This window comes from Eumetopias jubatus, unplaced genomic scaffold (assembly GCF_037043125.1).
Source record: "Eumetopias jubatus isolate StellerSeaLion01/CBP00866 unplaced genomic scaffold, mEumJub1_p1.0 scaffold_9, whole genome shotgun sequence".
Lineage (NCBI taxonomy): Eukaryota > Metazoa > Chordata > Mammalia > Carnivora > Otariidae > Eumetopias > Eumetopias jubatus.
Genome location: NW_028274815.1, coordinates 105461043 through 105583740, shown reverse-complemented (window position 1 = coordinate 105583740; position 122698 = coordinate 105461043). Strand labels below are relative to the sequence as shown.

General features: G+C 42.2%; 1 protein-coding gene across 1 annotated transcript; it reads right to left on the bottom strand.

The window, feature by feature from the left end:
• Nucleotides 1-1408: 1408 nt before the first annotated feature.
• Nucleotides 1409-104105, bottom strand: PAK5 (p21 (RAC1) activated kinase 5). The gene is made up of 8 exons (XM_028112977.2): nucleotides 103902-104105; nucleotides 41563-42348; nucleotides 25075-25566; nucleotides 22798-22931; nucleotides 18672-18798; nucleotides 5491-5616; nucleotides 3687-3821; nucleotides 1409-1564 (listed from the first exon to the last, which is right to left on the bottom strand). Exons 1-8 carry the CDS (start codon nucleotides 104103-104105, stop codon nucleotides 1409-1411), a joined length of 2160 nt encoding a protein of 719 aa, XP_027968778.2.
• Nucleotides 104106-122698: the final 18593 nt, after the last annotated feature.

Here is a 122698-nt window from a genome sequence, read left to right as displayed (position 1 = left end):
ATGACTATGTAGCTCTTCCAGAGTTTTTAAAGGCAAATCTATATTGGCCTACAGTTAACATGCAAATTCATCCAACAAGCAACACAAAATGTATTGTAGTAGTCATTCATTTTTATCAACATTCAAGAAGATCTAGTCAGCAGCACAACTCCCCTATGTCAGAAACACATTATAACAGGGTCACAACTGAAGTCAGAACACACCTGGTAAAATACCCCCTTCCTAATTCATCCTCTAGAGTCAGTCCTGACTTCCAGCACGATACAGGAACAATAGCAATACTGCAGTACGAAGGTAAATACAGACAAGAGTTTGGTGTGCTAGCACACAGAGTTTTCAAAACAGTGACAAACAAAACCAAACATCTTGCCCTGTTCTCTCTCCTTTCCCTTGGTGAGACTGGAATTCTCAGTCTTCCTTCAACATTCAATTTGGGGAACTGAATCCAATGATCCTAGCACTGAAAATTGTTCCCTTGGTGGGAAATGTGGCCACATGGGGCAGGTGGGGGGAGAGTCGCACCCCCTGGAGAGAGGGCGTGACAGGGGAAACACCCTGCTGTGCAAACACTGGTGTGCAATTAATAGCCTTGAAGGAAAATTTGAATTTTCCAAAGATTTAGCTTTATCTCAAGGAGTGGCTTGGTGGCTTACTGTGGCTCCAATTTTGTTATTTTTGGTTGGATAAATGAAATGTGCACCTCCATCACCATCACTCTTAACTCTTCCTCCATCACATAAGACACTTGTTAAGATATGAAAGATATTCTACTAAAGCTGACGGTGATTGAGAGTCATTCAGTATTCAAAGTTCCTAAAGAATCGTTGTTTCTCTGAAAGGGATAAAAAAGTAGGAAAGGCTTTGTTCAAACTCTTGCTAAGTAAACAAGTATTACTTCAACTGATACTATGGCTACATGACATCAAAGTACTATAAATTATCAAAACTATCGTACAGAAAAATTACAAATTCATTGCAAAATACATTACACTGCTACCATTAAGAAAAAAGTGCTTTTTGTTTTCCTTTCTTTTTTTTTTTTTTTTTTTTTGCCAGAAAAGTATTCTTTCAATATAGAAAATCCTATGCATTACCCTGCATGTGGCTAGGATATGTCATAATGGAGTTTGTACTGAGTCCTTCTGATTTGCTGGATGAAGTGTTGAAAAATATAATAATGACTTATTAAAGCCATGTTCCAAATGATCATGCCAGCTGTCAGTGGAGAGATGCCTGTTTTAAGACACAAGAAGATGCCCTGGTCTGTTGAACCCTGCCTGTCATCACATTGTCCCACTGATCAGCTGGTTAGAGTACACAGGCCTTTTTCATGTTCCTCAGGTTCTCCTGAATTATTCTCATGTCCTCATCTAGCTCTTCCAACTACTCCACCAGTAGAATCCTCTACTTAGTGATGTCGGTATTGTCTCATAAGAGGAACGATGCAAGATGGCGGACCTGCCAGTTTCAAGAATGGATGTCCAAGGAGTTCCTGGGCCGTGGCTCTTTGGGAGGGTTCCCTCACCAGCATCAGGTCTAGGAATCCCCGGAGCACTGAAGAAACCTGTGAGAACACAAGATCCCATCCTGAGGACTAACACAGAAACCCAACCTAGTTCCCCTAGAGTGGTTTCCCAGCCACTTCCCAGTTAAGTCATTCTATCAAACAACAGCAAATTCTAGAAAGTCAGCTTGAGAAGAAAGAAGTTATGGAAGCAAAAGCAGGTACTGCCTTTATTAACATATGCTGTTTTCTTGACCTTCTTCAGTATATGTGCTGCCGAAGCGAATGCTTCTTTACCTTCTTCATGTTTGAAATAACAGGAGTTAATGATAGAGCAATGAAACATGATGGTCGATTTGCTAAATTAAATAATAATAGGAACAATAGCATTATGAAGTGCTTACTATTTATAGGCACTGGCCACATACATCTGATGAAGTGTGGTACAAACATGGAATAGTTTTTTTTTCTAACAATTGCAACCATCTAGGCTTTGTGGACTCCCCCTTCTTGAAAACAAACAAGGTTCTAGAAAGATATCTGACACAGATAGTATGTTTTCCTATAATTTCTTGTAATTTACTTTTTGAAGTATATCTTACATACATTCAAATGCATAAATGTTAAGTGTATGTCTTACAGAAGAGTGTGTGTGTGTGTGTGTGTGTGTGTGTGTGTGTGTGTGTGTGTGTACACCTATTTACTCTCCAGCCCCATCACAATACAGAACATTCCTACCACTCCGGGGGGGCTACCTCGGGCCCCCTTCCTGTTAATACTCATCTCCCTGCAATGAGTCACCACTCTCCTGACTTCTAGTAACATACATTAGTTTTGCCTCTTTTGTCCTTTATGGAAACAAAGTTATATACTGTCAGCTCTTCTCTATCTGGCTTCTTTTACTCAACATTGTGTCTATGGGATTCACCCCTGAGGTGTGCGGTAAAAGCTTTAAACTTGTCATTGCTGTATAGTATTCACTGTTAAATTATACCACATATTATTTATCCATTTGGAAAACAACCTTGGGTGGTGTCTAGTTTCTGACCATTAGGATTAAGGCTGCTCTTGTATGTGACTTGGAAGATTTGCATCGGGTGTGGGACTATTTTGATACCATGCTATTTTAGCCACTTTTGATTATTTAAACTTAGTCCAATGCAGTAAACATCTTAATCTCCTGTTCAATTCAAGCAGTTTCCTGTTTTCCTGCAAGTTCACACAACTATAGGGGTGATTCTATTGGGACTCTTCTCTAAGCTTTAGGGGTGGAAAGGGTAATTCTCCCCTAAAAGGCAGCCTCGGTTCCTCCCAGCGCCACACTGGCAGTTGCCAGATTGGTGTTTTTTTGACTCAACGTCATTATTTTCTGAGCTTGACCCTACTTGGCAACACTTGGAAAACAGGAAAGACCCTACTTGGTCCCTTAACCATGCCCTTCATTGCCCTGTACGATCCAGCCCCCACTCCCCTCCCTGACATGTCTTACCCTTTCCCCTGGCTCACTTTGCTCAGCCATAGAAGCTTTCCAGCTTGGCATAGGGCCTTTGCACCTGTGGTTCCCTTTGCCTCAGACTTTTTTCTCCCAGATCTCTGCATATCTTGCTTCTTCCTTCTATTCATATTCCAGTTCAGACAATCTGTCCCCGGAAAGGGCTTCTTTCACCCTTCAACCTAAACAAGTTCCCAACCCCCCTCTCCTTCATACTCCATTGCATTACAGTGTTGCTTTGCTCCACTCCCTGAAATTATTTTGTTCATCCGTTTGTTTGTGGTTTTACCATCTGCCTCCCTAACTAGAACACAAGCTCTATGAGAGTCAGGAAATCTGAGGTCTTGTGCTGCAATATCCCCAGTAATTAGAACAGTCCCCAGTATGTCACAGGTGCTCAGTGAGGGAGTTCTTGTGGAGTGCCTGATTGACTCTTCTAGCCAACCCTACAACAAAGGAGCAAATTGTAACCATTTTACAAACAAACTTCAGAGATGGAGAGGCAGAGTCCCTTGACCATTGAGTGAACGGGAAGAGCAGAGATTTGAATCCAAGTGATTCTAATTCCAAAGTCCATGCCCATAAACCAGGATCCACTCCTGGATATGATATGCCAGTCTTTGAAGCTACAGAGAGACTAAAAATATCTAAGAATGATTTTGAACTTTAGCAACAGATGCTGCTTCTCACCTTGTGTAGGTCCTTCACTCTTGGAGGTAAACTGTCCCGAATCCTCCGCATGGCCTGGAGGGGAGGCTCATTGAAGTAGGGGGGTTCGCCATCGATCATTTCTATCACCATGATCCCGAGGGACCAGATGTCCACCTGTTAGACACAACCCAATGGTTATCTCAGGCAAGGAGAACATTCTGAAATGTTGGATGTGTCCAGGGGACCCAACAGATTCATACCCATTTATAAATTAAGGTGGTATTTGTAAACTTCCAAAACCTATAGCACAGATTTACAGCCTGAAGTGCCAAGTTACCAAATTTTTGCTAATGGTTTTCATTTGCTTTTTAATCTTAATTGTTATTTTTATTTCTTTTAAATTCATTTTAATTAAAATATAAGGCATTCATTTGCTTTTTAAAGACAACTTCAGTGAAGATTCTGCCATTTAGGTACACAGGAGTATCTTAACATTCTGGAGTTCAGAACTTTTTTTTTTTACTGCTATATTTGGTGGTTACCTATCAGGGCAGATGAGAAAAACACCCAAATTTTATGTTATGAACATAGAGAAGACAGTTGCATTTAAACCATAAAAAAGGCATCTGACATATTCATAACAAACTGCAAAATCTACATTGCACAACACGATATATGCTGATCCTTTTATTAATTTAATTTTTTAAAAATATCTCTTCTGTTCCTACATTGGGGTTCTTTCCTTTGCATTTTATCATTTTGAAGTAGCATGTATAAAACCCTGCCTTATAAAACCATTTTCAGGGAACAGAGAAAAGAAAAGGAAGAGACGACAAGCAATTCTTTCCGAGTGCAGCATGGGAAGTCAGGAAGATGAGAATCCTTAGCTGGGCTATATCAATTCCCAGTTATAACTGCTTCCCCGTTCCAGCTGCATTCCACTTTTTATCAGTGAGCTGCATTCCTGTTATAACCCTTGCTGTGATCTTCACTGAGAATTTATGCTTTGGGGACCATAGTGAGACAAACAAGTTGAGTACTCATTCAAGGGCAAGCAAACAAGGGAAAGAGAGCCGAGTCTGCCTTCACTTATGCCGATATCCTTAGTTCACTGGTCCATGCCACCTCTTCATGCTTCTCTTCTCTTAGAATCACCTTCCGCACCATAATGTGTGGAAACGCTGTGTGCCCGGCTGGAACGAGCTCCTTACTGCTGTGTGCATAGACTTGTGTGCCTCAGGGCTTTGCTCACAGTACTCCCTCTCTAGAAGGCTTTTCCTCCACTCCTTCTGGCCCCTCATTTTCACATACCCAAACCTTATTCCTTAACAGATTATGAGCAATTGTTTCTTTTCCAAGGGAAACAGAAATTGTGCCCTATTTTAAAATACATTATAATATTCATATATATTTTTTTCTAGGGGAAACCATTACTGCTCAGCCAAATATTACCTCTATTTTGCAGAGCTTTCTCTGACCATCTATCCTTCGAGTCATGACACCTGCTCATCTGTGCATTTCTGGCCACATTTCAAGTTGCATTGCCTTGATTGGGGTCTGCCTGCCACTGAGGGTGGGGTCAGAGTTTACGTGATTCCCCACCCCCTACCCCCAGTGGCTGTTTAGGACCTCAATAAAGGCCTCTGGATCAATGTTGTGGCAATTTCCTCAGTGGTTACCAGTCCCCTTCCTGCCACAACCTACTCTGTGACAAGTCTAGTGAGTGGGGGTCAAATACGGAGTCAAACATCATCACCCCGATCTGTGGTCATTAACTCTCTCAGAACCACTGCATCCCTGAGCCTGTCCAGCCAACCCCAAACAATGACTGTCACCCCCTTACCTCTGTCCCATAAGGTAGCCTAGAAATCACCTCGGGCGCCATCCAGTAGGGAGTGCCAACCAGTGATTTCCTCTTGGGCACCTCTTTAGAAACTTGAGCACAGAAACCAAAGTCCGATAACTTTATCTGAAAAGGAAAGGAATACAACAAAGTTAACAATCTAAAAATACCAGCTTCCAGATGGAGAAATAGAGTTTCAAATTCAAAACAAAACAGTCTCATGAACAGGCCTTGGAAATACTGGTGGTTGTCAGACCGTTTTATTGGAAAGGCACAATCCATTTTAATGGAGAAACCTCCCAGGCTCCACCAGGGTTCACTTGCAAATGTGAAACCAAAAAAAATTTACAAATTACACTCCAAACAACAAATTTGTTAAAATTCAAACCCACAACTTAAGTAAATTGCTATTTTTTTTTTTAAGTGGGCTCCATGCTGGGCACGGAGGGCTTGAACTCATGATCCTGAGATCTAAGACCTGAACTGAGATCAAGAGCTGGACGCTTAACCCTGCCACCCAGGCACCCCAGTAAATTGCTATTCTTTTTTTAAAATTTTTTTATTAACATATAATGTATTATTTGTTTCAGGGGTACAGGTCTGTGATTCATCAGTCTTACACAATTCACAGCACTCACCATAGCACATACCCTCCCCAATGTCCATCACCCAGCCACCCCATCCCTCCCACCCCCTCCACTCCAGCAACTCTCAATTTTTTTCCTGAGATTAAGAGTCTCTTATGGTTTGTCTCCCTCTCTGGTTTCATCTTGTTTCATTTTTCCCTCCCTTCCCCTATGATCTTCTGTCTTGTTTCTCAAATTCCTCATATCAGTGAGATCATATGATACATGTCTTTCTCTGATTGACTTATTTCGCTTAGCATAATACCCTCTAGTTCTATCCACGTTGTTGCAAATGGCAAGATCTCAATTTTTTGATGGCTGCATAATATTCCATTGTATATATATACCACATCTTCTTTGTCCATTCATCTGTTGATGGACATCTAGGCTCTTTCCATAGTTTGGCTATTGTGGACATTGCTGCTATAAACATTGGGGTGCACGTGCCCCTTCGGATCCCTACATTTGTATCTTTGTGGTAAATACCCAGTAGTGCAATTGCTGGGTTGTAGGGTAGCTCTATTTTCAACTTTTTGAGGAACCTCCATACTGTTTTCCAGAGTGGCTGCACCAGCTTGCATTCCCACCAACAGTGTAGGAGGGTTCCCCTTTCTCCACATCCCCGCCAACATCTGTCATTTCCTGATTTGTTAATTTTAGCCATTCTGACTGGTGTGAGGTGGTATCTCATTGAGGTTTTGATTTGGATTTCCCTGATGCCAAGTGATGTGGAGCAGTTTTTCATGTGTCTGTTGGCCAGTAAATTGCTATTCTTAATGTGAGTTTTGTACATACTCTTGCTGGTTAGGTTGTTTTGCATTGAACACATTCAGATTTCCAAGTACCATGAAAGGATTAAAATGATCAACCCCATTTCCGTATTTGAATTAATGCAAGACCCTATTATATAGAACGCTGAGATATCACTTTGAAGTATTGGCTTTTCTTTTTGATTTCTTCCTTTGCTTACAACAAACTGAACTGGCCAATGTAAACATCAGCATAGGCAGAAATATGGGTGTAGAAACTGGGTGTTAGCACTTGGTTACTAGGGGTTTAAGGTGGCCATCCTAATGACCCAATGTATATATATGTTATTTATCTTAGATGTCATCAAAGACGGAAAAAAAAAACTACTAAAAACCCTTGCACAGAGATGTTAAGATTATTCTTAAGAACCTAGAGCACCATTAGGCTCCCTGCAGGTTTATATACTCTGGAAGACCAGGAGATTAGGTTTATTTCTGGGGACCATGATCCCTGTTCATGATGACTTGGTCTGAACTTCAGAGGGCCTCACTGAAGAGGAGTGTCGCCTAGAGTGGTTGGTGGTGATAGAATACGTTCAAAGAAAACGACGGTTCAGAATGGGCGTTTGAAGGTAAAATTTCCACAGATTAAAGGTATGGTCTCTATGGCACAAGTTCTCCCTTAATTCTCTTCAGAACTCCCTGAAATTTTTCAACCTTTTTCTCTGGCTCTTTCTCTGCTGCCTGCACCTTAAAGACTGGGCTTCCAAGTGTTTGGGTCTTAACCCTCACCTCTTGTCTTTATATGCTTTTCCTGGATACTCTTTCTCCTCCCATGCTTAATGCAGACCTCTCTCCTCCCTTCTCAACCTATATTTCCATTGGGTCTGTGTTTCCACATGGAGTTAATTTTTATGAAAGTTATAAAGTCTGTGTCTAGATTAATTTTTTTGCATGTGAATGTCTAGTTGTTCCAGCACCATTTGTTGAAAAGACCATCTTTGCTCCATTGTATTGCCTTTGCTCCTTTGTCAAGGATCAGCTGACTCTATTTATGTGGGTCTATTTCTGGGCTATTTGGTGCCACTGGCCCATCTGTCTTTCCTTTTGCCAATACCACACTGTCTCGATGACTATACCTTTCTATTAAGTCCTAAAGTCAGGCAGTGGTCGTCTTGCATGACTTTGTTCTTCTTTACTATGTGTTGGCTATTGTGTTGGTCTTTTGCCTCTCCACATACACTTTAGAGTCAGTTTGTCAACATCCACAAAATAATTTGCTTGGATATTGACTGGGATTGCACTGAATCTATAGATTGAGGTGGGAAGAAATGACATTTTGGGAATATTGAGTCTTCCTATCCACAAACATTAGATTTATCTTTATCCACAAACATTTCCATTTATTTAGTCCTTTGATTTCATCCATCACTGTTTTGTAGTTTCCCTCATATAAATCTAGTATATGTTTTGTTAGATTTATGCCTAAATATTTTAGGGTATTAGTGTAAGTGGTGCTGTGTTTTTAATTTCAAATTCACTTTCATTGCTAGCATATAGCAAAATGATGGACTTCTGTCTAAAACCATATATCCTTCAACCTTGCTATAGTTGTCATTAGTTTTAGTTTTTCTTGTCAATTCTTTTGAATTTTCTACATGGATGATAATGTCATCTGTGAACAAAGACCATTTTACTTCTTCCTTCCCAATATGTATACCTTTTATTATTCCTTTTCTTGGATTACCACATATGCTAGTACTTCTGGTATGATGTTGAAAAGGAGAGGTAAAGGGGAACATCTTTGTCTACTTCCTAGTCTTAGAGGGAAAGCATATTCAGTTCTTAATTCAAAAATATGAAATTCATGTTTCAAGGCCCTGGTCACTTCTCACTTCCTCCAGAATTCTTCTCAGGAGACCATATTGATCTCCCCTCTCTGAATGTGAGAGAATTTAGCACTCATTCAATCTTGAACTATTTTCTGATGCTGATTTTGTCCCTCCAGCTAGAAATGACAGTCCTCAAAGGCAAAAGTTCTGCCTCCTAATTGTGAAGCCTCACTGTGTTCCTTAAAAGCTGGGAAAAGAGTAGATACCAAAAAAAAAAAAAAACCCCACATGATTGATTTTATAATGACACATAGATATATGATAGCAGATCATGTGGTAGAGGACACATTGGTACTCTTTTTGAAACCATTACTGACTTACTGAAGAAAGCTGCTTCTAGAATCAAAGTTGGAACACAGATAAAATGGGGGTAATGTTTTAGAAATTATTTGTGTCTTTTTCTATCTCCTCATGATCATGATCTCCTCTCTAATCAGGCCAAGGTTAGTGGTGGTGTGGTTTGGGGAGGGAAGAGATTGGACTGCTCCAGATGGAATGCTAGAGAAAGCTGGTTTAATGGAGAGATGCTTTCTCAACTGCTTTGGCATATCAAGAATCAAACCCAGATGAGTCAGATCATAGATTTCCCATGTGGTATAAAGAAGAGGGTCCTGTGGTCATGGTAGCTGGTCCATAATCCTTGTTACCCTATTGTCAAAGGAGTCTACAATTCAGAGAAGTGAAAAGCCTATAGCCCATCCCTTTTAGCCTGCAATTGTTTGCAGGAGAAGACAAAGAGCAGTCATTTGATTCAGGTCCAAACTCTTTATTACACATCACTTCCACCACCCTAAGCAGATGGCGGTGGCCTTCAGAAAATACCTGAGTAGCATACAACTCCAAACAAACAAGGGAGAGGAACAGCCACACGCATCTGTGTTCAGAGGTAATATTCAAAATATTTAATAACCAGAATCATCTAGACCAATCGGAGTCCAGACATGAAGTTGAGCTGTGTCCTGGAGTTATCCTGGGGGCTTTACCATCTTTAATGAGGCAAGAACATCCAAGTAAAGGGCTGTTGTAATGGGGGATACTCCAATGATTTAAAACAGTGGCTATTAACCAACAAGCATGAAAATATTACAATATTTTAACAATGGGTATAGACATACTAGTGAATGCTGGCCTCCTGGAGAGATGGCAACAGAGTGGGTGGCAGTGAACTTGAGGCAATGCTATTGGCTTCCATGGTCTCTGTCTGTTGTGCAGGGGTCCAGAAGCTCCTCCTTGCCTGGCACAAGTCTGTGGTTGACATGGGGAGCCTCAGGATGGCTCTCAAGACTTGAAACAAGAGGCTGGAGTTGTGAAATGTTGCAGAGGCACCCTTCTGAAAAGCCCAGAGCTGTGGGACCAGTGGTCACCACTCTTGGTAGCAGAAAAGGCCAGTTATGCCAAGGTAGGGACCAGAGAGGAACAAGAAGATGGGTCTTATATCCATCACTTTGAGTTCCCAGAAGCCACATTTGTCCCTTACTCTCTCAGACTCCTTGAGAAAGAGAGGGGTGGGAAATGAGAAGAGGAAGTGGATGGTGGCCAAATCTGAAAGATTGAGGTTCTAAACATATCAGTTAAGGCTTACAATAATGTTGCTGAACTTTCATAGATAATATTTATTTAAGTAGACTGAATTTAATAGATTGAATTAAGAGTTGCTTTCTGTTTGTTTTTTTAGTCGGTAGAGCTTTGTGAAGAAGTCTAGATCAGTTTTAAGAAACAGAGAAGCTATAATTGTGTGTGCACGTGTGTGTGGTTATCTCCAAAGCTCTAATGTGAGCAAATCCATAACCCTACTATTTCAGACAGTGGAGAAGGAGCAATTTTGCCAAAACATTTTTTTTTTGCCTGTAAATTTTAAAAACCTGAATTAAGCAGGTGAATGTATCAGCATTTTGGTATTGGCAGTTTTTAATTTCAATACCTCTCATGTGGCTTTCTTTTTACAGACATAAAAAAGGACCCCAAACCTGCCAGACTAATAGTTATCTCCCTGACAATATGTAAACTGAGAAACTGAAACTAAACACAGGAAGCTAGGTCTGTTCCTCCTCTGTAGACGTGAAAGTGCTTTTACATCAATGTTTTACTCATCCAAGGACATAAAAGAGATAATTCTCTAGAAGAACATAATTGCACACAGTACTCGTCTAAACAAATCTGCAAGTAGGTAATGAGAACTCAAGTAATGAGTACAATAAAGCACTGTAGGCAGATCTTCAAAGCATATCACACAGACTCTAAGCTGAGCCTTATTTCACATAGAACTGTACAACATGGCGGATTAGGAAACACTGTCTCACTAATGCAGTTAGACTAAGAGAACTGCAGCTTGCACACTGCCAACCCCTTAAAAGGAGGTGATGCAGCTTGTTCCCCAAGGGCCAGAGGAGAAACTAGAGCTTAGAGTGCAAAGTTGCTCTTTAAAGCTGAAATCCTATTCACCTCAGTGGGTCCTGGCTAGGAATCGGGGGCTGCACAAAAACATGGGTGGAGGAGGAGAGTCTATCCACAAGAGAGCTATAAGTTTAAGAAAGAAGGTAAAACTCTCATTTTGTAAACTGCATATACTCTAAAGAATTCATGCATCTGCTCCAGGTTTTTGCTAAGGCAAAAAGATAGATGCTTTTGTGCCTGGTTTCTGGGTGCTTCCTATAAGGCAATGATACTCAAAGTATGTAGCAATGGCATCCCCTGGGAACTTGGGAGAGATGCAGGCTTTTGGGTATCACCCAGTTTGGCTGGAATCAGAATCTCTGGGGAGCGGACCCAGGAATTTTGTTTTTGGCCAAGGTCTCCATTGGTTTTCATGCTCACCACAGTTCTTGAACTTGTTTTAAGAAGAGCAATGACCCAGAGACAAAGGAATGGAGGGAGGTACTAGAAGGGGCCAGACTGATGAACGTGTCTCCAGTTTCAGGCCCACTTTTTCAACTGCTAAACTGAAGAGGAGAGGGAGTGCATCAGAGCAGCTAAGCTGGGTCTGCATGGAGGCCTCAGCCAGCTCCTCCGCCATTTGACAGAGTGGGACAGGGTGGGAACTCGCCCAAGACTGTACAACAGTAGGAGGACAGTAGAGAGGAGGACTCGGACCCAGTCTCCTGACTTCTCAGGCTGTGCTTCCTGTAGGGAAGGGAGGAGTCATAGAGTCTGGGAATATCTCAGACATGGTGGTAAAGGAATGAATTTAAGCAAGCTGTGTAACATGCTCACGTCTCTCTTCATTTACAAAGAGCTTCTCGGAGACAATCTTCAGGTCTTCTTCTAACTGTAAAATACTAGTTATTCAAGAGACAAAAACACTCAAATGCCTAAAGGTGCCAAAAAAAAAAAATCAATGAATTTAACGGGCCAGGTGGGGATAATGAAAAACTAGGGGTACATGTCCTTGGTGAAGAGACACTGACTCCTGGTTGTCAGGGCCCAGTAAAGGGGTGTGGAACAGTCACAAGGCCCTGGTTGCCATCTGTGGCCCCATAACTATCCTTTACCCTTGTTTGCAATCCTGTGAAAAAGAGGGTGCACACACATTACACTGTGCCTGGGTACTACCTTGGTTTAGCTCCCGCCCCCTCTGAGCGCACCACAAAACAAGGAATCAGTGTAAGTCATTTATTGGGGAGATACAGGAAACCCTGGTAGTGAAGTGGGCAGGGAAGAGCCAGTCAAGGGTTAGTCAGCAATGTGGGAACCAGAGCTTACTCCTGATGAGGAAGTCTGGGAGACTGGGTAGAGCATGTGTCAGAGAGCTCGTCTATCCAAGGGCAAGAGAGCCGGGGTGTTTATACCGCAACTCCTATCACATGATCCTGGGCTGCCCCTAGTGAATGTTAACTGCCTGGAATTTCTAGCCTGCTGTGGGCTGGAAGACCAGACTGCCATGGCTGGAGAAAGTCGCCAGGAAGAGATGCCAGTGGTGGCACTGGGAGGGGGAGCTAGTGAGCACTGGAAGAGGAAGTCTGGTGAAGATAGGGATATGGCACCAACAGCATCCACTGAGGCACTGTTCACCCTTACCACGCCACCTCCACGACTGCCATGTGTGAATGCAGGCACAGGGTTGTCAGATACTTTGATTTTTGTTTTTAAGGAAGACAGGAATCTGAAATTTTCTGTGACATCTCCTGATTCTTAAATTGTGGCAATCAATTTTTAGTTAAAAAAAAAGACCATAAAAATCACTGTGTATGTCCCTTTTCAATATAGGCACTGGGCTTAATAGGTCATGGGTTTGAAGTCCATTCTAGCCAATGAATTTGATAAAAGCTAAATCACTCACTGTCTAGTGGCTCCTAAGTATCATCTCTCAAATGCAAGCTTCAGGCCAAGGAAATATCATAGATGATTTTGTTCAACCCTTAATTGCAAGGATGGGTGGATCACCCTCTTTGAGCTTCTACCTTGTACCCATTTTACTTCTGATGGTTTTATAGAAATTATTTCATTTAATTCTTGCAACCACTCTGTAACATGCTATTTATTTCCCTTTCAAACTCCAAATACCACATCCCCCCTGCTTAAGACGAATTGGTGACTCATTAGATATTATTTATGTCATAGACAAATAGTGAACAATTTACTCTGATCACAATTTCCCTTCTAGCCTTTGAAGGGGCCACAAAGGATTTATCCTTTTTTTTTTTTTAAATTAGGCTCCACGCCCAGCATGGAGCCCAATGTGGGGCTCAAACTCACGACCTTGAGATCGAGATCTGAGCCAAGATCAAGAGTCAGATGCTTAACCGACTGAGCTACCCAGGCACCCCAGAGATTTATCCTTTAAAAAAAAAAAACTTGAACAATTCACTCTCTCTTTTAGTTTTTTATTTTGAAATAATTATAGATTGATAGGAAGTTGTAAAGAAATGTGTACCCAGTCTTCCCTAATGTTGGCATCTTATACAACTATAGAACAATATCAACACCAAGAAACTGATGTTGGTACAATCCATAGACCTTGTTCAGATTTAATCATTTGTACATGAACTCATTTATGTATGTAGTGTGTAAGTGTGTGTATATACTTTGCAATTGTATCACATTGTAGCCTTGAGTAACCACCAACACAATCAAGGTACCCAAGTGCCCCAAGGGGTTGGGTTAAGTTGGTTAAGAGTCCAACTCTCGATTTCAGCTCAGGTCATGATTTCACAGTTGTGAGATCGAGCCCTGCATCTGGCTTTGCGCTCAGTGGGGAGTCTGCTTGAGATTCTCTCTCCTTCTGCCGCTCCCCCTGCTTTTACATGCTCTCTCTCTAAAACGAATAAATAAATAAATCTTAAAAAAGTGGCACCCAACTGTCCCATCACCATGACACCTCAAGCTACCCCTTTACAGTCACCCTGCAGTCCCTCACCCCTGCGACCACTAATCTTCTGTGCATTTCTATAATTATGTTATTTCACAAATGTTATATACATGGAATTATGCAGCATGTATCATTTCAAGATTGGCTTTTTTCCACTCGGCACAATTTCCTTGAGGTTCATCTAAGTGCTTACATGTATCACTGGTTCATTTCTCTTTCTTTTTTGTTGACTGGTATTCCACGGTACAAACACATCACAGTTTGTTTAACCACTCACCTTTTGAAGGACACTCAGGTAGTTTCTAGGTCTGGGCTATAATAAATGAAACTGCTATGAACATTTGTGTGCAAGTTTATGTGTGAATATGTTTCCATTTTTTTGGAATATATGCCTAAGAATGCAATTGCTGGTCCCATGTAATTTTTAGTTTTGAGAGGACTTGTTTTTCAGAGTGGCTATACTATTTCACATTCCCACCAGCAGTGTATGAATAAGTGGTGTTATCACTACTCTTCACTTTAGCCATTCTGAAAGATGTGAAGTGATATCTGCTAGTTTCAGTTCGTATTTCTCTAAGGGTTAATGTTGCTGCACGTCTCCCAGCAAGAAGAAAACTCAGTATAGCTTGTGTGACAGACAATATTTTCCAGAAAAAGCCAACAATAATATTCCTCAGCCCATGAGCTCCTTTGATGACATGAGTCAATCCTCTTCCCACTGAGTAAGGTTTTACATTCCCTCCTCCTGAACTGGAAGGGCTGTAAATACAGTGGACATGGCATTATGGAACTTTGAGTTTAGGTCATAAAATTGCCATGCACTTCCATCTTGTTTTCTTGGAACCCTCACTCTTTGAATACAGCCTCCATGCTGAGAGGAAGGCCATGTGGAGAGGTCACATCATGGGTGTTCTGCCTGACAGGTCAGCTGAGTGTCCAGCCACCAGCCAGCATGTGTAAGTGAGGAAGACTTCTAGACACATCGTCTAACCACAAGTCAGAGCAGTCCTGGCTCGCTGAGCCCCGCCAACATTCAGAGCCATGTAATAATCCTAAAATGACTTTTGATTTAAGACCCTAAGTGTGGGAGTGATTTGTTACAATGACAATAAATAAATGAGGGTGTCTTCTCTACTATAAAACTTCACGCTCTAATAAACTGGTACAAAATAAATTAGTACAAAATTTTCCTAGAATGGCCACACTATGTCTCTGCTCTCATTCTTAAAAAAAAAGAAAGAAAAAAGAAAGTTTCCTTTCTCTATAGAAACTGAAGAAGCCCACTGGAGTCAATATGGTGTATTGTTCTGAAATGTGAAAGAGCATACTCTGGGCCCCATGGCCAAGAGCCACAGGATCTACTCAACATGTTGCTTGTTCCCTCTTCTGGAACATTCTCAACCCTGACAGCCATAGGACCCACTCCCTCAGTCTCTGCTGTAACATCACCACCCCGGAGCGGCCTTCTCTGACCTCATCCTCCATCACTTTCTACCATATCCTTATTCTGCTTAAATTAATTGTAGAAAACTTAGTGCTTATCACCACCTGTCTGGAGCTGATTTTATTTGTGTATTTATCCCATCTCCATGCCCCAACTAAACTTAACGAAAGTAGTGGTTTTGCTGTGTTCATCCTTAGGACCTACAACTGTCCCTGGCACACAGTAGAAACTCAGTGAATATTTATGGAAGGAGTGAGTGCACAAACCACTAAGGCTAAAAGCATTCACCATGTGCCAGCCCCTGGGAGCTCTTTGCAGGGTACATGGAAATTTAGGAAATGTGTGAAGCATAGGTTCTGCCCTTGAGAATGACTATGAATGATTTAATAACCTTCTGTACGCTGTGGGGAGGGGAGATCTTTGAGCTGATTAAACAACGAATTATTTTAGTCTCATGCCTGATGTTGACACCTGACATGTGCTTGCAGCCAGGAAGCCTTTGCCATCAATCCACAGAAATAAGGGGAAAAAGCCTGCCTTGAAACTGCCCTGCTTTTTCTTTTTCATTTTTTTCCTGCAAGAACCAGTCCCCAGGGCCAATTTGTGGACCAGTTCAGTGCTTTGTGAATTATGTTCTGAAGTCATGGAACCCTGCCTAAGTACTCTCCTGAGTCAGGCCAGGGGAAGGTCCCGGCCCTTTTCCCACAGCTCCCCACTCTCTGGGAGATTATGTAACATGGCTCTATATCTTTCCCCTCCTTAAACCTACATTCCCTTGCAATGTGACTCTGCATCTTCTCTCATCAAGAGATGGAGGTCTATTTCCCCATCCCTTGCATCTAGGCTTGGCTGTGTGACTCACTTTGGCTAAAGGGACATTAGCAAACAAGAGAAAAACAGAGGGTTCAAACTGTGGAAAGAGCCAAGATGCCCTTCAACAGATGAATGGATAAAGAAGATGTGGTCCATATATACAATGGAATATTACTCAGCCATCCGAAAGGATGAGTACCCAACATTTGCATCAACATGGATGGGACTGGAGGAGATTACGCTAAGTGAAATAAGTCAAGCAGAGAAAGTCAATTATCATATGGTTTCACTTATTTGTGGAACATAAGGAATAGCAGGGAGGACATCAGGAGAAGGAAGGGAAAAATGAAGGGGGGGAAATCGGAGGGAAAGATGAGCCATGAAAGACTATGGACTCTGAGAGACAAACTGAGGGTTTTAGAGGGGAGGGGGGTGGGTGGATGGGTATTAAGGAGGGCACATGGAGTGCTCCACTGCATGGAGCACTGGGTTATACGAAACTGGGTTATATGAAAACAATGAATTGTGGATCACTACATCAAAAACTAATGATGTATTGTATGCTGACTAACATAACATAATAAAGTAAAATTAAAAAAAAAGATTCAAATTAAAAAAAAAGCAGAGAGTTCAAAAGCGTGCAGTGGAGCTTGCCTCTCTTGCTGCTCTGGGGAACCTTGCTACAGACACCATGCGAATAAGCCTCGGAGAGTCTGCTGGGAGATATGGGACACATGGCAAAGCACCAGGCAAATGAGTGAGGCCATCAACAGCAGGCTGACCACAAATGCAAGAGTGAGCTCGGCTGATGCCACATGGAGTGGAGATAAGCTGTTGCAGCAGAGGTCAGCCGAAATGCTGACTCACAGAACTGTGAGCAAATACATGGTTGTCGTTTTAAGCCACTAAGTGTTTGTTATGTAGCAAAAGCTGACTGATGCATCCTCTCATACCCACTTAAAAAAAAAATTCAGCCAGAGTAATGCAAAAAGCAGGACTTAAACTACCCATTAAAAATAATTCCAAGTTTGCAAGTACATTTACAGGGAAAGATGGGGAGAATGGGAAATGCATTAAGGGTGATCTTTATTTTGTCCTTTATACTTTTCTGAATTTCCTGAATTTTCCACAATAGAATTGACAATCTCTTTAAAACAAAAGAAGAAAAGCCAAAGTGTTGGGGCAGTTTCTTTTAGCTGCCCTCTGATGGTTCCTGGGCAATTCTGCTGTGATGTGAACATTTTCCACATGGCTGAGGTTGCTGGGTTGTAAAAGACAGGTGTTTCAATGGGACAGCTGGCTCCCTGTATGTCAGCGCCATTACCTCTGGTGGGAGTTTCAGGGAGGTTAAAAGGGCCTAGATGGTAAAAAATCTATGCTTCAACACTGTTCCATCTAACTAAGATTGCCTTGAAATGCCAACTCATATTCTATATTCTTTTGTAACCTGGTGTGGCTGATGAGTTTCAGCGGAATCCCTTGAGCTGGCTGCGGACATGGGAAATGCAGCAATCTGGGCCTGGGTATAAGCTAGTGTGATGAATATCTTTTGTTTGCCTTTCCAGATCTATTCTCTTCCTCTCTGAGCCCTGGGACACCAACCTGTGTTGACTGCACTGATGGCTTCTGATTGGGTTCGGCCAATGGGGAGAACCAAGAGGAGACTAGAAGGAAAGAATGGAGTGAGGCTTGGATATTGATTCTCCCAGTTCCCATCCTGCAGCTTCGCTGTGGTCTGTCTCCCACTGAAGATCAGAGTCCTGCCAGGCATCCCTCTTCAGACAATAATTTCTATTTTCGGATTCCACTAGCCAGTTCCCTGCCTCCCTTCCTCTGACATGGGGCAGTAAGAGTGGCACTCCATTCTAGAACGCCACATGAATCCTCATGTGCTCTTATGACTTGTCTACATCTGCTGACACCTTTGTTAAACTCTCCTTGAGCTGTCCACTGGAGTTTGTCTTCTCTTTCCTGCAGGAACTCTGAGAGATACTGCAGACATGCACAACTCCACCGACAGGGTGGACAAAGCCCTAGAAAAGTCATCTCTTCTCCTCCAACAAAAATAAGAACACGGAAGAAAAAGGAAAGAAATGTCCATAGTTTCTTTTACTTCCTATACTCGTTGTTAAAGTGGAAAGTCATCCGTCAAATTCAGATCACAGATAATCCTGACAAATAGGATGACACAGAAGAAGGTAATTTCCTTTTTGGTAAGCTTTCTGGGAAGGACAGTGGGTGACTTGTGACCGAGGAGACTTAGAATTATGAGAAAGGGTTCTTAGGAGGATAATGCCCATGACAGACAAAATGGCAAGGTGAACCGTGGAGAGGCCAAACATGAAATCTTACCCGGCCATCACTTGTCAGGAGGATGGAGTCACTCTTTATGTCCCTGTGAATCACTCCTTGATTGTGAAGGTAGGAGAGAGCTCTTAGAACCGACAGACAAACGGTAGCTATCTGTTCTTCATTCATTCTGGAAAGGAAATAACATTTAAGGAGCAAAGACAGGTTTAAGAACATCTTTGAAATGATCAAGAGAGGCAGCTCCCTTGGGGTCTAGTGAACGGTCCATGCTCTCCAGCCCATGTCTGGAAAATCTACAGGAAAGGACAAAGAAGTCTTGGGATATGAGTCCTAGATCCTAAGGGTTGGCACTGAGGATGACAGGGGCTCAATATAAAGCCCAAGGAAAGAGAACCCTGTTTGCTGGCTTTTGGGTCATTAATGCAAATGTACTTCCTTAGACTCTCATGGGTAATTCCTTAGGTATTGATAAACCTCCAGGTTCCTACAGAGAGATGGCACTGAATAGAGCCAAGGTTCCAAGTATGCCTGATAGGTGACCTTGAGCAAGCCCTTTTAACTTCCTCAGGTTTCTTTTTTCCTCATCTTGGAAATGGGGACATCCACAATTCTCTTTAAGGCTGGACTTGGACAACACGGTCTTTGGATCTCTAAGATCCCCCAGGATTAGCCCTGCCTCCAGGAACTGGAGATTCCTGCTGCTCTAGGTCCTTCCATCAGGAAGGGAACTGGACTTAGTTACTAATAACTAAGCATGATTGGATGATTTTTGAACAAACTGACCATAGGAATGAGAAAGGTAAGCATAGCTCTGGATATGTACTCCCACATTTCATGGCTGCACCCTTCTGAAGAAGGGTTCTGGCTTCAGAGGAGACTGAGGTCAAGTGGCCTGCCCAAGGTTACCCAGCTAAGAAAGTGACCAGATCATGATTCCAACCCCACCTCTTTTTGAGTTCAAACCCATGCTTTTCCAATGTCCCCATTGTATCACATTGCCATGGCAACTCATATGAATGGCTTTTCAGCCATGAAGAACCTCAGTGGCAGAATTACTTGTCCATCAGTGCCCTCATAACAACCCAGAGAGGCCTAACTCATCTGGGTATAAAACCTACTCCCTCTCACAGAGACAGTGTGAAGCTCAAGCCAGACAGCAAATGTGAAAGAGCTCCTAAAAGTCACGCCAACAGAGGAGACTGTCAGGAGAGACAGAGGGTGTAACTGACCAGAGCTCAAATTCAAGGACAGCCTTGGAAAAATCACCCTGGGGAACTCTTAGCTCAGCAGGACAAGGAAATGGATGACCCCGAATCTGTATCAGTCTTGTTGATGCCAGCAAACCGTGTCTGAGTAAAATTAGGATTCAAAGTAAAATCCAAGGAGGTGGCCAATTAGGAGAAAGTCGAGGGTATAAATTGGCTGGGTATCCCTTCTCTTCGAAGAGGCTTATTCCAGCAATGCCTTGATCTACTAAGGCAGGCAAGAAGAAAATGTTCTTGTCCGAGAGTGGAAATCTACAACTTCTGTGTTCTTAGTTTTGTGTGAATGGGCTGGTCATTGTGCTGGATTGTGAAAACAATGGATGACAACTTCACATCTGCCCACAGCAGAGCCCTCGGAGGTTTAGAGCATCATCAGCAGGGATAAGCTCAAATATACCTTACAAATAATTCAGGAGCAACAATCACCTTCTTTAATAAAATTCATTTTTCTAGGATTCCATGAGATTCGAGTTATTTGAAGCAGACATAAAGATTATTTACAGGTCAACAACAACAAAAGTTAATGGAATCTGAGCCCCCATCACTGACTGAAAAATCACCTTTAACTGGCCTACGTGACAAATACTACTGATTCTGAATTCAGTGGCTCTGAAATGTATAGGACCCACTATAGAAAGACTGTTGCTTTCCTACTTCTGCAGGGAGGAAGCCTGAATTGGGATAAAGATGCCTCAGTTCTGGAATCAAATCCAAATTCAAATCCTGGCTCTGTTTTGTAGAGGTGTGTCAAGGTTACATGAGTTAATGTTTGAAGTGCTTGGCACTTTCCTTTGCCTTCTTTCTGTTCCTGGAAATCAGTAGGATGTAATTTAACAAGATGCTAGGTAGGGCTAAAATTTTGGTATCCATAGGAAAAGCTGAGCACCTGGCTACCTTATGGTCAGTCTGGGTAGAGCCTGAGATTCTGCATTTCTCACAAGCTTCTAGGTGATGTTGATGCTGCTAATCTCCAGAACACACTTTGAGTAGCAAGGAGTTATTTTATTGATCAATCAATCACTCAGTAAAGCATTTATTGAATATCTACTATAGGAAACTCTCTGAATGATTCAAGAATTAAAATCTAAATTTAAGATTCAAAGGATTTCAAGTTCTAAATATTCAGTGTTCCTTAACATACAATTTCTCTCCGCTCTGTGGAGCTCTCTGCCTTCAACAGGAAATTATTGAAAAACTGGACGGAGAGGATTAGAGAACACAATGGATTCCAGAGAGGCTAGCTCTTAAGTGGATCCACTGTCACACAATAAAAACTAAAAAAAAACAAAAAACAAAAAACCTTGACAAAGAGAGAGCTCCAGAGAGACATGTGTAGCTATCAGAAGCTTTCCAGGGCAGGAAAAAAAAAAATCCTCTCCTCTGGATATATTTTTATTAATGGTTTTAGATGTAAGTCACCTTTGTCTTAAGCTTAGGTTTCTTCAGTATATTTGCTTCTGTAAGTTAAGATGATCTTATGTGTTTTGGGGGGAGTTGTGTCCTATGACTATACCAACAGGGATCTGCCATCTGAAATGTTGGTGATAAATGTTCAGTGTCTTCCCTTACGTTCTTTTGTTTTTAGATAGTCTACTGAGACTGAGAGCTGTAGGGGGTTAGGATTGAAACATCGTCCGATTTTAGGGAGAAACAGCAGGATATTCTATCCCCTCACAGTGTTCCTCAATACCGTCTTGCTTTCCCCTTATTGTTCACTTGGATTCACTTATGATTTAGGCACCGTTTCAGTGATACCAGCTAACATCCAGTGCCTCTCCTTCTTGACAATCATCTCTTATCCCTTTGGAGTTTTATTGACTACCAAGAGCAAATTTAAAGTTTCCCAAAGGTAACATGGTTTTTTAAAAAAATATGTCTGTTCCTTAGAACCTTGCTTCTCCAAGGTGGTCCATGAACCAGGAACATTGGTGTCATCTGGGAGCTTATTAGAATAGAATATCATGCCCCTTCCTATTGAATCAGATTCTGCCTTTTACTAAGACCCACAGGTAATTTGTATGCATATTAAAATATGAAGAACACTGTCTTAGCACATACTTTGTCTCCCTTCAATGTCCCTTTCCTCCCACTTGCCTTCTTAGTAAACTCCTATGCTCCTCTCAAAACTCATCCTGGTTATCACTTTATATTGGAAATCTTTATTTTCCCTGTTAGAGATACTCAGGTATTCTTCTTTGCTGCTTCTATATCTCTTTCTACTTCTGCACAGGTATTATATTTATTTCTAACCTGTGACATCCTTGAAAGAATATATTTCAGACTTTAATTGTTTGTATCTTTTGTGTCCCCGGCACTCAGGAAAGAGCCTGGCACATAAAAGGTGATCAATAAACAATTAACTGACCAAAACTGACACATCAGGGAAGCAAGTAGCAGAGGTAATAATGATAATTAACCATTGTTACTTGCAAGAATATTTAAAAACAGAATTGAAGAATTTCAATTACGTAGGTTTCTTATTATGACATAAAACTTTGACTCATCTTCCATCTGTGTCTTCCTCAGCCAGGTACTCCTGGTGGTATTACCACAGAGCAATAGCATGGCAACGCAGAATAAAATTGTTTTAGAAAAATACATAGGAATGGGAAATTCTATTGTTTGGCACCAAAAGTCCATTGTCATCAGCTTGCTGACTTAACATCATTAGGTATTAATGAATTTCTGGAGGACAAGGAGAATGTTAACTGAATGAATTAATTATACATGCATGATATTGCAATAGGCACTTAGGGAATATAAAGAAAAAGGGTCATCATAGTCCCTGACTTCAAAGGGCTTACAATTTATAAAGAGGTCATAAAAACAGTCATTGAGGCCTTACCCTGGAGAAGAAATAATAAGCACTTGGAATTATTTGTCTGGATAATGAAGAGACATACCTGGTATGAGTGACAATGTCTGTCAAGGCACCGCCTTCTAGAAATTCCATGACCACCCAGAGCTCATCGCCGACAAGGTAGCTGTTGTACATGTCAACCACGTTGTCATGGTGGTAATCCCGCATTATCACAACCTGGGCAAATGGAAAGATGCTTTTTGACTTGTGATGGTGAAATTTTGCTTTCTGTTCTCTTATGGCCACAACTCTGCTGTGAGTAGAATTGATTAAGAAATATTGATTTTGGGGGGGATTTATTCAGGAGTCTATTATAGGCAAAAAGACAGTATTGAGGGTAGCTAACAGCAATAAAAGGAATCAAGTTAGTCAGTTCAGAGAAAATGGCAGTGCAACCAGACACTGGGTTTGGAGATAATAACAGTGAAAACAGGCAGAACCCTGGCAAGGTTTCTACTCACAAGAGGGAGTACTGTTGACTGTTTGGGTGTGGGGGGGAGGTAGGAGATGATCAGATATCCCTAAGGGTCTTTGATAGAATGCCCTATCCATACTCTACCATTCTTTAACCTGGCAAAAGGTCACCAACTCTAAATGGCAAATGATGAGTATGAAGTAAATGAGGTGAACAGTAGGAGTGGGGCTACATGAGGCTAACTTAACATCTTGGGAGGAGGTCTGGGTCGAGTGTGAGAGAGGTTTGGGCTGAATACAGAGGATAGGTCTTGAAAGTAAAAACAAATATGACTCAGGCATATACAAGGCTAACTTGAACTTACCAGAGAGAGCTTCCAAGAATTGCTGCCCTGTGGCTGCTTCTGGTGACATTTTCAGATTTAATGTTAAGTAATAAATTACAAAGTTATCTACATTATATTGCCCTGCCTGTTCTGGCATTGTGATTTGGAAATAAGTTCCAGAAATCAGAACTGTGGAAGTGACAAGCTGAAGCCCACCCACCTGGGGCTCTCTCTGAGATGTGGAACACAGCAAGAAAATGAACACCCATGGGGTCTGGAGCCATATGTGGCTTCTTGTGAGCCTCCATAGAAGAGGGACCCAAAGTCACACCTGAGTGCATTTTTATAATGTCTGTTAGGAAATGTGAGTGGTTCATCCTTTGCTGGAGACTGACGTATTATCTAACATTGGAATCCTGACTTGCTATCTTTAAGACCTAAATTTTCCATCCACAAAAGCTCATTTCTCTTCCCTAAACTCTCATAAAATCAATAGATGACTATCACTTCAAAATATTTTATGTCCTTAGACATAGGTATTCATATTTTTCCACCTATGTGCATTTTAGAACTTTCAAGTAATAAGTGTAAAAGGCAAATGAAGTGGAAAAATACGTGCAACAGACACATAGAAAAGGGTTAATTCCTTAATATATCAAGAGCTCTCACTTATCAATAAGACAAATGCTACCACCCTAATTGGAAAGTGTGCAAAGGACATATGGTTTAATAAAATAAAAATGGCCTAAAAACATATAAAAGTAATTTCGCCCTCCCTAGTAATAATAGTGTTAATTAAAGCAGGAAGATTTATTCATGTCTATCAGATTAACAGAGATAATTTGACAATATCCCGTGTTAGTGAGAATGAAACAGGACCATCAGTGAGGGTCCTCATTGTTACAAACTTTCTGGAAGTCAATACTCTATATCACTTTCTCTAAATAGAAAAAAATATAGAAAGGAAATCCTGAAATATTAATGTAGGCTATTTCTTGGTTGTGAGATTACGTGACATTTTCTATATTTTCCATATTTTCCACAGGAAGAATTCATCATTGCTATAGCTAGGAACACATATCTTAAAGTTCCCAAAGAGTGAGAATCCATTGGCAAACTAACCTCTTTTGAGATTTAAAAAAAAATGGCTACAAAGGGTATACATGGTACCACAACCATGTATATATACCCATGTAGATAATGTAGCACAAGGCCTTGGAATCTGCTAGAATTCAAATCCCAGCTCTGCTATCCACCTGCTGTATGACCCTGGGCTAGTCACTTCACCTGAGTCCAGATTTCCTCGTGGCCATGGCAATAACATCTTTCTGTCTCACAGGTTGGTTGTGTGACTCAAGCCAGATCAGTGCTTAGCATGGGGGCTGATCCGCATGAGGCACCTTATAGAGGTAGCAGCCGTACACGCATAGACGAAGACCAGAAGGAAGGATTGTGGGAGCATGATTTTTGTATTTATATTTTCAGTGCTTTCTGATGTCCTGAACTGTACAGGTAATATTTTTGAAATGGGAAGTAAATGTTATACAGGAGAGAAAGAGTGATCTGAACACACCATCTACCTCATTAAAAAGCAGTTCTCGCCTCTGTTGCTTTCGGAGGTCCATCTTCTTCACGGCGACTTGTTTCCCCGTGTGTTTCTCGGTGGCGATGCATACAATGCCAGTTGACCCTTCTCCGATTTTGATAAAGTTATCCAGGTATTCCCTGGGGTCTCCTGGGCTGACCACCAGCTGCAGAGCAGCCCGAAACTGTTCGTGGGACACCCTGGAGGGCTGCTGGTCAGAAGAAGATCCCCAGCTGGGTGGGGGGTAGGTGCTGGATGAGATACTCAGGGAGCTCAGGTAAGAAGCCGTGGAGATGTACTGGGAACTGGTCTGCAGGGAGGGATGGTGGTACAGGGTGGCTTTGTGGTACCCAGATGGGTACTGGTGGCTGCTTGAGGAATAGCCCGCTTTGCTTTGACTTTGAGGTAGTTTGGCGGGGCCCCTGGGGTAGGTGTCAGACCCTGACAGTGGAGGGCTGAGGACCATCTGTGCTCGATCGTAATCCACCTGGGAAGACAGACACAGATGGAGAATATTCACATGCTAGATCTGAATGCCGCAGTGAGCCAAGCCACAGCTGGCCTGAATGAAGAGCACTGTGCACGATACGGTTGTGGGTGATGCTTACCTTGTGAGGTCCGAGGTTGCTCCTGCTTCTACCCTATACCCTACAACCTCCCCATCCAGCTGCTTTTTTTCCCCCTTTCCCTACTAAAATCCCCAGAAGCAGGGATGCCTGGGTGGCTCAGTCTGTTAAGTGGTTAAGCGTCTGCCTTTGGCTCAGGTCATGATCCCAGGGTCCTGGGATAGAGTCCTGTATTGGGCTCCTTGCTCAGCAGGGAGCCTGCTTCTCCCTCTGCCTGCCACTCACCCTGCTTGTGCCCTCTCTCTCTCTCTCTGAGGAATAAATAAAATCTTAAAAAAAAAATGAAAAAAACAAACAAACAAACCCAGAAGCAGACTATGAGACCTGAATTTAAATGCAGTGGTGGGAGGTGATTCCAGGAGAAGTGAGACAAGGAAGGGGAAAACCAATAAAGGGTGAGTCATTGAGTATGATGGTTAATTTTATGTGTTAATTTGTCTAGGCTATGGCATCTGGTTGTTTGGTCAAAAACTAGTCCAGATATTACTGTGAAGGTTTTTTTTTTTTTAGATATGTTTAATATTTAAATCAGTAGATTTTGAGCAAAGCAGATTGCCCTCCATAATGTGGGTAGGCTGCATTCCATCAGTTAAAAGCTTTAAGTGAAAGGATTGATGTCATCCACAGAGGAGAGACTCTCTCTGTGTACACAAACAGCCCCCCCCCACTGGTTGTCTCTCTGGTGAACCCCAACATGCACAGCAAGTTACCAATCAAGCAACTGGAACCTAATCCCACCAGGTAACTCTGCGCCCTGGAAGAGTATGTTAAACATGTACCTTGGAGCTGTCCCATCTGAGGGGCCAAGAGCTGGGGTATTTATGCACCAGCTCCCTTCAAAACACTGTTTAACATGTGCTTCCATGAATATTAATTTCCTGGCACTTCTGACTTGCCATGTCCTGGGCTGGTAGGCTCTAGTGGGAAGAGACAACTCTTAGACCAGAATTTCTCAATCTTGGTACCACTGATTTTGGAGTCCAGATAATTCTCTGATGTGGGTGAGTATCCTGTGTGTTACAGGATGTTCAGCAGCATCCTGGACTCTACCCACTAGATGCCAGTAGCAGCCACTTCTGCCAGTTATGACCAAAAACATTTCTTGAGGTGTTGCCAAATGTCCCCAGAATATGGGCAAAATTGCTCTTGGCTGAGAACTACCACTTTAGACAAAGGAAAGCAGTGTTGGCAGATAGAAACAATAGGTGATTAAGGGATACAGTTGGGGCACCAACTGTACTCTTTGCTCCTAGGAAAGGGCCTTCTCCCACTCATGTGAACCACAGGGAGAGTTTTAGTTAAAATGTGCCTTATCCAAGGTATTATTTGGTATTTAGACCCTATTTTCTTTTTCAGGAATAAAAGATCCCATCTGTCATTAAAGGATGTTAGTCTTCAGTGAGAAATTTCAGGGGTAGAATGCTTTCCCCATGCTTTTGAACTCATATGCTAGAGGGGGGTATGTACTATCCACACACATAACCTAGCAGATATATGTAAAAGGGAAAATATGGCTCCCTGCCCTAAGCAGCTTTTCAGTGTGGACCATAAGGTAAACACTTGCAATGTTCTCATCAAATAAGTAGAAATATAATTGAAAGTAGCCAACATTTGCAGGAGTGTGTGTGTGAAGGGAAATTTGGTCATCCCTCAAAAAGATTCTGGCAGAAAATATTCTACTCCAGTTATGAAGACTGGATTGAGGGAACTCAGTGGAGAATAGGGAGGGCAGACAGAGCAGGGATGGGGGGGAAGTCAGTGAGAGGTTTATAGGACACTAGGTGTACATTCCAGTAATCATTCCCTGGGAGGGATCAGGAAGGACCTCTGACTAGCCCTGGAACAACTGAGGTCATGTCTGGTAAATATACCACAGCATAACACATTCAACTCCTTGCCCAGGACAGAAGGCACTAACCAATCACTGCACTCTTGTGTGATATCCTAATGACAACACAGTGCTGTGTACACAGAAGGTGCTCAAAAAAGATTTTTTGCTTGGACTTCAGGCTCCTTCTTAACGCAGCACCCTAGGAAGGCTCTACCTCCCTACTGCAATGTACATGAAATGACGTGGACATGTCCCCAAGCCCCATCCACCCCAAGGATCTAGATCTACTCTAATATGGTGGGTACTGGCCACATGTAGCTACTTAATTGAAATCAATAAAAAAATAAAATTAAAATAAAAAAATTCAGTTCCTCAGTCACATTAATCACATCTTAAGTTATCTAGTAGCCACCACATTGGACAGCATAGATAAACCACATTTCCACCATTGCAGAAAGTTCTATTGGGTGGTATCTTTCCAAATAAACCCATTGCTCCCATGTAGTACATTCACTAATTTATTTAGTCCACAAATTAATCCTTGAGCCACTATTATGTGTTAGGCACAATTTCAGGTGCCATGGGAAGGTCCAGCAATAATAAAAATGGATGGTATTTCTGCCCTCCTGGGGTTTACACATTCTAGAGAAGGAGACAGATAATAAACAAGAAAACCGATAAATGTATATAGTATGCAGTCCAGTAGTAATAGAGATATGAAGGGAAATAGAGGAAAGGGTTAAAATGAATGAGGGGCCATGCTGGATATGAAGGTCAAGGAAGGCATCTCTGGGAGTGTGCCATTGGAGGGATTAGGCACAAAGTCTATGTGGGGAGGGGTAGTCTGGGCAGAGGGCTCAGCACCCACAAGGTTCTAGGCAGATACCGGCTTCACAAACAGCACAGAGGCTCTTTTGGTATGGAGGGGAGTCAGTTTGGAATGAAGGCCAGAAAAGCAGCCAGAGGGATGATCATGTAGGTCATGGCAAGGGCACTGGCAGTCACTCCAAGTGAGGTGGGAACCACTGGAGTTTGCTGAGAAGAGGAGAGAGATATGAGCTTGATGTTGATCTCTGGATGCTGGAGGAGAAGAGACCTTTGTGGCAAAGGTGGAAACAGAGATGCCAGTTAGTTTATTGTGGTCAATGTGAGTTGAGATTAGAGAGGGTGCTATAGTTGGGATAAGAAATGCTGGGGCCCAGGGCAGGGTCTGAAGAGAGAGCTGACATGATTTGCTGATGGATTGGATTAAAATGTGAAAGGAAAGAGTCAAAGATGACTCCCAAGATTTTGGCCGGAGCAACAGGCCATTTAATGATATGAGGAGTAGAGGGGCAGGGGTAGGCTCCATCCAAGATGGCGTCTGAGGATCCTTGTGTAGTCCCCTCCTACACTGTATCAGGCTCATCCGTGTGATCGAAAGAATACAGTGGAAGTGATAGCAAGTGCCTTCTGGGACGGAAAAAGATATTGTGGCTCCACTGCCCTCTCTCGGATCACTTGCTCTCTCTCCTGCTGTCACGGCATAAGGACACTTACGAATCCTACAGAGAGGTTCAAGTGCAAAACCTCCTGCCAAGAGTCAGAAACTGAGGCCTTTCCACCAACAGCCATGTGAACCATCCTAGAAGTGATCATCTGGCCCGAGTCAAGTCTTCAGAGGACTAGCCCTGGCAGACATCTTGACCGTGGCAGTCAGCCACCTCTTGAGAGTCTCAAGGCCAGATTCATCCAGCTAGTTTAGTCACAGGAAACTGACCCAAAGAAACTGTGTGAGATAATAAATGTTTATTATTGTTTTAAACTGTTAAGTTTTGTGATAATTTGTTACACAGTAAGAGGTAACTATTGCATGGTAAAGCCAAGAATTCTGGCATGGCCGTGTCAAGTTTGGGAGAACTCTCAAACATTCATACAGAAATGTTGCTGAGGTGACTGAGACATGCTTTGAGTCCAGGAAAGAGCAGAAACTGATAACCTGCACTTGAGATTCATTGGTGAGAGTCATGCCATTAGTCGGTATTAAAAGCCATGCTGTTGCATGTGTAAGAGAAGGTCCAAGGACCCCAACATTCAGAGACCAGAAGCAGCAGAAGGATGTTGCATAAAGGAGCAGAGACGTGGCCAGTGATATAGGAAGGAGAGTAAGGGCCTAGGGGGTCCTGAAACCAAGGGAGGAAAGCATTTCAAGAAGGAAGGAGTAATGAAGCAGGTCAGATGCCAAAGAGGAGTGAAGTAGGGTGGGGTATATTGCTTATTGGACCTGGTACCATGGTGGCCGTCTAGAAGGCGGCAGGTGTCCCAAGATCCTGCCCCATCACACAGCATGAGCAAATGTCTATTCCACGAGTCTGGCCACAAGAGCTGCATACAGTGGGCTCCTTAACATTGTTACCATGGCACCATTCTCATGTCTGCCCTGTTCATTGGCTCCCAGGTGACAGTGCAGCCCTTGCCAGTCTTGAGAACACCATCATCTACTCAGGTGAGTTCACCATTCAGACAGCCTTGTGCCAACCAGCAGGAACCAGGGTACTGCGAAGCCAGGTCCCTGTCCTGGTTGTACAGCAAGAGAACAGATGCTTTTGAGGGACATACTTAGAGTTCAATTTTGACCCTGACGGCTTTGTCAACTCACTGAGCCTCTCTGAGCCTCAGGTTCCTTATCTGTAAAATGGGGATCATAAATACCTCCCTCACAGGGCTTTTAGGAGGCTAAACTGTGGCAACCTAGAGCAACCTGGTATCTAAGAAAACAGGCTCTTGGTTTCAAAAATCTCGTCGGCCATTTACCAGTTGTGTGACTTTGGGCAAGTTATTCTAACTCCTGTGCTTCGGTTTTCTCGCCCGTAAAATGGGAGTTATAACAATAATAACTACTTCTTTAGGTCATTGTGAGCTCTAAAGGACTGAACACACATCAAAAGATTTGCATAGCGACTGGCCAATACATCCTAGGTGCTGGTATCATTATAGAAAGTCCTTAGCAGAGTGGGAATGTCAGAGAAAAATACAGAGTAAAAAACACAAAAAACCCAACCAGCTGGTGTTTATTGAAGATAATGTACCAGTAGCATATGTATTTCCTATACACTAATCCTCAAAACAATCAGAAAAGGTGCTTTTAATTATAATATATTGAACACTGCATTGTAATTAAGATGCTGTATTCGAAACCACGCTGATGTTTTGCTAAGCCCCTGGATCTGGACGACACACAGGGAAAACGGGGTTGTTTATGTGAGGTGCGGAGGGGGAAGAAAATGTCAGTGTAAATTAAACAACTGGGTTCTTCCCCTAAATGAAGTTTGAGATTAGCCAGGCCCAGGCTAATTACAAGGCCAGCATGTGAGGCAAGTGGGGTCCATGACTTTTCCTTTAGAAAGTATTGTCCTGGGATCTATGACATGGCAGCATCCCCCGGTGTCTTCTGTGGAGGATTTGCTTCTGTACTTTAAGTGAAATTGAGTTCATTCCCCACAAGCATGTATAACTGATCTCTGAAGATATATTAAAAATAAGAAAGCTGTATCCAGGAGGAATTGCAAGCACTGCTCCATGCTGCATTAGGCCACTTTTCTTCTTTATCGACTGTCAGCAGCATTATCAGAGTCTACTCTTGGCAGCCAGCGAGTGGCATAAAGAAGAGGAGCCTTGCCTGTGTGAACGGGACCATTTCCAGTCACAGAGGGAAGGCTGAGTTGTTCACTGGGAGCTAAGCATCTTGGAAATTAGGTCTTCGAGACAAAACCATGCTATTGTTTTTCATGGCGGCTGGTAAGAGGCATAGACTCAAAAAAAGTGATGGATGAGGGGCAACCACTCTCACAAGAGACCATTTTTGGAACCAAACTCGAGGTGTACTTATGGAAGGAGAACTGACTGCCCCCAGTGAGAGAACATGTGGTCCTCCCTCTGGGCTTCCATCCACTCAAGGAGAAGATGGCAGACAAATAGCTGACTTTGGGAAGGAAAAGGGCATGAGTGACCCTGTTCAGGGCCAGCATGTTGCTTACTTATAGCCCTCAGTTGGGTCTTAATGACCCAACTGTGGGTTCCACGATGGCATTGCTAGCTTGCATTATTTGTGGCACCCTCATTCTTTCTCTGAGAGTCAAGAAGGGGACCATTTATCCCATTTTATTGTTGATAAAATGGAGGCTCAGGGAGGTGAAACTGCCCCTTTCAGCAATCCAAGGCAAATGGCCCCATACCCCCAAGAGGATTGCACAACCCAGTTCTGCTCAAGTCAGTCTTTCACTCTCAGGGAGAGTGTCTAGATGTCCTAGGTGCTAGGCACACTGGCATCACAGTCCTGCTTTCTTGCCTGCCTTCGCATTTCTACCACCAGCTATCACCTCCCCAGTCTGTATAATCAAGGCTGGGGCACTCACTCCTGGAGAAAATGCAGGAGCATGTCACTGGGAGCCAAAGTAGGGCCTCTTCCATTAACCAACTGCTCTGTTAGGAGTCTATCCTTGTAGGAGTGATACATATGAATGTTAATGATATTTGACATTCGCTGAGTGCTTTCCACGTGCCTGGGACTCTTCTCAGCACACTTTATACACGTGAATGCATTTAAACCTCAAGTTACACAATGAGACAGGCCTCATAATTGTTCCATTTTACAGATAAGGAGACTGAGGCACAGAGAGTTTAAATGGCTCATGCAAAGGTCCCAGAGCTATTAAGAAGCAGAGTTGGGATTAAATCCAGATAATGTCACTTTCGAACGTGGGCCTTTGGTATGTTCTCAGAGATATCCTTCAATGATAAGAAGGTAGACATGGTCAGGACAGAGGTGGGCATGGTGTGGAAAGACAACTATAGAGCAAAAGCCTGGTTAGTGTTTACCTGGGGGCTCAGATGTCTGGGCAGCTAGGAGCACGAAGCAAGAAATGCAAGGGCCACAATATGATGAACAATAATGCCTGAATGCGGGGGAGGGGTGGTGGTGAAAGACAATTAAGTTGTTTTGTTTGAACAGTCTTGCTTTAGAGAAATCAGCTCCAAATACACATCAAAGAAATAACCATCATGGCAAAATGAGCTGATCATCTATGTACAGAATTCATCACTTTTATTTTTGCATTGGCCAGACCAAAACTTTGTGTTCAGATATAATAATGCCCTTTTCTTCTGCTAAGAAGCAAGCAAGCCCAAGCTCTCTTCTATAAGAAGGCTTCTTGGCCCTCTTACATGGCTCTTAAACTGTTAAAATTACTTCATTGTCCTACCCTAAATCATCTTTCCTATGATATCCTATATTTGGAAGGGGGTGAAAAAAATCTGATGATTTTGTCCATATATATTGTTTTGCACAGACACGCGCATGTTCGTGCGTGTAAGCAAGACTTTCAAAGGAGGAAAGCTTGACCTGTGTGATCTTTTTTACAACCTGACTCATATATTCTAGAAAAAAAAAAGGAGTACATTTGAAGTATAGTATTTTGAGAGGGATGTAGGGTTTAATCGTTTAGGGAAACCACAACGCAGTCGAGTTGGGCCAGCGAGAGGTACAGGTATTTAACGAGCAAATCCAATGCACCTCCCACCACCTGCACCATTTCCAAAAGATCTATGTTCATAGTTTACCTTTGAGGACCTTATTGCAAGGGCATGGGACAGGACTGGGAGCAGGGGTAGGAAAGCCACTACGCAGGAGGGAAAACAATAAAGAAACACCAGAAAGGCGTTCTTCCCACCCCTACCAAGAGAATGGCCAGGTTATTTTGTGAAAGAGTAACTTCACGGAAATGAGACTAGGGTCTACAGACTTTTCAGGGGATTTCCATATGGCAAGATGTAAGCAGGGAAGACTAGATCCTTTTGCAGATTTTTCCCCAGCCTGCCAAGCTGCATAGCGGCAGTTCTAGAGGACCACTAACAGTCCCTGAAAATCAAATACATTCTGGAAAGGAATTCTCTCCACAGGAATCTTTAAAAATACTAAAAGAACATCTAAACAGTCTTGGTTTCCCTTCCTCTTTGAAACAGTTAATCACATATAATCATGGTTTAGTTTCCATTTTAGTTGCCTTTTAGCATACCATACAAATGAATTCTTAAAGGAATGTGCTTTCTCATGTCTCGATTCAAACCCAATCAAAAAATAAGGGCACAAAACAAACAAAAGGCTATATTATCTGGGAATAAATAATCCAGGGCTAACAACTCAGCTGGACTACCCTTCCACAATGGGCACAAAGCCTCTGAGGATAGGGTCAGACACGGGCTTGTGATGTATCAAAATTATAAATAATTACAGCAATGAATTCATTTAATCAATCAATTTCACCAGTGGTATGCTGGGGTGGACAGGGCATAAAACTCCACACAGCTATCAATTGCTCCGATTACAGCTGGCTGTCAGCCAGAATTCCCCTGATCCATGTTCGTTAAATGCACATTAATCTGAATTTGGCAGTGTAATCAAGGACCTAACTGAACTGTGAAATTGAATTCTGCAGTAGAACATCATTTGACCATTTTATGCCAAGGCTGGGGGGGAAAAAAAAAGGTTTGGTGGGGGGAGGGCGAGAGAAAGAAAAGGGAAAAAAAAAAAATCCTGCCGCAGCCTCTCTTTGTCACCGTGGCCTTCCATACTGGTGACAGGGAGGCTGTGGCTAGATCACACTGGACTGGGCGGGGGGTGAGTGTGTGTCTGTGCCCAAAGAATGGGGGCCGCAGAATGCTCGGTGAAAGATGGAGAGTCTCTCTTTCCAGTTCCCACAGAGCTACAAGGGATGGGAGGCGGCTGGTCGCAGTTGCTTGAGCGTGATGCTCCAATACACCTTTTCGGAGTACAATAAAGCAGACACTGCTCAGCTCAGAGAAAAAAGCCAGGCCGGGTGTTGTTCGCTGTACATAAATCAAATGTGGGATAAAAGTGAATCACAGGCCTCTATTATCTGAGCAGGGAGAGGACATCTTAAATTGTTCTTGCTTGACTCGAAGGGAAAGATATGAGGACCAGCCTCAGCTTTGAGAAAGGAAAATGACTGCCTGTGGGAATTCCAGAGAGAATCCGTAACTACTTTCTCTGCAGGGACATTTTAAAGGCTGGCAATTAGGGGAAAGGGATTCATTCAATCCTGTGACTTGAATATGCATTTACTCTCCTGTGTCCCTCTGGTTGTGTCTTGCTGTGCCAATTCTCCCTGCCTGCCGTGGGCAGGAATGCCACTGATGGGGGCCGTTCCCACCTGCCCTCAGGTGGGGGTAGCTTGCTGCATCCTAGTAAAACAGTAGCTGCTGTTCCTGCTTGAGGAAAGCCTTCGACAAGTGCCCAGCCACGGTCAGTTTCCTCTGAATTTCTTCTTTTCATTTACAAAACAGAGTGGCCCTATTTCATAGATGACAAAGGGACACAGCCCACACTATGAGCTGCCATTCAATTTTGGTTCAGAGAGGCAAACCTGTGCTATCACTGCCAAGGAACAGTGGTCATGAGCAGGACCTCCAGGGACCTAAAGAGTCAAGGTGTCTATTTAAGGTTCTAATGCAGGGGACTTGGGAAGTAGGTTAAGCTCTGGATAGTCAGACACTTGCTGGATTTCCAAATTGCATGTAGCAGAGAGCCATTCACCATATTTAGTGTTTTGCAAGGAAATCTCCCAAACCCTGACAGGGGCTTCTTAGTTAGGCATGTAGGAACTTTTACCTTGTGATGTGAAGTTAGAAGAGTCGTGTGTTTCTTTGCCTTACAGAATATATGGCAAATGGACGCTGAGAGAGTTTGGACAAGTGGCTTATGATCTGTACAAGTAGGCAAAGCCTAGTTAAAGGAATGAATAAGTCTGCGCTCAATCAGCAGGCTCAAGCATACAGGTCTCTTCCTCCACCTCTGGATTGGTATATCCAATTAACCCCCCACAGTTGCTGCTCCCAAGTCAAAGAATGCATCTTCTGTTCAAGAGCAGATTACTCTGACCTGAGATCTGCCACTGCCTGCAGCCGTGAGGGTTGTGGGGGAGAGGGGGGTGTCTGTACCTCTGGGGACCAGCTCCCTGCTGCAGAATATGGTTCAAGTACGTCAGGGCTTCCAAGACAGCTGGGACAGATATTGCCAGGTCAGATTAATTTCATTTTAATTTGGCAATGGAAAACTCACTCATAATGACTAAAACACAATTTACTTTGAACCACAGGAATATTCGCGGGAAGATTTGTCCGTTCTCACGCAAAGGACAGGTAAAGCCTCCATCAGAAGGGACAGATGTTCGAGATGTTCTGAATCACCTCTTTGGATGTTTTATGAACCTTAATGAATACCCTATAGGAGCCTATATGTAAAGAAAAAAAATCAAAATAATACCCATTGTCATATTAAGCGATTAGCACCTCTCCCTCCCTCCCTCCCTCTCCCCCAGACCTCTGATTTTTGTGGCAGCCCATAAGATTTCACAAGCATTGCCATTTTGTTACCCATTGGGCCCTACAGGATCCTGACAGTGTTCAGCTGGGGTAAGGAGCTGCAGTTTTGTTCCTGGACCTTGGTTGAATCTGGGTGTGCAAGTGCCACAAAGAGCAGTGAGTCATTCAGTTATTGGCGCAGGAAGACTAAGCACACTGCCTCAACTACTTTTTCCTTCCAGGGAAAGCGAAGTGACAGCTAAGCAGTGAAAAACCATTGCACTGGTAATCCTAGAAGAAAGATCTGGGGAATCGTGCCAGTTTTTCTTACATCCTTTGTCATCACTCAGAACCCTTTGTCACTATGTCACTTCTTTGGGCTGTCCTGGGATGCAGCACTGGTCATTTTGCTGCCCGGGACACAGGAGATGGTGGGGATAACATAGAAGGGTTGGTTGGCAAGAACCATCATCCTAATGACAGATGTAGAGTTATGGACGACGCTTCTTGCTTGAATGCTGCTAGATATTCTGCTCTCTCTTAACATCTGGCCTCTGTGGGAAGTCTGAGAATTTCATGCCCATTCTAGAGGGTAGAGTAAGCAGTAGGGTGGTGGGACTGGGGTCCTCAGGCTAGCTCAGTCACTCAGGCATGGTGGGCTTTGAGGAAGTCACACAGACACTCTGGCCTTCTGTGACCTGGATCTCTGAGGTGAGGATGACAGAACTTATTAGTCTACACAGAATGGCTGTGAGGGCAAAGTCACATGGGACTTGTTCCCATATTTTGAGAGTATGTAAAAGGTTGCACAGGGAGGATGTTTCTATGGCTGGCGTTAGCAGACGTGGTAACATGTTTTCCAACCAGAAACATGCCAGGGAAGAGGGGCTAACACTGAGTGCCTGCCGTGTGAGAACTCTTTTACATTTTTTCGTCTTTTTTCATCTGTAGAAGAAGGTCAAAGTAGTTATGGAAACACTCTACTTTACAGAGGAAGGAACTAAGGCACACACAAGATCATATAGCCAGTAAGTGTGTGAATCCAGGGAACAGGATTCTAGAACTTGTGCTCTTAATGTCTTCTGTAATGGGTGAGAACATCTGGACTGTCATTCATAAAACAGAATGAGACCATCACTCAAGGTAGAGTAAGTGCATATGAGAGTCTCAGGGATCTTTACTCTTAATGCCTCCTTTTGGCCCATGGTCCCAGCTTTTTCCCCACAAATCACAGTCTGGGTGAGGCTAAGGAGCTTCTTGGAGGATGCTACCCTACTGAGAACAGAGAGAATCAAGTACATTCCTCTTGTGCCCCCAATCCATCTGTGACTCATCACGCATTCCTCACCAGTAAGGTGAGGGCTGTCTGCGGCGTGCACATCTGGGCCCTGAGACCTCAGACCCGTTTTTCTGCTCCTCGGTTTTCTTCTGGGGAAATAGGAATGTTCTGGAATATATAGACTCTGGAATCAGATGGACCTAATTTTGGATCCTGACTCAGCTGTTTGCCTTCATATCCTTGGGAAGTCCGTAAAGAGTTAGCCTCTGAGTCTCAGCTTTCTCACTGTAAAAAGATGATCTCGAAGTCTTCCAGAATTGCCATGATGGCTAAATTGGGTAGTGTTTGCAAAATGCTTAGCTTGGTGCCTGGAACATGGTAACCCTCAGCTTCACATCATACCTGTCACCTGTCCACATGTTACACATACAGATTCGTGTGAGACTATGTGTATTCATAATTTGGCTACTGTAATTATTAACTTAGTTAACCCTCACACAAGGTGATTTATCCCCATTTTACAGATGGAGAAACAGAGCTAAGCAATTTACTCACCCAGTTATTAGTGGTTTATCCCTTTGGATTTTAAGCCAGGCAGTTTATCTCTAGGACCCAGGCAGTTTATCTCTAGGACCTACACCCTTGAATGCCCCAAAGCACTTGACAAATGGTTAGCTCTGTAACAGTGGTTCTCAACTGGGGCCGACTTTGCTCCCTGCTGCCCCATAGGTCATTTGATGGTGTCTGGAAATTTTTTTTTTAAGATTTTACTTATTTATTCATGAGAGACAGAGAGAGAGAGGCAGAGGGAGAAGCAGGCTCCCAAGGAGCAGGGAGCCTGATGTGGGACTCGATCCCAGGACCCTGGGATCATGACCTGAGCCGAAGGCACACGCTTAACCATCTGAGCCACCCAGGCGCCCTGGAAATATTTTGGGTGTTACAGGAAGGGACGCTATTGGCACTTAGTAGTAGAAGCCAAGGATGCTGCTCACCATTCTCCAGTGCACAGGACGGCCCCCCACAACAGAGAACTATTAGGCCCAGCATGTCCACAGTATCTAGGCCGAGAAACCCCGCTATTGAGTGGGACAAGACCATGCACCCCAAGGGAACTTCATGGCTGCAGGTATTTAAAGGAGCTTGTAAGAAGGCAAGTGCAAGGCTTGGTGCCTGCAGAAGCTATTCCTGGGCCACTGGGGATGTGTCCAATATCTGGCGAAGGATTTGAGACCAGAGAACCAGATCCCAGCTCAGCTATGAGCTCTGCTGACTGACTGCACTGTTTCTGAGCCCCTCAGAGCCCCTAGATTCCTCAGAAGCACAAAGCAGGCAAGAATTCCTGCCTTCCAGGACTGTGAAGCTCAACAAAGCAACACAAGTGTCTGGCACACAGCGAGAGCTTACTGAGCTGGCAGAACTGTGATTACACGGGGGGGCTTCCCAGCGGCTGGAGCCAGAGCAAGGCATGGATTGCTGGGTCAGCACCAACACACACGAGCTGGAGGCTGCCTGCTCCCTGAAGAGCACAGGAATGAGCAAAATCAGATGCCTAGTGACACTGTCTCTAGCCAGTTTCCCTCCCTGTAAAGCAGCCTTGTCTGCAGGGGACGGCGGAAAGCGTTCTCTCTCCATAGCAGGCTGTTTTTAGAGTTGTGTGGTGTGGATAGATTTTGGTTGGCTTTATTTGTTGCCCAAGGTTTTATCTGCCCAGCCCCAGCCCCAAACTTTCAGAAGTAGGGAGATAGATGCCATACCTACAGATTTATAACATCCTTGATTCCTGTCATGTCAACAGGAAAATTAGGTAGATAACGCTGGAGGAATTTTTTCTGTGGGTTAAGAGTATTTTTTCTCCGTTAGGCCAAAATATAAAACTGGTGTCTGTTTGTCTCTTTTTCACATACACACATCCCTCCCTCCTTATTTTTGCTCTGTCTGGAGACCCACACAAATTTCATGCTTTCTCTTATTATTTGAAACAGGAACATTACCCACCAGCCTCTAGGACTTTCCATGAGGCAAAGCCAAATTATCTGAGTCGTGATCTCTATTTCTTCCCTCAGCAGGAAATCCAAATGTGATTGGTAGATTTTTTGAGTACATTTCTAAAGTCACAGGCTTTTTAGAGAGATGTTATATTTTTAATCAAGTAAATATTTTAATTACTAACATGCCTCCTACCTCCTACCCCCTACCCCCCCCCCCCCCACTAACCCTGCTTGTGATTTTCTCATGGGTCTCCAATGAAATGGAACAGCAGCCCTTGATCATAGGGCTGAAAAACTCTTGGTAGATGTTCCCAAGGGTAAGTATGTTAATTTTTTTTCTGAGCCACAGTAGTTTTCTGCATTGTTTCTGGGTTTAACAAAACCAGATTTCAGAGCAGGTGTGCTTTGCCTTATATTTGGAAGTCTATAGGAAGAGCGATCTAGCTAGGAATGAAGCAATCTATCCTTCCCTCCATCCTCTTCTTATTCTTAGCCTAGAGTTCTGGGGGCCACTGCGGCTTCTCCTGGGTTTTACTGGCAAATGCAATTGAGCCCCTTAAATAATGTATGCCCACATAAAGGGAAAAATAGTGGACTAGGAGAAACATCAGGCCTGAATTTTGTCCTTGTTTTGCAACCAACTAACTATGAAACCTTAAGTGTGCTGTGTGACTTTCTGGCCTTAGTTTCTCCTTCCGTGAGATGAGTGTGCAGGGGCTGCTGGAGGGTTATATTAAATCCCAAATGCCTCTAGGGATTAGGCTAATGGGAAAAATGAATGAAGAGGGTTGGGCAGGGCCGGTCCCCTCTAATGGGGAGACCTTGTCTCCAGCCAATTCCATTTCCAATGCTAGGTGAAAATGTGGGGCCAGGGATATCAGATCATCCCTTTTTTTTTTTTTTTTCAAGAGAAGCCTAAAACTCAGAAGTTGAAGATTCTAAGTGAAATATCTTGATTTTTCAGAAGTTGGTAATGACTATTTAGTGGAGACACCAGGTCAATGGGCCAAATATGGCCCCAGGGCTAAAACATTATTGCCTCTGGACAGAACTTTCTCTATGATCTTGACCCAAACAGCTTCCTACTGTAAGTGTTCAAATATATCACACACACAAAAAATCATATTTGACCCTAAATAGCCAAAGCAATCCTGATAAAGAACAAAACTTCCTAATTCCAAACTATATTACAGAGCTATTGTGATCAAAATAGTGTGGTACTGGCAAAAAAGCAGACTCAGAGATCAACAGAACACAGTAGAGACCAGAAATAAACCTACATATACATAGTCAATCAATTTTTGACAAAGGAGCCATGAATATACAAATGCAGAAAGGGCAGTCTTTTCGATATATGGTGCTGTGAAAATTGGACAGGCACATGTAAAAGAATGAAACTGGACCCCTGTCTTACACCACATACAAAAATTAACTCAAAATGCATTGAAGACTTGAATGTAAGCCCCGAAACCATACAATTCCTAGAAGAAAAATAGGAGGTAAGTTCCTTGGCATTGGTGTTGGCAATGATTTTTCATCTTCGACACCAAAAGGAAACAATAGCAAAAGTAAACAAGTGGGACTACATTGAAATAAGAAGCTTCTGCACAGCGAAGGGAAAAATCAGCAAAATTAAAAGTCACTGATGGGATGGGAGAAAATATCTGCAATCCTCATGTCTGTTAAGGGGTTAAAAAATATATAAGGAACTCATACAACTCAATAGCAAAAAAACAAAAACAAAAACAAAAAATCCCAAATAACCCAATCAAAAAATGGACAAAGAACCTGAAAACACATTTTTCTTGGGATGATATACAAATGGTCAACAGGTACATGGAAAGGTTCTAGACATGACTCATCATCAGAGAAAAATCAAAACCACAATGAGATATCCCCCCACGCCTGTTAGAATAGTTATTATATTAAAATTTAACTTTAAAATGAACTTTATTAAAAGCTTACCATGTAATCCTGACTTTTTTGTTCCTTTTCAACAGATCCTTGTAAACTTTGCCAGAATGCAGGAACCACTGTATTCCTCCATCTAATGGCTTACAATCATATACTTCTTAACAGAGGATTAGTATAATATGAGCACACAATATTTATTAGTAGTATATCAGGATAGCTTTCAAATAAAGATTTTTTTTTTTTTGCCTTTCAATCAGAAACCCTATAGGAGATCTCCAAAGACTTTGATTTTAATAAATAAATGTGCCTTGCCCCATATCCTCTGCCCTTGGGGCTCGTGGCTGGAAATCAGGTAGGGTTTCAATATGGATTCTCACTTAAAAGGCAAAACATCACATTAGAATCTGACTATGTGAGAAGGTCATGCTAGCACCACCTTTGTGGGGTGCATGCACACGGGAGGTAAGGAGGCAGTGAACGTTACCTTTGGAATGCACATTGTGGGCTCGGACAAGCGAGGGTAGGTGTAGGAGTTGTACGAGTGTCCTTGGGAGTGGGTTTTAAATGCACTTGCTCCGAAGGGCATCATCGGTTCCTGGAGCCCCGAGCCTGACCTGGACCTCTGCCGCATGGTAGGCTGAGGGCTGGTCTGATTCAGGTAGGACGACTTTGGCCTCCTATCATAGTCATCCAGGCTGGGTCCCCACTCGCTTTCGCTGAACACCAGACTCTCCTTGGAGCACCCACTGGTCCCCGCAGTTCGAGAAGGTGTGAAGTGGAATGGATAATCTAGAGGGGAACTGCTTGAGGCTCTCTGGTACTCCCACTTGAGGTCGCTGTATTCACTTGGTTTACTTAGTGAGTCCAAGTGTGCGTGATAATCAAGGGGAAATCTGGCAAGATCGGATTTCCAAGGCTTCATCTCAGGATAGTGGGCCTCCCCGTGTTTGGTCTTTGTGACGTGCCCATTTTGCTTGGCCACGTGGCTGCTCTTATAAAATGGATCCAGGTCGTCGCCACAGAGACTTTTTTCTCGATACTTCTCGGTCGTGTAGTCAGCAGTGGTATCAGATTCGCTGGAATACTGTGAGAAGGTGATGAAGCCATTTTCTTCCCGATGGCCTTGACCGTGGCTGGAGGCTCCCTGGTCTGGGGTAGGCGGGCTTTCCTTCCTTAGGGAGTTGGAGCGAGTCACGGAAATGTTGTCAAAGTCCTCCAGCAGGCCGTTGATGGAGGTTTCCTTGCACGGTTTATTTCCTCTAACGATTGTCTGGGAATAGTAAAGGGAATGCCATTTAAAGAAAACATTTCATGCTTTCAAATTGATGTTGGAATCCCGCCCCTACTCCAACTAATTTAAACCACAGAGGAAAAAAGACCCCAGGAACATACCCTAAAAAAAGTGATGATAAAAAAATTGTCGATTGATTTCAGTGGTGAAATAAGTAAAATATTCTTAAATTGCAAATAATCTTAAGTTGCAAATTTTCTTTTACCTATCTCAATAGAGAGATCAATTAAACATCAGAAAGCCATTTAGAAGACTATATAAGCAATCACTGTCTTATTTAGCAGTTTAGGGGAAACCTCCTCCCCACCCCTTCCCCTCCTTAAATAATAAACCCTAACCACCTAACAATGAGATGATTATAATTTTAAGTCTATAACTCATTAGAAAAAGCATATTATTTTTTACATTCATTATTCAGATTATGTGCAAAACCAGCAAACACCGTCACTTGAGTATTAACATACCCAGAAATGGGCACACATTTTTTTTAACCCTTTTTTGGAAGACATAATGAAAACTGAAGTTAGCAGATTTTATGGAAGAGGAAGGCACTTTCTGAACTGTAAGTAAGGAACAGCATGAAGATTACTTGTGAGATTTTATTTGTGATTACATGTGATATTCTCATTAAGCATCTAACAGTAATGCCCGCGACAGTCACACTTCTGTATCATCATCGCGGACGTCCGGATGGCTTAGCAATTGACGTGGTTGTACTTGAAATCTTAGTGACAAACTGCCAAGCCCAAATGTTCCCTTTAATGAACCTAAATAACACTGGAATACCAGGAACAGAAAGAAATCACAAACCACTTACAAAGCCAGTCAGCTGTGCCTTGACAATGACAAGGTTTGCCGCAAAATATGATGGGGGGTGGAGATCAAAGAACAAAGTGTTGTGACTCCAGACTTCCAGGATTTTAAGAGAAAAATACCTTTGAGCAAGTAGCAAAGGAGTTCAAAATCATCTCAGTAGAATAGAGGCTTTCAAACTAGAGGAAAAACTCAAAGCGGTCCTAGAGCATACGCTTTATAGATCAGTGCTTCCCAAAGTCTCCAGGATGAAAGGCAAGGTTTTCGTTTTTTCCATCCAATCAGTCCGGGATGAAGACTTTTGGTCTGTACCCTTTTCTTTTAAATAAACTTTCAATTCTGGAATGGTTTTAAATGAACAGAGAGGTTGCAAAGAGAACATATAAAGCTCTCATATATCCCTTACTGTACCGTTAACATCTTACACTGCTATTAACTAAACTCCACAGTTTGTGTGAATTTCATTAGCTTTTTCCCTAGTGTTCCAGGGTCCCATCCAGGATATCTCGTACTTATTTGTCATGTCTCCTTAGTCTTCTCTGGTCTGTGATAGTTTCTCAGACTTTCTTTGTTTTGGATGACCTTGCCAGTTTTAAGGAATAGTGGTCAGGGGCTCTGCAGAATACCCTCAACTACGAATGTCTGATGTTTTTCGGTTAAACTGAGGTTACTGGTTTGGATGGGGCGCGGGGAGATCACAGAGTAAGGTACCAATTTTATCACATCATATCCAGCATGCCTGTTGTCAACATGGCTTATCATTGCTGATGTTGGCCTTGCTCACCTGGCCCAGGGAGTGCTCACCAGTTTCCACACTATAAAGTTACATTCCCCTTCCTTCCCTGCTTTCCAAACTATACCCTTGGAAGTAAATCAGTCTCCCTCCCTGAGAAGGGGTATCTACATAATGTATGCGGAATTCTTCTGCACCGGAGACTTGCATATTCTACTTATTTATTCAATCATTTAGTTGTGTCAGTACGGATAGAATCATGGATATTTGTTTTATACTTTGGATTATAATCCTAAAATATACTTTTGTTTTGTTTTGTTGCTCTAATTGTTCTAGCTTTAGTTACTGAGAGTTCTTTCAGATGGGCTGCTCTGTCCCTTTCATAAGCCCCCATCCTCTTATTTTTTGAGCCCTTCCCTACTTTTTTGGCTCTACAAGATGCTCCAGGTTCATCTTGTCAGTTCCCTGCGCTTGCCCTAAAATCAACAATTTCTCCAAGGGGCCTGGTTCCTTGTACTGGATAATGATATCAGAAACTAGTATCTGGATGCTTGGGTGTGCTCACTGCTACTGGGGTGACCCTGTTTCCAGGCCCTCTCAGTGAACAGAGCCAGGCAGTACATGGATACACACTTCCCCCGGCATGCACACACATCTCTAAATATATCTGTCCATCTATAACTGTATTAAGCTAAACATGAATTCATACTGTTGTCTCTGAATCTCATCTAGAGTACCACATGGTTCATTCTAGTTTTCCCTCATATTTGTTGGTGAAAAACCTGGATCTTCAGCTGCCCTTCTTTTGGTTATTCAATCCCAATATACCGATATAGCAGTCTCAGAATCATTACCCCACACCACAATGGGAAACACCGTTGCCAGCTAAAGTGCTGTGTTCAGTATGGTTTTTTTGGACACTGGGCTTAAAGTTTCCATTCAAAGAAAGCCCTGTTCTCCAAAGTTACTTAGGTAACACCCCCTTCAATGACATTATATCAAACAAGTATAACAGTTACATTCTTCTGCCACAGTTTGTATTCCCTCCTAGGATCCTCTTGATTTCCTGGTTGGCTAAAAAAATTACTCTTTGTGCTGGAAAGTTCTATGGGTATTGACAAATGTGAAGCATCATGTATTCACCATTACAGGGGTCAAAATCTCCTTCCCCTTCAAAATCTCCTGAACTTCCCCCCAGTCAGACACCACCTCCTCCCCAAACCTTTGGCATACTGCTGATCTGTTTTTCATCCCTATAGTTCTGCCTTTCCTGAATATCGTATGAAGGGAATCAAACAGTCTGGAGCCTTTTGGTCTGGCTTCTTTCATTTATTATAATGCATTTAAGGTCAATCCAGGTGGTTCTGTGAATTAATAGCCAATTTCCCCCTATTCTTTGAAAGTCACTGAATGGTATTCCATCATGTGGAGTGTTAGGATTGCTTGCGGAGGAGGGGTATAAATGGATTGATTGTCCAAATAGGTGATGTTCTGTGTGAGCATCCCCCAGAGAGAAAAAGAACCACCTGTCATACATACATCTGGGCCTCTTCTCAGAGCAAGAATATCTACACCCACCCCAACAGATGAACTTGGGAGAAGCAATACCTTGAACAGGGAAAGGTAAGCACAGGGAAGAGGAAAGGAGGAAATGGACATCTTTCGACGCATTAAGTATGAATGCTAGCGACTCATCCTCAAAACTCTCAAGTCTATCTGAGCAGCTTCCAACTGCATTTCAGTTGTATCTTACTTGTTTATCATTTCTCTATTTGCTCAACGTATTCTTCAAACTCTCTTAGACATAGGTACTGTTACTTTCTGTGGATTTAACAACTGGCCTCCTCTCTTCTTCAATAATGCTTTGTGCAAAATTTTTAAAAAGATTTATTTATTTATTTGAGAGAGAGAGTGAGCGAGTTCATGAGTGAGGTTAGGGGCAAAGGGAGAAGGAGAGAGAGAATCCTAAGCAGAGTTCCCGCTGAGCAAGGAGTTCAATGCAGGGCTCGATCCCATGACCTGACATCATGATCTCAGCCAAAATCAAGAGTCAAATGCTCACCTGACTGAGCCAGCCGGGCACCCCGTGTTTTGTACAAATTTTTAAGAAAATAGTATTAATCCGTTTCTATCACAGTGGGCCAACTAAAAGTCTTTTTAGCCACCATTCTGGACAGAGATTATACTCTTGCACATTCCTATTCTCTCTCTTTATCAATAACTGGCAGATTACTCAATGAAATGTTCTCAGGAATTCATGGTCTTCCCCAAAAGTAGCTTCCTGGTATTTCTAATCCTGGGCATTCATATTGACTGATATACCACATGAATAATGACTATAAGGTATGCCGAGGTCTTTAAGTACCTTCTCAATTATTAGACCTGCTTGGATAATCCTTTAGCAAAAATATTATCCAGACTTTCTCTGAACTTGACAAATAATAGTTAGCTATATAACAATTTTTCATGTTCAATGTTATCTTTGGGTCTATATCCCAGAAAAAAAATCATTTCTCTAAATTCTATCCATCTTAAACAGTATTAATCTTTCTTGTCTGCCTCTACCCTTCCTATCTCTGAATACATGAAATATTTAGCTCTGGGACCACAGAATCACTTCTAGCATCTTAATGTTGGAAGGAATCTAGAAATTATCTATGTCTTCCTTTCCCGAGTAACACTAAAACTCAGAGCTGACTTTGCCCACTGATACATAACAGACCTGGGATTCAAACCCAAAGCCTCTCTCTTCAGTCTAGTGTCCCCCTCTCTCTCTCAAATCAAGGTATAGCTGATACACAATGAATGTTACATTACTTTCAGCTTAGTCTAGCTCTCTTTCTGAGATACACTTCAGACTCTTTTGAGCTAAACAAAATAGCACCAGCTGGATGCAAACGCTTCATGTGTGACATCACAATCCATCAAAAATGGGTCAATAAAATACGTATTTTCTATTGCGCACTCCATTCCCTAGCAACGAGTTGTTCAATTTACAGCATATGGGCAATTATAGGTTCTGGTGTTAATTTCAGCCACATTTGCTATGTGATTTAGTTTCATCCTTTTTTCATTACCTCTTCTCCAATTTATAAAAAGGATACTGTCACTTGATATCTAGTGATACCCCTCCCAGCCACCTTCAGGAATTATAGAGGCTGATGGAGGGAGAGATTATATAGCAGTTTCGAAACATACCAATGTACACACTGCCTTCCGGTGTACACAAATTTGTAAATCTGAAATGAGTAAAGAACATTAAACACAACTCGTCAATGAAGGCAAGTTAAAATGTGAAGATTATAGAGTAAAGAAAAGATCAGAGATGAAAAAACTAAAAATCATGGTAAGTTTTCAGGAAGAGGAGAATTACGAGCTAGGTCCAGGAGGAATTAATAGATGGACTCAGATGACAAAAAAGAAGAAAAAAGAGGTGATTACCAGCTCATCACTTACTCAATGATGGAGGCACAGCGATGATCAGAGTATGTTAAGACGCCACTATCTTTGGGCCATGTGGATAATTGTGATAAAAGAAGAAAGGGTCCCCTGTTCATATCAAAGTGACATTTCAATCACTCGTCCTTTGAATTTATATCCAGAGAACGTGTTAGTTCATCTCAGCAAATTAATAAATGGCTATGATGGGGCTGGACTATTAGTCTTAGAAATTCACTACCAGGACAGATATTTAGAAGGAAAAAAACCCTTCCCTGTGTGATTCTTTTGTGGTCAGAGCATTATTGAGTACTTCCTTTGAAACTGCTGAATCCTTTAAATCTTCCCGTTTTCCCACTAAAACTCTTCCGGTTTCATTAATGAGCTGAATGTGCAGGCTTGAAACTCAGTCACTTTGGTTCTGGGGAATACTGTGAGAAAGGAATTTAGATGTCTATCTATCATCTATCAATGTACCCATCAAACCACCTATCCACCCACCTATCCATCCATACAATAACAGCTAAAGCTATAACAGGTATAACAGAAATCTAGAATATGTCTATACCCATGCTATCTGTAAATATTTTTTTTTAAATGACTAAGTGATAATATAATGAAGTTCTGTTTGGGAGAGCCCTTTTTTCTTTGTGCTGTAAATATCTTATATTTGGAAAATGAAAAACCACACAATCATAAACAACTATTACACAACTCTGTCCCCCAAGTAAGTTCATTTAGATTTTTCTGGGAGATGAGAGGGTCACTGTTTCAACACATGAATTAATCTGTGACCTCAGAGTTGGGGGGTCTGCTGTTTCCATGTACTTATCATTGCATATCCAGAGATGTATGTTCAGTTTATATAGAAAATTATAGCAGTAAACTCAATAAACAGAATTCTATATATTTATTAATGTGGAAGGAGAAAACTTACTATGAGCTAAATGCTATTTAGAAGAAAAAATAAAGACTCTCATTGAATAAGAAACACTTTTTAAAAACAATGTAGTATTTTTTAAAATTTTATTTTATTTTATTATGTCAGTCATCATACAGTATTTCATGTATATCATTAGTTTCTGATGTAGTGTTCCATGATTCATTGTTTGCGTATAATACCCAGTGCTCCATGTGGTACATGCCCTCTTTAATATCCATCACCGGGCCAACCCATCCCCCACCCACCTCACCTCTAAAACCCTGTTTGTTTCTCAGAGTCCATAGTCTCTCATGGTTCGTCTCCCCCTCTGATTTCCCCCCCTTCATTTTTCCCTTCCTTCTCCTAACGTCCTCCATGTTATTCCTTATGTTCCACAAATAAGTGAAACCATATGATAATTGACTTTCTCTACTTGACTTATTTCACTTAGCATAATCTCAATGTAGTATTTTTTATCCTTGTTTCGAATCAGGCTCATAGCATTACCAGCTGTGTGATAGTGGGCAAGTTACCTAACCTTTAAAAGCCATGGTTTTTTAATCCCTAAAATGGCAAGAATAAATCTTTGCCTCATTGGGTTAATGTGATTCAATAATATGTATAAAACAGTTGGCATGATTTCTGGCATGCAGTAAGTACTAAGAAATGGTAGATATTTATTGTATAAGTTAAAATTTACTTATAAATTAGGTTGATAATAATTTAGGAAAAAAGCTGCAAATAACAGAATAAATTTCAGCTTTCTACAATGGAAGAACTGATGTTTTAGACTTTTAAAAACCATTATTAGTAACTTGAGATACAAAACAGAAATTTCTTGAGTTTAAAGATGTATCTTCAATTAACTACTATTGTTATATATATCAAACAAATATTCCTTATAGGTCTAAAAAATGGAATACTTTCAAGTCATGATTAGCACTCTATCGGTATCTTTCTTAAAAATGTAATGTCTGAGTCATAAAAATTAACAAAATTAGACTTACTATTTAAACTGAAAGATATGTACAGAAGAGTAAGATTAATAGAAATATAATAAAGTATTGACGGTGGCCATCTCTAGGTTGGGAGATTAAGGGTGCTATAGATTTTAGACCTGTGCTTCTCAAATCTTAATGTGCATACAAATCATGGGCAGATCCTGTTAAAGGGAGATTCTCATTCGATAGGTCTTAGGAGGGGGCTGAGATTTTGCATTTTGAATGAGCTCCCAGGCAGGGATAATGCGACTGCTCACTCTTCATACTGTATACTCAATGAGGTTAGTGTATTTTCCAGATTTTCCACAACTAGGGTACTTTTATAACAAAAAACATTAGACCGGCATATACTTTTCAGTTTAATAGGATTCAGGATTATATATATATGTGTGTGTGCATATATATATAGTATTAAATACACATATTTTATTAAGTATAGAGTACAGAGTTAAATATGTTTTATATCTAGATAACATTATATATACATATACACACATATATATAGTATTACATATATACATACTGTATTAAAATTACTTGATGTTATCAGTTGGCTGTTAGGGGCTACACTCTTCAACATTTTCCCATTCCCTATAGGGGTGAAATACTTCTAATGTTTAACTAAAATGAATACTTTAATAGATTTCACTATTTTGGCACACGTGCTTCTATAGCATCATGATCTTAGTACGAAGCTATAAATCTTAGGGTTATTGATGAATAAAACCTGAGTGCCATGGAAGTGAAGGTGTGGTTGCCAATATTCGAAAATTTCAGAAGAAAATTTTATCTATAGCAAAAACAAACAAACAAACAAACAACAACAACAACAAAACACAGAAAAACCCCAAGACACTGTAACAGGCCATATAAGGCATGGTCTTTCCTTGGATCCCCTTTTTAGCATTTGGAGATGTTTACAGATGGTATAAATGTATTACTCTTAAAGGAACCACATGCTTGTATCATATGATCTCACTGATATGAGGAATTCTTAATCTCAGGAAACAAACTGAGGGTTGCTGGAGTGGTGGTGGGTGGGAGGGATGGGGTGGCTGGGTAATAGACATTGGGGAGGGGATGTGTTGTGGTGAGTGCTGTGAATTGTGTAAGACTGTTGAATCACAGACCTGTACCTCTGAAACAAATAACACATTATATGTTAAAAAAAAAAAAAGAACAAGATAGCAGGAGGGGAAGAATGAAGGGGGGGATCGGAGGGGGAAACGAACCATGAGAGACGATGGACTCTGAGAAACAAACTGAGGGTTCTAGAGGGGAGGGGTGTGGGGGGACGGGTTAGCCTGGTGATGGGTATTAAAGAGGGCATGTTCTGCATGGAGCACTGGGTGTTATGCACAAACAATGAATCATGGAACACTACATCAAAAACTAATGATGTAATATATGGTGATTAACATAACATAATAAAAAAAAGGAACCACATGCTTTTCTCTCTTTCCATGAAAACAATTAAATCAGTGTTAACAAGCAGGGGCTTGCAAAATATATATATATATATATATATATATATAAAATAAATTGCTGACCTGCCTAAAAGGAAGAGAATAAAAGAAGGGTTGAATACCCTTCTTTAATCAGGAAGACCAGGGCAACTAGAGCCAAGGTAATATTTGTTTCCCTGACACAGGTTTCACTTTAAGGAATCATCAACAGCCAAGCAATGATAATGAAATCCAAACATGCAGAATTTTACAACATGGTTTAACCAGGTTTCCAAAATGTAAGAACCACTATTTATGGCTGTCAGTGTGGGATGTTTATGAAAGCAAGATTGTGCAGTTTTAGAGATCAATAATATAATAACTGCAAGAGCATCGGTGAATTTCATGCTGCGGAACAGCCAGGCATTAAAGATCAATGCAACCCAATCTATTTGAGCCCGACAGCCTGGTTCTCATTGTCTTTCCATTGTGCCTGGACCAGCTCAGCGTCTGCTCTCTTGGTGACAGTGGCCATATTTCATGGTGCTTCCTCCCCAGGCTGCCGGCCAGTGATAAGCTATAATGGATCTGTCCCTAAGAACAGCTGTCTCCCCTTGTGCCAAGGAAGAGATGAAAAAGGGCCTCTGCTCTCACACACTGTATTAACCTTGACAATAATGAAGTGTGTAATTAACAGCTTTGCCCTAATAAGACCTTGCATTTCTTTTAAAGAAAAAAAACAAAAAACAATGTCTTCTATCCTCTTCAAGAATGTGTTCCATTTTGTTGTTTTGGGTAAACGCTTCTCTGGAGGTCAATAAGCTAAATATTCCCATGACTCGAGAACAGACCAGGAGTCTCTCACAGAAAATATCTACTTTTAACAATTTATCCGAATTCTCACCCTGTTGGCAGAGAACCAGTTCCCTTGTTTTTATTAAGGAATGTGGCTGGAAAGAGCTGTGTACATAGCAACAGACACACAGACCTGACATACTTGAATCCTTAGGGCAAGAAATGCTAATTCTCAGCTGTATTTTCTAACACCAGAAACTTTGGATCTTCTATTTTCTTTCACCTTTATACATACATCTTTTTGGTAACCACAGGGGGTGGGGCTAATTGGGCAAATAGCTGGAATTGCATATTCCTGGAAAGCAGGAGAATCGGGGCAGGACATCTCAAAACGGCGGCAGTGGTGAGGATTTCTAGCCATTAAGATCTTCTCAGCAAATATGTAATGATCATACAGAATCCGAATAAGCCAATCCCTTTCCTAACTAAAACTATTGTTATGTTCTGCACAAATTCTAATAAGATACAATGTATCTAAGAACGATTTTGTGAATTTAGTAAAAAGCAAGATTCCTCATGAACTGGAAAATGGTTTGTTTGCCATTTTTCCTGCCTCTTTAAACACAGGGAATCCAATGCATTTAGTGACCAGTTCCATACAAGGAGAATCCCTAAAGGGGACTTTCTGTTTATTGTTAATCTGGCAAAGCAAATGCAGTTTATAGTCCTGGTTCTTGCTGCTTAGAATGTGAGGCAGTTGAGTTGAAGTCAACGGAAGTCAGTTTGACCAGGGGTAACAGTGAGAAGTGTTTCATAGATGTGTTTAAAGTTGGTTTGTGACTATGAGTATTCTAGTTGAGAACTTAACTATTATTTGCTTGCTGTTTTCTGGGTCAGGGTCTAGGTAGCAACGAGGTCTAAGGAAGTATCTCTTTCATTAATCTATTCATTTACTGAAACAAAAAGTCATTTCTATGGGCAGGGAGTACTTGGAGATGAGACAAGAGTCCACCATCTGTTTCTTACCGTGCGTAGTATGTATAAGAATCTAATATTACTCTTTAAACTTCTCATATGCTATATTCACACCTGAGCCTGTGTTCCTCAAAAGCAGAGCTGAGCCAAAGGCTTGCACGTGAGTAGTCTATTTTGGAAAATGAGGTTAGGAACAGTAAGGGGGTGACACAGAGAAGGGGAAGTCAATTCAAGGGTGTGTTATCAAGCTGGCTATCTGTGGGCTACTGGGGCTCGGTTTTCCTGAGGAGCTATGAAGCCTGTCTCAGAAATGACCACTCAAAGGAATGAAGATGGAAGGATTCATCCACCTGCTCCCATCTTCTGTGTCAGAATGGCTGAGGGGACTCCCACAGGCGTCACACAAGGGGGCGGTGAAGAAACCGCCACATCTGATACCAAAGGTAAGCAGTACAACGGAGGGGAGTGGCAGGTTGCCTCAGCACTGGCCAGAGGAAAAAAGGCTGGCCTAAAAGACATGAGATGGGGCACAAGAGGCATCCGTGCACCCTCTTTAGACACAGATTTCACAGTAAAGAAAATTAAAAATGAAGACAGGGTTCTCTTCTCGCAAACCCATGGGCATGGATACCAGTATGCTTGATTGACGTAGCAGATATGCTAGGTGGCCACCAAAGATGTGTACTCCCCTTCCACTGTGTAAAGGTATTGCTGCAAAGCTGTTCCCAGCCAGAACCACATTTCCCAGCACCCTCTGCATCTGGACAGACCATGGGACCAATTCTCACTCACAGAATGAGAGCGGGATGTGATATGTATCCCTTCCGGGCCAGAGCTACAGAGAAATGCCTTTTCTTCTCTTTACTCTCCTGTCTGCCAGCTGAATGGAGAAGACCTGGCAGGCTCCCCTTAATGGCGAGGGGATGCTGGAGCCACGTGGTAGAATGTACATTGCCGAATGACCACATGGGATACCATGCTCTGGTTAGGAAAATCCACGTTGGATATTAAGTGAGACATAAACTTCTATTTTGTTGAGCTTATTTACTAAGATGTAAGGGTTAATAAGTTACAGAAGCTAGAATTACCTTAACTAATATAATAATGATTATAGTGAGTCCAGAATTAGAAAACAGACGAGGAATTAAAGAGAGCGGGTAGGGACAGACTTGTTAGTGTTCCGATCATGTGTGCCCACGCTGACTCCCTATAACTGGCCACACCAGCTGCAGGGATACCAAGGGAAGCCTTGTGAATTATGAACCTTAAGCTCACTTTCCAAAATAAATTCACATACAAGCCTTTGTCTCAGCTCTACTTTTGAGGAGCCCAGTCTAAGATGTGACTACAGCACATGGAAAGTTTAGAGAATATTATATAAGAATTTAATACAGAAGAAATGACACCGAGCACCTGAAGCCTGAGACAGAGCACTGAGAGCTGTGAATAGAAGTGCTTATCTCAGCTTGATTTGAGGGTATCAGTAAGAGGGGGACCACATCTGAACAAATGTTTTATTTTTCAGTATTTCAGGATGAGATATAAACTCACGCAGGGGAGAGGAAGAAGGCACGTTCATTAGAGCATATCACATAGGCCAACCTTAGAGTTTGATATCAGTCTCTGTGATGGATTGCTTCTGAAATGGGCACAAGTCGTCCCCCCACCCCCTTCTATGCAATGTGACTTTATAGTCCTTCAGACCAGGAGGTGGTGAAGTCTATGCTCCCACCCTTGAATCTGAGATAGCCATATGGCTGGCTTAGACAAAAGAGAGTGGACAGAAGTGACATCACACCAATTCTTAGTCTGGGCTGTGAGAAGCCTTGTCAGCTGTTACCCTCTCTATCCCCTGCCTCTCCTGGGTGAAGAAGCTTGGGCTGGCCTGCTGGAAGATCAGAGATGAGCCATCCTAGATCAGCCAGCCCCAATTCAATTCATCCATATGCCTCTTTCCTCCAGGCTGCCCAGAGCAGGGCGATGCAGAAGAGGGGCAGGGAAACCAGGAGCTGGGCCCATTTTTACTGCGGCAGGTGAACCAGACTGCCAGGGGAGGAAAGATTTGTGTGCCTATGGGTAGGGATGGCAATCCTTAATGTGGCCAGAGAACAAAGCAGTTGTATGAGTAGAAATTCATTAGAGATGACTCCTGGGGTGGCAGACTTCTCTTAAGTGAAGCCTCTTAATCATTGAGCTACTCGACACCTGCTTTTGCCCATAAAGGATGATGAGTCAGCATGCAATTCCAACAGGACATGGCCAAGGCTTATCTCAGAGTTGCTTTCTTTTTTTTTTTTTTTTATGGCTAAAGTTATTTGAAATCGGCATAACCTCATGGTTAGAACTTGGGTTTTGTTTATACAGACCATAAAACAATCAGTCAAAAATGGGCATTCTGGCAATTGTGCAGTTCCCTATCACCACTTAAAAACTCTTAAGCCATTAGATACCAGGCTGCTTCAGCAAATTCAAGTTATTTCTAAGGTATCTGTCCCTTACTATTCCAAGATTTGTTTTATTCTATCTTTTCAAACTCTAAAAATTCATGTTTTAATATATCAAGAACTTTAAAAATGTAGCTACTGGAACATGTGAAATTAAATATTGGTTTGCATTATATTTCTATGGGATAGCATTGATCTAAAATGGGAGATGGCAAGCTACGGTCTGTGAGCCAAATCCAGCCTGTTTTCGTAAAGAAGTTTTATTGGAACACAGCCATGTGCGTTTATGTACAGTATGTGGCTGTTTTTGGACCACAACAGGCAGAATGGAGCAGTTGTGATGGAAACCACATGGCCCATGGCCCTCCACAGAAAAAGTCGGCTGACTCCTGAACTGGACTGTCACCAGTTGTCCCTGTCTTTTTTTTTTGGGGGGGGGAGGGGGAACTGTTCTAGTAATTGATTCATGGGCTGCACCAAAAAACAAAAACAAAAAAAGCTTCCTGGTGAGTTGGGTGCACTGTGTTTTAGTGGGATAGGGTCACTTGGCACCAAAACTGGACTCAGTTCCTTTATAATCCGTGCTTCTATGGCAAATGGGGACGTGAAACACAGGTCGTTCACTCCTGAAGCAATTGTGTGTGTGGGCCAAGTCGGTTGATTGAAGAAGCAATGGCATCCTGTTCTCAAAGGAATTCTCAGGCAATAGCAGTCAGAGGCACAGCCTGGTCAGGTTCTTGTTTGGTGTCAGGCATCACGGACATGATGCCATAGACAAGAGCTGAGCACCCTCCACACAGGATCTGAGCTTTAAATAATTTGTGAGATCGATTAAATGACTGCCAGTATTCCATGAATCAGCTTCAAAGAGCTTCTAGTCACTCACATTGACCTAAACACTGCTTGCCAAGACAATTAGTTATGGGTTTCCCCATATTCAACCTTCACAAGACCTTGAGATAGATAGCATTATTACCGTAGAGTACAAAGAAGGAAAATGAGGCTCAGAGAGGCGAAGCAACTTGCTCAGCGTCGCTCAGCTGGCAGGGTACTGCCTCTCAATATATGAAAATCACAGCAGAGCCCGTCAGCATCCTCAACTTTAACCTCTGAGGGTGTGGGAAAGGAAGCAAAGCACGCAGGGACAAGCTCCATCCCCCATAAGACAATGAGGAGAAAGTAAGCACACCCAAGGCAAGTTAATAGAAAATATTTCCAGAAACAAACTTTCTTGGGGCACCTGGGTTCCTCAGCTGGTTAAGGGTCCAACTCTTGATTTCGGCTCAGGTCGTGATCTCAGGGTTGTGAGACTGAGCCCCGTGCTGGGCTCCATGCTGGGTGTGGACCCTGCTTAAGATGCTCTAAAGAGGGCACGTATTGAATGGAGCACTGGGTGTTATATGCAAACAATGAATCATGGAACTCTAATGATGTAATGTATGGTGATTAACATAATAAAATAATATTAAAAAAAAGATGCTCTCTCTCCCTCCTCCTCTGCCCCCTCTATAAAATTTTTTTTTTAAATTAAAAGTAAAGAAACAAACTTTCTTAAGGAAAGATGTTTAAAACTCAGAATTATGGGAATTGGGGGGGAAAACAAGGTGATTGCTCTCTGGAATAACTAGCCTTTACAGCAACTTCAAAATTCTGTCACCACAACAAAGGAAACATCTTGTTACATCGCATTTGCTCAAGATTTTGACATTTAAAAATTTAATAGAGAACAAAACATGTAGTCTACACATCAGTTGCTACCCTCCCCCTGTAAAAACAAACCAACTAATTACATGATTCTTGAAATACTGCTACTATGCAATGCTAAATGTCAAAAGTTTTTCTTTCTTATAGACTATATAAAGATGCACAAGGCATATTTAAATTTGGTCAACAAAATTTTACCTCTGAGTGTCCAAAGTTTTCATTTTTTTCCACCTGACATTTTAAGCAATTTTAACAAACATGAAAAGGATCTCTTTGAGGCATAATACATGTTAAGAAACTTGTTAATCTGGACATAAAACTGCTAGGCACTTAAATAACATTTTAGAGTATAAAGTCGGTATTGTTGTTATGTACTTAGTATTTCAGAGATGGACTGGTCTTAGATGGCAAGAAAAAATTATGTTCCCCCATGGGAAAAAAAGGTAGAGAAAAGCTGGGCTCTAAATGGTCCAAAATTTCAGAAACATTGAACTTCAAAGTCCATTAAATATTAAGGTCAGCTTTACCGAACATTCCTAGCAATTAGTCACTCATTTCTCTTTAGTCATTGAAGTCAGAGAGATGATGGTTACCTCCAGGGGATGGTTACCTCCAGCGGAAGGATGGTCCCTGGGAAGAGGCCCAAGCGAATTTTCTGGGTGATGAAAATGTTCTGTATCTTCATCTGGGTCATGATCATCCCATGAATGTATGCATATGTAAAAATATAAAAAGCTGGACATTGGTGATCTTTTATGCAAATTATTTTGTTAAAATACATTAGGGTGACACCCAACCAAGTGGTTGCTTGTCTTTTCCAGCAAATATGTAGCACCCTGAGGGCAGTCTCTGCAAAGTTGGGACACCGGCTACATCCCGGAATCAGTGTTTGCCAGGTGTTGGCAGGTAGGGTCAATAAGCATTACCGTGTGGATGAATGATGGAGTTTAAGTTGGAAGGCAATTAACAAAGGAGGGGGCTGATAGGTAGGCATAATGCAGCAGCCCTGGAAGACTGGAGGGCCAAGCGAAGGAGAAGAACAAATCTTGTGGGGTATGGTTTTGAGTGAGCGACCAAGTCAGAGAGAAGGCAAATCTGATCAAAGATACGAGACTGCACACTGAATATTCTAGTAACTTATCAAGTGCCAAGGAAATAATGCTATTACAAGTTGGGAGGTCACTTTCATCCTTAATTTCTTCACCTTTCCCATTCGTGGAGCCTAGTGCCTCTCTGCCTGCTAACTTGGCTCGCCCAGAGAAACCTGGAAGTCTGTGAGGCTTTCCTTCTGCCCAGCGGAGGTGCTAACTCCTCACTTTTTTTGTTTGACAAGCTATGTACAGAATAGAATTGTGTGGTTTCTCTTTTCTTTTGCAAAATAAGATCCCTTTTCCCTCAGAGATCTCTCTCCATCCGGCCATCTTTCCATCTATTCAAGGTATAAGACTGTCCACATTTAAAAGCTCGTATCTCTTTGGAACTCAACAAAATGTTTAAGAATGCACCGTGGGGTTTTCTAACAGCCGAGGCAGTGGGAGGCTCTGCTTTACCTGGCAGCTTTGAAGGCAGTGGGCTCTCAGCCATAGTCACACACCAGAGTCACCTGGGGGACTTTATGAACATTTGTGAAGCCAAGGCCCCTCCCCACACCAATTACATCTCCAATGGCGGCTCCAGGTGGCAGTAATTTCTAAAGCTCCCCAGGTGAGTCCCACATGCAGCCAAGTTTGGGACTGACACTGCTAGGAGAGTTTCTCCCCTTGCTTCTCAAAGTGTGGTGCAGACCAGCAGCCTGGGACTCCCCCAGAAGCCTGTTAGGGCCACAGACTCTCAGCCCCTTCATCCTGAACTACGAAGTCAGGATTTGGCATTTTAACAAAACTTCCAGGGAATTCATACATACAGTGAAGCCTGAACAGCACTGGGAGGCCATTTGCCTGAGGTCCCCTTTTCATAGCTGAAAGGACTTCAATTCTATAGAGAGTTTGAACATCAGTCAATTCTCCATGAGACATACACACACAGACGCACAAAGACACCGACATGTATCATTTGCATGTTTAGATGTGTGTATGTATATCTATCGATCTGTATTATCAAAGACAAAAATATTCCTTAATCCTTGAATTCCAGATTAATAGGGTCATTTCTTTGTTCTACATATTAGAAAAAAAAAAAAAAAAAAGGAACTGCTCCGAAACAGAAAAGGGAAGATGACTGGGGTAACATAAAGGGGAGCTCTGCGGTATTACGTCCCTAGAAGGTGTTCTAGGGCTTTAATGTGGGAGCACACTTATCCCATTATGACTGTGCTCCAACAATCCCTGAGGGCATACTTAAGGCTCGAATGCAGGCGTGTGCAAAGAGTTTGCTGGATAATCTTGTTCCCTCACTTAAGGGTATTAACAGAACAGCAAGAGCCCTTGCACACAGCACAGAGAGATAATAATCCGCTTCTCTCCTCTAAGTGGGATGCCAACTCCCTGGACAAATGTAAAGGGATTTTACAACTCCCCTTCCCTGAGTTATAGTTTAGATGAAGCTGGAGAGACACACACACACATGCCCACACCCCAGAAGAGGCTCAAACAACATCTTTCCTTTTTCTATCCATTGTGTTTCACATTATGAACAGATTTAACAAAAAGACATGGCAAGAAGCATGAAATCCAGGCCTGCTTTTGCCCTAGGAATCTTCTTGAAGACACAGGTCGCTAATAGCATTCCCTGTCCCCACAGAAAGACCTCATGGAACTTTTATTTACAAATTAAAGTTAAGAAAGCTTTGCCTTCTTGCAGGAAGGACTTTCTCCCACTCCCCTTTTCTACAGATAAAAACTTTGTAACTACTGGATTCCTAGGAGGCGAGGCTTGAAAAAAATCAAATTCATAGCTTAACTATTAAGTTCACATGGGAAGTTAGCACATTTGTGTTCTTTATTGTCTTTTCTCTCTTCCATGATTTATATTTTTCTGGGTCCTTCATCTTTTATTGTATTTATAATTTGCCAAATTTTCATCATGTGGGATTTCCCTGTATACTAGTGCCAATCCTTTTTTGGGAACAAAGTAGGTTTTTTTTTTTTTTTAATTCCTCTCAATTATCAGTTCCTGTCTTTAACCTTCCCAGGACACTGGAGCAAGGTCGTCAGTAAGGGTCTTCCAGAGTGGTCTTCACTCGTTCAGAAAATACTAGCCTATTGCACACAAGGAAAATGTGATAAAAAGCTGCCAATAGGGGCGCCTGGGTGGTTCAGTTAGTTAAACAGTCTGCCTTTGGCTCAGGTCATGATCCTGGGGTCCCGGGATTGAGTCCCCTTGCTCAGCGGGGAGACTTTTCCTTTCCCTTTGTTTTTCCCTCTGCCTGCCGCTCCCCCTGCTTGTGCTCTCTCTCTCTCTGTGTCAAATAAATAAATAAAATCTTTTAAAAAGCTGCCAATATCTTCAGCATATTCGAGGTGGGCTATGGAGAAGTAGCGGCTCAAGGATCTGTCAAAAATATGCCAAGACTGTACTCAAGAACCTATAAATAAGAATCTTTGAGATGAAGCCCAGGCATGAGCGTGTTTAAATCTCTCCCAGCTGATTCCAGTGAATAGCCAATGTTGAAAACCAGTGCCCTGGGGCAATACATCTTCAGGGCTACCATTAATGCAAATGTCCTGGGCATCTTATTAATTTTCAGACTCTCATTCAGCAGGTCTGGCTCGGGGCACAAGATTCTGAATTTCTAACCAGCTCTCAGGTGAGGCTGATGCTGTTGGTCTGCAGAGCACTCTCTAAGTTGCAAGGTCCCAAAGAAGAGAATCAAGTTCCTCCAGTGGCTGAGCTGGGATTTGCGTACTGCAAGGAAAAGATCACCATTGTGTCATAGAGAGAACACTGGATTGTGAGCTCAGCAATCGGAATCTAGTCTAAGTTCTTTTGTTGGCAACTCTGAAGCCTCCATCAGGTGCCTTTACCTTGCTAGGTCTATGGTTCCCGTCTTTGCTGAGCTGATCTGCTTGGCTCCCTTCAGGCTCCAAAATTCTGTTGTCTTGAAGACTCTCTCCATGTCTCAGCTGCTCCAAAAAGTCACAGCTCCTACAAAGCACGAAATCTGCAAAGTAGCTGGCTTGATTGAAAAAAATGATCTGAGGGGCGCCTGGGTGGCTCAGTCGTTAAGCATCTGCCTTCGGCTCAGGTCATGATCCCAGGGTCCTGGGATCGAGCCCCGCATCGGGCTCCCTGCTCCGCGGGAAGCCTGCTTCTCCCTCTCCCACTTCCCCTGCTTGTGTTCCCTCTCTCGCTGTGTCTCTCTCTGTCAAATAAATAAATAAAATCTTTAAAAAAAAATAATCTGAGAGGTACTTAATGTCTGGGAGAGAATATTACGGGCACTAAGTGGAGTTTGTGTATACTTCCCTACTCTTTTAAATTCCTAGAACAAGCACTGCACCTCTACTGTAAACAACTCTTAGATTAGATACATGAGCCTATCCTGTCACAAACCATTTGGTGTCCTGACACAGTTCTCTATTAACAGTGTCAAACTGTGGTTCATTGCTGCAAAAGAGTTGCCAATTCTCCTCTCCTGTCTGTATCCAGGTTCCTTTGCAAGGAACCCCTGCAGCTCCTCCCATCAGGAGATGGGGTCTGTTTCCCTTTCCTCTGAGGCTGGCCTTGACCACATGACTTGCTCTGGCCAAGAGAACGCAGCCAAAGCGATGCCGTGCCTCTTCAAGCCTACATTTCTGGAGACTGGGCAGCTGTGGACCCTGCCCAGCTGCCTGAGCTAGCCTGGGGAAATGATGAGAGACTCGAGGAGCAGAGAGAGGGGATCCCAGCTGAGGCCACTGTAGCCCAGGTAGCCCCCAGCCCCCTCAGCAGCTGACTACAGACCCATGAGTGAGCCCAGATGAGACTAGGAGAGCTGCCTGCTGAGCGCAGCCAAATTGCCACCTTGCAGAATTGTGAGGGACAAGTGCAGCAATAGCTGTAAGCTCTTTAAAAAAGTACTGCGATAAAATAGGATTTAAATTTACCTTTTTAACTCTGTTTAAGTGGGTATAATTCAGTGGCATTAGGTACACACTGTTGTTCGACCATCACCACTATGCATTTCCAGAACTTTTTTCATCATCCTGAACAGAAACTGTACCTGTTCAAAAATAACCTCCCCTCCTCCTACCCAAGACCTGATAACCTCTAATCTCTTTTCTGTCTCTATGAATTGGCCTATTCTTAGTTCCCCATATAAGTGGAATCATACAATACGGGGCCTTTTGTGTCTGGCTTATTTCACTTAGGTTTCAAGGTTCATCCATATTGTGGCAGGTGTCAGAATTTCCTTCCTTTTCAAGGCTGAATAATATTCTATTATATGTATAGACCACATTTTGTTTATTCATTCATCTGTTGATGGATCGCCTTTTGGCTACTGTGAATAATGCTGTGAACATTGGTGTATAAGTATCTATTTGAATCCCTGCTTTCAATTCTTCTGGGTATATAGTGATAAGTAGAATTGTTGGAGCATATGGTCTTATGTTTAACTTTTGAGAAACTACCAAATTGTTTTCCACGGCACAGTTATACCATGCACTAGCAATGCATGAAGGCTCCAATTTCTCCATATCTTTGAAAACACTTATTTTCCATTAAAACATATGTATCTAGCTATCGATAGGTCTCTATATTTAAGAGCTATCCTAATGGGTATGAAGTGGTATCTCACTCTGATTTTGATTTGTATTTCCCCAGTGAGTTGTGATGTTGAGCATTTTTCCAAGTGCTTATTGGCCATTTGTGTATCTTCTTTGGAGAATGTCCACTCAAGTCCTTTGCCCACTATCCAAATGAGTTGTTTGTTGTTGAGCTGTGGAAGTTCTTTCTATATTCTGGATGTTACTGCCTTATCAGATATTTGATTTGCAAATATTTTCTCCCATCCTGTGGCTTGTGTTTTCACTTTCTTGTGTCTTTTGATGTACAAAGTTTTAAATTGTGATTTTTTTTTTCTTTTGATGCTTGTGCTTTTGGTGTCCTACCCAAGAAATCATTACTAATTCCATGTCAAGAAGCTTTTCTTCTATGTTTTCTTCTTTATAGTTATTTATTTGCTCTTATGTTTAGGTCTTTGATTCATTTTGAGTTAATATCCATATGTAGTGTAATGTAAGGATCCAACTTCATTCTTTTGTATGTGGATATCCAGTTTTCCCAACATCATTTGTTTAAAATATTGTCCTTTCTCTGATATATGGTCTTGACACCCTATCAAAAATCCTGTGACCATAATTTATGTAAGGGTATGTTTCTGGGCTCCATATTCTGTTCCATTGGTCTAGATGCTTATCATTATGCCAGCACCATACTGCTTTGGTTTTTATTGTTGTTTTATACTAAGTTTTGAGATCAGAACATGTGAGTCCTCCAACTTTGTTCTTTTGAAGAATGTTTTGGCTATTTGGGGTCCTTGAGATACCACATGAATATTAAGATTCATTTCCTTTCTGTTTTTTTTTTTTTTTTTTAGAGAGAGAGAGCGCACATGATGGTGGGGAGGCTCAGAGGGGGAGAAAATCTTAAGCAGGCTCCACAGCCCAGCACAGCTCAGTCTCACAACCCTGAGATCATGACCTGAGCTGAAATCAAGAGTCAGATGCTTAACTAACTAAGCCATCCAGGCACCCCTATGAAGTGTTTTTTTTCTACTTCTACAGTGCTGTTGAGATTTTGATGGGGAGTGCACTGGATCTGAGGATCGCTTTGAGAAGTACTGCCATCTTAACAGTCTTCCAATCCATCAACACAGGACATCTTTCCATTTATTTATGTCTTTAATTTCTTTCAGCAATTGTTCTGTAGTTTTGAGTGTGTTTTAAGCTCTTTAGCTTCAGAGTGCTTTGTTATCCAACCTTATTTGTGATAATAGCTGGCTGATCCTTTGTTTATGTTAGGTCATGCCAGTGACTCTAACCCCACAGGTTTCTTCACTGGCTAGAAAGCTCCTGGCAAGGAAGTAACCTTGGTCATTTGCAAAACAGGTTTTAAGGGGTGCTTCTGGGTGGCTCAGTCGGTTGGGTGTCCAACTCCTGATTTCAGCTCAGGTCCTGATCTCAGGGTCATGAGACTGAGCCCTGTATGGGGTTCCATGATGGGTATGGAGCCTACTTGAGATTTTCTCTCTCCCTCTCCCTCTGCTCACACTCTCTCTCACACACATTTGCTCTCTTAAAAACAAACAACAGGGCAACAGCTTCTTCCTTGTCCTCATGTTTCATGTTTCCATGGGGGGTCTTCCACTGGGACAATGCTTTTGTTCTCTCTTGCCTCCCCCACTTGCTTGAATGGATGTGACTTATCTGATTGGGGGGATGGAGAAGAGTTAGGGCACATGCATGGCTCCAGGGCCCTTCTCCTTTTTCTGGACAGTCTTCCTGTCTGCATGGCTTGTATATTCTGCTACTTCCATGGGGCAAGGACCCAGAAACTTCTCTCCTAGAAGTCAGCAGTCTCACTGACCCAGTGCTGGCTGATAAGGAGTGTATGCAAGCGATTCCCCTACAGCAGGCTGGGTCAATAGCAGCTCTGCAGAGCTCTCTCATGTAAGCTGCAAGGTGAGGTGAAGGTGTGTACTATCAGAGGCCTCATTAGTAAAGGGGGCTTCATAATCACAAAACTAATATCTGTATCGCAAACCATCTTTCCTGCAGGCTAAATACAAAGGAGAATCTGTGAAGATATGCACACTGCCCTAACCTCATGTGCAAGTATAATAATTTGAATCAGTCCTGGAAGTGGGAGAAGGCCAAGCAGGAGTATTTAGGAATTCAGGGAGGGAGGTGCTGCTGGTGGGATGGCAGAGGGAGGACATCAGGAGAGAAAAAAGGGGCCAAATTAGAAAGTGTGGAATCATTACATTAAGTCACCTTGTATGGATCTTTCACTATGTGCTACCCTCTATCTCTTGCTTTTATTTTTTATTTTATTTTAAATTTTTTTTAAAGATTTTTATTTATTTATTTGGCAAAGAGGAGACAGCAAGAGAGGGAACACAAGCAGGAGTAGCTGGAGAGGGAGAAGCAGGCTCTCCGTTGAGCAGGGAGCCTGATTTGGGGTTTGATCCCAGGATACTGAGATCATGACCTGAGCCGAAGGCAGACGCTTAATGACTGAGCCTGCATCCCTAGGGGGCAAGTATTAGTAAGCCTCATGCTACAAATGAGAAAAGACAAGTTACAAGATTATCCAAGGTTCTATAGCTTGCTAAAGGTTGTAGTAGACTGAAATATTGCTGCAATTCTTCACCCCCTTCCAGTAATGATTAGATATCCCACTCTTTGCATGTGCCTTTTTAGTTCCTCCCAGTAGAGCATGTGCAGTATATATCCCTGATCCATTAACTTTGGGCTGGGCCACGTGTCTTGCTTTGGCCATCGGAATGTTAGTGAACGGACACAAGCAGAGGTTTCTGTGTGCTTCCTTGGTTTGGCTTGGTTCTTTGAGTTCTCACCATCTTCCCTGAGAAGAACGTGATCTGGGTAGTTGCTTATCCAAGAATCATGCCAACAGGCATCCAGAGCAAACTTGAACCCAACCTAAACCCTACAACCAGTTTCAGCTGCCCTGAAGCTTGAGGTAGTGTGGCCCCACCAACCTGCAGACCCATGAGCAAGAAGACTATTTGTTGTTCTAAGCCATTACCTGTTGGGGACTGTTTGTTATACAGCACTTTTACCAACCAGAGTTGACCAGTAAAGTAGTGAAGTCAGGATTAAAATCCAGGAATGTCTGAATCCATAGCCCTTGCTTGAAACTTCTCTAATATCCATCGTAGAGAATAACACTGCCCATGGCTAGCCCACTTGTCTTCAGGTGTCTGGGATGTGACTAGCACAGACGCTCACCTGCCATGCCTTTGTCATCTTTATGGACAGAGCTTCAGGCTGATTTGGCACTCAGGCCCTAATAATCTGAAAGTTCCTTTTGCGGTTCATCCTATTCTTACTGTTTTGTATTGCAGTACTTTCCATGCTAGATTGGTAGCTGGCAAAAAGCTGGGTTTACATGCAACATTTGACAGAGCTGCTCCAAATCAGTCAAACGTGACAACAGCATCTGAGCAAAATGCAGAAAGGACCCTCTATCAAGCGAAGTTGGGTTTCCTTTTAGGGAATAATTTGAACTTAATCCAAGATTCCAATTCTTCATCTTGCCTGAATGTGTATGTCATGGGGTGTTTGCAGGCAAAAATATCCACTTGCTTACTCTAGTCTCTAACCAGAGAACAACAAAAGTAAAAAACAAAGCAAGCAACAAACAAAACAAAAATAACATGCATCATTAGTCACGCATTTTGGTTCCTATTCCTCTGAGTCACAGATGGCTGAGACAGAGGTGGCTTTGATGGGAAAGCCAACTTGATTTATTTTGCCCCATTTTGACTTGGCACAAAACCCAAGAAGCTGGGTGGGACTCTTTTCGACACAGAAGCATTGCAGAGCGTAGCAAGCTGGTAGGTACGGTGACCTGGAGAAGATCATAGATGTCTCTAGACAGAAAAGCAGCCAAATTGCCTACAGGCTACCTGTCCAATGTCACAATGGCTTTCTAGGTAGATGGAGCTCTTGGGGAACCATGCAACCTTTGGCCTCTCCCAGGAAGTGCCTCATGCTGGGGAGGGAGGACACATAAGCAGCAGGTAGCTTTATGTGGTGGGGAAGAGGTAGTGATCCATCTTCTTAATCTCTGTCAACTCCACCTCTTCTGTCTTCCTCCCCTACTTCTGAGAATCCCTTCTTATGACACCTCATTCCCCAAAGGCTTCAAGCTCTGTCCTACTTTCATCAGAGAATCAGCACATCCTGGCACCTAAGGGTTTCAGCCTCTCCCTGGCTAGTGTCCAATTCTCACAGGGCTTCTGCCCCGGGGGAAAATTCAGGACTGTCTTTCCACATTGTTCTTCTTGACCAGCTAATGTGCCTCCTGCAGATTAGTCAGCCTAAACCATCTGGAATCCAACTTCCTGTTTCCAAACAGCTTTTGGATTCAAGTTGTTTTTCTAGATCTATGGATAATATTACAGTGCTTTTAATGTGCTATGCACTGTCTGAAATTTTCTCTCTCTGTTTTTCTATTTAATCTTTAAAACAACTCGATGAGGTCTGTCCTAGCATTAATCCCCAATTCACAGATATGGAAACTGAGGCCTGGGCCAGTAAATAGAAAAGCTGGGTAGCTAAACCCAGGCCATCTAGCTAAGATTCCACATCTTAGCCTGCACAGTCCCATTGCTAACATTTAAAAAAAAAAAAAAAAAAAATATATATATATATATATATGCTGTATCTCCTAGGAGCTGTGTTAAGGGCTCTACATATACCGTCAAATCTAATACACCCCATAACCCTATAAGACTGGCAGAATTATCATCCACATAGGACATAAGGAAAGGGAGGTATGGAGAAGGTTAAGAGACCCAATCAAACCCACACAACCGGTTTCAGTGGAGGAATGAAGGCGTGAAGCTCAGAGGACAGCCAAGCGGTCCAAGAACACGAGGTGAAAGGGCTCCTTCCTGGGATGGATCTGAACCGATCATCAAGCCTCAGGGTTTTCTTTCCGTTTGATTTTCAATATCGTTTTCAAAATCAGAAGAAAAATATTTTAAATATCAAATATCTTCTCTGCAAAACCTGACAGGGTATTTTCGAAAGAGACGTGTACGTAAAGTGTACAAACTCTCAAATTAAAGCAAAATGAATAGGGGGGACGTCTAAAATGAATTAATTTATGGGAGGCTGCTGAAACACTATTTGAATCATTGAGATTAAATCTGCTTTGCTGGACAAGTCCGCTTCCACTGCATTCTATTATTGGTGGTAGATTGGTCCTGACAACTCTAATAAATTAAACTGTCCAGCTGCTGTCCCTTCATCTGATGCCACTGGTAACAGACACAAGGATGAAAGAGGAGAAAGGGAAAACTCTAGTGATGGAGGATATTCAGTACAATGAAGGATAAAGCAAAACACTTGCAAATTTAGCAAATGAAGGATACGTCTTCACCAAGTTATGCCCATCATCTGGAAGTATGAACTTAACCCCTCCCCCCAGGATGGGAGAAAAGGTTCTCTCTGCAGCCAGACACCAGGCTTGTGTGACAGGGTACTGGGGACCTCATGATGATGGGGGTGGGGGTGAGGGGTGGGAGGGGAGTGGTGCATGGGAGGTAGCAGATTACACTCTGTAGTCTCTCTAGGAATGAAAAGATACCTGCCTTCACTTCCCCTGGCCCAGACCAGTGATTCTTATTTGCCAGCTGACTCATTGGCCTTCAGGCTGAGCCATGAGAATGAGTCAAATGAAGAGGTTGCCCACAGCTAGAATCCATTTGTGCCACCCTAAGCAACCGAGCTAGGGCATCACCTAACAGAGTGACAAGAATCAGAGACACCATAGTTTAGTCCTGTCCACATATACAAGCTGTGAGCAAAGCACAAGCAGGAAAACATTGATGTTTTCCAGGCAAAGACACTAACAGGGACTGAGAAGGCAAACCATTCCTTTCCCCCTGTGAGGCGGGTGTTTATGGTGAGGGACTGCACTGGGCAACTGAACCCATCATCCTTGAGCTCTGAGACCAACCCTCAGCCACCAGCAGTCAAAGCTATTAGAGGTAAGGACATCAGGGATCTTCTGCATTTGGTCACTGTGCATGCTTTACTGAAAGATTTTATACTAGCAAAACAAGAACACATTAAAAATGACCAATTTGGGCAGATTTTCTATTCTAAGAATTTGGAAACCATGGCCCATATATTAACTGGTTGGTCTTTAACACAGATAGTATTATCTTCGTGTTCAAAATTCAAATGAATCCTCAAAAACTGTCCCAAATGAAGTAGAAAGAAACACAGACAGGACAGATGGACAGCAACACTTTTACAGCCAGCCCAGAAAAGATTTGTAATCAGCAAGTGACAGTGGAAGAAGTAAAATGCAGGATGGTAATTTTCATGATGTAGCTAAGTGTAGTAGGTTTTTTGGTTTGGTTTGGTTTTTAAATTAGACCCAGTGATTGTTTTGTTAAGAACCACACAGGACAGATTTCAAAGACTCAAGTCTGCCCCCTGGTGTTCAATATAGATAAAAACAACTGGAGTTGTTTAAGATGCTTTTTAAAAGGCATCTTATTAAAGTATCTTGGTGATCAGGCTGAAATTACTTTACCCAAGACTCATTGTGTACAGTGGGCCAACAAAGCCCACCACTGTTTTTGTACTCAGTGTATTCAGAACCAGACTAGCCACTATGGAGATTACCAGAGGAATGGAAGAATGAGCCTGTGCCTTCCAGATAATCAAATTCTTATTAAATCCCTCCCTTACATGCTGCCCCAGGTAGACTTTGAACACAGGGCCTGCACTATCAGCTATCTCTGCCCGCTGTCTTGTGGCTTTCTCAAAGAAAATCACTGGGCCATTCCCTGACCAGAGAGCCAGCTCCATAGCCCAGTGTGTTTGCAGCACGCAGAATACTATGTTTCATATCTTAAACTGAATATAATCCAGGATATGTGCCTGACATTTGAATTACAAATAGGCAAATATAAGGTGCTGGCATATTAACAGGACCCTAAGTGTTACCTCTTTCTTTCTGTAAATTCCCCTTTGGTCTTTGTAGTAGACACTGTGGATAATCTTCTGGGATCCACGTGGATCTCTTTATTGCTCCCATGGGTTCCCTCCCTGGCTCCTGTGTGCTTTGCTTGCTGCTAACGGCCAGTTTCTGTAAGTGATCTTTGAAGGAAGGCCCCAGGACTGTTGGAGCTGCTCTCCCTGCACAGACAGACAACAGGGGTACTTGGGAGTTCACGTTCCATCTCTTTCGTTCCTGGTGAGGTCCTCAGCCCATCTGCTCATGGTGGGAGTGTGAAGTCTGGCTCCTTGCCTCAAGTGGGAATCAAGTCTGAGGAGTGTTCTATGCTCCAGAGTTCTCCATGGGATTGGGCTGAGGCTGGAAGTTTGCCAGAAGCTGCCCATTGCTTAGCCCCTTTCTTCCTTCTCTCTCTGCCTCTTTCTTTCAACCTCTTCCGAGTTTTTCCTGGGAGCACTTCCCTGGAAAATCCTCTGCACAAGAAAGAAATCTTCACCTTAAGGTCTCCTTCCAGGCAACGCCTCATTGGGAAACAGCCCTGTTCTTTTCAAATTCTTTAAACAAGCATGAACAATGTCATTCTGCCACCACGACCCCCCCACCCCCACCCCATCCAACCCCTCAGGCAAAAGCAGACTGGTCCTTTAAGGAAATGCCTCATTGGAATGCGTTTAAATTAAACTCTGAAGCACAATGGACAGCGAGCATCCAAATCCAAGGTTCCCACTGAGGTCTGCCCTCAGCTCCTACCTGGGGCTCCTGGTTCTCACTGCACCAGCTGCCTCTCTGGGCACACCCCACCTTAACACCTGTCATCCCTGTCTGGAAAGCACCATCGCCTGGCCACCGCCCCGCCCCCAGACTTGCGCCCTCACCCCATTCCCATCACTGCAGGAATGTCACCTTATCTTCCACGATCACCCTGCCTATTTCTCTCCTGGTCACTTGCTGCCCCATTCTTTATTCTTCCTCCTGGCACTTACCATCTCTCCCTCGCTGAAACATAAACTCCACAAAACCAGGACCTTTATTTTACATACTATCAGATCCCCGTCACCTAGGTTAGGAGTCAGCAAGGTTTTTCTGTAAATATCCACACAGTCAGTATTTGGGGCGTTTGTGGGCCAGACTGTCTTTGTGATAGCACTGAAGGAGCTGTAGAGAGTATGGAACTGAACGGGTGTGGTCACATTCCGGTAAAACTTTGTTTACAAAAACCAGACTTCCAGTTTCCCGTCCAGCATGTAAAAAGCTTGGAAGCTGCCACTCTGTCTGAACAACAGGTGAACAAGCTGAACAAACTGAAAGATCGACAAATCTCCCGAGCTCCGTCAGAGAAGTGGTCACGGGGCGAACTGCTGCCCCAAAGTTGGAGAGAGAGGCAGATCCAGAGAATTGCAACCGACTAGAGCAGAAATTCCTTCTGGAACAAGTACCAGGGTGGAAAACCTGATCTGTAATTGACCAGTTCCTGGAGGCTCAGTCTAGATATGTCTGAGAGTTAAAAACTTCATAAGGACCCAGTCGTGGGTTGGGGCTCCCCACTTTTGTGAGTTTTACCTCCAGGAGCTCAATATGGTTCTCACAGTGAGTCTGAGAAATATGCCCTCATGCTCTCAGCAGGGGGAGGAGGAAAAGGAACCACTTTGAAATATGCCAGAGCACTCTTCTTTACAAGACTTGCCTTCATGAGAAAGGATTTTAGCAGAGCCCAAATGATTCTTTTTTCCCCCCTTCCAGAGCCTAACATTTAAGGAAGGAATTATATCAATTCTTCACAGTCTTTTCTAGATGATAGAAGCAAAGGGAATACTTCCTCATCCATTCTATGAGGCTGGCATTGCTCTAATACCAACCAGACAATGATATCATAGGAAAAGAAAAACATAGACTGATATCTCCCGTGAACATAGATGCAAAAATCCTTAAGAAAATATTAGCAAATTGAATCCAACAATGTATAAAGGAAATTAAACACCATGACCACAGGTTCATCCCAGGTATGCAAGGCTGGCTCAACATTCAAAAATAAAATTACTGTAATCCATCGCATCAACAGATTAAAGAAGAAAAATCCCATGGTCACATCAACAGATACAGAAAAAGCATCTGGTAAGATCCAACCCCCCCCATTCATAATAAAAACTCAGCAAACTAAGAATAGGGGGAACTTCCTCAACTTGGTAAAGAGTGTCTACAGAAAATCTAAAGCTAACTTCTTACTTAATTGTGAGAAAATAAAAGCTTTCCTGCTGGGATCAGAAACAAGGCAAGGATGATCCTTCTTACCACTCCCGTTAGAGATCTTACTGGAAGTCCCAGTAAATGCAATAAGCTAAGAAAAGGAAATAAAAGGTATACTGTTTGGGAAGGAAGAAATAAAACTGTCTTTGTTCACAGATGACATGATGGTCTATGCAGAAAATCCAACAGAATCAACAACAAGAAAAAACCCTCCTGGAATAAGTGATTACAGTAAGGTTGCAGGGTGCAAGTTTACTAAACAAAAGTTGGTCACTTTCCTATACACCAGCAATAAGCAAATGGCACTGAAGATTAAAAATACAATACCATTTACACTGCCATCCCCTAAAATGAAATGTGTAAGTATAAATCTAACAAAATATATACTAGACCTATATGAGGAAAACCCTGATGAAAAAATAAAACAAAAGAAGAATAAATAAAGAATATTCTGTGTTCATGGATGGGAAAACTCAATATTGTCAAGATGTCTATTCTTCCTAACTTGATCTATAGATTCAGTGCCATCCCAATCAAAATTATCCCAGAAAGTTGTTTTGTGGATATTAACAAACTGCTTCTAAAGTTTACATGGAGAGGCCAAAAATACAGAACAGTCAACACAATTTGCAGGAGGAGAACAGAGTGGGAAGATTGGAATTCCCTGACTACAGGACTTACTATAAAAGGTACAGTAAGCAAGACAGTGGGGTACGGGCTAAATAATTGATAAATAAATCAATGGAACAGAATAGAGAGCCCAGAAGTAGACCCCCATAAAGATAGTCAACTGATCTTTGACAAAAGACAATACAAGGAAGCAAATATAGTCACTTCAACAAATGGTGCTGAGAAGACTGGACATCCATATGCAAAAAAGAGAGAGAGAGAAGAATCTAGACACAGACCTTACACAGACTTCACAAAAATTACCATAGACCTAAGCATAACATGCAAAACTATGAGATTCCTATAAGAGAACAAAGGGAAACCCTAGAAGACCTTGAGTGTGATGATGACTTTTTAGGCACACCACCAATGGCACTATTTATGAAAGAAATAATTGATAAGCTAGATGTCATTACAATTAAAAACTTCGGCTCTGTGAAAGACACCGTCAAGAGAACAAGAAGACAAGCCACAGAATGGGAGACAACATTTGCAAAATACACATCTGATAAAGGATTGTTGGCCAGAACATACAAGAAAAAAAAAAACCAACTCTTAAAATTCAACAAGAAAACCCTATTAAAAAATGGGTCACAGATCTTAACAGACACTTCATCACAGAAGATACCTATATGCAGATGGCAAAGAAGCATATGAAAAGATGCTCAGCATCACACGTCATTAGGGAATTGCAAATTAAAACGAGATACCACTCTACACCAGAAGGAAAAAAATCCAAAATACTAACAACATGAAATGCTGGTGAGGATGTGGAGCGACAAGCATTCTTTCTTTCATTGCCGGTGGGAATGCGACATAGTACAGCCATACTGGAAGACAATTTGGTGGTTTCCTACAAAACTAAACAAACTTTTTATTTGATCCAGCAATTGTGCTCTTTAGCATTTACCCAAATGAGTTGAAAACTTATGTCTACACAAAAACCTGCACATGAATATTTATGGCAGCTTTGATTTTATTACCAATTACCAAAACTTGCAATCAACAAAGATGGCCTCCAGTAGGCGAGTAGATAAACTGGTACAACCCAACAATGGAGTATTATTTAGCGCTAAAAAGAAATGAGCTATCAAACCAGGAGAAACATGGAGGAACCTTAAATGCACATTACTAATGAAAGAAGGTGGCCTGAGAAGGGTACACGGGATTCCAACTCTATGATATTCTGGAAAAGGCCAGACTATGGAGACAGTAGTAGGATCAGTGTTTGCCAGAGGTTGAAGAAGTAGAGGGAATGAATAGATGGAACAAAGAGAATTTTAGGGCAGTGAAATTATTCTATATAATACAGTAATGATGGATACACATCACTGTACATTTGTCAAAATCCACAGAATCTGCAACACCAAGTGTGGACCCTAATGTAAACTATGGATTTGGGGTGTGGCAACAGCCTGTCAATGCAGGTTCACGGACTGGAACAAAGATACAACTCTGGTGGGGGATGCTGACAGTTGGGGAGGCTGTGTGTGTATGTGAGGGGAATGGGATGTATGAGAATTCTCTGTTCCTTCAGCTCAGTTTTGCTGGGAACCTAAAAATGCTAAATAATAATAGTAATAATAATAATAATGTCTGTTAAACAACAACAACCCCACCCCCACCCCCAAAACAGATGGCAGGCTAGATGTGGCCAGTAAGTCATAGTTTGTGGACTCCTAGCGTGGGTCCTTTGTTAAAGGAATGAAAAAATACCAAAGTGTGTTCCAATTACTGTTGGTGCGTAAAAACAACTGTTTTATTTTGCTCGTAATTGTGTGGGTCAGGAAATTTGGGAAGGGCATGGGCTGGGCTCTGGAATTGCAGTCCCAGGTTGCAAGGCTGGAGGAGACATCCAAGATGCTCACTCACATGGCTGGCTCACTCGCCACGCAAAGCAATGCCGAAACTATACCAAACAACACTTTCAACTGAAGCGGGGGTGGGTAGGTAGAGAAAGAAAAGAGTATTTATCAAGGACAGACGATGAAACAAGCATTAGGCCAGCACTTCCCACAGGCCAGGCCTTCCCATCTCTTGCAGCATGTACCAGAGCCCCCACGTTACAGTGGGGAACCAGAGGCAGAAAGAGATAAAGGGGCTTCCCCAAATCATATGGACAGGAAGAGGCAGATCCTGATGTCAAAGCCAGATCTGCTGGATGCTCATCCTTCCAGACCAGTTTATGTTCCTGGGGACACAGCAAGGGAAGCAGCATGTTGGGAAGGGAATTCGAGTTCTCTCTGGCTAAAACCTTTGTGTCCTCCAAGATGGCGCGTAAGCTTTAACCTGCACGTGCGTCACCTGGACTCTTGTTCAAATGCAGATTTTGATTCAGCAAGTCTGGGGTGGGCCTGAGAGTCTGCATCTAACAAGTTGCCGGGGATGGGGAACAAGGCTCTGGGGCACAATAGGGTGATAGGCAGGAGGGTGTGAAAGCTTGTCTCCTTCCTTAGGAGCCTGATAACGTTAGCCTTCTGCGGGCAGTCAGAACCTAAGGATAGAAAATCCAGGGTGGGTGGTGGGTGAAGGAAAAACACTGTGGAATTCCTTAGAGGTCTCAGTAAGAATGGGTAGTTAGAAACTGCCATTTTTCTCTGCAAAAGTCCTGTCTTTTCAATCCTTCACTTGGGTCTTCCCGGAGTTGTGTACAAATACAGATAACAGCAAAAAACTAGGGCAGTTGTGTATGATTTCAGGCACGGCAAGGCTGAGAGGCATAACGGAGTTCAGAAAAAGGCCAACTCAGATCAAAAGAGAGATCATACCAATTATTCTAAGTGAGTTGATGGGATAATGTTTGCTTATCTCATTACAGCATTGGCTTCCTTAATTAAATGCAAATTCGATTGCCTTTATAAGAGGAAACACTGACAAGTTTCAATATGTCCACATCTGATGTAGCAACATAAAATTGCACAAGCCAGCCAGCCCCTGCTATATCCAGTTAATTCTGAGCGCGAGACTGTATAGACTCCTCAGGGACACTAGGTGGCACCCTTTGCTTTTTTTTTTTTTTTCTCTTCACAAAGCCAGACTTTAAAGCTGGAATCCAGGGAAAGAAACCCATTAGTTCAGTGATTCTTTGAGAACTCTTGGGATTGGACCCTGGGAATTTGTATCTTAAGTAATTCTTCCCAGATGAATTTTCTATACAGTTGGTTGATGGGCTGCCACGGGCCGCCTTTAGAAACGGCAGACAAGGTTAAACCTTTCATTGAAAAATGAAGAAACAGAGGCTGCGATTTACTCATTTGCAGGGATGAGACTAGGACCCAAGACTCCTGACTCTTGTTTCAATGGCTTTTCTACCAAATCAGGGAAAACAAAAAGTAAAAAACGTAAACGAGCTTTACTGTCGAACATCCGAAATCATTAAATCCTAAATTGTGTCCTGAAATTGAAGACATACCATGGAATAAAATGTTGAAGCTGTCAAAAGGAGTTACACAACGGTTTCAACCTGCAATGAAGCTAATATTAATGTAACAAAAAATAAACCTTCTGTTAGGTACATGAAAGATGGAAGGGCTTGTAAAGTGGCCCTGATTCCAGTAGGTGGCAGCATACTCTAAGGAAAACACAATGCTAGTTGACACCATCAGGAGAGAAGCTGTAGGTAAAATAGTAAATATAGCTTTAACAGAGGAGGTTAAGTGCCTAATGTATAAAGTTTAACGTTACTTTATGTATATATACAAAACACATCAGGTACCTCCCAAATTGTATCAGCCTACTACATTATAATCAGATGGAAGCAACCCGGTTCCATGCCATGTGGCTGCAGTATTGTCTTTGTTGAGATCCCCTGCCCAGTGTTACCGCTGAGGCATATGTTAATACATATGACAAACTATTATGGGCTGGAACATACCAATTCAATCATCAAATATTTATTGAGCACCTGCTTGGTGACAGGCACGTTTCTAAAAGTAGAATGTACAAGCAAATTAAACAAAGCTTAGATAAATGAATGTATTTATAACATAGCATATGTTTCAGCACTGAAGGTTTTGAGCAGAGATAAGGAAAAAAAGGCTCTCTTTTTTATTGTTACTTTGCTGCTGGCAGACCAGAGAGGAAAACAGAAGAAAGAGAAATTTGGAAGGAAAAAAAAAATCATGGCTGTATTCAATCTTAGGAACCAGAGATGTCATCTAGGACTTGACAAGAGAGAAGTGAACAACGAACTCAGTTCTTTCCTGACTTCTCCTTGAAGGAGACACAGTTTCCAAACCATGGCCTCACTTCTCACATCTCCCACCCTCTTCCCCTCCCCTCAATACTCCTCCTCCTCAGACACTAAATTCCCAGATGGAATTCTCCATCCCGGTCCCTCCTGGCTTTACCCCTACCCAATCTGCTGTGTCCAGGTGCCTCTTATGTGCACAGGTGGGTCAGTACTGGAAACTTCCTAATGATGAGGGTGTCACTACTTTCCCAGATGGCCCCTTCCATTGCTGCGGGTGTGTGCAGTACTGACCCCTCTCTGTGCTTTCTTCACTCTTCCAGTTTCTCCTCCCAGGGGATTCCTAGAGGGTCCTGAATTCCCCTCCCATGGGGCAGCCGCTTGGTGACTGAAGAAAGCCATCATGTACCTCACTCCCTGGAGTCTGTGACAGGGAGTTATCAGTGTTCCCCAGTGCCTCCAGTCTAGATGCTCCATCATCCTGGCTACCTTTCTTCAGATCCACTTGTTATGCACTGTCCAAGGATGAAATAGAAGGAAACGGACCTCTTGACGGTACAACTAACATTGCAGGTTGGTTTTTTTTTTTGTGTGTGTGTGACAACTATGTGGGTATTGAGAGCAGAAATGTGAGTGAGGACTCACCACCGTTCCACCGTACCCTTTATATGCCCCTTCACAACACTCTACAGTTATGTCTCTGGGTCACATCAATAATTATTTCCCCTCTACAGTACATGTTGCTGGAAGGACGGACTCATGCCTGAGTTATTCACTGCTGTGTCCCCAGCATGCAGCACTGGGTCTGGTCCCTGGCAGCATTTGCTGAAACAAAGTGATTTGAAATAGAAGAATGTTAATTTGAGTACAGGTCTCTTCAGAGGGGTCACAGAAGGTACAAGGAGTATTCTGGAACCACGGTGATCCAAACATGGTTCCCTTCCTCTCCAAGTTCAATTCCATCGTGTCTGCTTCCCTCCGTAGGACTATGGGTAAATGGACATGAACCAGGCTTGAGTGATGAGGACACCTGAACAGAGAAAGCTGCTGGGCTTGTTTCCCCTGGGCTGGGAGAGTGCCAGAGGTCTGGCTGTGTGTGAGTGGAAAGCAGGGGCAGATCTCAGGAAGAACATGGTCCACAGCAATGTGTGGATCTAGATGACGGTGGACTTTGTCAGGATGGTCCTCCTGGCTCTAAAGAGCTGATACAAAACTGAGATATGCAGTCTCTGCCTTGAGGCTGGGGGAGAAATGAAGGGCTTTCTCCGGGGGTCTCAGTGGGGCTCTGTCAGCACCCCTGCATCTGACCATTAGTCCTGAGGGACAGTCCACTTTGCCTGCCTCTAATGGTGGGACTACTGCCACATGGAGAGAGAACAGCCAGACCTGGGCATCACTGAACTGGAATATGAGTATGAATGTGTGTATGTGTAAAATATACATATTCCCAACAGCTAGAGAGAGAAGATGTTCACTCACAGCAAATTAAACTCATACCCTGCAAAACAGAGCAACTGTGAGAGACAGAAGACAACTTACATGCAATGAGTCAGAGCATCTCTGATGACTCAAGCATGGCACCAAGAGTACATAGAAGCAGACAATCCAACGTGTGGCCTGAAGGAGAGAATGCTCAGCTGCTGTCACATAAAACAATGCCTGACAAGTGGAAGAAGCTGTGCAGAAACACAAAGAGATGAAAATCATGACAAGAAAAAAGAGACTTAATGAACAAAGTAATAGCAGTGCAAAAAGAATAAAAAGGAACTGATGGAGTACATAGTTTGACAAATAATAGACGGCCATTTCCCTAAGCTGAAGAAAGATCTGAGTATGCAGGTTAAAAGGGTTCACTGAGTTCAAGGCAGGACTGATCAAAAAAAAAAAAAAAAAAGACACACCTCAGCATATCCTTGAAATTCCTTAACTCTAAGAATAATTTAAATCTTTCTAGTAAAGGAAAAATAATGAGAATGTCAATAGGCTTATTTGCTAAAGTTTAAAGAGCATGACGTAGGTACTGGGTGCCTGACCATATCCCTTTTAGCAGGGGCTGAGGGCTGGTGGCTAATAGCTCATTGCTGCCCACTTTTTCTGAGAACTGCCCTCAGTGTTCTCAAAAGGGGCTCATGGCCTCACCCAGCAGGGCCTGGGAAGTTATGCCCTTCTTTGGGGTGACCTACAGCCAACAACTGATTGATAAGAGGGAATAAAGGTCAGAGATGTTACCCGGACGTGAGATAGCCTCTGTGGTGCTGTTTGCACTCCAGAGCTCTCTGTGGGGCTGGGCTGAGGCTGGACCCCAGCAGACCCCATCTTTGCCCAACTCTTCCTTCTGTCCTGTCCAGCTTCCCTCATCGTCACAGGTTTCTCCTGAGAGCTCCCCTTCAATTAATTCACTTGCACAAGAATCCCATCTCAGGTTCTAGGGAACCCAACCTGACAGAAAAGGCCGGAGAAGCCTGTACCTCAGCAAAATCAAACCAAATCTATACGTGATCCTATGTTAGAATTAAGAAAGAGAAACAGGGTGCCTGTCTGGCTCAGTCGGAAGAGCATGCAACTCTTAATCGTGGGATCGTGAGTTTGAGCCCTAGGATGGGTGTAGAGATTACTTAAAGAAATAAATGAAGAAACTTAAAAAAAAAGCCAAACATTCATATACTCATCTTGAGATAATGCCAAAGTCAAGATTCTATCCAAACAATAAATTATCTAGATCTGTCTTACCCAATTTGATAGCCACTATCCATATATGGCTATTTAATTTTAAATTAAATAAACTTTATTTAATTTAAATTAAAAAGTTAATTCCTGAGTTATACTTGCCACATTTCCAGAGCTCATTTTCTCTGGGTTGGTAATGGCTATCCTACTAGAAAGTACATATATGGGACATCTCCATCATCACAGAAAGTTCTCTTGGATAGCACTAACCCAGAACACCGACCTCAACACGAGCTAAACATGAGGAGAGGAAGAATTTGAGCAATGCACTCAGAGTGTAGTCTGTCTCTATCTCTGTCTCTGTATGTCTCTCTAGGTATTAATTCTGATGGATAAAGGCAACTGTCTAGGCATGGTGTATAGCAAAATCACTAAATAAGGAATCTTGAAATAATGTAAATGAAATCCTAATAACAGTTTTGTGCTAGAAATGTCAAATAATTCCATCAAAATTTAAGAGTTTGGATTGGGGAGGGTATGTGCTATGGTGAGCACTGTGAATTGTACAAGACTGATGAATCACGGATCTGTACTTCTGAAACAAATGCAATATATGTTAAGAAAAAAAAAGAAGAAGATAGCAGGAGGGGAAGAATGAAGTGGAGTAAGTCGGAGGGGGAGACGAACCACTAGAGATGATGGACTCTGAAAAACAAACTGAGGGTTCTAGAGGGGAGGGGGGTGGGGGGATGGGTTAGCCCGGTGATGGGTATTAAGGAGGGCATGGTCTGCGTGGAGCACTGGGTGTTATGCACCAACAATGAATCATGGAACACATCAAAAACTAATGATGTAATGTATGGTGATTAACATAACAATAAAAATTATTTTTAAAAAAGGTAAAAAAAATTTAAGAGTTTGGGAAGTATCAGAGAAATAAAGGTATCCATAAGGAGTGGATAAGGGGAACAAAGGGAATGGAAGGTTTTATTGGAGTGTGAGATAGGGAGGAAATATAGCATCTCTCAGTGGGAACACAGTGCATCTCACTGGGGGAATTAGTCAGGGTTTTGTTTAGAAAATATATACAGTGAGGAAGGAGGTATGTGATCCTAAGAGCAGAGAAAAGGGGAAAATCCATTAATGAAATTGAAAAATGGGGAGGGGCTCCTGGGTTGCTCAAAGGGTTAAGCAGTAGACTCTTGGTTCCTGCTTAGGTCATGATCTCAGGGTCCTGGGACTGAGCTTCACATGGAGCTCCATGCTCAGCACATAGTCTGCTTGCCCCTCTCCCTCCCTCTCTGCTCCTCTATGTCCACTAAATAAAACACTAATATGGAAGAAAGAAAATCAAATATATGATCATGATACTAAATATAAATGTACCGAATTCTTCTGATAAATGACAGATTTCATGAAGACAAAATGGCATACAACCGAAAACCTTTATGCAGTTTGCAAGGCAATGCTTACACATGCACACATGAAGGAAAATACAGTATTAGACAAAGATATCAGGTAAACATAAACAAAAAGAAATCAGTTTTGGAAATATGAACATCAGGCAAGAGGTCACTTACTAATGCAGAAAGAAATCTTGTCAACAGACACAACAGGGAAGATAGGCAACCAATGGAAAAGTGGGCCATGGATTTGAACAGACAGACTGAGTGGTCCAACAGTCAACAGTGACATGAAGAGATGACCAAACATAGAAATAAAAGAAGAGAAATAAAAACCACAGTGATACCCTTCTTGGAGCTGCAAATACTAGAATAGCTTATAATGCTAAGGCTTGGTAGGGCTGTAGGGAGATGTCAGGGCGCCTGGGTGGCTGAGTTGATTAAGCGTTGGACTCTTGATTTTGGCTCAGATCATGATCTCAGGGTCATGGGATCAAGCTCCAGGTTGGGCCCCCTGCTCAGCGGGGAGTCTGCTTGAGATCCTCTCCCTCTGCCCTTCCCCCCACCATGTGCACATGCACGCGTGCTCTGTCTCTCTCAAATAATCTTAAAAGAAAAAAAAGACTGTAGGGAGATGGTACTCCTGTGCTTTACTGGTGGGGTGTACTGATATCACCATTCTGGAAAAACATTAGGCAGTACTCAATTTAAGGGTATATATGCCTATAACCCAGCAGCCCCACTCTAGGGTGCTAGTATGCCCTACAGACAAGGAAATTTTTATTTTTTATTTCTATAGTTTCAAGTTTTCATTTAAATTCCAGTTAACATAGAGTATAATATTAGTTTCAGGAGAATTTAGTGATTTGTCACTTACATATAACACCCAGTGCTCATCACAAGTGCCCTCCTTAATGCCCATCCCCAATTTAACCCATCCCCACCCCCCACCTCCCCTCCAAGTCAAGGAAATTTTTAATTCAAAGCTGCATCTGAGGTCCAACATTAGAGAATGAAAGATTACAAGGAAAACATACTAAAAATCACAATCCTGGAGAGGGATTTACATCTCTCTCGGAATTTGGCAGAGGTAGAGAATTTTTGCTATAAAAATAAATAAGGCATAGGAGAATCGTATCAGGAAATTCAAATTTGGTCCAATCCTATAAAAATTTTAGCCTCTGCTGGTTATCAATATCTCAGTCACGGACATACACATCTCACCTCTCAGCAAGCGTCAGCACAGGGTCTAGCTTGCAGAACAAATAAATGCTGAATGCCTGACAAAAGTATTGCTGTGATGAATAAATTAGAAAACAATGGAATCTGAACACATGGAAAATGTTTACGGGCAGGTTTTCCCTGCAATGCTTAAGATGGGGTGGATATATCATAGAGGTAAAGCAAACAGAGTTTCTTCCAAGTTATCTGTTTTCTTGAAATAAGGTTGGTTTTCTCTGCACATCCCTGTATTGTAATATGCTATTAAGGATGCTGTACCCTCAGCAACTAGCAACCATCTTAAACACAGCTTGGCTGCCTGGAAAGGCCCTGGCATCCCAGGAGCTGGGTGAGAGGTGTTTCAGCTCTGCCATTTGATGGCTGTGTCACCTTCGGCAAGTCTCAGGTGTGCTCTGAGCCCCAGATAACCAATCTGTAATACAAGGATGACAATACCTAACTTTGCATAGTAAGGCCCAGATAAGGTCATGTCTATTCAAATAAATGAGTACTATTAGCCCCAGCCCTGCATCCCAGAATTTGTAACCTACAGAGAAAACTGAATTGTGAACCTATTATCTGCAAACTTGGGGGGCACACATACCCCATAGGCACATTGGTTTGTGGACAACGGAACTTCCTAACTGGGCATGAAATAATTGTGGGCCTTTCATATCTACAGGTAGCCTTTCTTGAAGGTTAAAAAAAAAGGATTATTTCTACTGCCTCCTCCCACCTCTACTACCACCAATCACCTCTATTATCACCTCCACCATCTGCAGTTTACAGAGAACTCTTATTTTGAAGTTCATTCTTGCTTGATTCTATCCATATAACAACCTTCCAAGACAAAAAGATGCGTTTAGAGCTGAGGGGGTGCTAACCCAGTATTTTCCAAAAGAGCTAATTCCAAACCTGAATCCTTGTCTAAAAACACTACTCCAAGGAGAGAAGCAAAATGCCGAGTAGCACCCTGATGTCTTTCCTTGCTGAGCCAAACTCACCAGTGGGGTAGGAGACCATTCTGAGCTCAGGTTTTGGGTGTGAAGCTGTTATCAAAAGTCAGAGTTTGGGGAATTTTATAATTATTTTTATTTGTCTGCATTTTTTTTTCCTGGGTTCTAGGCTAAGTTCTCTCTGGTTGTTGCTAATTTATAAAGTCTTGTCAATTCCTTGGCTGTATTTTTACTCATTAACTTGAAAATTTGAAGCATAGCTGATGGGTTAAAAAAATGTTTCCTGTTATGAGCTCATTGTTCCTGAAGCTGAACCACTGACAAAACCAAGAAGATCATAGGATTTGGTGGAAAATCAAATCGTTCAAGACTGCAGGTTCACCAGCTAATTGGTTTAATTGGGCTCTGATGCTGCAAGGTGAGAATTTAACAGAATAGCTATGGGTAGTAACTGTGTGTTCAGAAATTCCACTTTTACATAAAAGAATGGAACTTCTTAGTCTTTTGAGGGCAATGAACCTATCAATAGCAAACAAACTAGCAATCAACATAAACTTCTAACAACCGAAAAGTTTCCAAATCATAGTATGTCCATCCTAATGTCGCCACTAAAAATGTTGCAGACAATATAGCAATATGTTTCATGGTTCGCAAACTGTATGCCAAGATCCCCCCAGAAGATTGTCATGAACTCACACAGTGTGACAGGATATTTTAAACTTTTGAAGGAAACAGTGATATCTAGCCTGTCAAAAGTCTTGTAAATCACCAGCTCCAGGTAATTCATTTCTACATTGGATTCCCCTCTATGCCTTTTGATGACATCATTGAATGCAAAGCTGTATATTTGACAGTCATCATGACGAAAAAGCAAGTTCTGGGTGAAAATCAATGTGAAACAGGAAATGAGGCTGCTGTATCCAACCTGGTCCAAAGTTGAAGAAGTCATGTGTGCGCAACAGATGTGCACATTTCATTACTGTTTAAAGAACTACATCGATTTATTTTTATTTTTAAAAGTATTTATTTGAGAGAGAGCACATGCACGAGCAAGAGGGGGTAAGAGGCAGAGGGAGAAGCAGACTCCCCACTGAGCCTGATGCAGGGCTTACTCCCAGGACCCTGAGATCATGACCTGAACCGGAGGCAGATGCTTAACCGACTGAGCCACCCAGGTGCCCCAAGAATTACATGAATTTTTAAAAATCTCGATTTAAGGGCGCCTGGGTGGCTCAGCTGGTTAAGCGTCTGCCTTCGGCTCAGGTCATGATCCCAGGGTCCTGGGATCGAGTCCCACATAGGGCTCCCTGCTCCTTGGGAGCCGGCTTCTCCCTCTGCTTCTCTCTCTCTCCCTCTGTCTCTCATGAATAAATAAATAAAATCTTAATAAAAAAATAAATAAAAATAAAAATCTCGATTTAAATATGTTATTTTTACTTATTAAGTTGTTTGAAGCACTTAATAAATGGAATGGATAGTTCTTTTTACCTAGGGGGCGCTGTGACAAAACTGATGACCCCTGAGGGGTGCTGTGAACAAAGTTTGGGAACTGCTGTAGTAGGTGAAAAAGTGAAATAAAACCTGCAAAAGCATCGTAATCAGTCTTGCTCTTCCTAGAGTGGGTGTGCGTGTGAAAATGGAACAAAATACATCAAAATTAAATAGTGGGCAGTGGAGATATACTAGGTCTTCCTTCTCCATGGTTTTCTATATTTACTAATGGAAACAGCTATTACTCTCATATGCTGAAAAAAACTAAAGGTTATTAAAAATGACTCCCCAAAAAAGCACATTTGCTTCTAGGAATAAAAATATCTGTGAAACATGGGACACCTGGGTGGCTCAGATGGTTAAGCATCTGCCTTTGGCTCGGGTCATGATCCCAGAGTCCTGGGATCGAGCCTCAGCATCAGGCTCCTGGCTCAGCGGGGAGCCTGCTTCTCCCTCTCCCTCTGTCTCTCCCCCTACTTATGCTCTCTCTCTCTGTATCTCTGTGTCTCAAAAGAATAAAATCTTTAAAAAAAAATCTGTGAAACATACCAGAGAATTTCATTTGGGGGGAAGGTTTTATTGCACTCCACTAAACTTCTCCAGATTCCTGCTCCACACATTTGGGATCTGGCTTTAGGGCACTGAGATTTTGAAGAAACCTGTTTCTGCCTGTATCTCTTCCTGGCGCTGTTAGAAGATGCCCATTTCCTACCCCCGCAGTCCTCAAGAAGTGAGCTTGGCTTGGGGTTTTCAGCTGATCGGGCTTCCTAGCCTGAGGACAGGCAGGTCTAACAAAGATGGCAGAACTGACTGGACCGGGAGGTGGGGCTTCCCAATGTCAGATGCTGCTGCTGGGACACCCATTTCTCTGGCTCCTGCTTCAAGGGGAAAAGAATGGCCTGTAGCACTGGAAACATGCCTTAAGGAAATCCACACTTGAAAGCACCTGTGAGCAAGAGAAAGCGAGAGATGCGGTGTTTTGCTGTTAAAACTGACCAACACCTGTTTCAGCTCAGGTCATGATCTCATGGGTCATGTGATGGATCCCCAAGTTGGGCTCTGCACTCAGCGGGGAGTGTGCTTGAGAATTCTCTTTCTCCCTCTGCCCCTTCCCCCCACCCCAAATAAATAAATATATCTTGAAAAAAAAAACTGACCAACACCTGAGAACTCGCCTTTTCTATACCTTAGAGAGTTATCTATAAAATTGAGATGTACATAGGTCTTTTATTAACTGTGAGGGGAAAAAAAACTTAAAATATCGTTGTCCTCAGAAAAAAGGGCAATTTTCATTATACTCTGTATTTGCGATAATTGGGTTTGTTTCACTTTATTGACCGCTAATATTTTAAATCTATTAGAATGTTAAATCCTCACACTAGACCTATGAGGTAGTGCTATTGTATCCACTTGTAACAGATGAGGAAACAGAAGCTCACAGAGTTGGGCAACTTGCACAGGGTCAAATATGTGGAATTGGTAGAACCAAGCTTTTGGAATTATTTTGGGTAGTCTGGCTCCAGAGGGCTCTTAATAAGACATTGTCACTTCCTCTTTGTAAATTCCTTACCTAATGGTATCCTTCCATTAGGCACAAATACATGACTGTATGCTTTCAAAATCCAAGCTCATAGCTTCCCTAAATTTTCATTCTCAAAGCTTTCATAAAAGCTTTTATATGTTCTATTGTGTTATATATTGTTATATATCTTTTTATGACATTATATTTTGTCTTTACTAATGTGACTTCCCACTAGATTATGTAGTCTGTAGAGAGGAGGACCAAATATTGTTTTTCTCTAGAGCCTCAGTGCTTGGAACAAAGTCGGTACACAATAAACATTTGATTAAGAAATGAAAGCTGATGTTTGATAGCAGTTACCATTGGTACCATGCCTTTACACCCCTCAGCCCACCTTGAAGGTCACCTGCAGACATTTCCCATCCATGCTGAATGTTTCCTGAGTCTTTTTACCTGAAGGCATTCTCTGGCTACTGAGGAATGCCTGACCAAATGTGGGGAAGGCTGGAGTTTGCCAGGGAATTAACTCTTGGGAGGAACCCACAATCACTGAGGGATTAAAGATGGTAGATAGTTGCTTCAGCTTCCTCTCTGGGGCAACTCTGAGTTGTGTTCTACAAAGTCTCGCAGGCCATTCCTGGAGGACTGAGTCCCCGGTGCCCACAGCAGTTACCTGTCCCTTAATACCCTTTTTTGACTTTTCTTCCTTAGTGGTCTGAGCACTCCATTCCCACAGATCCACAGGAAATGAATTCTGCCAACCCAACCTACATGAGCTTTAAAGCAGACACTTCCCCAGTTGGGGCCCTGGATGGGACGGCAGCCCAGCTGACACCTTGATCTCAGTCCTATGAGATCCTGAGCAGAGGACCCAGCTAAGCTGTGCCCAGCTCTTGACCTATGAAAACTGGGAGGGTATTAATAAATGTGTGTTATTTTAAGTTGTTAAGTTTATGGTCATTTGTTACATAGCAATACAAAACTAATGCAGATTTTGGTACCTGGAAGTGGGATGCTGCTGTAACAAATTCATAAAAACGTGTATTAGTTTGCTTGGGCTGCCATGACAAGTACCACAGATGAGGTCGCTTAAACAACAGAAATTTATTTCTCACAGTTCTGGAGGCTGGAAATCGGAAATCAAGGTGTTGGCGGGGTTATTTTTTCTGAAGCCTCTGTCTTTGCCTTGCAGATGGCCTCCTTATGTGTCCTCACCTAGTCTTCCCTCTGTGTCTACGTGTCCCTGGGGTCTCTTCCTCTCCTTACAAGGACACCAGTCCTAGTAGATGAGGGCCCACCCTTATGACCTCATTTATCCTTAAAGGCTCCATCTCCAAATGCAGTCACAGTTGCAGTTAGGGCTTCAATATATGGGTTTTGGAAGGACATAATTCAGTCCGTAACAACACAGGGGTTTTATAACCAGAAAATGAGCAGAGTTTGGAGGAACTTTGAGGAACATGGTAGGGGAAGTCGCAACTCCCATTTCTTAGTAGAAATCTGGACTTCGAGGATGCTGACTATGAGGGCTCAGAGGCAAGTGAAACATGTTATTGGAAACCGGCGAAAGGGGGATCCTTGCTCTGCAGTGGCAGAAAGTTTGGCAAAATCATCTTCTGGAGTTATGTGGCAAGCCGAAGCTCTAAGTGATAAACTTAGTGACAGATCGAAGGAGATTTCCAAGGAAAGTGTGAAAGGTGCTGCCTGATGTCTTCTTTCTGCTTACAGTAAAATGCAAGAGGAAAGAACTTAAAAAAAAAAAAAAAAAAGGAACCAGAATCTCAGGACTTAAAAAGTTCTGAGTCTTTCTAGATGGCAAGAGTTGGATTCTTGGGAAAGCATGCTCCAGAGAAAAGGCTGAGATGTGACTGTACAACTCTGTTAAAAACTCAGGAAAACCACAGGTCAGAATATGCAATCACACAAAGGGCCTTTTACAGAAATTAAGAGTATGGCCCACAGATCTTCTCAATCAAACCAGAGAGCCTCTAGAAAGCTTAAGGGCACTGTCCCTCAGCCCTCTTAGCAGGAGGCCAAACTACAGGAGGGTTTATCTTAAAAATATCTATGGAGACAGTTTTTGTCAAATGGAGTGAACCACAGTGAAATCCATTATAAGGTGTACAAAGTTCACGAGAAACTGTTTCTATAGAAATACTGCTAGCTTGGACCAAGGGGCAGAGAGATGACAGAAAAGAAAGGGAGGCTTTCAGACTCCCCAAGTTCTACTGGCAGGAGAAGGAAGACTTGATAAAACCGTTCTGCCGAAACACAGGCTTCCATGATGAGTAAGGGCAGAACCAGTGGGTAGAGTCTGAGCCACAGAGGATTATTCCAAAGCCTTAAAACCTAATCAAGGAACTCCCGACATTTGCCAGGCTGAATTTCAGAACAGCTTTAGACCAGTGATTCCTTCTTACCTTCCATTTCCCCTTTTTTTGTTGTTGTTGTTGTTTTTCTTCCTTTTTTTAAGATTTTATTTGACAGAGAAAGAGACAGCCAGAGAGGGAACACAAGCGGGGGCGGGGGGGGGGGGGCGGGTAGTGGGAGAGGGAGAAGCAGGCTTCCCGCAGAGCAGGGGGCCCTATGCGGTGTTCGACCCCAGGACCTGGCATCATGACCTGAGCTGAAGGCAGACGCTTAACAACTGGAGCCACCCAAGCACCCCTATTTCCCCTTTTTTGAACTAGAATGTCTACAGCTATTACCCTATTCCACCATCATAAGTTGGGAGGCACGGGGTGGAGGGAGGATGGAGAGACTTTGAGAAAGGGCTGGGGTGAATGCACTATGCATGTGGGAGGGATACTGGGGAACAAAGTAGATGAGTCCCAGGGTGACCCCCCCCCCCAGCAGTGATTCCAGCCCCTTCATGCTCATGCCTTTGTGTAACTCCTTCTCCATGAGTATGGGCAGGACCTGTGGCTTGCTTCGAACCAAAAGAATATGGCAAAGGTGATGGGATGTCACTTCCACAGCTGTGCGATATTCTATGGCGAAGATGATGGGAGGTCACTCCCGTGGTGATGGTACATGATATGTCAACAGTGGTGGGATACAGCCTTGAGATTATGTTATGATATATACATAAGACTGCAAGCGCAGTAGCTCTACTCTCCTGTTGACCTTGAAGAAGCAAGCTGCCATGAGTTCTATAAACACAAGGAGATGACTTTTGCCAACAGCCTCAATGAGCTTGGAGGTAGATTCTTTCCTAGTTAGGCCTCCAGATGGCAATGAAGCCCTGCTGACCTCCTGATGGCAGCCTTGTGAAAGCTTGAGCAGAGAACCCGGTTCAGTCATGCCCTAGACTCCAGACACAGAAACAGATAATAAATGTCTGTTCTTTTAAGCCATTGCATATGTGGTAATTTGTTATGTGGCAATAGCAAGCTAATACAAAGATTGTGTCATCACAGAAAATGCTTAGACTAGTGCCATCTTGGGCACGTTGTCTTCATTAAAATCTCAACCTTATAACTAACAGTAGTCGAGCCAATCAGTTGGATAGTGGTGTGCTGCTTAGAAATGATCAAAGCATTGATAAACTGCTTTATCACTGGTTTAAACAGAGTTAGCGATGTAATTGTTCTACTTAAAATGACTTAACAGAATGATAACAACTATAGGACTTGACAGTGTCCCCAAAGAAGCCTGCAGCTGCCATTTTAGTGCCCCAATTTCTATAAGATGCTAAATGAGAGATAAAATTAAATCTTTCAAGTTCCAAGCATGTGTGGGAGTCACAGAGAGCCACATGCTTTTTTTCTTTTGATTTAGAAGGATTATTTTCAGTTAGGTCACCTCTGCTGGAAGAGAAGAGCTGGGGCAAATAAGGCATTCCTGAGAATATCATCTCCCTTTATATAGAATTTGCCAGTTATCAAAGCACAACCATCCTCATTTGATGAGTTCAGCTGTCAGGAGTGGAGAGCAGGTCACTCAGTGGGAAACCAACACGAGTCTGGAGAGAGGCTTGTGTTCGGAGGGCTCATGGTTTGACCTCAAACAGGATCAGCCCATGGAGCAGCAAAGCTGCCCTAGAGAGAGAGAGAGTGGCACATGTCTGGATGCGTACGCCTTACTTATTGGTGCACACTTGCACGGACACTTCCTGTTTAAATATTCTGCCTAAATCACATGAGAACACTTGTGGATTATACGCAAAATAAAAGACCTGCAAAGGGCACCGAGCATTCCGCAACTAGAAAGTAAAATCTTGTGGCAGTAAAGAGAAATCATAAGGAGGCAGGCATTTGAATGATAGCCTTTCAGATTCTCGAGAGAGTGCCAGTTTGTGGGCTATGTCTAAGTTTTCTAAATACTTGAATCAGAAGCACCCCTTTTACTCAGAGACAATATCTGACATCTAGCATTAACCTGCCCTGTGACCTTGAGAAAAATCACTTTACCTACATGGGTCTCAGGGGCATCATTTGTTAGATGAAAAGGCAGGACTAGGTAAGAAGGAAGGAAGTTTTTGGCTTAGCATCATTTATGCATGCAACACCTGTTCATGCTCAAACACATGGTTATCATCATGAGGCAGGGTGGTTTGGTGGTCACAACGTGGGTTTTGAGTCAGACAGGTTTGGGGTTTAAAGCTGGGCCTCTTCCAGTTGCTAGCTGTGGGACCTTCAGCAAGTTCTTTAGCTTTGATGAGCCTTGCCTTCCTTACCTAAAAGAGTAATAGCACCCATTTGAAAAGTTGAGATAAAGGCTACGTGAGACAGTGTTATCAGTCAGTCATCTAATAATGCTGTGCAACAAACCACTCCACACTTAGTGTCTGTCATACAGTGTGCCTGGGGTTGGAGCAGCTGCTTCAAGCTGTAGCGATGCAAGTGGGCCAGGGTGATTCTGCTCCGTGTGCTAACTCTTCCAGATTCCCTCAGCTACCCAAGGCATGTTCTTCTTCCAGTGATGGCAAAAGCACAAAGGCAAAGCTCAGCTGTACATTTTGAGCCTTTGTGCACATTCCTTGATTGGCCAAAGCAAGTCACATGGGCAAATCCAAAATCAAGGTGTGATTTTAGTCCTCCGTGAGGCTGTGGCAAGAGGAAAGAAGAACTGAGTTTAATAACTCAGTCCACCACAGATGGTCTATGTGAAGCACCTCTGCAATGCAGGCTGTGCTTGATCAGAGCCATGAATGATCACTGATATCTCTGATTATGGTTTTTTTTTTTTTGCTTTTGTTTTTGTTTTTTGCCCACCTTCTCTAGGCCAGTCAATCTTTCATGTGCTGCTTGAAGCAAACCAGAAAATTTCTCTGCCTCACTACTCTACTCACCTGTCCAATACTACAATATAAGGTTCTCTCCTTGGAATAATTGTTTTTCCTATGGTCCTCTTATCAAAAGCAAATACTTTGGCAGTGAGGGATATACAAAGTAGTCATTAACCTGTTAGGAAAGAAGAGCAGAGGAAGGGGAGAGAAAAGGTATGGGAGTATGAGGCAACCAAAGGCAACTGCATCTCTGACATCAGATCTGCGTTCAACGTAGAAATTGGGTGGATTTTGAGGCGCCTGGGTGGCTCAGGCATTAAGCGTCTGCCTTTGGCTCAGGTCATGATCTCAGGGTTCTGGGATCGAGCCCCCGCATCGGGCTCCCTGCTCGGCAGGAGGCCTGCTTCTCCCTCTCCCACTCCCCCTGCTTGTGTTCCCTCTCTTGCTGTCTCTCTCTCTCTCTCTCTCTGTCAAATAAATAAATAAATAAAATCTTAAAAAAAAAAAAAGAAAGAAAGAAATTGGGTGGATTTCAAAAAATGATCAACCATGGTCCTCTCCAAGGAAGAGGTAATTCTCCCCCACCTCTCGGGGAGTCTAAAACTTTGGCCTAAATTCTAGAGCATTGGTTTTAGGAATGAACTGAGTGAGAATCTCCACATTAACACCCCCACTCTGGCTTCCCAAGTGAAGGAGAAGGAAATGCTCACCTCTCACACCGCATTGTGTGGGACTCTCTAACACTTCAGAGGGGACCTGAAGGGTTTGGAGCCCCCTCATCCCTCAGGTCTCCCTGATGCCTCCTCCAGGCCTTCTTGTCTTCCCATGATCTCTAGCCCAGCCAAATCTGCCCCTGAATCCAGACTCTCCCCAGTTCCTTTCATCCAGACCAGGTAATACCCCACCCATCCCAGCCTACTGTCTTGGCCCTCTCTTTTTCTTTCTCCCTAAACCTTTTTCAACCCGGACTCCCAAACCGGGAGGCTTCACCCACCCAACCACCCACAGATCTGCCTAAGGACGGGGCTTGGCACCCACTTGGAGTAGAGCATGAGTTTCTTCATCTATACAACTGGTTCCTTCATCTACAAAACTGGATTCAAACTATTCAATGGTTATTATGAGAACACCACAAAATATTAAAGATTTTGTACTCTGTACAAACATCGCCTGTGTTTGGTAACAGGTCAGGCCTCTTTCCTAGGATATTTCTGCAAAATCCACACAGATTACTATAGGTTTGATGCCTGCCTTGCCTCACACCAGCATCTGCTCTGGCACTAGCCTGGGATCAAACCATCACAATGAAGTGGACACAGAACCCCTGGCTGTATCCTGTCACTGTGTGGGAACTGCTCAACCTCCTCTCTGGAGTCTGAGGAGACCACGGTCACTGTAGGGATGCTGGCAAAGGCAGGAGCCATTCAGAAATAGATCTGTCAATTAGTCATAGATTACTTTCCAATACAACCCACTATGGACAATTACTTGATACATGGTACATTCTATGGATGTCTACCTTGGTCTTGAGGGTGACTGCAGATACTCAACTCTTGCGAGGGAGTGACTGTGACCATTCTTTCATGAGGTCTTAGTGGTCCAATCTTAACTGGAAGCCTAGAATCCATCTCGCAAGTTCCAGGATCATGGACTAGGAAAGTCCAGTTATTTTGGGCTTGTTTCAGTGAGTTGCAGGTGTGGGACCCTCTCGTGTGTGGTTACAGAACTCTCTGGGTGTTGAGATGAACAACCCAGAGGCCTGGAAGAGGAGTGAGGCTGACATCCCCCCTCCTCGAAAGGGAAGGAGTGAGTCACCGCAGTGACCACTCTCCTGCAGTGGATCCCTCACCCCTGAAAACATCAGCCTTTGCTGCTTTTGGAGTAACAACCAGGCCATCTGAGTTTAAGGCTGCTCCACCTTCAAAAGGAAATGTTAAGGTAGCATAAGTAAAACGCTGCAGTAAAAGAAGAAAGGTGGTACTTACAAGTGGTCAATGATGATTTTACTTTTTTTAACTTTCGGAGGGGTGTGTGTGCATGCACATGCATGTGGTGAGGGGGCAGGCATGGGGCACATCAAACACTAATCTCATTGATACAAGGGAAAACTGCTTTTAGAAACTTCCAGATATGACTGGATCATAGAAATGAAGGTATACAATACATCTGGCTTTGGTCTTGGCTTTGTCTACTCCTTTGGAACAAAGGTTACATCGTGCCAAAATCTCCCGACTTTAGGCCAGTGAGAGAATTTAGGGCCAGTGTGATGTTTTCCTTCCAACAGTCTCTGTGGCTGTGGGAAGGTTGAGAAGGATACCGAAAATGGAAGGAGGAATTCCAGAACATAATAGGCACCGAAAGAATTGTTATCCTCACTGATTTTACAAGTGTGGAAATACTAGTGATAACTTCGGCAAAGGACTAACAACACATTCTCCTAGTAAATGCCTTGGTTTCAGTCAACAGACACTGCTGTAGGTCTTTGCAGGTGGTGGTTTGGATGAGAGGCTTTAAAATACAGGAAATCTGACCAATAGATTTCATTTTACGATTACATTTTCCTTTTCAAAAAAATTAAGTCTTTAGAAGACACACATACTATTTCTTCTGTAAGAAGGTTTATCAAAATCATATAGTCAGAAGGACTCCCTGAATCTCAACTCTTCATACCCACTTAACTAATAATGTCCCTAAAACCCACTGGATGGCATATCAAATCAATATAGTTGGCACACTTTAAATTGGATCTGACTTTTAAATGAATCAATTTATTTCATAAGAGAACAATTTCTTGATCTGAGACTGGAGTCCCTCATGCACGGGGGTTTAACCAATGGCAAACTCCGAAAGCCCCAACACCATCCAGACCCTCCTACCCACCTGATCACATCTCCAACTCCTCCCCCAGACCTACTGTGCTCCAGCCCCATGGGGATCTGTTTGTCCTTTAAAGTCTCCATGTTTGTTCCCATCACAGGGCCTTTGCACTGGTTTTCCCTTCCATCTGTGAATTTCTATCCTCCTGGGCTTCTCCTGGTTCCCTTGTCACCTTCCCAGAAGGATTCTACTCAAGGACTCCAAACAACTTCCCCACACCCTCAGTTCTTTTATATTATTATGCTTGATATTCTTCATCACATTTACTGCTACTGAAGCTGTGTTGTTTACTTATTTAAATGATCATTATCTGCTTCCTATGAGAATTCAAGCTCCCCAGAATAGGCACCTGGCACTTCTTGTTTACATAGGCAATCCCTCACTCAGAACAACGCCCAGCACAGCATGAGCATTTAATAAATGAATGAGTGAAATTAATGTAAAATTTTCTGCATTCTGTGGGTTTTAAAGATACAGATCTCAGAACTGGCTCTGAGTTAATAAACAAGGGTTGGCAACCCCGGGTACATGCTTAACAATGACATTATCAATATTTCTAAAGGAGGCTAAATGTTGGTGTAACAATACATTTCATGACCTTATGATATTTTATGTCTTTTTTTCTCTTTTGAGATTCTATTTAAATTCAAGTTAGTTAACATATAGTGTAGTATTAGTTGCAGAGGTAGAATTTTGTGATCCATCCCTTGCATATAATATCCAGTGCCCTCCTTAATGCCCATCCCCCACTTACCCCATCCCCCCACCTACCTCCCTTCCAGCAACCCTCAGTTTGTTTCCTATAGTTAAGATTCTCTTATGGTTTGCCTCCCTCTCTGTTTTTATCCTATTTTATTTACTGTTTTTGTTTGTTTATGTGCATTTACTCTTTTTTTTTAAGTGTTTACGGTTGAAGCAGCCAAGAAAACTTGATTTTCTTGAAATGCTTGGGAGGTTTTGATGAATTAATATCTAAATATGTAATTTGATCGACAGAATTAATTCAATAGAATGGGATATTTTTCTACAAAACTGCTTACCAGATCTGTAATTTTATCACATTATTAAACTAAAGTACAAACAGCAGAATGTATTCTTCTCCACACACCAAAGCTCCTAGAAAATTCAGATCTGGCCATATAAGCTTGCCAGAGAAATATCAGTACCCTCATTTTATGGATAAGGAGACTTCTGTTCAGAGAAGTCAGTAGGCCACTTATCTAAAGACACGCAGAACTGGCAGATCTTAGACCTCCATTCCAGCGTCTGACTCCCCGGGCCCTCCCTCCTCTTTCCATTTCTAAGTGCCCAGCTGGGTGAAATCTGGGCATTGGATTTCAGGTTGTAAGGAAATGTCAGAGAGTTGTTTGTATTTCAAGAAAGTTGATGGCAAAACTTTTCAAGGAAATGGTGAGTCCCGTGGAAACAGAACTAAACTAAAGATGATGTGGCTTGAAGACATCAATCCTGAATGTGAAACCATGAATCACGAAAAGAGAGAGGGCGGGGAATTAGAGGATAAATATGGTGGAAGCAGTCTGGGATGAGCTTTCTACATAAGCTCTGCTGGGGGAGAATATGAAATGGCAGCACAAGCTGTCAAGAACAGGGTGGCCAGACCTGAGAATTTCATGCTCTTGATTTTCCCTGAGTAGGGTGCTTTTTGACATGATGGCCAAGGGTGGGAGGTAAATGGGGAAGGAGAACCTTGCTTTAGAAGACGATAAAACACTGAAGATGACAAAGACGAAGCAAACCCAGGCAGAGCGGGTTTTGCTCTGGTATTCTCTGTGCATCTTCAACCTTGAAAAGATAAAAAGAAGACTGTCAGAAAAGATTTGAAAGGTAAATTAGAGAAGGGGATAGTGAGCAAGGACTTAGGGATTTTCAATGATGTCGAAACTCTTGGTTTAGACAAATTATATTCTGTGACGCTGAAAAGGGTAGAATATTACGTTCAATAATCTCTGAGACAGTTGGAGAGACTTGAAGATTACCAGCCAGAGAAGACAAAAATCTCTATTAAAAAAAAAAACAAAAAACAAAAAACCCACCCAAAACCATCCGTAGAGTGCGAGGAGCAAATTGTAAAAGCCATGTATAATAATATTTGACATCAGCCTAAACACAGTGGTTCTCAACTTTTTGGTCTCAAGAACCTCTTATGCTTATTGAGGACAGACTCCGAAATACTTTGGTTTATGTTTTATCTATCGATGTTCATTGTATTTGAAATTAAAACTGAGAAATGTTTAAAACATAAGAATGCAAAGCATCGCTCCATTGGATATCAGACCAATGACGTCAAGACATGTCATGTAGCTTCTAGGAAACTCCATCGTGCAGTTAGAGTGAGAGTGGTAAATGCAAATGACCCCTTGGTATTATTAAAATAGGTTTGATCATGCAGACTCCCTTAAAGAGAGGAGTTCAGACCACACATTGAGAACTGCTACAAGAAAACTTCTCACCATGTGCCCAAGGAGACACGAACATGGATGTTCATGACAATATTACTTATAAATAGCTAATACTTGCCAATATCCCTTAGTAGAAACATGGATAAAGTGTAAAAAAAATAAAAATAAAAACCCTCTAATTTCTAAATAAACTCATTTTCTACATATCCATATGCTTTATCTCAAAACAATATTAAGCAAAAAAGCAAGTTGGAGAATATTATAGGATGACATCATTTAATAAAATTTCAATATGCCAAATAATATTATTTCTATAGCTCCACTTGAAACTGAAAATCAAATATGAAGCAAATACTAAAATATGCTATCTGTTCACTTTAGGTAGAAGCAACAAAGGCTTTTTAATATTATTCTCTGTATTTATTTTTAGCATCTTTCAAATGATTTCTAGGCTGTTACAAAGACTGATCATTAAGTTCTAACTTCAGTCCACTTAAAACAGTGGTTCTTAAAAATGCATCAGCAGCATCCTACTAAAGAATGAATGGGTCAACCAAGAAATTAAAGAAGAATTAAAAAAATTCATGGAAACCAATGAAAATGAAAACACAAATGTTTAAAATCTTTGGGATACAGCAAAGGCAGTCCTGAGAGGAAAGTATATAGCAATACAAGCCTTTCTCAAGAAACAAGAAAGGTCTCAAATACACAACCTAACCCTACACCTAAAGGAGCTGGAGAAAGAACAGCAAATAAAGCCTAAACCCAGCAGGAGAAGAGAAATCATAAAGATCAGAGCAGAAATCAATGAACTAGAAACGAAAAGAACAGTAGAACAGATCAACGAAACTAGGAGCTGGTTCTTTGAAAGAATTAACAAGATTGATAAACCCCTGGCCAGACTGATCCAAAAGAAAAGAGAAATGACCCAAATCAACAAAATCATGAATGAAAGAAAAGAGATCACAACCAACACCAAAGAAATACAAACAATTATAAGAACATATTATGAGCAACTCTATGCCAGCAAATTAGATAACCTGGAAGAAATGGGTGCATTCCTAGAGATCTATCAACTACCAAAATTGAACCAGGAAGAAATAGAAAACCTGAACAGACCTATAACCACTAAGGAAATTGAAACAGTCATCAAAAATCTCCCAAGAAACAAAAGCCCAGGGCCAGATGGCTTTCCAGGGGAATTCTATCAGACATTTCAAGAAGAATTAATACCTATTCTCCTGAAACTGTTCCAAAAAATAGAAATGGAAGGGAAACTTCCAAACTCATTTTATGAGGCCAGCATTACCTTGATCCCAAAACCAGACAAAGACCCCATCAAAAAAGAGAATTACAGACCAATATCCTTGATGAACATGGATGCAAAAATTCTCACCAAAATACTAGCCAATAGGATCCAACAGTACATTAAAAGGATTATTCACCAGGACTAAGTGGGATTTATTCCTGGGCTGCAAGGCTGGCTCAACATCCGCAAATCAATCAACGTGATACAATACATTAACAAAAGAAAGAGCAAGAATCATATGATCCTCTCAATAGATGCAGAAAAAGCATTTGACAAAGTACAACATCCTTTCTTGATCAAAACTCTTCAGAGTATAGGGATAGAGGGTACATACCTCAATATCATAAAAGCCATCTATGAAAAACCTACAGCGAATATCATTCTCAATGGGGAAAGGCTGAGAGCTTTTCCCCTAAGGTCAGGAACGCGGCAGGGATGTCCACTCTCACCACTGCTATTCAACATAGTATTAGAAGTCCTAGCCACAGCAATCAGACAACAAAAAGAAATCAAAGGCATCCAAATCAGCAAAGAGGAAGTCAAACTCTCACTCTTTGCAGATGATAGGATACTGTATGTGGAAAACCCAAAAGACTCCACCCCAAAACTGCTAGAACTCATACAGGAATTCAGTAAAGTAGCAGGATATAAAATCAATGCACAGAAATCAGTGGCATTCCTATACACCAACAACAAGACAGAAGAGAGACAAATCAAGGAGTCGATCCCATTTACAATTGCACCCAAAACCATTAGATACCTAGGAATACATCTAACCAAAGAGGCAAAGGATCTGTACTCAGAAAACTATAAAATACTCATGAAAGAAATTGAAGAAGACACAAAGAAATGGAAAAACGTTCCATGCTCATGGATTGGGAGAATCAACATTGTGAAGATGTCAATGCTACCTAGAGCAATCTACACATTCAATGCAATCCCCATCAAAATACCATCCACTTTTTTCAAAGAAATGGAACAAATAATCCTAAAATTTGTATGGAACCAGAAGAGACCCCGAATAGCCAGAGGAATACTGAAAAAGAAAAGCAAAGCTGGCGGCATCACAATTCCGGACTTCCAGCTCTATTACAAAGCTGTCATCATCAAGACAGTATGGTACTGGCACAGAAACAGACACACAGATCAATGGAACAGAATCGAGAGCCCAGAAATGGACCCTCAACTCTATGGTCAACTTATCTTTGACAAAGCAGGAAAGAATGTCCAATGGAAAAGAGACAGTCTCTTCAACAAATGGCGTTGGGAAAATTGGACAGCCACATGCAGAAGAATGAAACTGGACCATTTCCTTACACCACACACAAAAATAGACTCCAAATGGTTGAAAGACCTAAACGTGAGACAGGAGTCCATCCAAATCCTAAAGGAGAACACAGGTAGCAACCTTTTCGACCTTAGCCGCAGCAACTTCTTCCTAGAAACATCGCCAAAGGCACGGGAAGCCAGGGCAAAAATGAACTATTGGGATTTCATCAAGATAAAAAGCTTCTGCACAGCCAAAGAAACAGTCCACAAAACCAAAAGACAACTGACAGAATGGGAGAAAATATTTGCAAATGACCTATCAGATAAAGGGCTAGTATCCAAAATCTATAAAGAACTTATCAAACTCAACACCCAAAGAACAAATAATCCAATCAAGAAATGGGCAGAAGACATGAACAGACATTTCTCCAAAGAAGACATCCAAATGGCCAACAGGCACATGAAAAAGTGCTCAACATCGCTCGGCATCAGGGAAATCCAAATCAAAACCTCAATGAGATACCACCTCACACCCGTCAGAATGGCTAAAATTAACAAGTCAGGGAACGACAGATGTTGGCGGGGATGTGGAGAAAGGGGATCCCTCCTACACTGTTGGTGGGAACGCAAGCTGGTGCAACCCCTCTGGAAAACAGTATGGAGGTTCCTCAAACAGTTGAAATTAGAGCTACCGTTCGATCCAGCAATTGCACTACTGGGTATTTACCACAAAGATACAAATGTAGGGACCCGAAGGGGTATGTGTACCCCAATGTTTATAGCAGCAATGTCCACCATAGCCAAACTGTGGAAAGAGCCAAGATGCCCATCGACAGATGAATGGATAAAGAAGATGTGGTATATATACACAATGGAATATTATGCAGCCATTGAAAGGAATGAGATCTTGCCATTTGCAACGACGTGGATGGAACTGGAGGGTGTTATGCTGAGTGAAATAAGTCAATCAGAGAAAGACATGTATCACATGACCTCACTGATATGAGGAATTCTTAATCTCAGGAAAGAAACTGAGTGTTACTGGAGTGGTTGGGGGTGGGAGGGATGGGGTGGCTGGGTGATAGACATTGGGGAGGGTATGTGCTACGGTGAGCGCTGTGAATTGTGCAAGACTGTTGAATCACAGTTCTGTACTTCTGAAACAAATAACGCAACATATTTTAAGAAACAAGAAAAAGAAGAAGATAACAGGAGAGGAAGAAAAGGGGAGTATGTCAGAGGGGGAGACGAACCATGAGAGATGATGGACTCTGAAAAACAAACTGAGGGTTCTAGAGGGGAGGGGGGTAGGGGGATGGGCTAGCCTGGTGATGGGTATTGAGGAGGGCACGTTCTGCATGGAGCACTGGGTGTTATGAACAAACAATGAATCATGGAACACTGCACCAAAAACTAATGATGTAATATATGGTGATTAACATAACAATAAAAAAAGAAAAGAAAAAAAAAGAAAAAAAAATGCATCAGCAGCATCTGAGAGCTTGTTAAACCAAGCCCACCCCAGGTATATTGAATCTGAATCTCTAGATTGGGGCTGGGGAATCTGGGTTGTAACAAACTCCTCAGGAGATTCTGATGAAAGCCCAAGTTTGAGAACCAAGGGGCAAGAACAATGTGACCATTCAACCTGCCATTTATAGAAATGCATCTAATTTGGAAGTAAGTTTGGTAATATTGCTTACGATGTTCTGTGGAAAATGATGTTGGACAGAAAAAGCAGTTTCTCAAAGGTACTTGCCAAATGCTTTAAAGGGATCTCCCCCAACTCCCCCTCCACCACCTCTGGGGGCGTTCAGATTTTCTCAGTTTGCCTATGTGCCTTTGGCTTGAGTACATGCACTTTAACTTCTGACAATAGACTGAGCTAACCTGTAGCTTCTGGTTACATTTCTGAGTGTTTGGAAATCCTGGCCAGCATAAACCTGTACTGATTATACCTTATGTGGATAAATTCCTTTATAATTACCTAAATCAAAGATCTCAAAGTGCGGTTTCCAGACCAGCAGCATCAGCATCACCTGAAAACTTATTAGAAATGCAAAATTCTGACCCCATCCCAATCCTGCTGAATCAGAAATTCTGGGGATGGGCCCAGCAATCTGTGTTTTATCAAGCCCTCCAGGTGACTTTGACAATCTATAGTTTGAGAAACACTGACCTCAATAAATCTACCTAGAAGAAGGGTGTCCTGGCGAGGGGGACAAGCAATTTAAAGATGGTTCTGAATTGGAACAGCTGAAACTCTAATCAGAGAAGAGTTCATTGCAATGGTGAATTTCCATTCAGAACCCGCAGTCTTCCTGAAGCTTACTGATGGGTACCCAGGAACTAGCACTTTGCCACAAGGCAAGACACTATGCACGTCTTCCATTTACTGCTTTCACGTTGCGATCTCTTCTTTTCCTTTGTCCCCTTTAAAGAACAACTTGAACAAATTAGAACTGTTGCTTCTACTTAAGTAACTTTGCCAAAATGGCTTTAAGTCTGCACAACTCATTTCACTCCTGTCAATCCCTTCATAGCTTCTTATTTCAAGGATTGTTTGGACTTCTGAAATAGATTCTGCATGATGTGTATAATATGTTAAAAATAGGGAAGGTTTCTCCAGAGAAGGCATTCCCAAAAAGTGGGATCATCCAAACCACATGACATACTTTGGCCCCTTGAGCCTTTTATTTTCCTTATTCTAGAGCGGCTGGTGGAGTCAGCAGGATTCTCTCGGACAACCAATATTGTCCAACAGCACTAATGGTACTCAAGGGATCTGGAGGAGAGGATCAGTCTAAAGGAGATGGCGAGAGTATCAAGTATGGATTTACTGGGCATCCTTCAGTTAAAAGTGTTTGATTAACTTTATTCCTTCTGGGGAAAATTCAGCCTAGCTAACTACTGTCTTGTCACTGCTCATCTGTATTTCTTTTCTTTCTCACAGGCAAAACTGCACCTGAGGTCCCATTTGCAAAATTCAGGCCTGGGTCTATGCTGAAGATGTATTTTCCAGTCACCTTTCAGTTGGCATATAAGTGTCTGTAACAAATATTTTCATCTCACACAGACCAGAGGCTCACTCCTGGGGCATCAGGGCAAGAACGCCCATACAGTGAGTAAGAGAATCCGGGGGCTCAGGAGCTTGGCAGTTAAGGAAGTCTTGCTTTGACTCTCGGTGGGGCTGACAAATTCTGTCAGAGAGGGTAATGGGCCAGCCCATCTGAGAGATGGAAGAAATGAACTAGAAGTCCTGTTAAGTCCTACATCCACCAAGCATGGTGGATTATCACTGAGATAGGAGCATCCTCCTTCATTGCCAGCCGGGATCTGCTAGGACCCAGGTGAGTTAAAAACCACAGCAAATAACACTCTGTCCTTCCCCAATAATAAGCACACTCTCTAATAAGACAGTACATGTCCTGGGCCTTTAGCTCGGATGTTACACTAAGACTCTGTCTCCTTCTAGAATGTTCCTCATCAAATGATAACCGCATTCAGTAATTGTGTTTCACTTGGGCATTTTTCCCTCACTGTGAAGATCAATGGCAAAGAATTTTTCTGGGCACAATGCACATTCCAACATCTGAGTTTTATAAAAACTTGGGATATGAGAAAAAACAAAAACAAAAAAAATAAAAAGCAAATTCTTTCTAATCTCAACTTCTTATTAGATATGGCCCACCCTATTATTTAGTCATTAGTGAAGCATTAGCCTTCTCTTAGGGAGAAAATCCCATTCGATAAAAGGATACTGCCTACTATCAACCAGTAGAGTTGGTTAATTGGTCAATTTCTATTAAATATCAATACCTGCTTTAAATGGGAGATTCCTTTTTGTCCCTAAAGATGTATCTTCTCAAATATCCATCTATTGAGTATTTTACATTTTAGCTGGCCTGAAAAATTTCAGAATCTTACCAGAAAATCAAATTCACAAAATGAACGATTAGAAGACTCTATATTTATCTTTGGTTTGAATAGACCTACCTGTTTCAATACAAGAATAGAAAACAAAACCAAACAATACCAGAATAGAATGACCAAGACTATGCATGAATGATGGAATCACAATTTTAATTTACTCAGCTCTGGTGATATAAGAATTTCCAGTAACTTATCAGCTAGGCTTCTTTATTTGCATCCTCTAAAAATGCAACCACTTCTGTTTTGCCTAAATACTTAAACACAATGTATTCAATATTCATGTTTCCACAGAAGAAGGTATTCATAGCTCAATGTCTGCTAATATGATGAGCAAGAGACATAGAATAGAATCTAATCTATTAGATAACAGGATGATAAACTTCAATGACATTTAACTCTCACAGGCAGCTTTTGGGCAATTGCTTGCTGGTCTCCGGAATTCTTATCATTTTTTTTTTTTTTTTTTTGACGCATAAGGAAACAGCAATGACTGGATTTTCTCTGTAGTCACTTGACATATCTGAAATTTATTGGGACTAATTTCTGCTTTAATGCAATTATTTTCATGAATATCCCTTGCCAAAAATCTACTAGCCATTTCTTTAAGGTAAATTACAACCTATAGGACTGAAGTGACTCATTTTTATTTGAAATAGCTAGACCATGAAGACAAATATGAATATATTATGTATTTAAACATGATTATATATAAAACATGCACATATATGTGGATATATATGTATATGCATGTGTGTGTGTATACATACATATGAGTCATTATTGTTAAAATCTGTTAGTACTAAGTTTTCTATACAAGTTTAAACATTCTGAGGGCAAATGTAAAACACCTAAAGGTTGCCTATTTAATCTGAGGTTACTGTCAACATTTACCAGAGGGAGCAAATAATATTTTTCGGTATGAAGACTAGCAAACACCATTTTAAAGTAGAAATAAGATTTTTCTATTTTGTGATTGCATTTTATGTGTTTGATTTAAAAAAAAATCTCACATCTGAAAGCTGAGGTTCCTTTTCATGTGCTGCAATTTACAATAAGTGGGGAACATTATAATCATTGAAGAATAAGTGCGGATCATCAGTGGATATTTAAAAACAAGTGCATGATTTAGGCATTTTTCTAGCTTGCCTGTAAGGATGGTGCACCGCATCAAATGAGAACACGCATCTCGAGCCAACTTAAAGACAGAATCCCCACCTTACCTTCATGGGCGCCAGCTGGATGGGTGTGATGCAGGAAGGGTCTACCATGGGCTTGGGCCTGTTGGCTGTGTCGGCTAACAGGCTGTGCCACTGCTGGGGGAGGCCCGTAAACTTCTGTTCTTGTGGATCAAACCCAGTGTGCACCCTGTGTTCAAAGTTGGAGGGACCAGATATTTCAATCTTTTTCTTTTTCTTTCCAAACATGATGCAAACCTGGGAAATGCAAACAGAAAAAGAGATCCTGTTTAGATCTCACCAGCAGAAGACGATAGGAAAATGATTCAGTCGCAGGGCTAGCTTTCCAATTATTCCTCTCTGTCTCAGCAGCAAAAGATGAAGGGTGGATTTTCAGGGTGTGTAGAGCAGGTATTTCATTCTTAATCTGTTTTCTCCTTGCCCTTGCCATGTGGAATATAGTCCCTGCCCCAATGATTTTGGATTTGGCCATGTGACTGTTGTGTGGTCCAGGATGGAGGGTTTTGAAGGCACTGTGTGTTTCCACTTTCCTCTTTGTGCTTCTGCCACCTGGCAGGAAGATCTGTCTTGTGGGTGATACTCCCTCAGCCTGGATCCTGGAAGGAGAGATGCATGAAGCAGACCCAAATCCAACCTCCAGTCTGGATCCACGTGCAGCTGAGCCCCAGGTGACTCAGGAGTAAGAAAGCAATGTTTCTAATTAAGCCACTAAGATTCCGGTCTTGCTACGTGGTATTAGCAAAGCAAAAGCTGACGAGCACACAGGGAGAAGCATCTCAAAGTTTGGTGTGCACTTAAAATCTAAAAACCTTTGGACAAATAGGGGTACATATGAAAAAAATGGGGTTAATAATCACTTTCACCATATGCAATTCTTATGAGGATTAAACAAACATTTGTAAAACACAAAGTGCTGCAAATATTAAATAGATTTCTGAACAAATATACAAGAAACTTGAGTGGCACTGCCTGCAGAGAAGGGGAGAAGGGAGATTGGGGGACAACACAGGGAGGAAGACTACTTTTCACTGTATATTTCTTTTTTTAAAGATTTTATTTATTTATTTGACAGAGAGAGAGAGACAGCGAGAGAGGGAACACAAGCAAGGGCAGAGGGAGAGGGAGAAGCAGGCTTCCTGCGGAGCAGGGAGCCCGACGCGGGGCTTGATCCCAGGACTCTGGGATCATGACCTGAGCCCAAGGCAGATGCTTAAAGACTGAGCCACCGGGCGCCTGGGTGGCTCAGATGGTTAAGCGTCTGCCTTCGGCTCAGGTCGTGATCCCAGGGTCCTGGGATCGAGTCCCGTGTCGGGCTCCCTGCTCCTTGGGAGCCTGCTTCTCCCTCTGCCTCTCTCTCTCTCTCTCTGTCTTTCATGAATAAATAAATAAAATCTTAAAAAAAAAAAAAAGACTGAGCCACCCAGGCGCCCTGTATATCATATTTGGAACACTGTACAATGTATTTTGCCTGTTTGAAACAATGTCGTTTACCCAACTGAAACATATCCTGTGACCAGGATACTTCCAGGATACCTGCAAAATAGTCACTTTGTGCTTTATGGTATTGAAAACTCATAAGACGTCCTGGATTTAAATCCCAGGCTGATTCACCTATTCACTATGATCTTGGGTTAACTGCCTTTCCATCTCTCAATTTATTGTGAATAGGACAATCATGATCATTTGGGGAATCCTGAAAACACAGCTGCAGGCACTATAAAAGGTGATGGTTTGGCTTCAATGTTGCTTTGTTAGGGAAGCCTTATCTCAGCCCTTAGGCTTAAATAGGTGGGTTATACACGTGTACAGGTCCATGTACAAATTCTTCACAGCATGTATTCATGTCAATTAATTAGGTGTAATGGTGTGCCGGGTGTCTGTTTTCCCTAGAATAGAAGACACACCAGAGAAAGGATACTGTTGGCTTGTTCACTACCGCGTGCCAGTGCCCGGCATATAGAAGGGCTCAAGAAATACATGCGGACGGACTAAAATCATAAGCGTGGTACGTTTATTCATTGACTAGCACCTGGGATAAGAGCTCCACAGATGTTAACATCTTCCCTTGCTCTCCCCCTCCTCCTGACCCTCTCTCTCCCTTGCCTTCATCTTCCATTAAAATTTGTTTCTTCTTTTAACGAGTTATCCCTGCTTGGCAAACAGTGTCTTCCTGCTGCCTTCAAGTTTTCTCATGGTCCTAGTCCATCCTCCACTGATGTCTACTAGTCTATTGAGCTGCCATAACAAAATACTCGGGACTGGGTGGTTTATAAACAACAGACGGTTCATTCTCACAGTTCTGGAGTCTGGAAGACCAAGATCAAGGCTCTGGCAGATTCAGTGTCTGGTGAGAACCTACTTCCTGGATGGCTGTCTTTTTGCTGGTACCTCCCATGTTGGAAGGGAAAAGGGAGCTCTCACTGGCCTCTTCTAATAATGGCACTAATTCCATTCATGAGATTCCACCCTCATGAGCTGGTCATCTCCCGAAGGCCCCACTTCCTAATGCTATCACCTTGAGGATTTGGAGTCCAATATATGGGTTTTGGAGGGACATATTTAGACCACAGCACTGGATGGATATATATTCTTTTGACAGAGATCAGATTGCTCACAGCTTTAACTCCCCCGGACTCTACAAAACCCATTTCCCCATCCATCCTGGTTGTTACTTCAGACTAATTTGGAAAACACATAAAGTGATAGAGAAAAATCAATGAAAGATAATAAGGGCTCAAAACACCTTGATGTGTTGTCTCTTTTGGAGAGCATAACAATTTAAAAAAACTCTTTAAGTACCTTACTAAAATATATTAATAAATATGTCAGCTGATTTTAAACATTTGAGAACACCCAAGCCAAAATGTAAAGAACTAAAGGAATTCAGCTGTGGTAGACAATCCCAGGAATGGCCCCCGATGTTTCATGCCCCCCCAGTGTCCATGCCCTTGGGTGGGTCTCTCCCACATGATGCTGGGCCTGGAGATGTAATTTGCTGTGGCCAATGGGACAAAAGAAACCATCACACAAGCATGAAATGATCTTGTACTTTGGGGTTTGCCCACTTGCTCCTCTTGGAACCAGCAGCCAGCTTGAGAACAAGGCCAGGCCATCCTACTGGAGGATGACACACTTTGGTCCAGCTACCCATCAGCCCAACCATCAGCCCTGGTAGCAGAGCCACGTAGCTAGCTGACCAGCAGCTATCCACGAGGTGAGCCCAGTCAAAACCAGCAGAAGAACCATGCAGCTGAGCTATACCCAAAGTGCTGACCTACAGAATCAGGACAAACTAAATAGTTTGTTGCTTTAAGCCATTACATAGTGGAGTACATTTCAGCACAGAAAATGCTAATAGCAAAGACCTGCTTATCATCCCATACCTTGTATCTTCAGATGCCCATCATTTTTCTCTTTCTACTTTAGCTGCTTCAAAGTCTAAAATAATAATGTCCGATCTGGGTAACTACATTAGCTGTTATACAATTCCATTAACTCAGAGGAATCCTGACTGTGATGCTATTCTCTGGTTGGATGAGGGCCTGCAAGGTTTTCAGTGGCCGGGATATTATGCTAAATAAGTGAGTCTACATATTACGTCTAGGTGTTATTTAGTGAAAATGAAAATCATTTGAAAATATAATTTGGTCATGTGTTGGCTGAATCCACTTGATATTTTAATAAACTTTATGACCATTTTTTTTAAAAACAAGGTAGCAATTACTTTACAAAAATCACATGAGATGAGGTTTGATTTTTTTTTTTTTTGCATGAATTCATACATGAACAGGCACTGAAAATGCTAGGTGAAATATTTTTAGAACCAGAATAGAAATGTTTTACTATTCCCTTCCTGACTGTGAATGTCCCAGGGGTTGCCATGCCATTCAAATGAGAATGTAAAAAAGAAAATCTCAATGAATGAATACTCTTCTTATTCTAAAATAAGACAGTTGTGGAGAGGAAACCTGTGGCTGAATGAATTTTCCTACGCTGTAGCCTGCGGTAATATACAACTGTAATTTAAATGGTTATAAATACAGTGCTACATATCTAGTAAGTTTGAGTTAAAGAGTTATAGAGGAAGAAACTAAAAAGGAAAATTAAAAAGTTCTACATTTTCAAGTAACATTCCTGTGAAGCTCACACTTGACTAAATGTGGAGAGAGAATCTCCACGGTGTATGGTGATATTTCATTAGCGATGAGGAATCTCACACTCAGGCGAAAGAGTCCTGATGCTTTTTACAGCGCTAAGCAGAGAGATACATGGTAGGAGGCCCTCCTAAAATCCAAGATCTGCTTGATAAATGGTCTCTTCTCTCTGATATGTCCATGCTTAGGCTGTTACTTAGGCATAGTGCTCAAGGCTCATTGTGTCCACTAGTACTTAAAACTCATAATAACACTATATTGGCAGTGGGGGCGGGAAAGGGATGTTTCAAGACCACCGTTTGATTTGCTAGAACTCACAGCAACTTAGAATACACTCGCACTCCAGCTGTGATTTATTACAGTGAACATATGCAAAGCATAATCAGCAAAGGGAAAAGGCACATGGACAAAGTCTGGAGGAAACCAGGCGTAAGCTTCTAGGGGTCCTCTCCCAGTGGACTCACACAGGACGTGATTAATTTCTCTAGCAATGAATTGTGACAGTACACGAAAAATGCTATCTCCCAGGGAAGCTTGTTATAGACTCAGAGCCTGAGGATTTTATTCAGTATTAGTCATACAGGCACCCTTTGCTTGGCCCATGCCAAAATTTTAGACTCCAGAAGAAAAGCAGGGGTTCAGCATAAACAATGTTTGCATAAACAGTTTAGTCACAATGAACCATTCTTATCAGGAAGAGGTGGGAACCCTGCTAAATTCCAAGCTCCCAGATGCCACCCAAGGGCCAACCTTGCAAACTGGCTTTTCTAAGACATACTCAGGCCTGCTGTGTTAACTCTTCTCTGCACAGGAGGTGTTATTATCATATCTCCATGGAGGAAATAGCAGCTCAGAAGTTAAAAAATGGCAAAGCTCGAGACTCAGAACCTCAAAACACACGCTTTTTAATCACTACACAATGCAACGCTGCCCTGCACTAGCACCAGACATCCCCTCCCCTGACCTTCTTAGGAAACTTGTGCCCCTAAAGATATGCCTGGGTGGGGATTGTGAGCTCAAATAAGGTAACTATGAGATTCTGGAAATTTGGGGATCCTATTAGCTCTCTCCAGAAAGACCCTTTTTCCTGACTGAGCAGAACTCTGTCACTGAGCAAGGGTCAAAGGGCTGCTGGGAGCCAGGACATCCCCTCGATAGAAAAAAAGACCCTTGCTGCTCAGCATCCATGTAAAGTAAGGGCATAGAATACCACATTCTGCTCCCAAGTTCCAGCAGACCTACTTCCAGAACATTTTGGTAGTTATCATTCAGCATAGAAAATTTTGCTACAGGTTTTTATTTTTTAAAAAGATTTATTTATTTGGGGGGTGGGGGGAGAGAGCAGGCTCCCCTCTGAGCATGGAGCCTGATGAAGGGCTCAATCTCACGACCCTAAAATCATGACCTGAGCCGAAATCAGGAGTCAGACGCTTAACTGACTGAGCCACCCAGGTGCCCCACTACAGGTTTTTAAATTAGGCATTTCAAGACTTTATATCTGCTATTTCCTAATTACTTTGTTTCACTATTAAACACACATGTGAGCACCCCCCTGCTAGTTTGACTATGCATTAACCAAACTGTGTTCCTGAAACACCAGTTCTCTGAAAGGTGAAAGATGTGGAGGATGGAGGGTGGTTCCTTAGTTAAGTACATTTGGGAAACATGGGTTATATACGTTTCTTTGTAGGCCTTCTTCTCTGCTACTGTGTAGTTACATTCCTAGAGGGAGAGAGTAAACAGACCCCAGAATCCCTGCTTCTGAAAGTTTCCGGCAAAATTCAGAGCAAACCACACTGCTTTGATGGACAGTTTTGGTCACCATGTGTTCTTGTATGGAAGCTGTGTCATGGAAGACACTGAAGGAAATCCAAATTCCCAGACTCCAACGCAACGCTCTGCCAGCTTCCCTGTCATCTCAGCCCGCGAGCTGCTTTCAGCAACATGACAGCTCTCGGGCCCACCTCAGTGCTGCCTGAAGCACGTGCCTAGCCTCAAAGCTCTCATATGTGGCATCTCCACATTCGGCTTCATGAGCTGGGATCATGAGCAGAGATTCAGGGGACTGGCAAGTGAGAGGGGCACCTGGGATCCTTGGTGTCAGGCTGCCTGGTGTGGTGGCACAGCACCTCACTGGGGACCAGAAAATGCTACTTAAAGGAGACTTAATACAGGACTAATTGTGCCAGATGCTGTCCTGTCTGTGTAAACTCACATATTCTCTCCTCATGGTAATTTATGTTGTAAGGGCTATTATTATTCCTGCCATACAGATCAGGAGACCGAGTCTCAGCGAGGTTAAGGAGTGCCCAAGTTCACCCAGGTAGGAAGATGCTAAAACGGGATGCAAGCGCAAGCAGTCCACATGCTGAGAACAGGCTCACCTACACTGCTCGCTGTCTTGAATACCAGAGCGGTCCCCACTTCCACTACATGGCATGCCCTGTGAGGCTGGCCGCCGGGGATAGAGTCTTCCTCTCTAAATGCAAATACTCCAGATTTGCTGAGCTTCTGGACTAGTTAGAATTACTAAATAAGAAGGCAATGGAAGAAGCCTTTCGAAAAGCATCAGTACTGGCAACAGTAGGTAACACAAAATGAGTATTTCCTGGAATCAGACATTGTCTAGGCGAAGTGGAATAGTCATTCTCTTATATTCTGACAATTCTGTGAGGTATTACGTTTACTTCACAAGTGCAGGGACTGAAACTTTGGGAGGTTAAATCACGGGGTTACCCATGGTACCACGGTTAACAAGTGGCAGAAATGGAGAGAAATCCAAGCCTACCTAATTTTAAGACTTGGCTCTTAAGGACCATGTTTGACTGTCTGGTTGCAAAGTCCTATTCCATTATCAACACGCAATTACTCTCAAGTGAATTTTAGGCAAAACCAATAACTGTGTATGTGGAACTAGCCTGGAGTATATAGGCAGGCTGGGAGACTCTCCCAAACCCTATGTGATATCACAAAGTAGCAGGGAATTTGGAGAATAAACAACATGTCACCTTGCAAGATATAATAAGCCCTTTACAAAATAAATGATTATTTATAAAGAAGTCATTATAAAAAGAGGAGAAAGAAAACAAGAAACTTTGGGAAAACCCAAAACGGGAATGGAGAGAAAAGATAATCATAATATAAGTCTTGGCTCATCAGTAAGCAATGACAAAAATCACAAAATTTAAGGACCACTTACATATATAACCAAAAATAGCTGAAAAAATTATATTGGGAAAATAAGGGAGGTAGGCAGATTATGCAATAAAGCAAAGTTCTATCTACATAGCAGAAAATACAAGGATGGAGTTGACTAAAATTGCTATAGCTGCATACAAATATCTTTGTCTACATGTAAAAACCTGAGGGGCGCCTGGCTGGCTCAGTCAGTAGAGCATGCAACTGGATCTCGTGGTTGTGAGTTCAAACCCCATGCTGGGGGTAGAGACTACTTAAAAATAAAATCTTAAAAAAGAAAAACTGGAAGAAAAAAAAAAAAGGCCCAACCTGAAGAAATGTCATGGAGGCTTCTGGTAAGCAGAACTTGGAGGTATCATGGCAATCATTAGAGTTCTTGTGCTTTTTGTAAACACATGTGGTATATTTCTTTTCGAGGGCGCCTGGGTGGCTCAGTTGGTTAAGCGACTGCCTTCGGCTCAGGTCATGATCCTGGAGTCCCGGGATCGAGTCCCACATCGGGTTCCCTGCTCAGCAGGGAGTCTGCTTCTCCCTCTGACCCTCTTCCCTCTCGTGCTATCTCTCATTCTCTCTCTCTCAAATAAATAAATAAAATCTTAAAAACAATAAAAAAATAAAAATAAAAATCCATCCTTTGGGCTAATGTTCAGAAAGAGAGATTGATCTACATGGGTAACAGAGTAAACAGGGGGCTCCCAACCATCATTTTGAAATATGGAGAGTAGTCACTCACGAATGACTGAAGAAGTTGCTGGCTCTTGAAAAATGCACAGATGACAGCTTGGGTTTCCAAATGACACCAGTGTACTCAGATGGTCATCGTGCCTGAGAAGTGACAGTTCATACAGAAGGAGTATTCGTTAAGGTGTTTGAATCACAGTTGATTTCTAATCCTGGGCTCTTTTACCCTTGTTTCTATTGTTCTACATTACTTGCTAAGCTTTTTGAGTACTGGAAAAGCCTAATTAATTTTGTGGTGGCCATGTTCACCAAAAGTGGCATGCAGCTTGGGAAAGAAGTATCTCCTCTGATTGTTGAACTGCACACTTACATGATGAGCAGATGGAGAAATGCAAAGAAACCACATCTGACATAAACTGGTATCCCCCATTTCTTGCCTCTCTAGGAGGTCTCCTAGCTCATATTGCCTGCAGTTCATGGTATACGCATTGTATTGGTCAGGGTTCTTCCAAGAAACAGAACTAACAGGATTTACATAGATGTATAGAAGACATTTATTACAGGAATTGGCTAATGTGGTTACGCTGGCCAAAATGTCCCATGGTCTGCTATCTACAAGCTGGAGAAAGCTATTGGTGTCATTCTGTCTGAGTCAACAGTTCTCAGAACCAGGGGCTCATATGATGTAAGTCCCAGTCTGAATCTGAAAACATAAGAACCTGTAGCGCCAATGTCCAAGGGCAGAAGACTGGACGTCTCGGCTCAAGCAGAGAGGGAGTGAATTCACACTCTTCCTTTGCCTTTTTGTTCTGTTTGGGTCCTCAAGGAAAGGGATGGTGCCCATCCACCTTGGGGAGGGTCATCTGATATATTCAGTTTGCCAATTCAAATGCTAATGTCTTCCAGAAACAGCCACACACACACACACAGAAATAGTTTACCGGCAATCTGGGCATCCCTTCCTCCAGTCAAGTTGTCACATAATATTAAATATCACAAGCATGTAGGCAAGAATTTGTAAGAACATTCTTGTTTAGGTGGGAAATGAAGTGACCTTGCAGGTAGGTTTAAAAACTCTTCCTGATTCAAGCATGCTTACTGGCCCCAAAAATCGCCACTAACACTTGATTCTTCTGAATCTTTTTAGAGCAAAAAGTCAGTTTCAGGGCCATGAATTCCATTTTCAACTTTGTTGCTCAAGGTTTAACTAGTTATATATATATATATATATATATATATATATATATATATATATATATATACATGCGCGCGCACGTGCCTCATAACTTTATTTTTTTTTACAACTTCTACCATTCTTTATTAATTTGTAGAGCTTGAATACTCAGTAAGAATAGTAGTATACTGATGGGAGGCATCTGTAGTTTCCAAAACGCTGGCATGCTCATAGAGGTTTTTGAAAGGACTTTCGGCCAAAGGATACAAATTCACAAGCTATTGCTTTTCTAGTGTATTCAAAATTATTAAAGATACTTGAGACACATGATACCATGTGGATGAACCTTGAAGACAGTATGCTAATGAAATAAGCCAGACACAAAAGCACAAATATTGTAGGATTCCACTTATATAAAGTACCTAAAGAAGTTAAATTCATGGGGACAAAAAGTAGAATGGTGGTTGCCAGGGGCTGGGAGGACTTACTATAAAATGGTATACAGTTTCAGTTTGGGCAAATGAAAAGGTTCTGAAGATGGAGGGAGATGATAGTTGCCCAAGAATGTGCATGGACTTAATGCCACTGAACTGTATACTTAAAAATGGCTAAAATGGTGAATTTTATGTTCCATATATTTTATAACAAAAATAAAATAAAATAAAATAAAAAATATAAAAAATAAAAGATAATAGCATGAATGTGTTCCAGGAGCCTTGACTTGCATGGGGTAAGGAGTTAGCAGAGAAGGGCCGCGGTGAAGAGGGGATGGGGTAGGGAAAAGATAAGCAGAGTGGGAGCCAATCTATTAGATAATCTTCTGTTCACATCTCCCCTCACCATCAAAATGGTAATGGTCTAGCCTCTGGCACTGACATCTACTTGGAGGTACGCTTGCAAGCCCTATAGCTGAAGTGAGGAGTCAATGTAATTACTGGACTATTAAGATTTTGAGCTAGACAGACAGCTGGATACTTAAAGACCACAGAATTAAATATGGTGCCTTTAATGTACATCTCAAAAGTGATTCTTTCCTCGCTGACTCTCTCATGAAGAGGTTTCTCTTTTCTTAGCCTCAATGCTATTTTGAAAAACTTGGTAAATGTAATAATGGGTACTTAAAGACTTCAGAAATGCCTAGCCGTGTTTTGATAATTTAGGTTTAATGACTAGCCTGTCATTGGTAGAAGAAAGGTGGCTGTTCGAGAAACCGTACTGCAGAGGGCTTGGCACCAACCCTACCATCTCCTTGTTGAGATGCCATTGCTCAGACACACATCTGTCATAGCCTCAGGATCTGGCTTTTAGTCATGCTGCTTTTAGGTAAAATATAACATGGATCACACATTTATGATTCAGGGGAAGAAATAAAAAAAACTTGGGATGGGGTCAATCTAAAAATAAAGTTATTCTCTCAGACAAACTATTATTGCATCAAAAAAGATATAAATGCCATGGTCTCCCTTCCTCGGAGTCCTTTGTTGTGGTGTCTCCTGGACGTCACCCATGGGACAGTCACTGTGTTCCAGCAGGTCCTTCTCCCTCCAGAAAAACTTTAGAGCATGTTGGGTCGGTAAAAAGATGCTTCTTGTATCTGGTCCCCATCTCTATGACTCTCCATCCTGGCTTCAATTCATCCATCTCATTTTTCTGCCACCTAACTTATGGGACTAACAAAAGGAGTCCTTTGAGGAAAATGTATTTAAATTCTAATCATTTTTACACTGTCCAGAGTGATAACATAATGTTAAAACAGTAGCAAGAAGACTATAATAGTTCATAGAATAGCATCAACAGAGAAGGCACTCAAAAATTGCAGAAAAATATGTAAATGTTATGGTCAAAAGCTACTTTTTCACCATGGTTTTATCTCATACCACAAGTTTACTTCCTCTTTATGCTGATGACCTCAAACATGGAGACACAACCCATGCTCTTCTCCTAAGTTCCTGATTTATGCATCCAAATCCCCTCTTGGATTCTCCCCATCCTTGACATCTCCGAAACTTAAGTTACAAACTTCCTATTTGTTGAACTGGTTCCTTCTCTAGATAACACAATCCTATATACAGTACCATGTTGTATCAAATTGTTGAAGCTAATTCTGGGAATCTACTTTGACTTCCCCTTTTCTATCATCCTCCAAATCCAGTCATGACCAATTTCTGCTCATTCTGCTCCCCAGATGTCCAACACATCTGTACATCTCTCTAAATTCTCAATGCATTAGTTCTCTAGTGCTGTTACAAAGTACCACATACTTAACAGCTTGGACAACCCAAATTCATTATCTTACAATTCCTGATGTCAAAAAGTCTAAAGTAAGTCCCAGTAGGTGAAAGTCAAGGCATCAGCAGAGCTGTATCTCCTTCTGGAGGCTCTAAGGAAGACTCCATTTCCTTGCCTTTTCCAGCTTCCAGAGGCCACGTGCATTCCTCAACTCTTGAACCCTTCCCCCATATTCAAAGCCAGCAGTATCGCATCTCTCTCTGACTATTCTTTCCTCTACCTAACTCTCCTCTTATGCCCTGTTCTTCCACTTTTAAGAACCCTTGTGACTACACTGGGCCCATCTGGATAATCTCCCTATCTTAAGGTCATCTTATTAGCATCCACAATTCCACCTGGAGCCCTAATTCCCCTTTGCAATGTAACCTAACATATTCATGGATTACAGGAATTAGCCCTTGGACATTACTTTGAAATATTACATTCTCAGGAAGTTGCAAAGATAATATAGAGGGGTTCCCTGTACCCTTCATCCAGTTTCTACCCATAGTCACATAATTACTGTATGATATACAAGCCAGGAATTTGACATTGGTGCAATGTGCACAAATAATAGGACAATGTTGTATCACATGTGTAGATTCACAAAACCACCAGCACAATCAAGATAGAGACCTGTTCCATCACCACAAAGATCTCCTTCTTGCTATCCCTTTTATAGTCACTTCCACCCCCTCACCCTTGGCAACCACTAATGTTTCCTGTATCCATTAATTTGTAAGGTTGAGACTGTTCTGTAAATGGCATCAGACAGTGTATGGCCATTTGAGATGGGCTTTTTTGCTATCATCATCATGAGATCCACCCAAATTGTTTTGAGTATCAATAGTTCCTCTTTATTGCTGAGTAGTATTCCATGATATGGCACACCCCTGTTTGTTTAACCATTTACTTATTGAGGGATAATTTGGTTGTTTCCAGTTTGGAGCTATTATAAATAAGGCTGGTATAAAAAATAGTGTGCAGGTTTTTTTTGTGGTTGTAAGATTTACTAATTTTTTGTATTGATCATGTATTGAAATGACAATATTTTGAGTATTTTGGATTAAGTAAAATATATCAAGATTAGTTTTATTTTACAATGTAAAATATGGCTACTAGAGTATTTAAAATTAAATATGGACCTTGCATTGTATTTCTTTTCCTCCCTCCCTCCCTCTTTCCTCCCTTCCTTTTTTCCTTCCTTCCCTCCCTCCCTCCCTTCTTTCTTTCTTTTCTTCCCTTTTCTTTCTTTCTTTTCTTTCTCTCTCTTCCTTCCTTCCTTTCTTTTTCTTTCTTTTTCTTTTTCTTTCTTTCTGTCTGTCTGTAGGTTCCATGCCCAGCATGGAGCTCAAAGTGGGACTTGAACTCACAACGCTCAAATCAAGACCTGGGCTGAGATCAAGAGTCAGATGCTTAACTGACTAAGCCACCCAAGTGCGCCTTGCATCATATTTTTACTGAACAGCGCCATGATAGAGTAACTTCGAGGAGAGTAATTGTGTGGCTACTTGCGATACAGATACTGGTAAAAGGTGCTTAGGATAAGAATAGGATGGATAAGAAGGTGTAGGTCTTGCAAAGTTGAGACACAGCATTCCAGCAGAAGGAACATCAAGGATAATGGCCCCAAGAGAGAAAAGGAATTGCCTTTTCAAGAAATGGAAGCAGTCCATATGGCCTAAGCAGTAGGGATCTAAGGGAGAATGGAGTGGCTCACCATCTTGAGACAGCCATTGCCTACATAGCCCCAGATTCTCTAGTTTCCCTCTGTAACCTACATCATTGATGTTAATGCCCAAATATCCTCACCAACTTTCTGAGGGTAATAGGTAGAAAACTGAGGGTAACAGGTAAAAAGTATTTCCAAAGTGACTCTTCAAGTGGGCAGAGTTTCTCAAATAGACACTAGCCCATATATTAATCCTAGCAATACCATTGTTGTCTGTTTGCTTAAAACTTACTGGAAATTGTAAGTAGATTAGTTTACCAGTTAGCTTTTGCTGTAATAACCAACCACCCAATGGTTAGTGACTTAACTTAAGTGGTTAAGTTTCTAGTGCTGTTACAAAGTACCACATGCTTAACAGCTTGGACAACCCAAATTCATTATTTTACAATTCCTGATGTCAAAAAGTCTAAAGTAAGTCCCAGTGGGTGAAAGTCAAGGCATCAGCAGAGCTCTATTTCCTTCTGGAGGCTCTAAGGAAGGCTCTAAGGAATACTCCATTTCTTTGCCTTTAGCTCACGATATGGGGTTGGCAATTGGTGCTGAGCTCAGGTAGGTGGTTCTTTGGGTCCTCCTTGTGCTGGCTCAAGTGTTCTGTAGCTGTGAGTTGGCTGGAGATCGACTTGCCTAGGATGGCCACATGGACTCTAATCTGTCAGTAGGATAACATGGGCATGTTATGGTGGTATTAGAGTTAGAAGAGACAGAAGCGAAGCCTTTTGAGACCTAGGCAAGAAACAGGCACAATCGCTGGTTCCACTACATTCTATAACCAATGCAAGTCCTAAGTCCAGCCCAGATTCAAGTATGGGGAAACAGAGTCCACCTCTTTGAGAAAAGAGTTGCAAAGTCACGTTACAAAGGGTGTGGTCACAGGGAGAGGCAGTGAATTAGGACCAGGTCTATAATCTACCACAATTAGTAACTGGGTGCTGGAAATGTTTAACAATTGGCTCTGGGAAGGGGGCAAACAAGCCTTGATTGCAGTGTCTTGTCAATTTCTGTAGTGTAAATATTCCCAACCATGGTTGATTTCAAGCTACCAACCTGACATTGCTGAACAAGGAATTTCTGAAAGAGGCGCACAATTGGCATATCTTATGAAAATAAGCCTATGTAAGCAAGCTCCAGTATAAATCTGAGAGCTGGCAGTGCAACACTCTAATTTCTGGCACTCGCCTATTCAGGATAGCACACTAAGATGCCTACCCTCTCTTACAAAGGCTACTGCAGCAAGACACTTGCCCTGGCAACAGGTACAAAGGCCTCCAAATTCCCATATTGCATATAAAGATTTTAGAAGTCTCTGCCACAAAAATGAGGAGATACACCATAACTGGTTCACCATCTAATTCTCAAACTTCCCAGGTGACTGAAAATAGGAATGTGTTTGCACATATACATGTGCTGGTAATCAAAATCAGATCTCCTATAAATTATAATTGGAAACACTGTCAAGTGTAACAACATTAAAGACTGCTTTCTTTCCTTCAGTCTCCAAGATGATAAAATTTGATGCATCTGAATTTCACACTGAGCAAAAAAACCTTAATAACCTTAAGTAACGTTAATTATGCTTTATTTAGATTGGTCATATGGGTTACATCAACACTTTCCTAATTTTGCTTTTTCTCATCTGAGGGTCATATGCTGACACCAACTCCTGGTGAGAATATGGGCTTCACCTGGGCAAAGCAATGGGCCCGGTCTTATTTCCAAAAGTTAGTTATTATTATTCTAATAATATTTAAGTATTTGAAAACCTCACAGAGCACCTGCTTGAGGCTATGGGAAGAATAAGTTGACAAGGTGCCCACTTCTAAAGCCTCTGAACTTACAGTTTTACAAATAGAGTATTGGGTGTAAGAAACTCTTTCCTGTTGGAGAATACGGGTCAAAATATCAAGAAGGGTTTTCACTGCTATGAGTAAAGAATAGAACCTCCTTAGGAAATACCACAAACTGGTACAATTTCAGACAGGTTTTTAAAATATTAAGCAATTGGGTGTTATACGCAACTAATGAATCGTTGAACACTACATCAAAAACTAATGATGTACTGTATGTTGGCTAACTGAACATAATAAAAAAATAAAAATTTAAGCAATTGGAATTATTGGATATTGCTCTGTCTTCAAACAATCCAACATTCTGAACATGAACTGTACCCCTGATGGTGTGTCAGCTTTAAAATAAAGTTTCCATGCATAGAAACCCCTGCCTTAAGGTGTAACCCGTCACTTCTGGCTCTCCACCTCACATCGGCTTCCCATGACAGCAAGCATGCCAAAGGGGAAGGACTGGAATGGGTTTGGTGCAGACAGCCCAAGTCAGACCAGCTGAGAGGTCCAATAATAGCAGCAAAAACAAGAATTAGCGGGGCGCCTGAGTGGCTCAGTCGTTAAGCGTCTGCCTTTGGCTCAGGTCATGGACCCAGGGTCCTGGGATTGAGTCCCGCATCGGGCTCCCTGCTCCGCAGGAAGCCTGCCTCTTCCTCTCCCATTCCCCCTGCTTGTGTTCCCCCTCTTGCTGTGTCTCTCTCTCTCTCTCAAATAAATAAAATCTTAAAAAAAAACAAAAAACAAGAATTAGCTTGTGAGATCCTAACTCCCTTCTAAACCTAAAGATACTCACTCCTATTATAAGATCATTCCAGAGTATCTCATGTAATGCCTGTCACATGCGGCTCTCAAACCGCAGAAGAGGCTGAGGACAATGCTGGTAATGGGGATAAAGGTAACTGGTGTGCTAAAGACTTTCAGAATTATACAATGAGGCAAAGATGCTACAAACAAACTGTACAGGAAACTGGCTGTGTGCATGTCAGATGTGATTTGCATTCCAAGCTGACTAAATCAGCTGTAGAGCAAGATTATAGTAACTTGTCTTTCCGTTCTTTCTTTCCATGGTCCTCACTCCCTCTTTGGACAAATATTTTATTGAGCACCTATTAAAGATCAGGCACTGTTCTGGGTGCTGAAGACTCAATGAGATGAAGATCCCTTCCACCCTAAGGGGCTCATCTCTCTCCCACTAGGAGAGAAAAACAACAAATAAATAAGTAAATTACTTAGTGTATTAGAAGGTGATAAGATCAGGGGAGAGGAAAGAAAGGCAGGGAAGGGGAGATAGTGAGTGGTGGAACAGGGGAGTAGAAATTTTCAACTGTGTGGTCAGGGAAGAGAAGGGGTCCCTAAGAAGGTGCTATTTGGGCAAATATCTAAAGGCAGTAAAAGTTGTAAACCAGAGGAATATCTGGGCAAAGAGCTCTAGTATGAGGAAACACCAAATGCACAGGCCTGGGTATGTGGACATGCCTGGTGGGTTCCTGAAAGAGCAAGGTGGGTAGTGATTGGAGAACGGTGAGCAAGGGGACAGACAGACATGAGGACAGACAAAGGAGAAGTCAGAGAGCATAGGGCAAGTCTTTGGGTATGGTCCCCAGACCTGTGGCCTCAGCATCAATGGGTAGTTTGTCAAAAATGCAAATTTTTGTGCCCCACGCCGGTCCTACTGAGCCAGCAACTCTGGGGACATGGGATCCACAGGTCCATGCTTGATCAAGCTCTCCAGATGATTTCTGAGGCACACTCAAGTTTGAGAAGCAGTGACTTAAAGCATCAGCTGCCACTGAAGGACTTTGGTTTGTGGTTGTGTGTGTATGTGTGTGCTTTCCTCTGAGTGGGATGGGAGGTGATCTGAATGTTGGGTGACTTGATTTAAAGCAGTTATTTGATTTGAGTTACAATGTGATTATCTGATTGTAAGTTTTCCAGGCATATTCATTTTCCTAGACCACAAATGACAGCGTAGCAGGGAGATGGTCATGTAGGACCTGCCTCTGTAGCATGGCCTCCTTGGGTCTCCCTTCTGCCTCTGCGGACAGTGGCTGGTCCTAGAAAAGAGGATGCCCATCTGATACCAATACACTGTAATGAAAGGCTGGGTTTATCTGCAGATTTCCTTCCTGGTGACACTTGCATCACTGCAGCAGAGAAATTTTTCTATACATGGTAGTTTAAGATTTAGCATAGCTTGCTTTCTACCTGTTGGGGAACCATTTGTTGACTCATAGCAAAATATTGGCAGGGGAGTGTACCATGCACTGGGTATTAACAGCAACCATATTTCTTATTGTGACAGCTCCTTGGCCATTCCTTTCTAATATAACATAGTGATGATATTCCATGTGATTTTGGGATGCAGGTATGGAATGACAGTACTATAGAGAAGAATACCTAAAATGTTAACAGCAACAACCACCAAATGCTTCATAATGCACTTGGATGTCGCACGGTCCCCCTTCTGGAACATGGAGTTCACCATAGAAAGTGTGTGCCCAGTTTGGGACTACAGGCCCAACTCCCTTTGTATTTAGGTGTTGTCACATGATTCGGCCCGGCCAACAGGACGTGTGCAGAAGTCAAGTCAGTCAGTTCCGGTTCAAGGCTTTCATGTTGGCTGGATGCAGGCAAAGAAGAAGTGCAAGGAGGTGGTAAAATTTCAAGATAGAAGGAGACTTGGGTATCTGGACTGTTGCATGGAAGAGACCCACCTGTGGACCAGGAGCACCTGCATTGCACTTCAAGCAAGAGAGAAACAAAATTCTCATGGGTAAGCTAAGCTTGGCTGTGCTAACAGCAAACATTACCCTATATATGTCATTCTTTTTTCTGATATCAACACTATGCTGTCAGCCAATAACATTAGCCTCATATCAGACAGGGAAGAGCTGAGAATTAGAATGAATTCATTGCCTCAGGTCACAGGGCTAGCTGGTGGCACATATATATAGGGCGCATGTTAAACTCTTCCGGCCTTTAATGTATGGTTTTTACATTAAACTCTTAATTTCAGCTCAGGTCATGCCCTCAGGGTCATGGGATTGAGCCCCGAGTCAGGCTCCACGCTCAGTGTGGAGTCTGCTTGTCCCTCTGCCTCTCTTCCTCCTCTCTCTTTCTCAAATAAATGAATAAATAAAATCTTTAAAAAAAATACGAAATAGCAGCAATGGTGATGATGAGCCACTATGCAAAGTTTCAGTAGGAACAGCCTAAAGAAGATGACCAATGCAATTGTTAATAAAATTATTGCCTGTTTTAGAAGATGGACTCTTTTGTGATGTAAGACAGTGGATAGAAGCTTTGCTCCCTTAAACATATAAATTAATAAAGGCAAACCCATTGCAGTGGGAAAATCTGCGGTCTTCTGGAGCAATGTTCTGTTTTCCCCAAACCTTGATTTTAATCTAGACATTTTGTGTTCCTATTGCTAGTGGCTAGTCGGCCCTGAAAAATAACCTCGAGGAAGGAAATTTTGCCAGAATAGTAACTCCTAATTTCGGCATCTTGAAACTGTGTCGAAAATGTACTTAATGTGAAGTTTCTAGAGAGAGTTATTTAAATAGCATTGTCATTTCCCTCTCTGTTATGCATAATAATAACCCTTTGAAATTCAAATAGTTGAAAAAGTGCCAAAATGCATTTTCCTCTCAAACTGAATGCTACTGTTTAATTTGGGGAGGTTTGTTGCACAGATGGTGAGATTTCTGGCTCTTTTAAAATGGAAAACAGGTTTATGGGTCCCACTTTCTATGCTGTCAGAATCATGAAATATG

What these genes read in the sequence shown, in the direction of transcription:
- PAK5 (XM_028112977.2), bottom strand. Translation starts at nt 104,105, where the DNA reads ATGTTTGGAAAGAAAAAGAAAAAGATTGAAATATCTGGTCCCTCCAAC. An exon ending in CCACAATGTGCATTCCAAAG is followed by an intron (nt 25,567 to 41,562) that starts GTAACGTTCACT and finishes CTGTCTTCCCAG; the next exon opens with GTGGATTACGATCGAGCACA. An exon ending in GGCTACCTTATGGGACAGAG is followed by an intron (nt 3,822 to 5,490) that starts GTAAGGGGGTGA and finishes TGTGTCTAACAG; the next exon opens with GTGGACATCTGGTCCCTCGG.